We start from the raw sequence: 144179 nt of genomic DNA on the forward strand, positions 1-144179 counted from the left end.
CCCCAAGAATCCATTTGGCCCACTATGTCCATGACCTCCGGTGTGAACATGGGACCCAACGGGTCCCACTTAGTCTAGTACCTTATGTTTGTAAGATTCTGCTATGCAAATTCTTAGAACAATACAGAACAAAACTCTCAGTCTGAAGAAGGGTCTCGACCCGAAACATCACCCATTCCTTCCACCCAGAGATGCTGCCTGTCCCGCTGCATTACTCCATCATTTTGTGTCTATCTCCGGTTTAAACTAGCATCTGCAGTTCCTTCCAACACATTTGGTCTAACAGGTCCATGTTGGCCTCCAGGGGGAGTAATGTCCCGGTGTCGTCTAATCACCCTGCTCTTATCACCAAAGATCATAGAAGGTAGACAAAAGTGCTAGAGAAACTCAGCAGGTGAGGCAGCATCTACGGAGTGAAGGAATAGGTGACATTTCGGGTCGAAACCCATCTTCATACTAATGTGGGGGTGGGGGGAAGAAGAAAGGAAGAGGCGGAGACAGCAGGCTGTGGGAAAGCTGGGAAGGGGAAGGGAAAGAGGGAGAAAGCAAGGACTACCTGAAATTGGAGAAGTAAATGTTCATGCCGCTGGGGTGTAAACTACCCAAGCGAAATATGAGGTGCTGCTCGTCCAATTTGCGGTGGGACTCACTCTGGCCATGGAGGAGGCCCAGGATAGAAAGGTCAGATTCGGAATGGGAGGGGGTGTTGAAGTGCTGAGCCACCGGGAGATGAGGTTGTTTATTGCGAACTGAGCGGAGGTGTTGGACGAAGCGATTGCCAAGCCTATGCTTGGTCTCACCGATGTAGAGCAGCTGACACCTAGAGCTGCGGATGCATAGATGAGGTTGGAGGATGTGCAGGTAAACCTCTGCCGCACCTGGAAAGACTGCTTTGGTCCTTGGATGGAGTCAAGGGGGGAGGTAATGCAACAAGTGTAGCATTTCCTGCGGTTGCAAGGGAAAGTACCAGGGGAGGGGGTGGTTTAGGTGGGATGGGACGAATTGACCAGGGAGTTACGGAGGGAGCAGACTCTGTGGAAAGCCGAAAGTGGAGGAGATGGGAAGATGTGGCCAGTGGTGGGTACCCATTGGTGGCGAAAATGTTGGAGGATTATCTGTTGTATGTGACGGCTGGTAGGGTGGAAGGTGAGGACAAGGGGGACTCTGCCCTTGTTAAGAGTGGGGGGATGGGGCGTGAGAGCAGAGCTACGGGATATAGAAGAGACCCTAGTGAGATGCTCATCTATAGTCGAAGAGGGGAACCCCCATTCCCTAAAGAATGAGGACATCTCCAATGCCCAGGTTTGGAACACCTCTTGTCCCCACCTTCCATCCTACCAGCCAGAGTGAGTCCCACTGCAAATTGGAGGAGCAGCACCTCATATTTCGCTTGGGTAGTTTACACCCCAGCGGTATTAACATTGAAATCTCCAATTTCAGGTAGTCCTTGCTTTTTCCCTCTCCCCCCCCCCCCCTTCCCAGCTCTCCCACAGCCCACTGTCTCTGCCTCTTCATTTCTTCCCCCCCCCCCCCCCCCCCACATCAGTCTGAAGAAGGGTCTCGACCCGTCAAATTCCTGCTCATTCCTTCGCTCCATAGATGCCGCCTCGCCCGCTGAGTTTCTCCAGCATTTTTGTCTACCTTCGACTTTTCCAGCATCTGCAGTTCTTTCTTAACCAAAGATCATAGAAGTTCTTTGCTTATCACCCTGTGCTCCTGAATTATTTATATCCTCACACACATGCCAATCAACCCCGTTTGATACTTGTTTGCACTAATCTACACTGATTGGTAATTTACAGTAGACAGTTAATTACTAGTGAAAGACACAAAATACGAGAGCAACTCAGCCGGTCATGCAACATCTTTGGAGAACTTGGAGAGGTGACATTTCAGGTTGAGACCCTTTTCCAGCCTGACTGGGGAGAAAGCTGAAAGAGAGGTGGGGTAGGACAAAGCCTGGCAAGGTATAGACAAAGCCTGGCAAGGTATAAATGGATATGGGTAAGGAGGGTTTGTTTGGCAGATGGGTGGACAAAGGCTAGAGAGGAAAAGAAGACAAAAGAATGTGAGATATGGAGATGAGGTGTAAAATGATTGCCAAAGAACTAACAGGATTTGGATGTAAATAAAGTTGTTGCAGCCATTTTCTAGCTGTGTTAATCTATTGCGATGATGCCTTTCAGGCCAAAATACGGATGGAAGAAGGAAAAAAAGAAGCAATTTTCTTTAAAAACATACAAAATTCTGCATGGTGGCAATGTTAACAGCAGTGGGAGCATCTGTGGAGGGAAAACAAGAGTTGGCACATCATTGGAACTGGAAGTAATCTGAGATAAATAAACTGAGATGCAGGGAAAGGTCAGTGCGGAAAGTGGGAGGGGGTAGGGCAAAGGGTAGAACCAAAGGGAAGGTCCGTAATAGGATACAGTGGAGGAGAGATCAAGTGACAAATGTGAATCAACGTAAAGGTGGGTGGTAATGGGATATGGAGAGAAGGAAAAAAATGGCCAACAGCAGATGTGAACTGAGAATGAGTTTTAAATATGAAATCACTGAAAGAAAATATTTTGTATGCTAGATATTTGAGCCTTTTCCATTTATGGTTTACACTATATAAATAAAATAAAATTAGTTAATCTGTTTTGGTTATACTTTTCTGTGAAATTCTATAAAGTGTGATTTATTTGCCACTTATGAGCATATTCAGTCAGTATGATGGTTTAATTATTATTTTTTGCATCTACTCTTGTGTATGCCCTCCCTATCCAATGACAATTTGTAGCCTGCACTTCACAAAGCGTACATTCATACTATCAATCTTAGACTGCAAAATGTTAAATCCAGAATTTATCACGATTTTTCAGATCTGATTTGCAGCCCCGCTTTCTACCACCAGAGTGTGCTGTGTCACGGTTAAAGCACGAGTGACAGGGTAGTCCTTGCTGAAAGGAACATGATTCCATTACGCTGTGTAACTTCTGAGCATGTGCAAATCTCTCATTTTCTCAGTGTCAGTTTTTTTGTTACCTTCTCATGTCAGTGGCAGCTCTTACACTTGATACAGAATTTAATAACTTTCAAAATAACAAGGATTTTTCCCGGGCTTCTTGCTTATTCGGCCCTATGAACAACATATTCAGGGCATATTTTCTCTTGAGGAAATATAAAATATAAATGGAAGTAGATCAGATCATTGAAAACTAAAAAAGATGTATAATGGTCAAGAAGACTTTTGGCACATTGATCTTGATCGGTCAAAGTATTGAGTATAGAAGTTGGGAGGTCATGTTACTGTTGTACAAAACATTGGTGAGGCTGCATTTAGAGTACTGTATTCAGTTTTGGTCACCGTGTTTTCAAAAATATGTTATTAGACTGGAAAGGGTGAAGACAAGATTTACTAGGATGTTGCCAGCACTCGAGGGCCAGAGATATAGGGAGACGTTTAGCCGGCTAGGATTTTATTTCTTGGAGCGCAGGAGGATGAGGGGTGACCTTATAAAGGTGTACATGATCATGAGAGGAATGGAAAGGGTAAATGCACAGGGTGTTCTATTCAGAGTAGGGGAATCAAGAACCGGAGGACATAGTTTTAAGTTGAGGGGGGAAAGATTTAATAGGAACCTGAGGGGCAACTTTTGTTTTTACACAAAGGGCGGTGGGTATATGGAACAAGCTGCTGGACGAGGTAGCTTTGGCAGGTATAATCACAATGTTTAAAAAACATTTGGACAGGTACATGGATAGGACAAGATTAGAGGGATAGGGGCCAAATACAGGCAGGTGGGGTTAGTGCAGATGGGACATGTTGGTTGGCGTTGGCAAGTTGGGCCGAAGGGCCTTTTTCCACACTGACTATGTGCCATCCATGAGTCTGTGACTGTGACTCTCTTATCATCTTGTTTAAAAGATGATTACATGTTTAAATAAGTAATGTTCCTGTTTAGATAATTACGTCCTAACAGGAAATAACTCCTCAGGGTTATTTAGGTATAAAGTATTTTCAAGTTTTCCCAAAAGGAATTAACATGGTTACAAGGAATTACTTGACTTGAATTATAATTCTGAAATGAATATTTTCATCTTGGCTTTGCACCACTTTATTAAAGTCAAATCCAGGCACAACTGTAAATCAATTCTGAGCAGACCTATTGCAAAACTGAGAGGATTATCCACAAACTACTTTGCCGGCTAGCATGATTCCATGTAATACACCAATTAAAATAAAAAATGTTAATTTTCTAACACTTGAACAAGTTCTATTCTAAGGCTTGAGATAAAACATCTAGTCTTACCAATGCAGTACTCTACAATCCATAGAGCCACCATTCAGATGATGTATAACAATTGAGCCTTTGTCCACCTATCTGCAAATCAAACCCCTCCTTCGCGATGCGATATGATAAAACTTTATTCATCCCCGGGGGGAAATTGGTCTGCCGACAGTCACAAAACATAAGGTACACAAAAATTTGAAATTAAAAGTGAAACAAAAAGAAAAAGCCAAGCGACTGCTGGCTAGCTACCGTGTGCACAGCGCCTTCACCGGAACAAATGAACAAACAAACACAGGCTTATCCCCTGGATAGAGGACTCTAGGGTGACCCCCCCCCTCCTCCACACCGGGCCCCCCTTTATTCTCCCAGCGTCCATCATGGCGGCCCCCCCAAGCCGGGTCCCCATTGTCTTCCCCTCCCCCATCACGCTCATCAACCGCAAGGCCCCACCACCGAGGCTCCCGTTGCTGCTGAGGCCCACGCTGCCACTGCCGAGGCCCTGTATCCAACATCACTTGCCAGGCTTTGTGCCACACCATCTCTTTTCCAGCTTTCTCTCCCCCGACTACAATTAGTCTGAAGAAGTCTCGACATGAAGCATCTCCTATACGTGTCTTCCAGAGATGCTACTTGACCCACTGAGTTACTCCAGCACATTGTGTTTTTTATCTAGTAATCGCCCAATTTGTTTAACTTTCTCATTTGACAATCCGGCTACCCTAGGAATTTGGTAAATGTTCACTGCACTCCCTTAATTGCAGACATATTCTTCCCCGGGCAGGGAGACCAGTCCTGTACACAGTACTCCAAATGTACTCTCACCAGAGCTTCATGTAATTAGTGTAAGATGTCTCTACTGGGTGACGCAATGGAGCAGCGGTAGAATTGCTGCCTTACAGCGTTTGCACGCAGCAGACCCGGGTTCGATCCCGACTCTGGGTTCTGTATGTACGGAGTTTGTACGTTCTCCCCAAGACTGCGTAGGTTTTCTCCGAGTTCCCCGCACTCGAAAGACGTACAGGTTTGTAGGTTAATTGGCTCGGTATACGTGTAAATTGTTCCTTGTGTGTAGGATAGTGTTAATATATGAGGATTGCTGGTTTGGTGCGGACTCGGTGAACCGAAGGGCCTGTTTCAGTGTTGTATCTCTAAACCAAATAAACTAAACTCTGGTGTTCAATCCTCTAGCAATAACAGTCTATATGCCATCTGCTTCTTAATTGCTTGCTGAACCAGAATGTTAACTTTGAGGGATTTGTGTAAAAGGCATCTGGTTCTCTCGGAACATCAAATGATTAAGGAATTGCAAATCATTTGACAAATTGTAGTTAGCCAGTGCCATTATGTCACAGTCAAAGTGGTATTCGGATCAGTGTAATGATCAACAAATCATTTGATTTCAGCCTCCCAGTTACTGTAAATTGGACACAGAGGGTCTTTGGGAAGTTTTTTTTAACAAATTCCTGATCAGAAAATGCAGGCAATTAAGATTCAATTTTAATTCTGATTTTATATACCCCTGTACTGTTTTATAGACAGGACAAATTGGACAAGGCTCAGCGTTTATCCGTGGTTTTTGCAGAAAGAGATATCAGTTACTTCTTGGCAAGATGCACCAATGCGAGATGTTTTTAGCAATAAAGTACTTTTTTCTGGGAGGAGGATTTAGATGGCTTTAATTTTTAAAGAATGGATCCACTGGGCTTATATTCACTGGAATTTAGAAGGATGAGAGGGATCTTATAGAAACATATAAAATTCTTAAGGCATTGGCCAGGCAAGATGCAGGAAAAATGTTTGCAAAGTTGGGGGAGTCCAGAACCAGGGGTTAGTTTAAGAATAAGGGGTAGGCCATTTAGGACTGAGATGAGGAAAAACATTTTCAGCTAGAGAGTTGTGAATCTGTGGAATTCCCTGCCACAGAAGGCAGTGGATGCCAATTCACTGGATGTTTTCAAGAGAGAGTTAGATATAGCTCTTAGGGCTAATGAAATCAGGGGATATGGGGAGAAAGCAGAAACATGGTACTGATTTTAGATGATCAGCCATGATCATATTGAATGGTGGTGCTGGCTTGAGGGCCGAATGACCTACTCATGCACAGGAATGCCATGCACATCAACAATGCTCTGCTCTGAGGACGTCCTATTGTGCCCATGGATTAGATCTTCCAATAGGATCATCTTCACCCACAATTGTTTGCTACGGCAAAGTAAACTTCAGCCACGTGCAGTTTTCTTTAAAACTAAACATTTATATTGATATTCACTTGTTTTGAAATTATGACCACAAGTGATTGCTACTTCTCTGCTAATATTTCTCAGAGAATATTTCTCTTGGCTACTTAAGGAAATGAAACCCAATTTCAAATTGCTGCAATTTCACCACCGTTTTTCAATTTATGGTGAGATTACTTGCCAATTAGTTTATCTAACAATGCTGCAGCTTAACTAATAGATGGCCAAAACTCCTTCATTAACTTAACATTTGTGGGGAGAGAAGAACGCTGGAAAATGGGAGAGGCAGGACAAAGTGTTGCAGGTAATAAATCTACATATGCGGGGATTGCGGTGGTTAATAGGTAGATGGCTGGAACAAAGAACATAAGGTGTGAGACAGGTTTCAAGGGTTGCAGATTGTGAAGCCAGAGGAAGGAAAGTAGCAAGAGGGGAGGGGGGGGGTGGAGCACAGGGTTCAGAGGTGGGAGAGAAGGGGGGGTAGCTTAGTAAGAGATTACCTAGAATTGGAGAATCCAATGTTCATATTGTGTTGGAAGCTGTCCAAGCAGAATACGAGGTACTGTTCCTCCAATTTACACACCATCGGTTTCCAAAACACTAAAGCTTAACCGGTGACTCACTTCATTCTAACATTCCTGAATTTTCAATGACGTTTCTGCAGTCAGTTTGAAGAAGGGACCCAACCCGAAACATTACCCATTCTTTTTCTCTGGAGGTGCTGCCTGACCCGCTGAGCTACTCCAGCACTTTGTGTCTATCTTTCTGCCATCAAAACTGATTTTCAATGGGGATTTGTCTACACTTTAATGTTTTCTTGCTGATGTCATGGCGGTTGACATTTGGAATCAAAGACATCACAGGCAGCCCCAATGACTAATGGGAGGAAGCATGTAATGACTCACCCACCCACATTTTACAGTGTCAATGCCCTATGCTAGCCTTCTCTGATCAGCAATGCCTTTACATGCTAAGCTTCACCAAGTCAGACCTCACTCATATCTCTGACCTCCTGCAATCTCACTACAACATCTCAGTTTTCTGCTCACTGATGCAAGATGCAAGACACAGAAACTCCATACTTATGGAGTAAAAACACCTACTTTTCCTGTGGCCCACAGGAATAGGCAGGTCAAACTTTGCCAGACTGCACCCACGTTGCATTAATCTTTGCAAAGCCCTTTCTGGCATCCTTGATGTAGTTCCCTTCCATGTATAAATGTCCTGGTCCCTCTGAGCCCCTAGTTATACTCTTCCTTCCCTTCTCCTGTCATTGCAGCATGATTTCTTGAAGTAGCATCGTTCTTCAGGAGCTGGAAAAGTGCAGCATGAGATACGTGCAAAGGAGATAAATATGAGTCACTTAAAGTTACTGCTGTAAATTAAGTGGTACTTCTGGAGATAACTTGACATTTTAAAGAAACAGATAGGCAGGTACATGGATAGGACAGGTTTGGAGGGATATGGACCAAACGCAGGCAGGTGGGCCAAAGGGCCTGTTTCCACGCTGTATCACTCGATGACTCTATGGGTTTCTTCTTCTCGCTGCTTTGGCACTTAACTGACAGCTACTTAAGTGACGCACAGCTGTCTCTTGAAGCTGACATAATGTAGTGCCACACAAGGAAGTTCGTGTACGTTGTTCTGGCAATTCCGCATGTGAAGATTACGATCTTTATGGATATTTTAAAACATTGATTGTGACTTACAATCTTGTCTTAAAGCTAGTAAAAGCAATAAAGGAGCTTCTAGGCATAAGAGTTTGATACCTCAAAATGTGGTCAACTGCTCAGTGTAATCTGTTTATCTGTGAAAATATATTTATCTGTAGAATCGTGGCTTCCAATCAAAAAAGTATATATACACTTGAAAGAGGATCCATAGATTACTTGCCTGTGAACTACAGTGGCTTGCAAAAGTATTCATACCCCTTGAACTTTTCCACATTTTGTCACGTTACAACCACAAACGTAAATGTATTTTATTGGGATTTTATGTGATAGACCAACACAAAGTGGCGCATAATTGTGAAGTGGAAGGAAAATGATACATGGTTTTCAAATTTTTTTACAAATAAAAAACTGAAAAGTGTGGCGTGCAAAAGTATTCAGCCCCCTTTACTCTGATACCCCTAAATAAAATCCAGTGCAACCAATTGCCTTCAGAAGTCACCTAATTAGTAAATAGAGTCCACTTGTGTGTAATCTAATCTCAGTATAAATACAGCTGTTCTGTGAAGGCCTCAGAGGTGTGTTAGAGAACATTAGTGAACAAACAGCATCATGAAGCACAAGGAACACACCAGACAGGTCAGGGATAAAGTTGTGGAGAAGTTTAAAGCAGGGTTAGGTTATAAAAAAATATCCGAAGCTTTGAACATCTCACGGAGCACTGTTCAATCCATCATCCGAAAATGGAAAGAGTATGGCACAACTGCAAACCTACCAAGACATGGCCGTCCTCCTAAACTGACAGGCCGGGCAAGGAGAGCATTGATCAGAGAAGCAGCCAAGAGGCCCATGGTAATTCTGGAGGAGGTGCAGAGATCCACAGCTCAGGTGGGAGAATCTGTCCACAGGACAACTATTAGTCGTGCACTCCACAAATCGGGCCTTTATGGAAGAGTGGCAAGAAGAAAGCCATTGTTGAAAAAAAGCCATAAGAAGTCCCGTTTGCAGTTTGCCACAAGCCATGTGGGGGACACAGCAAACATGTGGAGGAAGGTGCTCTGGTCAGATGAGACCAAAATTGACGTTTTTGGCCTAAATGCAAAATGCTATGTGTGGCGGAAAACTAACACTGCACATCACCCTGAACACACCATCCCCACTGTGAAACATGGTGGTGGCAGCATCATGCTGTGGGGATGCTTTTCTTCAGCAGGGACAGGGAAGCTGGTCAGAGTTGATGGGAAGATGGATGGAGCCAAATACAGGGCAATCTTGGAAGAAAACCTGTTAGAATCTGCAAAAGACTTGAGACTGGGGCGGAGGTTCACCTTCCAGCAGGACAACGACCCTAAACATACAGCCAGAGCTACAATGGAATGGTTTAGATCAAAGCATATTCATGTGTTAGAATGGCCCAGTCAAAGTCCAGACCTAAATCCAATTGAGAATCTCTGGCAAGACTTGAAAATTGCTGTTCACAGACGCTCTCCATCCAATCTGACTGAGCTTGAGCTATTTTGCAAAGAAGAATGGGCAAAAATGTCAGTCTCTAGATGTGCAAAGCTGGTAGAGACATACCCCAAAAGACTTGCAGCTGTAATTGCAGCGAAAGGTGGTTCTACAAAGTATTGACTCAGGGGGGCTGGATACTTTTGCACGCCACACTTTTCAGTTTTTTATTTGTAAAAAAATTTGAAAACCATGTATCATTTTCCTTCCACTTCACAATTATGCGCCACTTTGTGTTGGTCTATCACATAAAATCCCAATAAAATACATTTACGTTTGTGGTTGTAACGTGACAAAATGGGGAAAAGTTCAAGGGGTATGAATACTTTTGCAAGCCACACACCTTATCCCTGTTTGAAATCAATCAATTATGGCCCACTTGTGTGTGGTTGTAACAATTTAACAACTGATGCCCATTTGTCAAAACATTTTTGAAGCAGAGTGAACCAGGTTTATTTTGGAGCGATAATTTACAAATGTTCAGCCTTGTTTTATTAAGCTATTTCATATCAACACACTGTGCCATGTTCTGTAACTAAAATATAGCTTTGGTAAATTTAATTATACATTATATTAATTATACACTTTGGAAAGCTATGGTCTGTTTTTTTGTAATATTGCCAAGGCACTGGAGAAGTAAAGAAAGATTGTCAGTAACTTGGTTTGAGGGAAAAGGCAAGGTCAGTTTAAAAATTATTATCTTAGAAAATAAATTCTGAGTTATCTCTGCCACATAGAATATGAAGCCAGCATAGCTATAGTTTAGTACTTAACAATATTGTTTTTGAATTACAATTTTTGTGAATCATTGATTTATTGCAGAAGATCTGGTATCAGAGTTCAGTTATTTGTAATGATTATGACTATCATATTTTGGCTCTAGGAAGAAAATCATTAGGCATTCGTCTGCCATGCATTTTATTGTGTCTGGATTGTCGGAAATAACGGATGGCAATGTGCCTGCACAAAGCTTAGAGCTGATGGTGAATCCTGGAACCATAAAATTATAGACAGCAAGCCACCTGGAGCGAAGCCATCGAGTTAAAAGTGAAACACAGAAGCATGCATTTGTTATACAAAAACATTGGGGTCCGTCATCAATCAATTCAAAAGTTCTTCCAGATTTCTGAAATCCATCCAAAATATAAGTGTCTTAGAGACAAGACTCTGTTGCATGGAGAAATATGGAACTGCAGATGCTGGTTTACAAAAGAAAAGTGTAGATGGGGCTGACTAGTGTAGATGGGACACATTGGTCAGTGTTGGCAAGTTGGGCTGAAGGGCCTGTTTCCACGCTGTATGACTATGGCTATGTGCTGGAGTAACCCATCGGTAGGCAGCATCTCTGGAGAAAGATGCTCCATCAGTTTGAAGAAGATCCCAACCCGAAGCGTCACCTATCCTTGTTCTCCAGAGTTCCTGCCTGACCCTTTGAGTTACTTCAGCACTTTACGTCTTCTGCTGCATGGACATGTGATTAGAGGCTGAGCTCCCAGACATTATTGATTTATTCACTGGAGCATATGGGGATACGGGTTTTACATTCAACATCTACAGGTCCTCCACCAATATGACTCTGCTGCACCACACCGCTCTCCAACAATAAATATTCACGGCAGTATCGCAGGAGTCCTTGATGAAGGAGGTAATTAAAGATGAAATTCACCTTTGTTTTCAGCGTGTCAGTACATCCTTTGGAGGAAAAGGGTAGTTGAAGATCAAGACCTGAGCACCTCATGCTCCCCACACTCCCCACTACCTTCAGGTAGAAGGTACAGGAGCCTGATGACTGCAACGACTAGGTTCAGGAACAGCTCCTTCCCCACAGCCATCAGGCTATTAAACTCGGCTCGGACAAAACTCTGAACATTAATAGCCAAAAATCTGTTTATTTGCACTTCATCAGTTTAATTATTCATGTGTGTATATATTTATGCAATGGTATATGGACACACTGATCTGTTCAGTATTCGTGCCTACTATGTTCTGGTGTGCTAAAGCAAAGCAAGAATTTCATTGTCCTATCAGGGACACATGACAATAAAACTCTCTTGAACTCATGATGTACTGGGTGACAGTAACCCTTATCCTCTTATATGTTCCGAGAGCAAGACTATCGATAGCGGGCATCTCAAAGCACTGCAAAACACCACCAATGCTGACTGTAAATCTTCCAAATTCAAGTCAATGATTTTCCCAGGTGTATGTCCCCAACACCAAGACCCTTGTGTCTTTCTGTTGGCCTTGTTGGGCTGGCCAGAGCGACCATAGGATCCTGAAATAAACACATCACTAGATAGACCAAGGAAAACATTTTTGGTGTTTAATGTTGCCATTGAGCAACGCTACATTTCTACTGGTGTTGGGAACCTCTGGCCCTCATCTACTCAAAGTGAATGAGGAGTATCTAGCATGATATTGGAAACATCTAGGCCATGCATCAGAAGCATACCAAAGCCCTTCATAACCACCTCACAAACTACTCTGCCAACCTTCCTGTCAGCCTCTCCTTCCCCCATCTATGCAGGAATCTGATTTCACCTCCAGCCTCATTATCAACCTCAGGGCCCACAAACCTGTAGTGGAAGCAAGTAAATGTTTATCCCGAGGAACTGTCTAAGAAGAAGAAATGTATTGGAGTAGAAATACTGATGTAATCATTTTTTAGGGTGCATTATTGTAATATAGAAAACAAAATATGTAATATAGAAGACATAAATACATGTACTTTCCTGTATTTATGATGGAACATAAACTATCAGTAAGAATAGCATAAAGAATTAACATTGTCTCCAACTTTCATTACCTTTTGAGCTGTGATATGGTGAGAGTTGTAACTCAGCTGCAGTTAACTGCAGTTTTCCAGGGTGAGGAAAGAAAAAAAACACCCATTGTTCGAAGGGCCGAATGGCCTACTCCTGCACCTATTTTCTATGTTTCTATGTTTCAATGTTCCTATTCTAACTCATTATTTGTGTGTCTGTTAGAAACATTGTTTGTAGAATAGAATCAGGCTCAGTTAATATAACATCACTGCCTGCTCTTGCCCAATGATGGACAAATTCCCCCACAATTATATTTGTGTATTTTTTTTTCTTCTTTCTTTTAGAAATTTTATATGCAATCTATGTACAATTTGAGTATATGTGCCTGTGATGTTGTTGTAAGGTATTCATTGTAAGTGTACCTCATTATACTTATTGACAATAAATTTGACAGACTTGACTTTATTCGACAAAATGGTTTGTTTTTATTTTAAAATGTCATATTTAATATTAAAACATCATAAATGCAATTATGCTTCATTTGTTAAAATTGAGAACATTTATAAAAAATACTCATGGTTTTGGTACTAGGTCCCAGAAATGGAACAAAGATTATTCAATGGACCACAGTTGTCATCCAATATACAACCGTTGGTAATCCCTAAATTACTGACCTCTAATTTATGATTTCATTTACATCGCAGTGTTCGCTTCTTGGCACCCAGCGTTGTTGCGAAATTATCGCTCGGTTTGTGCTGAGGTAACTTCTACCCGGGCACAAAACGTGATGTACTGTATTTCATCCATCTCCTCAGGCAATTCTCATACGTATTCTATTATCTTGGACTGATCTTTATCGTGCTTGGAACCACCACCTTCACCTTTGTTACCTTTGCATTATCCGCTCACAGCTTCCTCATTCTCACCAAGAACCACGTACCGGAGCAGGACACCCGACCCACTCTTGTACCTATCTTTGATTTAAACTTAAGACAGACACAAAACAGCTGGAGTAACTCAGCGGGACAGGCAACATTTCTGGAGAGAAGGAAAAGGTAGGTAGGTGACGATTCGGGTCGAGACCCTTCTTCAGATTTAAACTTGCCTGCTGTTTTAAAACCAGGAAGGCGCAGTGGAATCGGGAGCAAAAGATAATTCTCTTTTTTTTTAAAGGGAGTAAAGTTTCCGGGAGCATGATAGAGATGCGACCGTCCACTGAGGGAGGGCGGGCGAGTGAGTGAGTGGGAAAACCTGTTCGGGGGCTGGAGTGGATGGTGTGAGGCTGGAGTGGATGGTGTGTGAGAGACAGAGGGGGGCTGGAGACTCCCGCTCCGTACTCCGCGCTCCGGGCTGTGGGAGCGGCCGGCGGTGCTGGTGTTTACCTGAGCGGCGAGCGGTGTCTCTGCCTCGGAGGAGGAGGAGGGGGAGCGGCGGCGGTGATAACAACAGCGACAGCGGGCGGGCGGGGGTCAGCGGCGGAGGCCGGAGTCTCTGCTGGCGTCGCCGAGGGTCAAGCGGCGGCGGGCGTTAATGAAAATCAGCTCCGATTTGCGCCTCAGAGCCGGGTGAGTCTCGCCTTTCGGAGACGCGACGGTTGGCTGCTGCTGTTCTCGAACCTTCGCTGGCAGCACAGGGGGGCAGCAAACAAACCCCCCGGGCACCGCCAGGCACCACTCCCCGGCTCGGCCCCGGGCTGCTGCTCACCCCAGCAGCGCCACACGGAGGCAGCCTCTGCCAGCCCGCCATGTGCGGCCCAGCCAAGGGGAGGGGAGGGATGGAGTGGGGGAGGAAGGGGCCGCGGATGACTGGCACGGCGCTCATCTTGTTCACTTTCTTGTGCACCAGAGGCCCACGTTGTCCCCCTGACAACAGCTGGGCTTTTGCTGCAGGTTGTGGCCTTGTGCAGCTCCTGTGGGGGGTAAAGAAAGGTCAATGACCCGAAAGATTAATCATTCATTCCTCCAAATGTGACAGACTTTCTGCAAATTCCCGTTTTTTTCTGTGTTGATTACCACCATCTCCTTTACAACCCATCCCGTGATTTACTGTAGTTGTTTGGTGAAATGATGTTGTCGCCAGGCCTAAGATTTTGTGAAATATTTTGATAAAAGATGAAGTATTCTGGGTTTTTTTAAATGTGGGATGAATACTATTATTTAGGTTAAATCTGGCAAAACACTATTATTTAGGTTAAATCTGACCCTCTCTTTGGTTACTTCAAAATGTACATAAATCGGAAAGGTAACCCAAATACGAGTACAGTTTTGAATTTGTGCAGGAATTGAGGGCATATTTTGAGTATTGTACAATTGGAACGTGGCCATTAAGTGTAGGAAAAGATAAAGTGACGATTGATCAGAAGAGTATCAATGAAAATGGGTTTAAAATGTTTGAACATTTACATACAGTAGAGATTAAGGAGTTTAAAACGTATTCAAGGACTGTAATAAGTGGAACTGTTGAGATGATACTGAAAGATGGCTGCTTCATTGCAATAAATGTACGCCATGACCTTCTGGTGGCTAGGAGAGAGTGGAAAGCATGATCATGAGGGCTATTGGAATATAGCAGCATATGTCTGTTAAGGCAGATGTTAAAAAAAAAAAAATTGGATAATTAGAATGGGAGACTGAATGGATAAGGGACAGAAATCAGAGGACAGTTCTTGCTATTGGGCTCGTACGGTAGTTGTAAAAGTGTTTATGAATGATATCATGTGACTTGTCAGAAGAATAAGCACATAACAAACTCCATCATGAGCAATGATAAAAAAGTGATTTAAAAAAAATTGCTATTGACGAGGCATCATTCATAAAATAGTATTTCTAATGCAACAAAATATCTTGAGGTGTTTTACAGGAATAATATGACAAAATTAACATCAAATTATGAGGAAATAAGACAAAATGACCAGTAGTTTTTACAGACTGTTTTAAGGGAACTAAAAAAAGTGACCAGGTTTGGGTTTATTATTGTCATGGTACCGTAAAAAGCTTTTGTTTTGCATGGTGTCCAATGAAATCGGAAGGGAAGCATAGAAAATAGGTGCAGGAGTAGGCCATTCGGCCCTTCGAGCCTGCACCGCCATTCAATATGATCATGGCTGATCATCCAACTCGGTATCCCATCCCTGCCTTCTCTCCATACCCCCTGATCCCTTTAGCCACAAGGGCCACTTCTAACCCTCTTAAATATAGCCAATGAACTGGCCTCAACTACCTTCTGTGGCAGAGAGTTCCACAGATTCACCACTCTGTGTAAAGAGGAATGGGTGACGTTTTGGGTCTGAAGAAGGGTCTCAACCCGAAACGTCACCTATTCCTTCTCTCCTGAGATGCTGCCTGTCCCTCAGAATTACTTCAGCATGTTGTGTCTAACTTTGGAAAGGTACAGTGTGCAGAATATATACTTCTCAGCATTCATAGCAAAAGGATTTGAGTATAGGAATTCATAGCAATAGGATTTGAGTATAGGAGCAGGGAGGTTCTACTGCAGTTGTACAGGGTCTTGGTGAGACCACACCTGGAGTATTGTGTACAGTTTTGGTCTCCTAATCTGAGGAAAGACATTCTTGCCATGGAGTACAGAGAAGGTTCACCAGACTGATTCCTGGATGTCAGGACTTCCATATGAAGAAAGACTGGATAGACCCGCTAGAATTTAGAAGATTGAGGGGGGATCTTATAGAAACTTACAAAATTCTTAAGGGGTTGGACAGGCTAGATGCAGGAAGATTGTCCCCGATGTTGGGGAAGTCCAGTACAAGGATCACAGTTTAAGGATAAGGGGGAAATCTTTTAGGACCGAGATGAGGAAAACATTTTTCACACAGAGAGTGGTGAATCTCTGGAATTCTCTGCCACAGAAGGTAGTTGAGGCCAGTTCATTGGCTATATTTAAGAGGGAGTTAGATGTGGCCCTTGTGGCTAAAGGGATCAGGGGGTATGGAGAGAAGGCTGGTCCAGGATACTGAGTTGGATGATCAGCCATGATCATGTTGAATGGCGGTGTAGGCTAGAAGGGCCGAATGGCCTACTACTGCACCTATTTTCTATGTTTCTATGTTGTGTGACAGTTCCATAATCCACAATGAACTATTCCAGAGACAATGTTCTGGCCCTATCATTGATTTTAGGTCTAAACCCTATGCTAGGACTTATCATGCAGGATGTTGACATGAAATATGAATCATCACTTAGCCTCCGCAGATCCTGCTTGACCTGTTCAATTCCTCCAGCAGTTTTTTTTTTGTTGCTGCAGGAAGTGCAACTCTCCCTCAATGCTATGCCTACAGTATGTATAAATGGAAAAGCAGCTGCCGGAAACTATCTTAATAGTTTTGAGCCAGTCTTCTGCCAGTCTTGCCCTTCTCTACATTAGTGTAAAAGCAGATAATCAGAAGCTTAACCAGATTTATGTATTTGTTTCTCGGACTCAAGCAAAGCGATATGGTAGTAATGGCAGTAATGATGTGTTGTATCATCACTCCTACACAGATATTAGAGGTTTTGTAAGTTGTTAATGAAATGCTGCAAGGAAATGTTTAAAATACATTAATAGTGGGGTTATCTAAATAACCTGATAACCTAATTGTAGTCGCAAATTATTTGTTATAAGAACTATTTAAACAAGAGTTTAAGTATTTTTTAAAACTGTTTTGCCGTGTTTTCTTGCCAGTTACAACGTATAACAATGATATAAATTAATATGAATGGGCATTGTGGTGGCACAGCTGCTGGAACCACTGCCTCACAGCGCCAGAGACTCGAGTTTGATCCTGACCACGGGTGCTATCTCTGTAGAGCTTGCATGTTCTCCCTGTGACCGCGGGGGCTTTCTCCACGTGCTCCAGTTTCCTCTCACGCTCCAAAGACATGAAGGTTTGTCGGTTAATTGGCCGTTGTAAAATTGCCCCTGGTGGATGAGAATATGGGATAACATCGAAACGGGTGATCAATGGTCGGCATAGATCCGATGATCCAAAGGGCCTGTTGTCCAACTCTAAACTAAACTCTAAACTAAAATATTCAGTTTTTATGACGTCAAAAGAAATAAAATATCTGTTTTCATCATCAGATCCAAGTTATCTTAAAACAGCCAGTCAATTTTCATTACATTAATGTTATCCAGTATGGGTGGTCTCCACGTTACAGCTGTTTGTATAATGTAAATTTGTTCTTGCAGCATTCACAGATCACTACCCAAAAAATCGAGATAAAGAATCATATTTGATCTGGTGCAATTTACGTAACAGAAAAATGTAAATGAATAAACACAACATTTATTTTTTCTTCCCCCTAAAAAATAATTGTCCTTTGTAAGCTTTCAATGTAAGGAAAATGAGAATTAAAACTGAATTGCAAATATTAAAAATTAATAAAATATTTCATATACAAAATGTTCCTCTCGCAAATCTGCATGCAGTGTGATTTGATGAGACACAAAAAGGGGGCACTTTCATGCATTGCGGTTACCAGTGTAAGCTCTTCAACAAAGTATTCTATGTAAAAGCGAAAATGGCTTGCAAATGAATTAGGTATGCCTTTCTTTAATTGATGCTTTTTCCATTAGCCCCTCATTTGCATCAATGGATTCCTGCCCATAGGTTTCCATTTCCCTTTGTCATTTTTAACATGAGTTTAAACCAACAGCTTGTGTACTTGAGTACAGCACAGAAACAGGCCGATGATCCCTACTGGATCATGCTTCTATGGATGTTTTGCTCATATTAATTATCACCCCACCCTTTTTTCCTCTTATTTCTCTGTCAGCTGTCTATCACTACTTAGCTTTGACATTTCGGATTTGTTCATAATGTGGAGAAGATTATATTTTTGATTATTCTGAAACATAGATTCAAAATGTTTCTGAGGGATTGAAGTGCTATTTTTATTAGATACATTTAGCGAATATGCGATTTGATCTGTTTTTGTTACTTTGCTCATTATTTATGACATAGATTTGCATAGTCAGGTTTTATTGGGGGGGGGGGCAGGGGTACAGTGTGATGCACATCAGTGTAGTCTGGCAATACACTGAAAGACTTGCTTATATGATTTCCCATTAACATCCCTGGGACATCTCGAAACCCCCTAATTTTGTTTTGAAGCATAGTACGTATTGATTGGGCAGACTTGGCCATTGAATTGCACTGCAAAGGGTTTTGCGTTTGTAACCTAGTCATAAAGTAATTTAACAAGGAAACAGATCCTTCGGCCCATCAACACTAATCCTACCTGCCTGCATTTGGACCATATCCCTCTAAGCCTTTCATCCCCAGGTACCGGTCCAGATGTCTTTAAAATATTGTTATGGTATCTGCCTCACTACCTATTGTAGCAGTTCATTCCATAAACCCATCACACTCTGTGTGGAAAACGTTACCCCTTAGGTTCCAATTAAATCTTTCCCCTCTCACCTTAAACCGATGTCCTCTGGTTCTTGATTCTCCCGTTCTAGGTAAAAGATTGTGCGGTCACCTTATCTATTCCCCTCATGATCTTGTATTCCTCAATAAGATCACCCCTCATCCTCTTGAGCTCCAAGGAGTAAAGTCCTAGCCTGACCATCCTCTCCCTATCATTTCGTGGAGATGAACCCTCGGGTTCTGGTTACATCCTCGTAAATCTTCTCTGCAACATCATCCTTCCTATAGCCGGGTGACCAAATCTGACAACTGTCCAAATGCAGGCACTCCAACATTTTGCTCCAACAACATGTTACGTTACATCCCAACTCCTATACTCAATATGGTGACCGATGAAGGCAATTGTACCACTAGCCTTGTTGATAACCACGCTGCTCTGTGATGCCACTTTCAAGAAACTATGTATCTGCACTCCAACATCCCTCTGTGAGATATCATGAAAATAGACTACGGAGGTGGATTATTGTGAATATAGGATAGAGAGATTATGTGAAAAGTAAGATTAAGGGAGGGCAGGGAGAATTAAGATGATCTCAGCATAGGAGCACCGCAAGACTGCGTACTCCTCTACTCTCTCTACACCAACGAATGCACCTCCACCATCACCTCTGTCAAGCTTCTCAAGTTTGCGGACGACACAACCCTGATTGGACTCGTCCAGGATGGGGAGGAATCTGCCTCCAAACAGGAAGTGTCACAGCTGGTGTCCTGGTGCCGTCGCAACAACCTAGAGCTCAATGCTCTTATGACAGTGGAATTGATTGTAGACTTTAGGAGAGCTCCCCCTCCCCTCACACCACTCACCATCAACAACACCACAGTCACATCTGTGGAGTCTTTTAAGTTTCTGGGAACCATCATCTCCAAGGACCTTGAGTGGGGGGCTACCGTCGACTCCACAGTCAAAGAGGCACAACAGAGGATGTACTTCCTACAGCAGCTGAGGAAGCACAATCTGCCACGGGCATCGATGGTCCAATTCTACACGACCATTGTAGAGACTGTTCTCACCTTCTCCATCATGGTCTGGTTTGGCTCAGCCATCAAGCACGACACCTGGAGGCTGCAGCAAATCGTCCGATCAGCAGAGAAGGTTATTGGCTGCAACCTTCCCTCCATTGATTAACTGCACACTGCAAGGGCCAGGAAGCGAGAGGGCAAGATTATCTCTGACCCCTCTCACCCTGGCCACAAACTCTTTGAATCACTTCCTTCTGGAAGGCGACTCCGGACTGTCAAAGCTGCCACAGCCAGACATAAAAACTATTTTTATCCACGAATAGTTGCTCTACTCAACAGCCAAAAATCTGTAGCCTCCCTTTGATCTGGTATTTTGTTGGTTCACAATGCTTGATCAATGGTGTTTTATCATTAATGTTTTATTATTATTATTATTATTAATGTTTAGTGTTTCCCGAGTCATTCGTAACTGTCACTATGTCATGTTGTTACTTGTGGGCAGAGCACCAAGGCAAATTCCTTATTTGGCCATGTGAATACTTGGCCAATAAACTTATTTACTAATGTAGATAGCACGCAGCCAAAATTCTAAGTTTAAAACCTTTTTTTAAGCATTATACCTCTTACGCAAATGGAGTACCACTATTCTCTGGGAGAATGCCAAGCTGCATCAAATCTCCAAAGGAATTGATTCGATAAATTATATTTGAAACAACCTTGATCTGGTTTCACAATGCAGAAAATAAATATTAAGCTTTCACTGAAATTAGTTTTTCAACCAGGATAAAGTTTTCAACAAGCAAACTAATTTACCCATGAAGGACACATAATTCATCTACCATCTATCACTTTTTTCCCCTAAAAATGTAGAGACGCCAACTATCAGCCAATTAGTTAAAAGTGATGACCATGATCTATGACTATGATATGGTGTGCCTAGACTCAAAGCAATGTGGATTTTACAGTGATAACAGTTTCAAATCAATCCCACTAGCAACAGCAGTGTATTCACTGTAGGATTGATAAGGAAAGTCACCCAATTGTTTATTTTCTGGCCTTAAATGATGGTGTTACTGAAAGCCTGAAATAGTGGTGCCATTATATAGTTGAGAACTTCTTAACATGGAAGTGTCAGCATAAATACGTCTTGGGTCTTGCACTCTTTAATTGGACGATTGATCATTTCAGTTCAGAGTCTGCTATATTCAGAAATTCCAATCATCAATTAAACATTCCTCTTTTCTATTTTTTATCACTCCAACAAATAAAAGTCCCAACACTTTACCTTTAAACGCGCGCGCGTGTGTGTTCTATGCAGCTACTGTATGCACAGATTGAATTTGAAAACTTTCTCAACCTTTTACATGGATAAAGGAAGCTAACTCCCAAAGTGTGTAGCTTTCAAAAGCATATATATTTGTTCTATTTACAATGTCACTGTGGCAATTATACTCACCTTCAGTGGCTTGCAAATTAATTGACTTACGATTTGGGTCTTGCTTGATTTATAAAAACAACTTTGAATACTGCTTTAGGATAAAGGCTTTGATTTGAAAGACATTTGGATATAGAGATGGTGAGGATTTGGAAGGCTGATGGCCAAATGCAGGCGATGGAACTAGTCCATTGTGCAAACTTGGTTTGTATGGATAAAGTGGGCTGAAGGGCCTATTTCCATGCTGTACAGCTCTCTTTGATGAGTAGAGGAATGGCAAACATGTTACTTAACTTAATTGGTCGGCAAATCCAGAAATGTGTTGATGCAGTAGAGAGGTTAAAAACCCATGACAATTGTCCATCATGTACTGGGCTGCCTCACCCATTGGCTCCTTTTGTGTCAAAATATTAAAATTTAGCCCTCTGTTGGATATCTGTTTTCTGAAGTTCTAATGATTAAACATGTTTAGTTATGGAAATAGTCTTTGTGTTTGTGTGGGCCAATGTAAATGTAAATTAGATATGGTGTTCAAGTCTCTATTATGACAGCTCTTCACGCATAGGTGCACAACTGCTTCCTGTGTGCCAGTCCAGTTATCCTCTCTGACTTAGCCGAGTTTGAGTTTACTTTATTTCAAGGCATTTGCAAAGTATATTGATAACTTAATTTATAAAAGCATTGCTAATTAATGTTGCCAAATCAAGTTGGGTGCAGAAATGATTTCATCCCATTACTTGGCTCTGTGCATGCTAGTCTATCTATTAACCATCACCAATGCAAATCCCCCTATTAAAACCCTCTCCTAGCTCGTTGCATCGGATAAGAAGTGCAAATAACACTACAAATGGATTTTAGGTACACTAATTGGTGTTCTCTTGTATATTGCTGTGACTTGACCTCCAATTTGTCCACCAATCTTCAACATGTATTTGAAATGATCTCCACCACCAAGTCCCATAGATCTATTTAGTAATGAATAAATGTAACTTAAGTTATCAAACATCACATTTTCTCTATTTATAACATTTCACCTTTTTGTAATTTTAAGACATTGTGCATCCAATTTTTAAATGGAAGGAGCAAGCACAATAGCTGAAACTGGTAGTGGAATAACAATGGTGATGCATGCACTTGCTATTAAGAGCAGAAAACCAGAACCTCATCTGAGTATTTCACCACTTTTCAAATGTAGCAGCCTTTATCGGTATAATTAGCCATGAGAAGTCAACTGACGATAACATGAAACTATTTACACTAATCTCAATGTATTTTGAAATGAAACACTGAAAATATTATGACTTGTTGAATGAGCTGTAATTTAGTTTGTCGTGTAATACTAAGCTATAATAAGTTCATAGTAATCTTGGTTTCGCTATAAAGTCTAAATTTACCTGTATTGATTTTACACACAACACCCCGAATAAAAAAGCGAAAACAGGTGGATAGAAATGTTTGCAAAGTAATTAAAAAGAAATAACTGAGATATCACATTTACATAACTATTCAGACCCTTTACTCAGTAGTTTGTTGAGGCACCTTTGGCAGCGATTACAGCCTCAAGTCTTCTTGGGTATGATGCTACAAGCTTGGCACACCTGTATTTGGGTAATTTCTCCCATTCTTCTCTGCAGATCCTCTCAAGCTCTGTCCGGATGGCGAGCTTCAATGCACAGCTATTTTCAGGTCCCTCCAGAGATGTTGAAGTCCAGGCTCTGGCTGGGCAACTCAAGGACATTCACAGATTTGTCATGAAGCCACTCCTGCATTGCCTTGGCTGTGTGCTTAGGGTCGTTGTCCTGTTCGAAGGTGAACCTCCGCCCCAGTCTGAGGTCCGGAACGCTCTGGAGCAGGTTTTCATCAAAGATCTCTCTGTACTTTGCTCCGTTCATCTTTCCCTCGATCCTGACTAGTCTCCCAATTCCTGCTGCTGACAAACATCCCCACAGCATGATGCTGCCACCATCATGCTTCACCGTAGGTATGGTATTGGCCAGGTGATAAGCGGTGCCTGGTTTCCTCCAGACGTGACACTTGGCATTCAGGCCAAATGTTCAATCTTGGTTTCATCAAACCAGAGAATCTTGTTTCTCATGGTCTGAGAGTCCTTTAGGTGCCTTTTCGCAAAATCGAAGCAGGCTGTCATGTGCCTTTTACAGAGGGGTAGCTTCCATCTGACCACTCTACCATAAAGGCCTGATTGGTAGAGTGCTACAGATATAGTTGTCCTTCTGGAAAGTTCTCCCATCTCCACAGAGAAACTCTGGACCTCTGTCAGAGTAACCATCGAGTTCTTGGACACCTCCTTGACCAGGGCCCTTCTCCCCCGATTGCTCAGTTTGGCCGGGCAGCCGGCTCTATAAAGAGTCCTGGTGGTTCCAAAGTTCTTCCATTTAAGAATGACGGAGGCCACTGTGCTCTTCGGGACCTGCATGCTGCAGAAATTGTTTTATACCCTTCCCCAGATCTGTGTCTCGACACAATCCTGTCTACGGACAATTCCTTCCTCTTCCTGGCTTGGTGTTTGCTCTGACATGCACTGTCAACTGTAACACCTTATATGGACAGGTGTGTGCCTTTCCAAATCATGACCAATCAATTTAATTTACCACTGATGAACTACAATCAAGTTGTAGAAACATTTCAAGGATAATCAATGGGAACAGGATGAACCTAAGCTTAATTTGGAGTATCATAGCAAAGAGTCGAATACTTATGTAAATTTGATATTTTATTATTTCTTTTTAATTACTTTGGAAAAATTTCTAAACACCTGTTTTCACTTCTTCATTCTGGGGTATTGTGTGTAGATTGATGATAAATAAAAGATTTAATCAATTTTAAAATAAAATTGGAACGTAACAAAATGTGGAAAAGTGAATGGGTCTGAATTATTTCTGAATGCACTGTACACACACTAAGCAATTTGGTAGGCAAATTTGCATTGGCCTTATTAAAGGAAAATATGAAGATATGAATAAAGGTGTCTTGGTATATGTATATGTTCTTGTTGGGACTGCAAATGGGGTATTGTTAGAGTTTTTGTGCTTGCCTTGCCTAAGAAAGGATGAACTTGCCCTGCAGGAAATGTAATGAAGGTTGACCAGACTGGTCCGTGGGATGAAGGCTTCGCCATATATGGAGAGATTAATTATTCGCAGAGTTCAGGAAAATTAGAGATGAGAGACTATTTTGAAACTTACAGAATGTAACCGGCCGGATGATGGGCAGATCTTTCTGACTGAAATATTAGGTACCAAGGTGTCTAAGACTTGCAGTTAAGCGCAGGTCATGTATGACTTGCATGAATGTGGTGAATCTTTGAAATCCTGGTGGGATCTGTCGCTGTGTTCACGCAAAAATGTAATTGATTAATTTGTAGGTTTTAAGAGTGTCAAGGGATGGATGTGCAGGAAAACAGAACTCTATGTTAGTAGATGAGTCATGATCATGAGGAATGCCAGAGCATGTTTACAGCACCAGATAACATTCCCCTGCGCATAATTCCAATGATAACTAAACTCAATTCATTCAAAATACAGATTAGAAATCAAGTTCTGCCCTACTCCTTGCATCTATTCCTCTGGTATACTTGCTGTCCTTACACAAGATCTAATAAGACACAGATACAGAGGGTAGATTCACCAACACAATTGATGCAGAATTACATGATGCTTGCTCTCTGTTACCCGAGTCCAAGATGAATGGAACATTGGAGGACAGTTGGCATTTAGGACTCGTGTTTGCTAGGAAATCTCAAACTTGTCCCTCGAGCCACATGCTACCATAGATGAAATGAAATCTGCTGAAACAGCAACACTTGAGTGGCGCTGAAATTCCTTTAAATATTGCTTTATTTTCTTTCTCGGAGAGTTGGTGTTATGTTGGATTGACGTGTAGCTACTGTGTAATTGCAATGTTTATCAATTTCATACAATTGCAAACAACTGACAACGTTGCAATTTTGTGCAATGTTGCCAAGGGTAATTGTGTATAAACAGGATTATTTTCTTGAGTTAAATCAATTGGGGAAACAGTGAAATAGTAAAGAGATCTGTACAATGAGTGCTTCTTTTTGCGTATGGCGTGCAACTGGTTCTGTGTTGATCTTCAGTTTGTGCACGGCAGGTTGATTGCATTCGTCGAAACAGGGTGGACCACGTGAAGGTTGCAATCTCCCACCCCAATGAGTGCTTAAGATGCTGGTTAACTGATCCAAAATGGTAAATTTTAAAAATATTTGAACTGGAATCATTTTGTTATGCTATATTTTTCAAATAGCAAATTAGTTCAAATCTAATCTTCATTAAATGTCTCGTGTAAACTTTAGAGTTTTGTTATTTTATATCTGGATCTGAATGTTTTTAGCATTCAGATGGATAAAAGTAGCACTTGGATTTTCATGCCTATCCTTTGTTAAAATGCCAAAATTGACCATTAGCTCTGTCACATTTATCGCTGTTTGGTGCAGAAGCTTTAATAAACATCAACCCTTTGTTTTTTATGCAGGGAGAGCAAATAATAAATGTGGGTTAAAGACGAATTACAAAAGGAAAGGTTGGGTAATGATAATTGAAGAGAAAAGTCAATGCCTCCAAGCACTTATATTTATGTTTTTATTTGTGGCTTTTTGCTAATTATACTTCTGACTGGATTTCTGGTAGCCATGTTTAAAAGGCCATAGGGGAGATATGGGGGAAGGGGTGTATGTAGGGGAGTGTGTGTAGGGCAGGAGGAGGTATGTAGGAGGGTGGTGTGTGGGCTCAGCAGCTCCGGCTCCGAGCGCACTCACCGGCTGCAGGTCCCTGCTCCGAACTCAATCATTGGCTCCAAGACCTGGCGCATGTTGCACTCAGTGGCTCCCAGCCCCAGCTGCACTCATCGGCACCTGGCTCCTTGTGGTGGTCGCCGCCCCCGCCCGCGAACACAGCAGCCCGCAAACACGGGGAGGGGTGTGGGAAGGGGGGGGGAGGGATCGCAGCAGACGTAGCTCACCCTGCACCTTCAGCTTTCGGCCTGATGTACAGCTCCCGGTCCCACTCAGACTTCACTCGGAGGCTTCCGGTTCAACTTGGTCTCTGCTCGCATGCAGCTCATAGACTCAGCCCCGCCTCCGAGACTTTATTCTCCGCGGGTGCTGGAAGAGTCGTTACCTTCATGGTGACTGTCAGGCGAGAAGAACAATCTGCTGATCTCACGATTTTTTTAAACATTCATAACTTTTTTATTATTTCACCGATCGGAAAAAAACTTGGGGGGTGGTGGAGGAGAGGAGGGCAGTGAGTATAAGATGGTGAAAAAATCATAGCGATATAGGGTAGCGTTTTTTCTAAAATGTATTTACAGCATAGACAGGAAGTGGTCAAGATGAGACTTTTAGTAATAGTTTAGATGTTATTGCTGGTGTGATATGTGAAAAACAAAACCTGTTAAGATAATAAGGGTGTAAAAGTAGTTTGGGTTCAGGCTATAATGATTGGCTACAATGACTTATGTGGAATTATTATCCAACTGTGCTGTAGAGCAGAAGGCTCCCTTCCAAGGGGAGAAGGAGGGGTGAAACATTGGACTGTTGCAGGAGGTTCAGAGCGAGGATGGATGGGCTGGATGAAACAGGAAATGGTTGTAGGAGAGACAATAGACAATAGGTGCAGGAGTAGACCATTTGGCCCTTCGAGCCAGCACCGCCATTCAATGTGATCATGGCTGATCATCCCAATCAGTACCCCGTTCTGTTTATATCCCTTTATATAAAGGGATATACTTGCATTGGAGGCAAGAGAAAAATATTCAAGAGGCTAATTCCTGGGATAAGAGAGCTGGACTAATGTCAGTGGCTGAAGAACACATTTCTTACATGCTTTGGCATTGAAAAGAATGAGACATGCAAGATCCTATCACTACAGTCAAGATGTTTCCATAGGTGGGGAGATTGAAATGAGGGGTTGAAGTTGCATGATTTGTGGATGATCGTTTAAAAGCGAGGTGCAGAGCAGCTTGCTGAGAGTTGTGAATCTCTGAATTATCTGTTCTGGAGGTCTATGGAAGCAAAATCATTGTGGGTATTTGAAGAGGAAGTAGACAAGCGAATTGGGGGCAGTAGGAAACTGGCACAGGTGAGAAGATGATACCTGGGCAGAGCAGCCTTGATTATATTGAATGGTGGGGCAGTCTTGAGTGCTGTGGGTTCCACTCTTTCTTAGTTTTTTCTGTACTACACTAGATGTACCAGAAATCAAGATGTCAACCTATTGAAACTGACCCGTACTGGATCAGATGCTGTTGATACTTAAACATACGGCCAATTAGCTGCACCTCTGGCTACGTTTTTAGGCAGCAGCTATATTGCTTGGATCCAAACTGCTCAGATTTGTTATCATCACAAGAAGGTGGACAAATCCAGTGTGTTAACTTCTGTCACATTAGTCTATTTTGTCTTTTCAGAAAAGTGATAAAAGATATTGTCAATTGTGCTATCAAATGACAATTACTGCTCTTATGCTGTTTGGATCTTTTGGCTCCAGATCAATGGTCCGAATAAAGATGGCTGCTTCGCCAACAGTCTGTCTGTCTGTTCCTTCTTTGTGTCTGTTTTGTATTTGTTAACTGTATGTTTTTTAGTGTTCTTTAGCTTGTTTTATGTGGGAGGGGGCGGGGGGGGAAGTTGGGGGAAACTTTTTCTAATCTATCCTCAACGGAGATGTGGCCTAAAGTCGTGGAGATGGCGGCCTTTGCTGGAGATTGACTGGGAGCTCCATCGCGGGAGCCTGCGAGACTTTAACATCGGGAGCCCGCGGTCTCTGGTTAGAGACTGACATCGGGGACTTTAAGCTGCAGGTTTGATTGCCCCGACGCGGGAGTTTCGATTGCCCTGACTGCGGGAAAATAAAGAGGAAGGAGATTGGACCTTATTGCCTTCCATCACAGTGAGGAACGTGGGGAATCCGCTGTGGTGGATGTTTATGTTAACTTTGATGTAGTTGTTTATCTTGTTGCTTTGTTTTTAATTTGACTGTATGGTAATTTGAATTTCACTGTACCTTAATTGGTACATGTGACAATAAACTGACCTTGATGTTCAAACCCTTGAAATGAATTGAGTGCTTGTTCTTTGCACGCTAATAGATACTAAATGATAATGCATTGCGGAGCCCTCAGTGTAATAAGATAATGGGAATTGCAGGTAAAACTATCAGATCTTATTTGAGCAAAAAGGCTCAGAGGTTATTTATCCCTTGACAAGTTTCTCGTATCCTGACTCATCAAAGTCCTTGCACTTTCAAGAAAGCTGAACTGCTTCAATGGGCAAGGAGCATTTAGGACCAAATAAATCTACTTGGTATGTCATGAATCCATCATCTTAAAGCTTCACTACCACCATAGTGGATCATTTCCTGTGTGCACCATCAACAAAATGGCCTGTTTGGAAAAAATGCCCTGGCATCTTCCACGCCAATGGAAGGGCGAGTGTGAACTACCGGTGAACTCGCTGAAGTCTGCACAGCAGCTCACAGATGGTTGTCGTCATTAACAGTACAGGGAGGATTTATTTGGCCCACGGTAAAGTTGGTTCAGGGAGGTGTTTGACATTTCCTTCTCTAGGGCACATCTAGAAGGGCAGTGCATCCTGCTCTTGTCCGGTCGCACACAACCCTGACATTTTTTTTAATGCAAAAAATTGCAATGGACTGATAAGCACAGTGCACATGGGGGGGGGGGGGGCTACCTTTTTAAGAAAGGAGGTGGTTTTTGAAAATACTGAAAGGTGTGTTTAATAGATTCTCCATCAAAATCAAAACCCAATTGATAGTAATTAACTTTTTACATCTGAATATAAAACTATTCTTATTTTGGATTTTGCTAAGTTATTTCTCATTCGATTTTACAGTGGAGTATAAATGAGAAGTATTAGAACCCATTGTTAGTAACTGATAGGAGATTAGGCATTCATAATTTGTGAATGTACATCCGGTTAATAAAACTGCATGTGGTTTTATCTCGAGCTACTGTATTTTGCATACCTTCTTAATTATTTGTCTTCTGAGCTGAAATCGTATTGGCATTGTGATGCTTGTTTTGTTTCCACATGATTGACAATTTTCATTTGATTTTAGGATAAGGTGCAATTTTAGCAAATGAGATCTACTTTCTCTGTGAATTTCTTTGATCATAGGCAGTGCAGTGACAGCAAAACAAGTTCTGGGTAGCTCAGAATTATACACTGGTGGAGATGTGATGTTGAGTGCCGTGTTTTGTAATAGACAATAAACCACAGGTTTCTCGGTAATCGACGAGTCATCAGTTTTGAATACTGTCAAGATTGCCTCTGCTTCACGTGCACATCTATTAATCTCTCAGATCTTCCTGCTTGTTCTTCATTGAATAGTGTGTGTGCTGATAACTGAACAGTGCTTGGGAATATTTTGTAAGTATGTTTTCCTTTTTATCAGGAACAACGTTCATCATGTTAAAGTGAAAGAAAAGAACTCTGTATTGAACATGCTAAAACGATTGGACAAAATAAGATTTAGAGGACAGAAGAGGGATGAAATACTCGATCTTGTAGAATCTCCCAATGCATCAGACAATGAATGTGGTGATGAAATTCCAACAAAGCCTGCTCGGTGTTCTCTAAAAGATTCAGAGGAACTAAAGGATTCTGTAAGTATCCATTTATTTTAAAGTGACCTAACTTATTCCCTTTGGTTATTATTTATTCATATACAGATAAGACAGTAACCCAAGTTAGAATGCATGGGCCTTTGTTGCCCGTTTTCCATTGCTTGTAGTCCTTGTCCAGCCTGATATTCTACAATTAATTCAGAGTCTACTTTACGTGAATGAAGTTGTGCTGATGCTTGAATACATGATCAGAAAAGAAACATAACTCTGAACTTTTAAGACTTGGAGCTTTTAAATAGAAATTCAGGATTGAATTATGGTTTTACTATTCTTATAAAGGTTATAAAGTTTTACAGCATGGAAACAGACCCTTTGGCCTAATTCATTCATGCCGACTGCGGTTCCTACCTGAGCTGATCCCATTTCTCTGCATTTGGCTCGTACTCCTCTATCCGATTCAAATTCAACTTTAATTGTCATTGTGCAGTGTACAGTACAGAGACAACAAAATGCAGTTAGCATCTCCCTGGAAGAGCGACATAGAATATGAGCAATAAATAAATCTATTTACATGCATACAGTCATAGCATTTTTCCTGATGGGAGGAGTGTCCGAGGGGGCGGGGCGGGGGGGGGAGAATTGGCAGTCACCGAGGTACAGTGTCGAGTAGTGTAACATCCGCAGGGAAGAAGCTGTTCCTGGACCTGCTGGTCCGGCAACGGAGAGACCTGTAGCGCCTCCTGGATGGTAGGAGGGTAAACAGTCCATGGTTGGGGTGAGAGCAGTCCTTGGCGATGCTGAGCGCCCTTCGCAGACAACGCTTGCTTTGGACAGACTCAATGGAGGGGAGCGAGGAACCGGTGATGCGTTGGGCAATTTTCACCACCCTCTGCAATGCTTTCCGGTCGGAGACAGAGCAGTTGCTGTACAGTTGGTAAGGATGCTCTCGATGGTGCAGCGGTAGAAGTTCACCAGAATCTGAGGAGACAGATGGACGTTTGTCAGTCTCCTTGGGAAGAAGAGACGCTGGTGAGCCTTCTTGACCAGAGTTGAGATATTGTGGGTCCAAGAGAGGTCATCGGAGATGTTGACCCCCAGGAACCTAATGCTGGAAACACGTTCCACCTCCGTCCCGTTAATGTGGATGGGGGTGTGCGTGCCGCCCCTAGACTTCCTGAAGTCTACAATGAGCTCCTTGTCCTTCTTGGAGTTAAGGGCCAGGCTGTTGTCAGCATACCATGCTGCTAGGAGCTGGACCGCCTCCCTGTAGGCCGACTCATCGTTGTTGCTGATGAGGCCAATTACCGTTGTAGCATCTGCATACTTGATGATGGTGTTAGTACCATGTACAGGTGTGCAGTCATAGGTGAAGAGGGAGTAGAGGAGGGGGCTCAGCACACAGCCCTGTGGAACGCCGGTGTTCAGGGTGAGGGTTGAAGAGGTGTGCTTGTCTAACCTAACAGACTGGGGTCTGTTGGTTAGAAAGTCCAGTATCCAGTTGCAGAGGGAGGGGTCGATGCCCAGGTCACCGAGCTTGGTGATCAGTTTAGAGGGTATAATGGTGTTGAATGCTGAGCTGTAATCGATGAACAGCATTCTTACGTAAGAGTCTCTGTTGTCGAGGTGGGAGAGGGCGGAGTGAAGTGCCGTTGAGATGGCACCCTCCGTACTCCTGTTCTTGCGGTAGGCAAACTGATAGGGATCCAATGTCGGGGGTAGGCAGCCTTTGAGGTGTGCCAGGACCAGCCTCTCGAAGCACTTGGTGATGATGGGAGTAAGTGCAACTGGGTGGAAGTCGTTGAGGTTTGCCGCAGTGGAGTGTTTTGGTACCGGCACGATGGAGGTGGTTTTAAGGCACGGGGGGACAACTGCTTGGGCAAGTGACAGGTTGAAGATGTCAGTCCAGACGTCTGTCAGCTGCGCAGCACAGGCCCTGAGGACGCGCCTGGGGATGCCGTCAGGACCAGCATCCTTGCGTGCATTAGTCTTACTCAGTGCCACGTACACGTCGTAGGGGGTGAGTGTGAGGGGCTGGTGATCAGCAGGGAGCACAGCCTCTAGATTGTCCCTGTCGAAGCGGCAATAAAAGTGGTTAAGCTCCTCAAGGAAGGAGGCGTTGCTGGATGTGGGGGTGGTGTTGGTGGGTCTATAGTCCGTGATAGCCTGGATGCCTTGCCACATGCATCGGGGGTCAGTGTTGTTGTTGAAGTGCTCCTCAATCCTGAGCTTATGGCAGTGCTTGGCCTTCTTGATACCCCTCTTCAGGTTAGCCCTGGATGAACTGTAGGCTCGGGCATCGCCTGACCTGAAAGCGGTGTCCCGTGCTTTCAGCAGTAGCCTGACCTCGCTGTTCATCCATGGCTTCTGAATCGGGAATATGGTCACCCGTTTGAGGGAGGTGACACTGTTGATGGCAGAGTTTATAAAGTCCAGAACATATAGGAATCAATGTCCGTGTGGGAGACGAGGTTGGCCTGGGCTGCAAATGCCTTCCAGTCAGTGTTTCCAAAACACTGCTGAAATGTGGAGTCCACCTCCTCTGACCAGACTTTAACTGTCCTCACAGTTGGTTCAACCCGTCTGATGAGTGGGGGGTACTTTGGGAGCAGGAACAGTGAGAGGTGATCAGACTGACCAAGGTGGGGGAGGGGGACGGCTTTGTAAGCTTCAGCCATGTTAGTGTAGACTTTGTCCAGTGTCTTGTCTTCTCTAGTGGCGAAGGAGACATGTTGGTGGAATTTGGGGAGTACAGTCTTCAGGTTGGAGTGATTGAAGTCGCCCGCAACAATGAAGGCTGTCGGGGTTGTGAGTCTTGTTTGCTAATGGCAGTATGCAGCTCTTTCATTGCAAGCTTGGCATTAGCATCAGGAGGAATATAGGCTGCAGTCACAACAGTAGAGGTAAACTCTCTGGGCAGATAGAACGGTCTGCATCTAACCAAGAGGAACTCTAGGTTAGCTGAGCAGTGACTCTTGATGATGGTGGTGTCCGTGCACCATGCTTTATTTACATAAATGCACAGACCCCCACCTCTGGTCTTACCAGAGTGTTGTTCTGTTCGCTCGGAGTAAATGACACCCCGTTAGCTGGATGGCGCTATCAGGAACGTCGATGTTGAGCCAAGTTTCTGTGAAGATCAGGATGTTGCAGTCTTTGATCCAGTTGTGGGAGGTGATCCTTAGCTAGAGTTCGTCCATTTTGTTTGCCAGTGAGCGCACGTTAGCGAGGAAAAGGCTAGGAATCGCTAGCCTGTGTGGGGCTAGCTCTAACCTGGCCTTTAACCCACCTCTGCGTCCCTGGCGGTGATTTCGTAAGCGTCGCCGTCTGTTGGTGCTTCCGGTCGGCCGAGCTGGCTTGGTGTGCGCTGGTGTTCTGTTGCTCCGCGCCTCCGTGGCTCCGCTGGCAGTCTCCAGCCCCATGGCTCTGCTGGCATTCTCCAGCCCCGCAGCTCCGGTGCTCCCCTGCCCTGACGAGCTCGGGAGCGAGACGGAGATAGCCCAGAAAGTTGTTGCAGCCGCAGGAACCGAAGTCCAGAAGTTCCTGTCGGCTGTACGAAAGGGATACAAGACTGCTCCGTGTGAGCAGCCTTGAGATAGGTAGGGGAATTGTCGCTATTTCTCGAATTCTTGGGAGACACGGGGCGTCGCGATGTGCCCGCGCTGCCGCCATTTTCAACCTTATCTCTAAACCAACTCTAAACCTTACCTGTCCATGTACCTGTCTAAAAGTCTTCTAAATGTTCTAATTGTATGCCCCTCTCCAACTTCCTCTGCAGATCTTTCCATATACCCAGCACCTTCTCTGTTCAAAAATTACACCTCGGGTCCCCTTTAAATCTCATCTTATATCTATACGTGAATATCTAAGTGCTGGAGAAACTCAATGGGTCAGGTAGGGAAATGGAGGGAAATGGGCGGATGGCGTTTCGGGTCAGGCCCCTTCTTCAGACTGGTGGAGTAGAGGGGAGGAAGCTGGTAAAAAGAGGTTGGCCAAAACTATTAAGTAATATGTGGATACAGATGAGGATGGTTGATTGGTAGGTGGGTGGAAATAAAGACTAGAGGTGAAATTGAGACAAAAGGGTGCAAAATAAATCAACCTGATCTTGCTGAAACAATTGGATAGAAGAGAGATGAGATATTCAATCTAATAGACATGGCCAATGCATATAATGTGGTGACGAAAGCATAATGTTGCCCTAGAAAGGGTATGCTCCGAGGATGAAGGTATCCAGGTTTGGAGTAAGGACAAAATGTTAAAGTTGGATACTGGAAATCTGGAAATGCTTAGCAGGTCAGGCTGCATCTGTTCAATAGGTTTACATGTCTGATATGCAGATATTTAAAAACGTATCCAGGTTTTATAATTAAAAGAGACATTAATATTTAAAACCATTAATTTCAGTAATACAAGTGTACAAGTTAAAAAGTACTGAACTTGACTTTTTCCATCTAATTTACTGGATGTGTAATTCCATTCCATTGCTACTGCTGTTACCAGTTCTGTGTAGTGTAATATTGGAGAGGCGAATTCCCCATTGTAATACAGTGCTATTTCAAATTGATTAGGCTGCCCTGCACTCTACAGGACTCCATTTCCAATCTAGCAATGGAATGGAGTGACAGATGTATTTTTCATTAGGCAAGTCTTGGACATGCAGCAAGACTGCGTAATTCCGTGACTTGCTGACCTCGGAATGGCTGAATGCCAGCGGTTCTCTTTGAAGCGACAGTTTAATTTGCCACATTTCTAATCTATCCAGTTTGTAACCCCAGGGAGAGCAAGAATTTCAATATCTCTAATTGTCATTTATATATTGGGAGGCTTCAGGATAGATGAAAGATAATACAAATGCAATATACTCTGGAAGCTGTAAATCTGAAATTGCCACAGAAAATACTGAAGAAACAAAAAACTGCAGATGGTGGTTAATACAAAAAAGAACACAAACTGCTGGAGTAACTCAGCGGGTCAGGCAGCATCTCTAAAGAACATGGTGACGTTTCGGATAGAGACCCTTCTTCAGATACTGGAGTCTCATGAGGCAGCACTTTTATAAAGGGCAAATCATTTCCAGTTTGGATTTTTTTTTAAACCTGCGTTAGTTCAAGAAAAATATCAACATTTAGTGCCCTTCAAAGGCACTTGGGCCTGGGGTGTGTTAATTTTTGTGTCAAATCTTGTCAAACCGTGTATTTCTGAAATACAAATTAAAATTGATTCTCCCATACAAAAATCTCCCGACTGTTCAATATAAAAATCACACAAGAAACCTACGCAAAAGCATTATTGCCTGAATGAGTGTGATCAAGGTGAACTGGTCAGTTAGAATAAAGCTAGGCTTCGTTTTTGATAGTGTAAAAGATGATTTGGTTTGTTTCCTGTTTTTAAGAGTATGTTGATCTTTACCAATTGGTTAGCTTTAATTTGAAGAATTTTTTCCTTCTGGTAAAATAGTGTGGGTGAAAGTGCTACTGGCTGCTGGATAAGATCCATAATGATCCTTGAACGGAAGATTTTGGTGTTGATTTTATCAAGATGAAATGTATAAATACCTTCTGTGCTCTGTGGTTGCTTATGATGAATACTAATGACTATCGTTTTGAAAATAGTACAATGACAGAAATATTTGAAAAGGAATCTTTGGCCTGTGTGCCAAATTTGGCACCTTAATAGATTTCCTAGGAACTGCAGCATTCCTTAACTGTAAAGGAACCCAGTGAAGTAACTCTTGTAACATATGCTGCCTCATTCAAACATAATGTTGCATTAAAGAAGAGATTGAGGAATGACAGGAGGCTGATATTTTAAATTGAATAATCAGTCCTGATGCAGGGTCTCGACCAGAAACTTCGACTATTCCTTTCTTCTTTCTGCCTCCACAAAGATGATGCTAAGCCTGCAGAGTTTAGCCGGCTTAGCCTCCTAGCAGTTTCATTTTCTATTCAATGGAATTGATATATCTACAACTATTTACTAAGGGCCTTGAAATGTTCAACTCAATCAACATTTTTTCTTAAATGTACATTTAACTCAGCGGGTCAGGCAGCATCTCTGGAGAAAAGGAATAGGTGATGTTTTTGGTCAGAACCCAGCAGTTTTATTTTCGATTAAATGGAATTGATATATCTACAACTATTCACACATTAAGGGCCTTGAAATGTTCAACCCAATCAACATTTTTTTCCTAAATGTACATTAGTAAGTTGACCAACATTTTGTTTGTATTACTTGATTTAAAATTCAGTTCTGAAATACGTCATCAGACCATCGGGCAGCATTTATTTTCCCATGTAAGAGTGAAAAAATGTGATTTTATCGATAAGAAACATGTATTACATTATTGATACATTATAATGAGACTATATATCGTGATACATTAGTATCAGTATATATAAATATATATATGAAATACTGATACATTATAAAGAGACTTAATACAAAAATAGAATGTAAATCGACAAAAATGAAATCTCAAACACATCAGCGGAGCTGTAGGAGTGAGAGACAAAGTGTGAGAGAATGCAGATGAGCCACCATCTTGCTGGCAGGATGTATCGGGTGTCAATTTCTCTTTGAGGAGATCCAAGGCCTGCCTGCCTGCCTCTTTCCATTGAGTAATTATCTGCAGCAGAAGATCGTTTTGAGTGCATTCTCTTCATTGAGGAGCTGTACTCTGTACCGTGCATGGGTCATTCATAATAAACGGCTCTATTCCCTTCTCAATCTCTGATGTCATTCATCAAAATAGGTGCACACGGGTTTCCTTCATCTGGAAGTTCTACTATTTTGGTACTGTAAACATTGTCATGACCATCTGAAGATGGGTCTTGACCTGAAATGTCACCCATTTCTTCTCTTCAGAGATGCTGCCTGTCCTGCTGAGTTACTCCAGCTTTTTGTGTCTACCTCATGAGCATAATGTTATTCCAGCTCTTGTAATTTCTTATTCATTAGATTGCATCTATGAGAAAGCATTAACTCTGACCCAATGGCAGTATCAATGTGATCCGTCTTGCTTCTATGGTAAGGTGGATGATATCACTGCTGATCACTTTGTAGGCAGGTGCTATAGACCTGCACGAGTAGGTAGACGCTCCAGCCCCCACGAGTCAGGCCGAGACCCTTCTTCAGACTGGTTAGGGATAAAGGAAACAAGAGATATAGGCAGTGATATGGAGAGATAAAGTACAATGAATGAAAGATATGCAAAAAAGTTACGATGATAAAGGAAAGAGGCCATTGTCAGCTGTTTGTAGGGTGAAAATGAGAAGGTAATGTGACTTGGGTGGGGGAGGGATAGCGAGAGAGAGAGAGAGAGGGAGGGAATGCCGGGGCTACCTGAAGTGAGATAAATCAATATTCATACCACTGGGCTGTAAGCTGCCCAAGCGAAATATGAAATGCTGTTCCTACAATTTGTGTTTAGCCTCACTCTGACAATTAAGGAGACCGAGGACAGAAAGGTCTGTGTATGAATGGGAGGGAGATTTAAAGTGTCCAGCAACCGGGATATCAGGTAGGTTCAGGCGGGCTGAATCCAATTCTCCTTCCCATGTCTTTGAATGTGTTGGGATATTCCTGAGCACTCTGCTTATCTGCACTTCACCACTGATACAAATGTGGTGCATGTTACTGCAGTATTTAAATCTGAAGAACAATCCCTGAATTATTGTGAAGAAAATTGTCATTGATCCCTAGTCCTCCATTTGCTGCAGGAAGATAACGCTGGTCTTGGCTTTGTCTGTGATTGTAAACTAGCTTAAAGACATGTGGAGGTGTGTTAGATCTGTATAATTGTTTTTACCAAACTCTTTGAAGGAGCTAACTTGTTTGTCAACTTGCATTAATTGCCATCTAACCTCCACCTGGTGCTTACCCCGTTGATTAAGTTATTTTTTGGTTTTGTTTCTCCCATGGGTGGCAGTCTGCATTATTTTTCTGTTTCATAGAACATAGCTGTGTGACCGGCTTAGGATTTGCTCAGTGACATTTACAGGTCAAGGGTCAGCTGTGAACCACTTGTAAATACGACTATACGCCAAGCAGCAATGGTGTAATATACTTTCATTGGCTGAGCAAATCTATCCCTGTGAAAGGTTTGGTAAGCTGGTGAACTGTCAAGCTAGTACATTTTAATTTTTGTTTGTTCTTTGTAATAAAATCTGCATAAGAACATACCCCAGTCAAATTCATAAATCTACTTTCAGGAACAGAACAATACAAAGTTCTAGGTTTCTCACTGAGATTGGAAAGACACGAAACAACCCGTCTCTATTTTCCGTGGAATAACTAGTAATTGAAAATGGCCATTGTTTCACTTGATCAAAATATATATTCAAGAGTTTAAGAAGGAACATCAAAGGTAGACAAAAATGCTGGAGAAATTCAGTGGGTGAGGCAGCATCTATGAAGCGAAGGAAATAGGCGACGTTTCGGGTCGAGACCCTTCTGAAGGGTCTCGATCCGAAACGTCGCCTATTTCCTTCGCTTCAAAATTATATTCAGTTCTCTTTCAGTCTCATTGGAAATTACTGTCAAATCTACACCAGTTAGCCTGAGGATTTGTGCATTTGTGTTCTAACATAGTTTGATAGCTGTACTTGGGTCCCAGTGCTTTCATGAAGTTTAGTTTAGTTTACAGATACAGGCTCTTCGACCCACCGAGTCCGCACCAACCAGCGATCCCTGCACACTAACGCTATCCTTCACACACTAGGGACAATTTACATTTATACCAAGCCAATTAACGTACAAACCTGTACGTTTGTGGAGTGTGGGAAGAAACCGAAGATCTCGGACAAAAGCCACGGGGAGAACGAACAAACTCCGTTCAGACAGCACCCGAAGTCAGGATCGAACACGGGTCTCTCATGCTGTAAGGCAGCAACTCTACCGTTACGCCACCATGCTGCCAAGTTTCTGTGAGAGAAAAACCGTGAGTTGCACAGAATTTGCTTCAAGGGGAAATATCTTTTCATATATACTTGTGGGATTCTTCACACAACTATGTATTTTCAATGACATGCATTTCTCATCCATCAATGCATGTGTGGTGGCACGCCCTCCTGACATATGGCATCTGTAGTACATTTTCTCGTCGTGAGATACGTGGCACAGCACAGAAGCTGGTCCTTTGGCCCACAATGTCCATGCCAAACATGATGCCGTTAAACTAAACTCCTCTGCCCGCATGTGATCCATATCCTTCCATTCCCATCATATTCAATTCCACTGTCATCCTTGTCTGCTACCATTCCTAGCAGCACGTTCCAGGCATCCACTACTCTTTGTGTTTAAAACAAAACATGCCCCATACATGTCCTTTAAACATTGCCCTTCTCACCAAATAGCCGTGCCCTCTAGTCTTTGACATTTTATCGTGGGGGAAAAGGGTTCTGACTGTCTACCCAACCTGTGTCTCATAATGTTATACTTCTATCAGGTCTCCTTTATGCTTCCAAGCACCAAAGAAAATAAGATCTTCCTCTTTTTACAAAGTTACCATAACTTATTGACTATTGGCACAACCTGTGGGTTCAGGTCATGGGGTTGCTTGGTAATATTGAAGAATATTTAAGTAAGTTCAGCGCCACTATAATCCTTTGAGCCATCTGCACGTTCACTATCATTGCTTACATAAAATCATCATTCAGTAAGAGAGTCTGACGGTAGGAGGCTGCCTCTGGCAGCATTGATTGCTGGTTGATGTCAGACTCCATAAAGTAGCTTGAGTAACTTTATTTGACCTCATGATGTGACATCTGGATTGCCCTGAACATCTGGGCTCACTGACCCATCCTGTGAACATTCAAGTGAATGTTATTTGAATAATGGACAAATATCATGCAAGGAAAGAAATTCATATTCTTGAAACACATCATAAAGTGAAAATGGCCTATGTCCTTTTTTCCTTTAAAGTGACATCTTCACTTAACACCTCCGATTCATATTGGTTAAGCTAGGTTAGGGACAGATGAAGGAAATGTATGAGTGGACTAGACCAAGTCAAAGTCAATGGGTTTCACTTAGTATGAATTTCCCTGTGGCAGCTAAACAGCTGACTCTGTTCTTGTCTCTGTGGTACAGATGTTGTTTAGGATGCCTGTGATGAGCTTGTATCCTTGATTAGCATTTTTAAATAACAAGGTTCCAACTTGTGTTCATGTAGTCTGGAGGTGCAGACTTGGGTGTAATACTGTGGAAAGTAGTTGGATGGCTAAAGGCCACAAGATGGGTCCAGACCTCTTGCAAGTGGACAGTAGTTCAATTACCCCAATGTCAACTGTATACTCTACTAATAGGGCAAATTATGGTGTGTGCATTGGTTGCACAATTGGCGTCTGGTCTTCAAGCAGTTAGTCCAGACAGACAAATTAATCTTAACCTTATCGTTGGCTCTCTAATGGCAGCTGTTGTCAGACTGCCTGCTGCTGGTTCAGAATTAGCAGAACTTGGGTTTCAGATGGGATGTAGTGACCGGATGTGGCCAAGGACTAAGTGCTGGGAAATGGAATTAGTACCTGATGGTTGGCATGGACTTGATTGGTCATGGGGCTGTTCCTGTGCTGCATGATGCATTGAATTGATTCTGTGCGAAACATGCTTCTTCAGCTTTGTGTTACTTCGACATTGCTGATGCCTAGCAAGAACAAACTATGTCCAAGGTGGGAGTGAAGTTATCGTGCATCTGCACCCATTCTGGAAAGAATGTGGATGTGCATTTCTCCATGCTTCTGGTCATCTCAATGAGCTGGTCTGAACCCTCCTCAGAGTTCCTATCCAAGAGCCATACTTTCTCTCGCTCCCACTGGGGGTTTATCTGACTTCTGAGTCGGCCGTACTAACTGGACTTAACCTCTTTAGATCCATGACCGAAGTCGTCTTCCTATGTTACCTGATCATGACCCCACTGAGTCCCAGTAATTTAATCCATTCCCTTCTGGTGCCAGTATCTGATATGGTGCCTCTGAGGGATGGATACACTGGTGTAATGGTGTGCTTCTTGTTTGCAGATGCTACTACCATCTCTTCTCATGGTTAAGCTGACTGTAGGCACAAGCTATAGCTCGGGGCTTTTCCCTACACTTTATTAAAACCTCAAAGGAATATATGTTTGGTAGTGCTTGCACCAATGTTGACATGCAAATATTATATCTCATCACAAGCTTACTCAATAAGTGCAATGAGAACAGTTGCAGTGTACTTGCAATTACTGCATATTTGTACATTATTGACCTGGTTATGTTTGAAACCATTTGTTCATTGCCACCATCCTGTTTTTCCAACAAAGTCATTGGTCACCTCTGATTATCCAAGGTTCTGAAAGTGTGGCTGATTGCTAACATTAACCACATATTGTGAAGAAACCATGGTGAACTGACGCTCCCTTTTTCAAAGACATTAACTCAGTGTGCCGAGATGGACTCACCTCCAGGTAAGATCCCATATACCCTTTCCTGACAGTTTGTGCCTGCAATTGATAACAGTTATTAGGTGATACTGTGACCTTGTTGGTTAACGGGCCTGTCCCACTTAGGTGACTTTTTAGGCGAGTGCAGGAGACTCTACGCTGGTGGTCTCTGGTGAGTCTCCTTCATGGTCACGAGGAGTTCCCGCATTCTGGGAATTAGTCGCGGCCTCAGTATGGTGGCCGCACATTTTTCAACATGTTGAAAATTTTTCTGTGACCAAAAATTGGTCCCCATGGAGAAAATCAATAATCCTGTTCTCGTAGGTATAGCTGTAGTGGGGTCGCCATGTCGTTGTAGGTAGTCGAGGTACTTGTAGGTAGTTTTAGTTAATCGCCTTTGCTGACCAGGCATTTTCATTGGCTCATTGGGGAAAAAAAACGTAAGCACAAGTTTTCAGAACCAAGGAAAACCGACCGGTAATGTTAAATGCCCGCCAAACTTCATAGCTGTGTATCTCTAGCTTATTAAAAGATGTCTGGCTTCTTAAAAGTATCTCCACTCTTTCTCTCTCCCCCCACCCTCCTTTAAAGGACTTACCGTACTGTGCTAGCTGTCTTAACCTTCCTGTTCATGTGTGTTACAAATTTTTGCAAAGTAATTAAAAATAAATAACATAAATATCACATAAGTATTCAGACCCTTTACTCAGTACTTTGTTGAGGCACCTTTGGCTGCGATTACAGCTCGTCTTCTCGGGCAGACCTGTATTTGGGTAATTTCTCCCATTCTTCTCTGCAGAGCCTCAAGCTCTGTCAGGTTGGATGGGGAGCGCCGATGCACAGTTATTTTCAGGTCCATCCAGAGATATTTGATCGGGTTCAAGTCCAGGCTCTGGCTGGGCCACTCAAGGACATTCACAGACTTGTCACGAAGCTACTCCTGCATTGTCTTGGCTGTGTGCTTTGGCTCGTTGTCCTGTTGGAAAGTGAACCTCCGTCCCAGTCTGAGGTCCGGAATGCTCTGGAGCAGGTTTTAATCAAGGATCTCTCTGTAGTTTGCTCCGTTCATCTTTCCCTCGATCCTGACTAGTCTCCCAGTTCCTGCCGCTGAAAAAACACCCCCACAGCATAATGCAGGCACCATTGTTAAACTGAGTTCTTTTGTCAATCTAAAGTCAACTTGACTCAAACGCTTGTAGCTGTTGAAAACGGTTCTTTATTCAGCTGAGACTAGTCTCTGAACCTTCCAACACATCTGGGGCAGGTCCAGACAATTAGTGACTTTGATACAAACTCATGGCATTTATGTAGGCATTAGACTTTTCTGATACAGAGAGTATGACAAACTAGTAACCAATCATCTGAGTCCTTCTGGTGATTTACAACAGCAGTCACATGATCCCCCCCCCCCTTCTCTGGCCTCATTTTACAACCTTCGTTTGCCTGTGGTTTAACTTTGTTTAGAATTATTTTATTTCAAAAAAGCAAAACCCCAGTAGGCTCAATTATCAAAGACCACCCCTCAAAATATAAGATACACACATATAATACAATGATCACACAAGTCATACAAACAAACACATTTTCCATACCAAGAAAGATATTTCTATAAATCTAAACAAAGTCTATTGTTTACAATCCTACTTAGACACAATACATTTCATAAATGGTTTCACAACAATTTTACACAATTTTAAATACTATTACCTATGTATTAAAAACATTAATTATATGAGTTTGCCGAATTAAAGGGGGTCACAGTTTAAGGATAAGGGGGGAAATCTTTTAGGACCGAGATGAGGAAAACATTTTTCACACAGAGAGTGGTGAATCTGTGGAATTCTCTGCCACAGAAGGTAGTTGAGGCCAGTTCATTGGCTATATTTAAGGGAGTTAGATGTGGCCCTTGTGGCTAAAGGGATCAGGGGGTATGGAGAGAAGGCAGGTACAGGATACTGAGTTGGATGATCAGCCATGATCACATTGAATGGCGGTGCAGGCTCGAAGGGCTCAATAGCCTACTCCTGCCTATTTTCTATGTTTCTATGTTACACAGTTTCTAAGTTAATTTCAAAACTCACACACACTTCCCAACTCCAAGCATACATGGGTTGTAAATCTGTCAACTTAATTGATAAGTGTTTGGTGCCAGGATACAGCTTCATTCTTAACTTACAGCCTCCCCTTTTCCTGCTATCTCTGGGAGATGGATTTTCAATCTCTCTGCAAGGCCTTTAGCAATATTACAGAACACAGGATAAATTTACAACTTCAGACCATTACCTCAAAAGTACAGCTTCTCGATCCCTTATCTCAACCTCATTATAATTTAACATAGCCAAACCTAACCGTATAATCTATTATCTCTCAGCCTTGAATTCTATCTCGAACTCAGCATAAACGGCCATAATTTTATCTTTATGTCACAATCAGAGCTCAGTAATGTGCCATAGAGAAAAGAGCAGAGAACCTCTGGCCTAAGAAGAGGCCTTATTCAGTAATCCATTCTTCAACACAAAATTATATAAAATATAATTTCCTCCAGCGTCATAATTGCCTCAAATCAATAAACTAAGCTATGCAGATTCAGATTAGCGTTTCTATGTTTTGATTCATCTGTTGCTTGTGTGTGTTTATTTCTTTAGGAGACATGTGTTTCTGAAAAGCTTAAGCTTTTCTCTTGCAAATTACCTAGCTTATATAAAAGTCACCATCCGAACGGTTTTATTATATACTATTTCCTCACCACCATGCTTCAGTCTGGTATTGTCAGGCAATGAGCGGTGCCTGGTTTCCTCCAGACATGATGCTTGACATTCAGGCATCAGACCAGAGAATCTTGTTTCTCATGGTCTGAGAGTCATTTAGGTGCCTTTTGGCAAACTCCAAGCGGGCTGTCATGTGCCTTTTACTGAGGAGCGCCTTCTGTCTGACCATTCTACCATAAAGGCCAGATTGGTGGAGTGCTGCAGATACAGTTCTTCTGGAAGGTTCTCCCATCTCTACAGAGGAACTCTGGAGCTCTGTCATAGAGCCCTGACCGAGGCCCTTCTCCCCCAATTGCTCAGTTTGGCCAGGCGGCCATTTCTATGAAGAGTCTTGGTGGTCGATGAATGTCGGAGGCCACTGTGCTCTTCGGGACTTGCGTGCTGCAGAGATTGTTTTGTACCCTACCCCAGAGCTGTGTCTCGACACAATCCTGTCTCTGAGGTCTACGGACAATTCCTTCGTCTTCATGGCTTGGTTTTTGCACTGTCATGCACTGTCAACTGTGGGACCTTATATAGACAGGTGTGTGCCTTTCCAAATCATGTCCATTCAATTGTATTTACTACTGGTGGACTCCAATCAAGTTGTAGAAACATCTCAAGGATAATCAATGAAAACAGGATGAACCTAAGCTCAATTTTGAGTGTCAAAGCAAAGGGTCTGACTACTTGTGTAAATGTGATGTTTCAGTTATTTCTTTAATTACTTTGCAAAAAATTCTAAACACCTGTTTTCTCTTCTTCATTCTGGGTATTGTGTGTAGATTTATTATATAAAGCAATAATTTAATCAATTTTAAAATAATGTTGTAACGTAATAACGTGTGGAAAAAGTGAAGGGGTCTGAATACTTTCTGAATGCAATGTAAGCCTTTGGCCCACCGAGTCCATGCCAACCATATTTCGCTATGTTTACAAGCAGTGTTGTTTACACTATTCACACCATTTTATACCCTTCTAACTCTTATTATTCATCAACACATTAGAACAAATTACAAAGATCAATTAACAATGATTATACTTATTTTTGGGTGTGGCAGCAAACAGTAACACTTGGAGGAAACCCACATAGTTATAGCTGAGGCTCAAACTCCACACAGATAACATGTGAGGTCAGGCTTAAAGCAGGGTGCTGGACCAATGAGGCAGTGGCTTTACTAACTATGACATTGTCCCACCCTAATAAGTATGTGGATATACGGCTAAAGTGTAAGATTGAATGAATAAGCTGGTGCAGTAATGGCCATGGCCCATGTGTGTTTTGAGACATAGGTGGGAGGTAAATATAGAAAGAATAATGAAAAAGTGTTAAATAAAGTTGATACATGAAAAAGCATTGTAGAATCTTAACTTTTGCAAGTTGAACCGTGCCACAAGAAAGTCTCTTCTTCCTTGCTCTTAATAAACGTGTCTAATGGACCTGAGGTCCAACTAATGTTACACCAGTCACTGTGGCTCACTTGAACAGAGCATGTCTCTCATGCTGCTGTCAAGATCCATACATCTCTCTGCGTTCCTTTCAGGAAGTGTAAGCAAGCGCATGCTGCCTTCTCTTTTGGAATCACAGGCACTGTCCTCCAAGTAAAAAGCACTGTAGTAGATGATTCCTCAGATGTGTGGCTAAATGTTGCCAATTGTGAGATATTCAACTCGTGTTCTCCAGCAATCCCTGTTGTTTCACAAAAGAAACTGACAAGTGCTACTTTTTTTTGTTACACTGTTATTAATGGTACTCTGAAGAAGGGTATCGACTCAAACCATCACCCATTCCTTCTCTCCAGAGATGCTGCATGTTCTGCTGAGTTACTCCAGCATTTTGTGTCTACTACTACTTGTGGAGCTGAGGGCTGTTGGTTTATTTGTACAAAAATAACTTTAAAACCAGCATTAATGCCTTTTTGATTCCACGAAAGTGGTTAGTGGACACTTATTATCTCAAATCTACTTTGGAAAAGTAGATACATGCAATGTTTCAGAAATACGTAGGAACTTGGTAAAAGACAATTAAACAACCAATTTGTACGGTTAAGGAGATAAAAGCTTGCATAGGGACGATAGCCATTTGGTATTTCTAATTCAAGTAGCATTGTCAAACAATTTAAAAAATATATATTTAAAGACGTGATTACTGAGGAGAAGCTGAAAGACCTGAAGGTGGATAAATCACCTGGACCAGATGGACTACACCCCAGGGTTCAGAACAAAATAGCTGTTGAGATTGTGGAGGCATTAGTAGTGATCTTTGAAGAATCACTAGAGCCAGGAATGGTCCCAGAGGACCTGAAAATCATAAATGTATCTTCATTGTTTAAAGGGGGTGTCCCACTTGGGCGACCTAATTGGTGAGTTTAGAAGAGTTTGAAAAAAATGACATGTAGAAGACCTCCTTCGACTATGTTGAAGACCTCCTTCGACTATGTTGAAGACCAGCTTTGACGAGTGACGACTAGCTATGACTAACTTCGGGAAAATAGGACACCGAATAGTGGAGAGTGAAGACGACCTCCTTCGACCTCCCTTTGACTATGATGAAGACTATCTTCGATCTTTGACTGCCCTCAATTACCTACGACTAACACGCCGACCTACTACAACCTACGACGGCTAAACCTACGAGTAAAAAAAGTATTGATTTTTTTCCATGGCGACCTTTTTTTACTCGCGTGCATTTTTTAACATATTGAAAAAACACCACGACCTAGCTGAGGCTTCGAGTACGCGGAGACCACTCTCGCGCATGAAGGAGAGTTACGAAGACCACCTCCAACCTCGTGTTGACCATACTGCGAGCATGAGTCAAGGGCAAACTCGCCAGAACTCGTGCATTAGGTCGCCCAAGTGGGACAGACCCTTAAGAAGGGAGCAAGGAAAATAAATGATAGGCCCACTGGTTCTTACTTCTATGGTTGGTAACATTTTAGTGTCCATTATTCAGGACGAGGCTTTGGAGTACTTGGAAGCACGTGATAGTATAGGCTGAAATCAGCATGGTTTTGTGAAAGGGTAATCTTGCCCGACAAATCTGTTGGAATTCTTTGTGAAAGTAAATAGCAGGATAGACAAAGGACAGTTAGTGGATGTTGTTTACTTGGATTTTCAGAAGGCCTTTGATAAGGTGCCACATGTGTGGCTTCTAAACGAGATAGGAGCCCATGGTATTAGAGGCAAGGTATTAGCATGGATAGAAGATTGGTGGACTGGCAGAAGGCGAACAGTTGGAATAAAGGGTGCCATTTCTGATTGCCTGCTGGTGACATCTCGTGTTCACGGGGTTGGTGTTAGCCTCGCTACTTTTCACGTCGTATGTTAATGGTCTGGATGATGGAATTCATGGCTTTGTGGCCATGTTTGCAGGTGACACGAAGATAGGTGCAGGGGAAGGTAGTGTTGAGGAAGCAGGGAGTCTACAGAAGGACCTGGACAGGTTGGGAGAGTGGGCAAAGATGTGGAAAAAGGTATACAGCGTAGCACAGTACGGTCATGCACTTTGGTAGAAGGAATAAAGGCATAGATTACTTTCTAAATGGGGAGAGGATTCTGAAATCGGAGGTGCAAAGGGACTTAGGAGTGCTGATGCAGGATTCCCAAAAGGTTAATTTGCAGGTTGAAGAAGGCAAGGGGACTAGAATATAAAAGCAAGGATGTTATACTAAGGCTTTATTGTGAGTAGATTTGGACCCCATATTTGTGGAAGCATGTGGTGGCATTGGAGATGGTCCAGAGAAGGTTTAGGAGAATGATCCTGGTGATGTTTGGGTTAACGTACGAAGAGCATTTGATGGCTCTGGGCCTATACTCGCTGGAGTTCAGAAAGATGATGGGGGATTCCCACTGAAACCTACCGGATAATGAAAAGCTTAAACAGAATGGATGTTTCCAGTAATGGGAGAGTCTATGATCAGAGGGCACAACCTCCATAAAACGACATACTTTTAGAATGGAGATGAGGAGGAATTTCTTTAGCCAAAAGCTGATGTATCTGTGGAATTCATTACCACAGACAGTTGTGGTGGCAAAGGTATTGGGTATTTTTAGAGCAGGGTTTGATAGGTTTTTGATTAGTAAGTGCGTCAAAGATGATGGGGAGAAGGGATATGGACTAAACGCAAGCTGGTGGGACTAGTGTAGCTGGGACATGTTGGCCAGTGTGGGAAAGTTGAGCCAAATGGCCCGTTTCCACGCTGTATCACTCTATTACTCTAGGACTGCAGGAGAATGGGATTGGGTGGGTAAAATATGTCATGATTGAATAGATGCCATGACAGACTCAATGGGTTGAATGGTTTAATTCTGCTCTTTTGACTTATGGTAACCAATTCAGTAGAAAAGTATTTGATTTTATAAAAGTTCTCATTCTTGTGTTTTGAACCCTTCCATACTTCATCCTCTCGGGATTTCTATGGGCTGCTGCTTACTTGTGATTCACGAGCAAATAGCTTGGTTTCACTTTCTTTTCAGCGCAACTCAAACTTTTTAAGTTAAATGCTGCAAGGTGATTAAAATCTCTGGAATTGTATCCAGGCAGAAAATTATGAGGCAAAGCTACTGAAAAGTATAGGTCTACAGGTAACGCCAGGGTTCCGTTCTGGATAATTATTTGTAACCCAAACATGTCAGAAATGCGGCCATGAACAGAGTTTCCACACAGCAGGAGGTGCCAGCAGAGGTGGGTTGTCCCATAGCAAAGGGTAGTCTCAAGGAGCATTTTAAGTCTTGTTTTCTCATTCTGCCGATATTAACAAATTTAGCGTGAGCTTATCTTGGGCTAATAATGAGACCACACCTGGAGTATTGTGTACAGTTTTGGTCTCCAAATCTGAGGAAAGACATTCTTACCATAGAAGGGAGTACAGAGAAGGTTCACCAGACTGATTCCTGGGATGTCAGGCCTTTCATATGAAGAAAGACTGGATAGACTTGGCTTGTACTCGCTAGAATTTAGAAGATTGAGGGGGGATCTTATAGAAACTTACAAAATTCTTAAGGGGTTGGACAGGCTAGATGCAGGAAGATAGTTCCCGATGTTGGGGAAGTCCAGGACAAGGGGTCACAGTTTAAGGATAAAGGGGAAATCCTTTAGGACCGAGATGAGAAAAACATTTTTCACACAGAGCGGTAAATCGCTGGAACTCTCTGCCACAGAAGGTAGTTGAGGCTAGTTCATTGGCTATATTTAAGAGGGAGTTAGATGTGGCCCTTGTGGCTAAAGGGATCAGGGGGTATGGAGAGAAGGTAGGTACAGGATACTGTTGGATGATCAGCCATGATCATATTGAATTGTTCGAAGGGCCGAATGGCCTACTCCTGCACCTATTTTCTATGTTTCTATGACTCTTTTAAAACATTTTACTGCAGCCAAAATTTTAGATCCTGTAGATGATTTTAAGAAGGACATTGCTAATGGTCTGGATGGATTGTCTGTGGATAGGATTCGTAAAATGGACAGCCATGTGTTAACTAGGGTTTGAAGTGGCAAAGTTCCAGTTAGTGTCAAGAACAATTGTTTGAAGCTGCTTGCTAATCCATCTCGCTTGTCTTGCAAATGCTCCTTTGTATGTATGGGTTGCATTTAAATCAGGAGTTTAGTTAGCTGGGGAGGATCTGTACAAATGATCTAGACAGGGCCACCTGCCTGAAACTTGATTGCAATTATGTGGCTTTAATGTTGAATGGTAAACTGTAGGGCAGCTTCCAGTGTGTACAGCAAGGGAAATCCTATGACTTACAGCAAGTATGACTTGTTATTGATGATGCCAAGAATTCTTTTGTATAAACCCAGCTCTGACAAATATTTATTTATTGAATAAACATTTTTGTGGAGAATAAAACTACAAAGTATTTTGATATTCTTCAATGTTAACAAACCTTTGTGGCAAAATTCTGTACAATACATTGTAACCTTTCATTTCATTGGCCCGAAACATTGCCTATTTCCTTCGCTCCATAAATGCTGCCGCACCCGCTGAGTTTCTCCAGCAATTTTGTCTACCTTTGATTTTCCAGCATTTGCAGTTCCTTCTTGAACACTGCATAGTTTGTCTTTTGTACTCGCCCATACATTTTTTGGAATCATAATTGTTTTTCCCTGTCCAGAACATTTGGAATTGGGTTAGTTTTGAGCAAACATGTTATTTTATGTGCAAATTTTTCATCATTTCATACAGACTTTTAATGATGCCAGTCTCTTTTGCCTACTATTTAACGAATGTATAAATATTATTTTTCAAAAAAGGGGATTTTTGGATTTTGTATTGTGTCAGGGAAATTGAGTGGAAATCTATGATAGTTTCAAATTTTTCTGGTGAGATATTTCTGTTATCTTTTACATTTTATATAAAACAGAATTTTAAAATTTTAGAGTGGTAAAAATAAAATAGTATTTTATAAAATAGTAATAAAAATGGAGCTGCGTCATTCCTAATGTGTTTGGAGCAATGGACCAAAGAACTGTCAGCCAAGCAGTGATGGTGGTGCATTCACACAAATGGTGGTGGTTAACTGCCATGATTGCGTAATAATAATTGCTCCCAATCGTGAATATTATTTTTCCAGGCGAGTGTTTAATTACTGATCTTGGCCTAAAAGCAGACTTGATTAGGTTACTGCCATTATAACATCAGTTTTCTATTTTACTGTTCACAGTTTCTCAATTTTGCTTCTTGAACTCTATTATTTTTACATAAAATGAGAAAACACATTTAGTAGCAATGTTACAAAATTTTGAGATTTAAAAAATCAAGTCTGCAATTTATCCCATCAGATAAAGCATAAAAATAAGTTTAATTTGACACCTAATTCACTTTCATATCTCAAGTATTTAAAAAGTTATGGCTATTTTCATACTCGGAAATTAGCATCTTGTTCCCTATTGATTTTCTTTGGACATAACAAAAAAGCTGTGATCGTGGGCAGTCAAAAGCCCATAACTTTCTTAAAAATTAAGAGAACTGAATGAAATTTTCAGTTATCATAGATTGAAACATTCTGAAACAAATATAAATCAATATTACTTGGATGACCTGAAATTAAAGCATATAATTAGTTAGTTACCCAATTGGAGCTAATTTCAAACTTCAATTACTAGATCTAAACATCTATCTATTTCTTAATAAATGATTAACATTTTTAAATAGCCTAAGTGTCCAAATAATATTCACAAATAATTCACAATAAAACATGATTTTTAAATCTCATTTACTTCAATTTATAGGCCAAATGGAAGGAATTTAGTGTTCAATTGCTGTAAATTAAAGTCAATTTAAATCGGCTTTCTAGTGGGTTCCTGTGAACGCGCTGGTTTAGAACGTTCACATTGCACTAGATTTGTGCCCTCAAATGCCCAGAAAAATACTGCGGGATATAATGGGCCCAAAATGAGCTACTCGCAACTTTAAACTTTGTATAAAGGGATCTTAAGAAGCCCTTTTTAATGTAAAAATAAACAGCCTACCTTCTGTTTGGTGTCTGTTGCATGGGACCCTGCCAGTTGCCGGTGGTCGCGGGTTTAGAGGTTAATTTTTAAACTACTACAACAATTATATAAAGCCTTTAAAACTAATAATAGCTAAAGCGACGGAATATTCCAGCGATTTCCTTTAATAATTAACTAGGCTGAACATCCTCGATTGGAGCAGCCTAGGGAAAATCGCGTTTTAAACCCGCCCCCTCTAAACGGCGCCAAAATCGTGCACACCCGCAGCGACAGATTTTCAGCGACGCTTCAGGTAGGCTTTGCAACATACCTATATTTAGGTTAGTTTAGTTTAGAACTTTTACTCTATTACTCCATAGAACCTTCATAGAACCGTTTTATTTTATATTAATAAATTCAAAGATATTCCTAAACCTGTAGATTACCACATTTAATATTTTATATTCATATTTCATTAGGGCAAAGAAGGGAGACCACTTGGCCCTTTCAATTTTATGTTATCCCTCCGAACTATCCCACTAGTCCCAATCCCTACTTTCCTGTGGTCTGATCCCCCTCACACGCAAACTAATTTCTACTCCTCCTACCATGGACCTCTAACCATGTAATTTGCAGTCTATACATACCCACCATTACAACTTTGGGATATGATAAGAAACCAAAGCACATGGGGAAATTCATTTGGTTAAAGGAAAAATATTTTAAAAACTCACAGACAACACTAAGGATTAGGATGGAGAATAAGTGGCTAGAGCACTACCTGTTGTGCCATTGTACTGTTTGTCAAGCATATTTTATGCAAACCCATTTTTTGAGAGTAAATAATCCATATGTAATACAATGGTTGAGTCAGCAGCTTTCTGTTTTCTGATGCCATCATCCTTGTTTTTGAGTCCATCCAATGGTTCACTTCTCCGTATTTCAGTATCCCAATTCTAGACATTTCAGACCAATCCATGTCTTCTAGTTCTGACCTTCTGAATTCCATATTTATTTACTCCACTCCTATAGCTGTGCTTTCAGTTGCCAAGGCCCAATGCAACGGGCAACCTTGGTTTTAGATCCTTTTCCCACTCTCTTCATGTCTCTGTTGGCTGCAAACTTTGAAATGGTACCTTTCGACACTTCTTCCAAACTATTACGATACATTGTGAATAGCCCTGGCCTAAGCACCTCTTCACCTGTTATGTGGAACATAATTAATAGCATCTGAAAATCTAATCACCGTATTGACTGGTTTTCCTTGTCCATACCACTAGTTAAATCTTCAGAGGAGTCCAGTTTGTTTGTTAAATATTTCCTTTTCATAAATCTATGTTGACTTTGATTTATATTTTTTGTGTCTTGTATTAACAGCCTGCAGCATTTTTGTACAACTGATATTAGGCTAACTATTCTTCAGTTCCCCGTTTTCTCTTTCCCATTTCTTTAAATCGAAGGATTACATTTTTCATCTTAAAATCTTCAGGAATCTATAATGCAATCATGAGTATGACACCCTATTGAGAGTCTGGATTAAGTCACTTCCTGTCTTTTTTTGAAGGAGTCTACAGTTTATTCAATAATTCCTTGCATTTTATTGATTCACAGCGGAAATGAGTAGGTTGAAGGAGTCTCTGCATTGAACCGTATCAGCAACATTCTGTTGGTTGCAGCATTCAGCTGGTTGAATCACACTCGAGGATATCTTATGTGCATTTTACCAACCTTGCAGTTTGCTGTGGATTATTTATTTTCAGTAAGTCTTTCCATTTTCATTTCAGACAGCCACGGGGTCATCGATTATGGCTTTGGGAATTCAAGATTTCAACAGAACAGAATCTGAACGACTGAATGAGATCAAAGGACATCTTGAAATTGCTTTGTTGGAAAAGCATTTTCTGCGTAAGTGATTTGTAAGGGATGACTCTACTGCTGATGTGCTTATTTTGTTTTGCATATTTTCAGTAAATCAAATTAATTATATGTCTGGTAAAATATATTGTAATATCTGAAAATCTTTTATATTATTGGCTCTTTCAACTTCATCATGAGTGTCGGTGTGTTATTGGCTGCTGCATCAGATCATTACTTTTGTATATTTACCAATGCTCCTGTGCGGATTTGGGATCTACATGTTGCTGGCAAAGGCCAGAATTTGTTGCCCACCCCATTATGTTCTTGAAATGATTGTGGTGAGACACCTTGTACTGATCTAGTCTTCCTGGTAAAAGTACTTCCACTGTATTGTCGGGTAGGGAGTTCTAGGATGTAGACCCAATGACAAAGAAGAAATGTTGGTTTATTAACAAGTCTGGATGATGCACAGTTTGGAGGGGAACCTGCAGATGTTGGGGTTACATTCCATTGAGGCCCTAGTCCTGCTTGTTGGTGGAGGTTGTGAGATTAGGAGATTTGTCAAAGTAATGGATGTGAGTAACTGATTTTTTTAGGTGATACATACTGCAGCGATGGTGCACCAGTGGTTCAGGGTATAAAAGTAGTTATTACAGTAAAGCAATACAGTACTCGAACAGACGCTTCAGCCTACCATGTCTGTGCTGACCATGCTGACAATCTAAACTAAACCCATCTGCCTGCACATGCTCTGTATCCCTCTTCCCTGCCTGTTCATTTGTCTATCTAAATGCCTCTTTTAAAAAAAAAACATTATTGTATCTACATCCACCACCTCACGTGGCAGCATGTTCAATGCATTCTCTATGTAATAATAAAAACATCTTGCCATGCACATCCCCAGGATTTAGACCAGTAACAATGAAGGATGGTAACTTCCTTGCTTGAAGGATTTAACGTCCTTGTCTACATTTAATTTTGATATCCTCCTTGACCTTTCCTGCCCAAGGACCCATCCAAATGTATTTTAAACATGCCACTAGATCTGTCTTTACAGCTTCATCTGGCAGCTCATTTCATATACCCACCACCATCGGTGTGAGAAAGTTGACCCTCGGGTACCGCTTAAATTTTTTCCCTCTCACCTTAAAACTCTGCCCCCTCGTGCTCGGCCCCTTCAAGCCAGCAGCACCATTCAATGTGATCATGGCTGATCATCCACAATCAGTATCCCATTCCTGCCTTCTCCCCATATCCCCTGATTCCGCTATCTTTAAGAGCTCTATCTAACTCTCCCTTGAAAGCATCCAGAGAACCGGCCTCCACTGCCTTCTGAGGCAGAGAATTCCACAAACTCACAACACTCTGTGTGAAAAAGTTTTTCCTCATCTCCGTTCTAAATGGCCTACCGCTTATTTTTAAACTGTGGCCCCTGGTTCTGGACTCACCCAACATCGGGAAAGTGCTTCCTGCCACTAGCATGTCCAAACCCTTAATAATCTTATATGTTTCAATAAGATCCCCTCTCATCCTTCTAAATTGCAGAGTATAGAAGCCCAGCCGCTCCATTCTATCAACATATGACAGTCCTGCCATCCTGGGAATTAATCTGGTAAACCTACACTGCACTCCCTCAATAGCAAGAATGTCCTTCCTTAAATTTGGAGACCAAAACGGCACACTCTACTCCAGGTGTGGTCTCACTAGGGCCCTGTTCAACTGCAGAAGGACCTCTTTGCTCCAATACTCAACTCTTCTTGCTATGAAGGCTAACATGCCATTCGCTTTCATCACTGCCTGGTGTACCTGCATGCTTACTTTCAGTGACTGATGAACAAGGACCCCCAGATCCCAGTTGTACTTCCCCTTTCCCCAACTTGACACCATTTAGATAATCCTGGAGTAGAAAGTGATTAAGCGTATCAATCATTCCAACAATTTGGCTGTGCCAAGTTTGCTTTCTCCTGTTCTCCTGGATTCTTTAGAGTAACTAATCATTATAGAATACTGGACAAAAACAAAGTAGTGAAGAGGATTTGGAAACATCAATGTCCAATCCTGTACTTGGGTAGCTCCACGGAGAACAGCTAAAAGATGGCAGTGAGTACAGTACAGAATCGCAGTTGGGGCATTTCAGTTGTATAGAACGAGTGTCACAGCTGTTTGTTGCATAGCAGCACCTCATATTCCGCTTGGGCAGTCTGCATCCTCGGTGGCCTGAACATTGACTTCTCCAATTTCCGGTAGCCCTTGCTGTTTCCTCCCCTTCTCAGCTCTCCCTCAACCTTCTGGCTCCTTCTCTTCCTTTCTTCTTCCCGCCCAAGTTACAGTTACATCTGCTTATATTTTGGAATCACCTTAAAGTTTGCATAAATGTTTTTCAGTCTTTGCTGCAATGCAGTATTTTATTTGTAATGACTTAAACAAAAAAAATCTGTTTCCCAAAAGAGACTTCCACATACATTTCCAAACTGTAGCTTTAAAACAATTTTCAAACATTCACAGAGAAGGATACGACTTCATGAGGCAAGGGAGATATATGAGGCTAGATGCATTCTGAAACATAAATGATACTTGCAAATAGCTACATTCATTTTTTTTTAGTGTGGCGGCATGGGTTCAAAGCAGTAGTTACATATAATAGCCAGAGATGCTTTCGCTTGGGCAGCTGACAGCCCAGTGGTATATAAATCTTGATCTCTAACTTCGAATAACCCCGGCATTCCCTCTCTCCCCATGCCTCCCCCACCAAAGTCGCACCAGCTTCTCGTTTTCACACAACAATCAGTGAAACAATGGCCTGTTTCCTTTATCATTGTTACTTTTTGCATCTTTCATTCATTGTTCTACATCATCGTCGATATCTCTCGTTTCCCTTTCCCATGACTTTAAGTCTGAAGAAGGGTCTCGACCCGAAACGTCACCCATTCCTTCTCTCCGGAGATGCTGCCTGTGCCGCTGAATTACTTCAGCTTTTGTGTCTATCTTTGGTTAGATTGATCAGCTTTAAAATATAATGAGCTAATTTCACAGTATCTCTTCGAGAGTGTTTAATTGTCATAAGCACTAGGAACGGAACAATTACATTTTTGCGTGCTGCGGCTTTATAGGCACACTAATGCAGCAACATAACAAATAAATCAATAATATAATTATCAGTAATGCCAGCTAACCAGGCCGTAATAGTACAAACCAAGGTATTTAATGTAATATAAACAGAGTCCACAGTAGATCGTTGCTGAGGTAGGATTGTGATCAGGGTTGTGATCAGAATGTATGTCAAGAGCGTGATAGTTTATGGGGGAAAACGCTGTTCTTGAACCTAATCGGGGACCCGGTGTGGTTCTTTGATGATATTAGCTGCTTTTTTTGAGGCAGCGCTTGTAGAGTTTTGAGGACTGGCCAATGTCTACCACTTCCTGCACCCTTCTTTGTTCTTGGGAATTTGAACTACTGAACCAGGTCATGATAGAACAAGTCAGTATGCTCTCTACCATTCACCTATAGAGGTTTGATAGCCTATTCGGCCACATGCTTAGTTTTGTTTTAATTTTGTGACATATCCTTTGTTACTAATTTCTCCATTCCATTACTACACTGTTGTAGCATCCTCTTTTGAGCCAGAAAATGTTGAACTATCTTCCTGCACTATTCAAAGATGTGCCAGTGAAGCCGTGGTTAATACTTGCACATAAATCAAAACATTGTATCTGTGAATTTCTCTGTTGGTCCTTGTTTGTAACATGGTTTTGTTACAGGAAAGTCTGTTCCTGAAATGATCCAAATCCCCAAACCATCAGAAAGGAATTGTGCTTTGAGCTGTGAAATCAGAAAGGATAAAAGAAAAGCTCAGATGCCTGGAAGCCAAGTGATTCAAGATTGATGAATTATGTTTTGTACTTTGGCATGGAATCGAAACACACTTAGCCTCAAAAAATTGAGGTGATGAGGCATTGGACAAGCAACATTCGGCTCCTGCTTTGTACAGAATAGTTTTTTGAAATTATTGAGTGCTTTTTCTTGAAACACCTTTTGGTTTGATATACATTAATAATGAATACATTAATAATTGACATTAATAATTGACATTGACTGATAGCAGAGATATCATATCAATCTCGTTGAACTGATTCCAAGAGCACTATTTTGGAGGCAGCATTCAGCAAAATGGAAGACAGTTTTCCGCCTGTCTTTCTTGGATTCAAAATGTGCAGTCGGGGAGGGAAGTCAGAAGGAGAAAAAATAGACATCACTAAGCATATTAATGATAATGACTTATCACTGCTCAGTTGGTAGCTTTCTTATTGATGAGTCAGAAAGTTATGGGTTCATGCTACAGAGATTTGAGTGCAAAATTCTTCACTGAAATGACAGTGGCGAATGAAGAGAGTTGGTTGCTGTCAGTTGTCTTTGGAGTGTAATGTTAAACTTCCATCGTTAAATGAAGTCAGTTATTGTTGTAGTTCTGATTTAAAAAAATTTCAATCAATGACTAAAATATTTATGCAGCCTTGTATGGGAGGTGTGCATTGCTGATGAGTAGAGCCAGGATATTGCCATAAATGCCATGAGTGCCTTTTCATTCCTTTTTTATGATGATTTCACTAGGATAATGCCTTTTTCATGATCGAGTGCCTATATCAGCCTTTTTTTGCCGTTTTGCTAATAGGTTGTGCTATTTTCTCTAATTGTACCGTGATTACAACGACGTTTTCTATGTTAACATGTTAATATTAATGTTATTATTAACGTGTTAACATAGTATAAATTACAAGAACATTTCCACCACCGGGGCAAAAACCGGGGCGCCACCGTTGGTCATTCGTGCCGCTGCCTGTTGGTTTAGCCTTCTCCAAGATCTATTTAAGAAAGAACTGCACATACTGGAAAAATCAAAGGTAGACAAAAAATGCTGGAGAAACTTCGCGGGTGAGGCAGCATCTATGGAGAGAAGGAATAGGCGACGTTTCGGGTCGAGACCCTTCTTCAGACTGATGTGGGGGGGGGTGGGAAAAAGAAAGGAAGAGGTGGAGACAGTAGGACTAGAAGTAGAGCTGGGAAGGGGGAGGAGAGAGAAGACACGGACTATCTAAAATTAGAGAAGTTGATACCGCTGGGGTGTAGACTACCCAAGCAAAATGCCCAAGCTTGTCTCCTCAATACATTTTCTGCCGGCTCCAGTCGCTGGGTTTTTGAGTGTTCTATGCAAGGTATTCATTGATGCTGGAATTCCACTGTGGAAATTGGAAAACAAACCTCTCAGAGGTTTTTTTAGAGAAATACACAGAGGAACATATACCTAGCGAGTCATCATTAAGGACAAATTATGTTGACAGCAACTTCAACATTGTTGTGCAGAAAACTATAGATGAAGTTGCATGCAACAAAATATGGATCTCAATGGAGGAGCCAACCAATGCTGTGGGGAGATATGTTGTCAATGTGGTCATCAGTACACTGGATGCAGGTCACCCATCAAAGGAGTATTTGTTGACATCGGAAGTACTGGAGAAGTCAAACAGCTCAACTATTACTCAGTTGCTTACAACGTCACTTGCTGTACTTTGGCCAGAAGATATAAAACACAAGAATGTTCTTCTGTCTGTGACTGATGCAGCTCCGTACATGAAAAAAGCTGCTTGTGCTCTTAAAGTTTTATTTCCCAAAATGTTGCATTTGACATGCTTAGCTCAAGCACTTCCTAGAATTGTCAAGCACATATGTAGCTTGTTTCCAATTGTTGATTGCCTAGTTTCCAATGTCAAGAAAATCTTCCTCAAAGTTGTTCAAGGAAATGGCACCCGAGATTCCGCTAGCTCCTCAGCCCGTTTTGACTAGGTGGGGTACATGTGTCTACGCTGTGCTCTACTATGCTGTAAATTTTGAAAAGATAAAATAAATCGTCAACTGTTTTGAAGAAGAAGAATCTGCTGCAGTCAGGATCGTCAGTGAAATCATGTAGAAAAAGTCCCTCCACCGCGCGATCTTGTGTTTATTGCTTCCAATTTTGCAAACTTCCCACTAGCTATCACTTTCCTTGAGAAACGAGGCAAAACATTAGTGAATAACTTGCAGGTTTTGAACAAAGTAACTGACGATATCCATAAAATTCCTGGCGATGTAGGTAAAGATATACAAGGAAAATGTGAGAGTGATTTTAGTTAACAAAGATCTTGAAGAAATACAAAACATAGCTAATGTTCTCAAAGGTAGTTGTAATGCACAAGATATCGACATGAATATAGAGTTGGTAGCTTGTTTGCATGCACCAGTGACCTCAGCTGAGGTAGAAAGAAGTTTTTCACAATTGAAGCATACATATTTGTACTAATTTTGATGTGCCAGGTACTTTTGTAAATATTTTGTAAGTTTGTAAATATTTGTATTTGCCACAAAGTTTAATCTACCACAATTTACTATTAATGTAGTATTTTCTGAGATTCACTACAAGAAGTGTTATGTTCATTTCCAAGTGAAGTTGTGCAAACACTCGTCACAGATCTGTACAAACATGATGTTTTGTATAATTTTTGTTAATACAATATTTATTTATTCCGCCAACACTGTTGTTATTTGCAATGGCTAGCAGTCTAGTTTTTAACTGTTCAAAATTCTATGACAGTGTATTCACTTTTCCTAAGAGGATCTCTTCTTATGGGATTATTTTAATGATTAATTAGCAAATTTCATAATCTTCCATGTTCATTGCACTGGGAAATTCCCCTATTATAAGGGATTCTCTTCGAAACTACTTATTTACCTGTTAGATTTTGTTAGGAACACTGACAGAAGGCATCTTTGAAAAACGTTTTTTGAAAAGGCTCTGAAAATGGGAGAGATGCAGCAAAGCAGAATTGATTATTAGAGGAAGTAACCAAATGTGTAGGCTAAATAGTTTGAAAATTGTCACATAAGCGAAGGGGTAAAAACTGTCCTGGTCAAAGTGTGAGGCCATAATATTAAAAAAGCCAATTGAAGGATTTCTAAATGAAGTTAAAAAGGTTGAATTCAATTTCAAGAGGAGACATCAACATCAGACAGGACTGAATGATAGATAAATGACGATAGACACAAAGCTGAAGTAACTCAGCAGGACAAGTAGCATTTCTGGAAAGAAGGAATGGGTGACGTTTCGGGTCGTGACTCTTCAGACTTGACGATAAATGATAATTAATGGCAGAATACAGTTAGGATCCAAAATCATGAGGTTTGGATTATGTAAAGTGAAATGTTTCAGGGAATGAAAACATGGTGCTCAGAGCTTGAAATGTTAAAGAAGTAGAATGATTTTAGCTAAGGTGAGCATATCTTAAGCACGAAAAATGAAAATGCATTTCATTGGTGTATTTTCAATATGTTTTTAGAAGTTGAGCAAAACGTGCCATTATATTCTTCTTGACTAAGCAGGTTAAACCTGAATTTAGTACCTGGGTTTATTGTAGATTTCCTGAATTTGTAATTCTTCTGGTTCTTTGCCAAACAGGTGAATAGTATTCCATCATGTTTTATACATGCCTTTAATTTGGTACGGCAGGAGATAAACATTCATAGCCATTCCCTGATCCTCCTTACAGCTACAGCATATATTTGGTTGCACCATTTGTTACTGGTCTTTGGTGATTCCCTGGATATTGATATTGATAAACAGTCTAGTAGTAAAAAATTCACGGACTATTAAGAGGAGTTATTAAACACAATCATCGTCTGGCATTTGTGTGATGGGATGTTTTATGTAACTCGGCAGTACCTGCTTGGATGTTATGCATGTTTTGCTGCAGGCCATCATGGGTTGCTTCAATGACGGGGGGTGGGGGGGGAAGGGGGGGGGGTGAACATTGATTGTTGATCAATCATCAGTGAAGATTGCCACTTCTACGCTTGTGATGGAAGGAGGTCATTGAAACAATGCACTAGAAACCTGTGCCTGTGTGATAGATACATGAGGAAATAGGAGGGGAAGGCTAACAAGCCCATCAAGTCTGCCCCGCCGTTTAATATGATCATGGCTGGTCTACATTAGACTTGTCTCCTCTTTTGTGCTGATTTCCCCATGGTGCTCAATTCACGATCTTTCAAAAACTTAGAATTCTTAGAAATGATGTGTTGAAACACATGTTTCATTTGTTTCTCTACCTTTTGTCTGCTGATGACATACGTAACAACTGCATCATTACATTTCCTTGGTAACAGAAATATGCCACGATGGAGGATTCGGGTAACATGGGTAAATTTTGTCTTTTGCTGTGTGTTGCGTGCGTGTGTGTGTGTGTGGTATTGCCAAGGCTCACAAATGTGTGTGCTGGGATCCCGCGACATATTATTTATGTGGTCTCAAAAGTGCCGCTCATGCACAGATTAGTGGGTTAGCATATTATATGGCTCAAATTGGCTCTTGAAAAGATGGTAGATACCTCTCCGTCTTTAAAAAATAAATGTGCTCTAAGATATAACTAGACAGAAATGCTGGGGAAACTCAGCGGGTGAGGCAGCATCTATGGAGTGAAGGAAATAGGCTACGTTTCGGGTCGAAACACTTTTTAAACATTTTTGGTCAAGATGAGGGAATGGGGGCCTAGAAAACTGAAGTCCTGGAGTAAATGAAGAGCGTGTGAGGCGTCTTGAACATAGGTAGGGAGGAATTTACCAGGGGGGGATAGGATGGAGTCGAGGTATGTGGAAATAAGTTTGGTAGGACACGAACAGGCAGAAACAATGGGTCTGCCAGGACAGTCAGGTTTGTGGATTTTGGGGAGAAGGCAAAATCGGACCCGAAACATTGCCTATTTCCTTCGCTCCATAGATGCTGCGTCACCCGCTGAGTTTCTCCAGCATTTTTGTCTACCTTCCATTTTGCAGTATCTGCAGTTCCTTCTTAAACATGCTGTAAGATATAGTTGGGTAATAAGCTGTAGGGCTATGATCAATTGCTGGTTGATATGATTAAGTCGGGAAGCATTCAGTGCAAGAATATAGACATTCTAACCTAATAAAATTCTTGATGATGAATGGTCATTGACCTTTTTAATGTTTCTCCATATATGCTGCTCAACCTGCTGATTTTGTTTTTCAGGTTTTTGTTGGCTTTTATGTTGATGTTGGCAATAATTTGCTGTTTTATTAATGGTCTTGAACTTTGCTGTTTTATTAATGGTCTTGAACATAAGTTTTCAGGATCACGGAAATAAATAAATAAGAGAACATTGTTAACGTTTATTATTCACTATGAGATATGAATGACTGATGTCACCTTATATTAGCACTATGGCTGCAGTTATAAGTAGAAAGACACAAAAAGCTAAGTAGAAAGACACAAAAAGCTGGAGAAGAACGGTCTCGGCCTGAAAGGTCACCCATTCCTCCTCTCCGGAGATGCTGCCTGTCCAGCTGAGTTACTCCAGCTTTTTGTGTCTTTCTTTGGTTGAAACCAACATCTGCAGTTCCTTCCTACACATGCAGTATAAGAAGTCAAGAGAGTTTGTCGCATTTTCACCAAAACTAGGTTATTCTATAGTGGCACAGTTTTATCGTTTTCTGGTATTATGGAACGGTCCGAGTCAGAACTACAAACATTGGTGTGGGCAATCAGACAGGATATCAGGCTTTGTAATGCTGCTCAATTTCTCATTACAATGCAATGGTATATGGACACACTGATCTGTTCTGTATTCGTGCCTACTATGTTCTGGTGTGCCAAAGCAAAGCAAGAATTTCATTGTCCTATTAGGGACACATGACAATAAACTCATGAAATTGAACTTGAGTAATCTTCCTCCAACGTGCCATTAATTTTACTGACTTTTCTTAGTTTTTTTGTATTAACATGCTGTGTTGCAGTTACATCTCAGGAACACACTATCCAATGCTTCACTAAACTTGCCATTATTCATGTTTAATCAAATGACCAATGCTATTCCAGTTTGATCCTGTCCACATATGTGAAATTTTAGCAGAATCTGTGCACAGTCATCAAATGCTGGAAGGGGTCTAAATTGTGACCGCCATTTTACTTATTTACAATGTTTTTGACATTTTATTTGCAGTGACCATTCTAAAATTAAAGGTCGATGAAGTATTCCTGTGCCACAGATAACTGATTTCCCGCAGAAGTTTCTTAGTGAATGAATTAGAATGAGGTAACTCTTCTAACGACATTCTTAGTGAATGAATTAGAATGAGGTAACTCTTCTAACAACATTCTTCTCGTGGGCTGAATCCAGCTCTTGCACCGACCTGGTCAGATGCAGAGAGCTGACGGCTACTTCCTCTTGCATAGGCATAGTGAGGCATCAATGATGAGTTGGCTGTGGGCAGCTCATCTCCGAGGCACTATCTCAAATGCACTGGCAGCTCTTGACAGGGGTTAAAGCAGGACACATTTACATTGCCTTGTGTTAAAGCTGTCATGGACTGCTGAATTCAGTTCATATATATTTGTATTGCAGTTACTTTGAATTGAGTTGACTTGATTTTTTTTTTAATTGGTTGGTTTCATGGTGAGGGGCGGGGAGAGAGTCTGATCAAATGCTATTCTGTTGTTTCTCCCGAGCGGCTGACAAAGCGTCTAGATTCCTCACCGGCACTCATGTTGGATGCCTGATATGTTTGTTTATCCAGCTTGTTGACTAGCGATTAAACCATAGCAAAGCTGCATGTCAGGATTTTAATGCATGGAAGTAGAAATTCAGTACTCTCTGTCTTTGCATCAAGGAGGGATTATCTAAGGAACAAGCTATTTTACGTTAGAAAGTGATGTAGCTCCATTTGAAACTGGAGAAAATTATGAAGGTACTAGACCAAGTGGGGGGAGGCCATGTCCCCCAATGCAATATTCCACCACTCACCCATAGCCCCCACGGAAGTCCTGGACCCCAACGCAACCTTTCCCCCAACGCAATATTCCACCACTCACCTGTTTCTCCAATGCAATATTCCACCACTCACCCATAGCCCCTAACTGCGCAGGCGCAACTCATTTTCCCTCATCCCCAGCACTCCCTGTCCCTTCTCTTCACCCTTTTCTGCTCCTGGACGCTCAGGTTGCCGTACCAAGCCACGATGCAACCGGTCAGCATGCTCTCTACTGTGCACCTGTAGAAGTTCGAGAGAGTCCTCCTTGACATACCGACTCAGTAATCTTCTCAGGAAGTAGAGGCGCTGATGTGCTTTCTTTATGATTGCATCAGTGTTCTGGGACCAGAAGAGATCTTCGGAAATATGCACGCCCAGGAATTTGACGTTTGTGACCTTTTCCACCATCATTGATATAAATAAGATTGTGGGTCCCCATCCTACCCCTTCTGAAGTCCACAATTAGTTCCTTGGTTTTGCTGGTGTTGAGAGCCAGGTTATTGTGCTGGCACCGTTTGATCAATCGGTCAATCTCACTTCTATACTCTGTCTTTTTGTGGTTATGTAATGCTGAGTTCAAACAGCAGCCTGCTTGAGAGAAATGTCACTCTTGGTGGAGTGTGTTGTGGCCAAGAAAGAAAAAGATTTTCATACGAGTCTCTCTTCCACTGATATATAGTGACGTTTACCGACTAGTTTCTTAAATACAACATAAATTGCAATAAATAGAAAATCAAGCAGCATCAGTTGAGATGTAAACAGAGTTTACATTTCAGGGAGTTGAAAATGCCCAGTATTTTCTGTTTTATTTCAAATTATCATTGTACTCTGAATTTTTTTTTTCCTCTGCTCTTTCTTTGCCTAGGAAATAGTGTCTGACCTGCAAAGATCAGAAGTGGAAAGAAGCATCTCTCAATTTCTGAAACAATTTCAATATTTAGGAATTATGATTTTGTTGTACAAATTTCAATAAAATCTAATTGTGGCTCACACTAAGCAGGCTGTAATCTAATTTTCACTCGAATGTGAGTGACGTTAAGCAGGAAGCTAATGTGCAAACATATCTGATTCAAATAATAAATGTGTGAAGGAGACGAGGCATTTCATAATGAAAGAAAAAATATATATTTGCAAATCTTTGTTACTGGTATGCACTTTCCTAATGACCCTATGATTGATTGATTAATGCTAATTTGAAATTCCACTGCTACGGAATTGGGATGTGTTTATCATATTACAAAAACAAATTCTTCCCAGTTCTGTGGGAATTTTTGAAATTTAGTGGTAGCAGAGTACTGATGTTGAAGGAACTATTTGCAATTTTTAAATTCTCCATATTGTACTTGATGGAATATAAAGCTGCATGGTCCTGTTGATATAATCCTATTCGACAGTGTCACTAAGATTTAATGATTATGCAGGTCAGTTCAATATCAATTAGGCAACTGCAGATGCTGTTTGCAGTACAATGCTGTGATGGGGTCATCAGAGGATTTGCAATGTTTAAATCTAGACTCGCCATTTTGTTTATTGAACCATACAACAGCATTATTGCCATGAAATTCCTCTATCCTTTTAAATTATTTTTTTGTTGGAAAATGTAAGCGTTTACTATTTGTAGGGTTCTCAATTTCTGTAGCCCTGTATTCTGTTGGCATTGCTACCATCTCAAGTATTTTAAGTGCATATTGCTTATTTTTTTTGTTTGGAGTACATTAACACTCAAACTTGAATTTTGACTTGAAACGCTGCAAAGAGAAAATGTTTTTTGAAAGGAAATGGATCTCCTTTGCACGATCCTGTATACAAATAGAGCAATCTCCCAGGAACAATAATTAACACAATCTCAATTAAAACTGGGGGAGGCAATTTGATCTGTTTATCTGTGTACTAATCAAAGTGGAGTGCTACCACTCTTTGCTGCCACACCCCCTACCCTATCAATCTTCATTCCCAAGCGTGCTAGTCACCACCCAAGTTCGCATTCAGTCACATAAAAGTACTTAAGATTTCTGCACGAACGATCCTTGCAGGCAATGAGCTCCAGATATCATCTTCCCATCTCCCCACTGATCTTTCGACTCAATTACTTTACATGTCCTATGCCTGTTCCTAGTAGCTATTGAAACTCCCAGTAATTAGCTTTGATGAGACTGTTACAATGTTGAAATTGTCTTAAACAATTTTCTAAACAAAAACAAACAGTTGTTCTCAGTGAATTGGATGTTCTAGAGGGGATAGTGCCTTGTCTTCAAGTTTCACTTTCTGCTTTTTATTGAATCACCTGAGGAGGTTTAATCTGAAGTTAGTTTGTGTTTTGTGCAGGCACTCTGGGCTGAATTTCCTCCCATGCTGTACATTTCTACAACTTGATGCTTCACCATCTTTTTTGGACAGCAGCTCTGTGAACCTTATTGGCACTCAGCTCCCAAAGAATATCAAATCCAAGGTAGACACAAAATGCTGCAGTAACTCAGCAGGACAGGCAGCATCACTGGAGAGAAGAAATGGGTGATGTTTTGGGTCGAGACCCTTCTTCAGACTATCAAATCCAGGTGGCTTGTAAAGATAGTTGCTTTAGTTTACATGGATCGCTGTTTCCCTCAGAGAACAGTGCACTTCTGTTGGTGATCTTTCTAGTGTCTTAAAATTAAATTTGGTTGAGTCTTACTATAATTAATGTTAAACCGAAGAAATTAACAAAGTTGGTCCACTGGAGATTTTCCACTGGTTTTATTTTTGGTAGAATTTATAAATGTAATACACATACGTTTTGATCTGGTGGCTAACCTTGCTGATGGACCAATGCTTGTGAATGCTGGAAATTTGAAATAAAAACAGAAGATGCTGAAAATGTTCAACAGATTTGGAAATATAGACCCCTTTGGCTGATGCATCCCCAGGTACTCTAGTTTCAGTTGCTTCAAAAGCAAAGCACAGAACACTTCATTTGTCATTATTACAATAAAAAAAAATAAAGACTACAGATTGAAAATAGGATTTTACTTCGGAGTAACGTGTGTGACTACGTGAAGAAGGGCCGTCCGTCTGCGTGCGCGTCATTACGTCTGAACGCAAACGCGCGACGGACTGGCAGAGGCACTGCGTCCTCCCAGGCCGTTAGGATGGGCAGGTAAGGAAAGTTGAATCACTTACCTGCATTCTTTCGGGCTTGAAACTTTTTGTAGTTTCAGGGCCCAGATGTCGAGGAGACGGTCCGCGGGGAAGTCGGCTGCCGAAGACCGCAGCATTTCCCAGTAGCGGGCAACGGTGTTTCCCGACATTTAGCGCCGGCAGCTGAACCGGCAGGAGACTTGTTGCAGGAGGAGAGCTCCGTTGGTGGTCCTGCAGTACGGGAAAATCCACCCGCAAGTCAAACAACCCGTTGACTCAGAAGAGTCCGGGGAGGGAAAGGGATACCCTCCCTCAACGGAGAGCGTCTGAGGACGACTCTCCCACATAGGAGCAACTTTTTGGAGAAGTTGCTCCAACAATGACCTGCTCTAAGGAGAGAGCTGTGTCAGCCCGGGCCTACAGCAGCAGGCAGTACCGGGAGCCTCGCATAATGGGGCAACCCAATGTCTTCCCCATTGGAGGGGGAAGTACATATGGAAGAAACCACTCTGAGTCAGAGTACAAAAGCAGGGGGGGAGGGGGAACCTTCCCAGGGACAAGCAGAAGAAAGGAAGTAAGTAACTTTTACTTGTATAGCACTGTTTAAGTTAACTTGCACCAAAGAGCTTTCCATAAAATAAATAATAAGCACAAAATAAAAGAAATACTTCTGCAATCATCCAGGTTCCACTGGGTGCTTCCCTGGATAGAGATCTAGAAAATGTCTCCTGCTCTGAGGAGAGGAGCATTCACGGTCAGTTTCAGTCTGACCCAAAGCAAGAATCTCATTTAGGCCCGCTGGAGGGGCCATGTCAGCACAGGTATCCTCAGGATCCTGCGGCAGCACCTGTTTTCAGGGCTACCTACAAATCTCACTCTCAATGGAGGGGAGTGTGAGTGATCAGTAGGTAACTGATCTCGAATTAAAGTATGAACATACTGAAGCACATGCATATGGCCTCAAGAGACAGCAGTTGGCAGAATATCCACACAAATGCCGGCAAGGGAACAGCGCTATCAGGGTGACTTTGGAGAAACCAGTCGCCGAATCCTCTCTTCAGGTAAGACCAGAAGAAGGAAGCAAAAGCTGTCGGACCAATCAAGGTACCAACGACAAGCAAACTTCACCAGTAGGCGACAACACACTCCACACCTCCGTAGCAGTTCACTGAAGCCGGTGGTAGCTTGAAAGCTGGGCACGGAAATATGATCAGAGTCGTCTTTCAAGGCAGACTCAGAATTATGGCCAGAATTGTCCGACAAGGCAGGCTCAGTATGATAAGGTTTTCAGACCAAGACCGAAGCAGAGGTCAGGAGAAACATGGAATCCGCACTTCCTACCAGTTCAACTACCAATCAAGGAGAGAAAAGGAACCCGCATCAGGGGCCTTTGGGCTTACCACAAGACCACCGACCGGTATGGAGGTCGGTGGGTCTGGGTTTACTGAAACAAGGGATTATGGACCCAGTTACATGTTGGTAATTTTACTCTTGTGTTTTTGTTCAAAATGACAATAACATGAATTTCAGATCTGGTTTTAAAAAACAGATAACAACATGTGATTATTTTTTACTGCACAACATACATAGGTTCCAAGCAGACTTGGAACTCGGACCGGAATTGTCTTCAAGGCAGGCCCAGTATTTTGGGCAGGATTGCCTTCCAGGACAGGTGACAGAATGTCACTTCATCCAGGTTTAACTCATTTGTGCAGTACAGACTTTTAGAAGCAGCAATTTTTTGTTACGGTCTAACTACTGTTTTATAGGAGCTTCCTATAAAATGGTCACATGGCATGCATCGACCTCAAAGATGCATACTATTCGGTGTCTATTCATTAAGAACAGGAGATATTTGAAGTTTAACTGGATGGCATGGCTCTGCCAAATGGGTTGACATCAGCTCCTAGACTATTAACTAAACTACGGAAACCAATTCTGGGACTACAAAGGTCTCAAAACCACATAGTAATGGCATATTTGGAGGACATTTTCATTTTGGATTCACCAAGAATTGGCAGAAGCATCAGTCAAGCAAACCAAAACTCTGTTTGAAAGAATTGGTTACCTCATCCATCCAGTTAAATCAAAATTGACACCTACAAGGGTAATTGATTACCTAGAATTTACTATCAAAAACAGTAAATATATTGGTGACTTTGCCTAGGGGCAAATGACAATATTAATTAAGCCTGCAATGACCTGATAGTCAAATTCTAGCCATCTATCAGGCAAACAGCGAGTGTAATTGGCAAATAGTAGCTGCATTCCCAGCAGTACGGGCCTTTGCATTACCAGAACTTACAGCAAGCAAAGGAACGAACACTCAGATTACATGCAGGCCGAATTGGCAAACTATGGATTGCCAGCAGAGGCCATTGTTGAATAACTATGGTGGATAACGAATGGGAGACAGCTCAGGGAAATTTTGCTCGAAAGCCATCGAGGGTTCTTCAGACCTATGCAAGCGGCTAAGGATGGGGAGACACCAACACAGTCTAAAGCTGTTGGGGCAGATGGAATGAGCAGGAGTCTGTAATTCCCCAACACATGGAATCAATTACCCAGAATTGTTGGGGGCACAATATGGACTCAAGGTTCTCTGTAGCGATATGCAACCGGTGCTTGTTCAAATTCAGATTGATAACACCACTGCGGTGGCATATATCCATTAACAAGGGTGGTGTAAAATCTGTATCTTACGACAGATTGTCGAACCTCATTTGGCACTGGTGTATCGAGAGGAATATTTGGGAAATCTACGAGGTAGATATAACACAGTGACAGATGCTGGATCACGAATGTTTAATAACAACACAGAATGGATGTTGAATCGGACAGTATTTAACAAAATAACTACACGATTTGGCATACCAGATGTTGATCCGTTTGCATCTAGACTAACCATTAGTTACCCAGATATGTGTCCTGTGAGCTGGATCCAGGAGCAAGGCAGTGGATGCTTTCTCCCTCAATTGGGGAGGAATGTTTATGTATGCTTTCCGCCAATTTGTCTCACAAACCGATGCTTGACAAAAATCAAGCAAGACTAAGCCACAGGCATATTGGTAGTGCCAGATTGGCCTACTCAAGCCTGGTCCCCAAAAATGTTTGGAATTATAGTCCAGCCAGTAATGGCTGTACCCAAGAACAGGGACCTCCTAGTGAACACAGTTACAGGGAGCAATCATCCACTACATGAACGTATAACTTGTTGGTCTGCAGATTCTGAGGAGGCCATTTCAAGGCATGGGACAGTCCGAACAAATACAACACAGTTCGGATAACGGATGTCTTGGAGTTCCTATCAACTGTACTATAACTATAAACTAAGTCATAGTGCATCTATAGTGTCAGAGGCGCACGCTCCTCCAATCTGATGCTGGAAACAGGGCACAGTTTGATAGGAACGCACCCCTTTACAACAAAATTCATGAAGGGAATTTACAATTTAAGACCTCCAAGGCCAAGGTACACTGACACATGGGATGTGAGCGTGGTACAAACCCTACTTTGACAGTGGGGACCGCCTATAACTAACCCTGAAGGTGGTATGCTGACAAAGAGTCCAGACACTGCAAAAGCTACGGTTGGACCACATGACCACCAATATGAACAACATAACATTCCTAATCAGGAACCTGATAAAACAGAGCAGGCCAGGAATGCCAGGGATGGAGATCCAGTTCTTGGCATATCCAGAGGACCAATGGTTGGGTGGGTGGTAACATACTAACACTACTATCTGAGAGTTACGGAGAACCTCAGAGGCTCAGAACAATCGGTCCTCATCAGCCGTAAAAAAAAAAAAACACACCAAAAGGTGTCAACTCAAACCATCTCCAGATGGTCAAAAGAGGTAATGGCGGTAGCAGGGGTAAACATTTAAATCTCACTCCACCAGGGCTGCATCTACGTCGGCAGCAAGAGCTATGGACGTGCTACTTGACGACATCCTAGTGGCTGCAGGATGGACGAATGAAATAACGGTCCACCGGTTTTATAACAAACCCATAACCGGACTGGGGGTGTTTGCACGTACCATTTTAAGTTCTGTCCCTTAGTTTCCCCCCCCCCCCAAGGTTGGATGGGGTAACTTTTTTAAAAACTTTTCTTTCATTTAAAGCATCAGTTTCTTTACTTAACTATGTAATGTCTGAATGCTTTAATGATTACACGCATCCATGGTCAATCCATTCAGTGTGTGACGCCTGGATTCGTAACCGGCGTAAAATCACAGAGCTTTGAAATCTTCACATAGTCACTCACGTGACTCCGAAGTAAAATAGTAAGATTAAACGAGAACTTACCAGTTTGAAGTTTGATCTTGATTTTATGAGGAGTTACGATGAGCGATTATGTGCCCAACGCTCCCACCCTCATACTATCAAGGTCATATGGAAGTTCTAGTTTCTTCACAATCTTACTATTCTCAGGTCTTCTGTTTATCTGTGATTTAACACCGCTGCTTTGAAGATTGACGCGCACGCAGACGGACGGCCCTTCTTCACGTAATCGCTCATCGTAACTCCCCATAAAATCAAGATCAAACTTCAAACTCGTAAGTTCTCGTTTAATCTTACTATTAATTTAGATAGGTACTCGGTCATTGTCATGGACATGGTGGGCCGAATGGCCTCTCTTTATTGTATGTGAATCAATGTAATGTTTGTAACTCTCCAAAGATATCATTTGCAGTGATATTATTCATGTGAAAGTGACAGTATTAATCACTCAATCAAAGGAAGAAATAACATTTTAAAATAGCTGCATTTATTTGAATGCAGGATTGCTCAAAATGCAATACAGTCAACGAAGCTCTTTTGATACACACAAACTATGACAGCACAGGAAAGTGTTCTACCAGTTTGTGCACATTAGGTTATCTCAAACAGCAGGTTAATGGGGAAATGAATGTCTTTGGCGTTTGAAAGAAAAATAAAAGTGCCTTTTGATGGTTGGTGACATTTCCTTCTGTTCTTTAATACAGACCTATGGGTGCCAGAAAGAACAGAACTGGCATCAATTTATTGTCTCAACAACCCTGCAATACCACTGAAAATGTTGTGCCATCACTTAAGTTTGTACATTGAGTTTTTGATTCAGAGCCTTTTGATTTGGAATTGGCTGAGGGTAGCATCAATCAGAACAGAATTCTATTATTTTCCCAAACTAATTTAATCATGTAGTTATTTTTATTGTTTGTATTTGATTTTATTTAATTTCAATATATTGGGGCCACCAGTGTTAACTCCTTATTTGCAGTTTTAAAACTAAATTGCCTAGAGGTTCATCCTGATAATATTGGAATAGAATGTCAGAAGAGGAATACTGTGTGCATGTGCAGCAACCTGACATGCTTTTGCTATCCATCGTGGACAGCTTTCACTACCCTGTGCTGTGTTTATTTGCTCGAGCATTGGCACATTGCCAGGCTGCTGATTCCCTTTCATTGGCCAAACTTGTCAGATAGCTTGCAATATGTTACTGATGTCGTGTAATGTCCTTACCAGAATTACAAAACGTGAACATGATCTGTTGAGAGTAATACATTTGCACTGCAACACTGCGTACCGCTCAAAACCATGACTTAACATTTCAGGTTGATTACAGTTAATTGGAAATGTTAACTATTTATTTCTCCATAGGTTCTGCATGACCTTGTGTGCAGTATCTTGAGAACAACAACAAAAAATGGATGTCTATGAGCTGCTGTACAGTTTTCCCTTTTAATTGGAATGGGGACATTTCTATTACGTAATGCAGTAATGACATGATGAGAGAGGAAAAAGAGAGATATTGATAATGTGCTTTGTAATTATACTGATGCAGATCCAATAGAAGGTCATGTGGGAAACAGCAGCTCGGAGAATACTGAAAATGTATGGTGGGTGAGGAAGTGAGTTCAGCAGCATGAATCTTGTGCACCATCTTGTGGTCAATCTTTCTCACTGATTACCCAGTGATTTGTCTGCCCACATGATTAGAACATAATATTGAAATAAAGGTTGTTTTCTTTGTTTAATCCAAATAGTAGTCATTTTATTTAAAATACTAAAAGGAGCAGCTGAAAAAAGGAATTGAATGCTTACATTTAATTTTTTTGATGTAGGTTAATATTTTATTCTGTCAGCTAATATAAAGTTCCCCCAGTTCAAGCATGTAATGGGAATTGGCCCATTAAGGCCACGTGAGGTTTGTAAACTATCATAGATATTTATTATACAATGACTATGATTTGCTACTTCCTAGAGCTGAATTTATTGTAAAACCAGTCATTCCTCATAAAGTCTAATTCTATTTATTTTCCTCCACAGAGGAGGAACTACGGAAACTTAGAGAAGAGACAAATGCTGAAACTCTAAAGCAAGAACTTGAAAAAGAAAAATTAAAACGAATAGATTTGGAACAGAAAATTTCTGATGTGCTTAAAGTCAGGTACAACTGATATAAAATGATAATCCAGATTGTGTTTCTGTACTGATAAAATTGTTAACACTTCAAGTGCTAAGAATTGCCATGTGGAAAGGATGAACTTTCACCTTTACTTTTGCGTTCGTTTTAGAATGTTTTTTGTTTAACTAAATTGGGAATGCAGATTAGTAAAAAAAACGTAAGACGCGCATCAGGTTTCATAGAATTTACATTGATTACTAATTCTTACAAACCTGGTTCCATAACAGTGGTCTCTTCAAGTGGTCATCAGTCACAGCAGTCAGGATTAATTCTATATTAATCCTCCAATTCACACATAGTGACATTCATATATTTTTAAAAAAAGCTAATTTAATCTGAAAGTTGTTAACATTTTCAGTGGTCTCAGTAGAAGTTTTAAATTTGCCGACAACACCATCGTCGTTGGGTGAATAATGACGGAGGAAAGCAGAGTGGTGGTAAAGAATATTGGTCTGATGAGAGGAAAGAAGTGCTCCACAGTGATAGGAATACAAATGATAACTTGGTTTAATAATCTGCACTATACACCACACAGAAACAGCAGATGAAACCAGAATGGGGATCGCAGGTGGGTAAAGACATTGTTGATGGTAGTCTGTACTGTTTAGCTAATACTGAGGAGGAATACAATGTAGCATGAGATAATATGAAGTCATCTCTACTCTCGTAATTCCCATGAATATGTGGCCGGACTCTGCTCCAATGACATCTTTAAATTCACCGACAATACTTCACAGGAATAGATCGAGTAGATGAATAGAGTCTCTTGCCCAGAGTAGGGGAATCGAGGGCCAGAAGACAGTTTAAGGTGAAGGGGAAAAGATTTAATAGGAATCTGGAAGGTAACTTTTTCACACAAAGGGTGGTGGATGTATGGAACGAACTGCCAGAGGAGGTGATTGAGGCACGGACTATCGCAATGTTTAAGAAACAGACAGGTACATGAATTGGACAGGTTTGGAGGGATATGGACCAAATGCAGGCAGGTGGTACTAGTGTAGCTGGTGCGTGCAGGTTGGGCTGAAGAGTCTATTTCCACGCTGTATGACAATGACTCTATACCATGACATCTTGATCTTGAAGTGTCCTTGAGTATAGAGTCCATCTTTTTAAGATTTTAGCTTTCAGCTCCTTATTTAGTTTACTTAATATTAGATACACAATTAGAATTGACTAGACTTCATGGAAGGTTCTCATAGTGTTACTGAAGTTTGGTTCTCAGTGCTGTCTCAGCTAAGAGTGCATCTCTGTGAAGCACTGGACAAAGAAGAGAATAGTAATTATTGTGTCCATTTTTTATCCGTCCTGCAACTCCCATCAATAGAAATGTTTTTTGTTTTTTAACAATAAAATTCTTCTGGAGAAATAAAGAATCACTATATGGGCTGTGTTGGCAGTGTAAATTTTTCATTCCTCCTGGAAGTCCCATCAATAAAATTGGTTTCATTTTACCATAAAATCCTTCTGGAGAAATAAAGAATCATTGTATGGTGTTTATGTGGCAGTGAGTTCTATGGCAAGTACTGGGTAATGGGAAGTTCAGCATTTCAAAAAACAATTTTGTTGAAAGTTTGCAAGAGCTTGAGGTTATATGTGAAAGTTATTTATATTAATTTTATTATATTACATTATTATTTTACTATATTATAGTTAATAACTGGTCATCTAATTGATTGAGACATTGTTGCAAATTCTTTAGTACATGTTTCCTCTTTCAGAGGTGAGGATACATCAAGTCAGCAGTCTGTAAAAGTGCAAACTTCAGTGAATGGAACAGGTAATTTATATTTGATTTTGGCAAGATCAATGCAGTGCTAGTAAAAGTATATTAGTTATAGATGACAATATTAAAGAATTTACTTTGACAATTTAAAAACTTACAAATGTAAATCTATAATTCATGATGGATCTTTCCAGAGTATTAATGGTGTGGGTTGAAAGGAGAGTGAGCAGTCTCTTATAATCCTGAATGTAATTTGCAGCTCTATTGTGCCTTGATGCTGAGAGATTGGCTTTATATGGTAACGGAAAAATAGATCAGGTGGGAATTATTTTCTGAGGTCCTGTCTGGTCTTTGAGTGCATTTTAGAGGCAGGGGGTACTATTTTGCATCAATCTTAGCATTATCTAGGGATGCTTGATTATTGGAAGTGCCTCCAAAATGATAAATTAAAAATCAACTTGAGGCTGCAACCATGTTGAAAAATATTTGATAAATTCAATGTAAAAGAAAAATTGTTTAAGACTTGTGTAGAAAATACCTACTCGTTTGCATAAATTCTTAAATTCAACTTATTTGTCATTCATTCATTCAATCAATCAATCATGTCAAATTAAAATTGTTTTGATGAAGATTAATTCATGTCCCATCAAATGTAAATATGGAATTCTATCATGTAATTAATAATCCAAACTTAGCTTAAAATCTACATAAAATTGCAACTGTCTGTCACTTTCTCACCAAACTCTGGCTTCAGCAACTTTTAAAGTAAATCAAACTATGATTGGAAAGATGTGGAATAAACAAATCAGAAGCTGAAAAGTTACGATAGTGAAAACTATCATGGATTTATAAAGCTGATCGATCTTGAATGGATTTGGCTATAATTTGCCATTTCCTTTTTTAAAGAATTCAGTGAAATTGGCAAATTTATTGTTGAATTTGTTTTGAGAAATAAAACTGTGCCTAGATAAGCTAATTGACAGCATTCAAGTTAGAGATAGAAGTTTAATAACCGATCGCTCAAAATTATTTTTTAATCTGTCATTTTTCTTGTTCAGCCTGCTGATTTAAGTGTTTAAAGTAAGGTTTGTATCTTATCTAAAAAAATGCATACTTCAAAAAAAACATAACACAAATTTAATCTAAAGCTGTCATGTCTTATCGTCAATATATTGCAAATTTGAAGGCCCAACAGAAATTCTCTGAAAAGCTTGGATTTTCCATTGATGCTTTTCCAAGACCTTTCACTCTGCATGTAATTCACTTGATGCCCAAATCTAAGCATGTGAAACATTTCTCAGCATGCAACTGCATTACTCACTGTGACTCACTAATTATGAAAATGTGTGAATTTATCCTTCAGGATATCTAAAATTATTTGCAAGCTCTTTGCTGATTTAATTTTAGTTACCTTATTTGATCAATGTTTCATGTTTAAATCAATGTAAGATATTTATTTTTACTTTTGAGAGAGTAAGATAAATGTGTTCTTAACTTTTGCTGATTGCTTTGGATTCTAAATATAGAACATTGCATACTGAAAATATCTCTCACTCTAAGATCAGCACCTATTATGTTCCTGGCGGGATTTAACATTATTGTTGTTGCTTATAAGCACAGATGTTTATATTTTATTCCTGGTTAAAAACCTGGAAAACCAAATGCAGTGCTGAAGTTTCTGCCTCTTTGATAATTTGAAACCTTAATTTCTTGTAAAAATCTTTACTAATACTTATTGATAACCACTGACTATTTACTTTCTAATTCTGTGTATTAAAGCACACAGTTCCTGCATCTTTCAAATAGTGGTTCACAATGAGTGCGTTCATCAAAAATATTAGCAAATCTATGAAATATTTTGAGGTGAATTTAATTTCCATTTTTGAGAAACTATTTTATGAGTACTTGTTCATGATGGAGACATTTACCTACTGGCTATGAATATATGCAGCCACAAGGTATGGTATGAAATGAAGAACGGATAATTTTAGCAGCAAAATTTCATCAACCTACCATCATTGTACCATGCTGTCTTCATTTTACATTGATTAATGCTCAGGTACAGTGGCGTAGTGGTAGATACAGCGCCGGAGATCCTGACTTTGGGCGCTGTCTGTACGATGTTTGTACCTTTTTGTGACTGCGTGAATTTTCTCCGGGTGCTCCGGTTTCCTCCCACACTTCAAAGACATACAGGGTAAAGGTTTGTCAGTTACCGACAGCTGGAATCAAGCAAGTGCCTTGAAGAGTATAAAGGATGTAAAAGTACATTTAAGAGGAAATTAGGAGGAGGAAAAGACGCCATCCCTGGCAGTTAATATTGATGAAAACCCTAAATGATTTTATAAAGATATTAAGAGTAAATGGGTAACTTGGGAGGGAGTAGGTCCTGTTAAAGATCAGTGTGGTTATCTATCTGAGGAGACACTGAAAATGGGTCATCTATTTACAATGGAGGACATGGAAACCAGTGAGTTCAAGTGAAGGAATATCCTAGAACATATCAACCTCTCGAAGGGGGAGGCGTTGGAAGACATGGAGTGCATTAGGACCTGACCACATGTATCCTAGGATGTTTATGGGAAACAAGGTAGGAGAATGCTGTGATTGTGGCAGAGATTTCTATATCTTTGCTGACCATGGGTGAGGTATCAGAAGACTGTAGGATAGCTAATGCAGTTCCTTTATTTAGGAAGAGCAGCAGAGATAAGCCAGGAAATAACAGGCTGATGAGCTTCGTAGCAGTGGTGGGAAAGTTATAGGAAGGGATTCTATGAAACAGGATATATTTGCATTTGAGAAGGCAAGGATTGATTCAGGATAGTTAGCATGGCTTTGTGCACGGGAAATCAAGTTTCAAGAATTTGACTGTTTTTTAAGGTATTTTTGCACATTCAAATAATGCAAACTAAAGAATCTAATTTTGCTGCTAAATGTTTAGGCTGGTAGCAAATTGTGTTTCCACATTGATAAAGCAATTTCTTCAGAATTGAAATGTGAAGGCTATTCTCATTAGATCATTAGAATTTCCGGTTGTGGTTTCATATATAAGCTTGTCAGAAGGGTTAGACTTAGAAAACAAGTTATGGTTTTGCATATAACGCTGTAGCTGAAATATGATACATTTTTTGTGATGTTATCATTTGGTTATCTAATATAATACATTTTTTCGGTGCTGATCTACAAACCATTTTTTACCCCATTATCATGACACTAACTTCATACTGCAATCTTTGTAAACCTACAGATTAACTTTGTGTCCTGATAATAAGGGGAACGTTTTTTTAACCTTTGCATGACAGCAAAGTTGGCATCCATTGTCGCAGGGCCGGATGTCTTAAGTTCAACTCTTCTCTCAAACAACTTGTACATATATTAAGATTCAAGAGATTCATGTGTCCCTGATAGGACAATGAAATTCTTGCTTTGCTTCAGCACAACAGAACATAGTAGGGCATGACGACAGAACAGGTCAGTGTGTCCATCTACCATTATATAAATATATACACACATGAATAAATAAACTGATAAAGTGCAAATAAACAGATAATGGGCTATTAATGTTCAGAGTTTTGTCCGAGCCAAGTTTAATAGCCTGATGGCTGTGGGGGAAGTAGGTATTCCTGAACCTGGACGTTGCAGTCTTCAGGCTCCTGTACCTTCTACCTGAAGGTAGCGGGAAGATGAGTGTGTGGCCAGGATCGTGTGGGTCTTTGATGATGCTGCCAGCCTTTTTGAGGCAGCGACTGTGAAAGATCCCCTCGATGGAAGGGAGGTCAGAGCCGATGATGGACTGGGCAGTGTTTCCTACTTTTGTAGTCTTTTCCGCTCCAGGGCGCTCAAGTTGCCGAACCAAGCCACGATGCAACCGGTCGCATGCTCTCTACTGTGCACCTGTAGAAGTTAGAGAGAGTCCTTGACAAACCGACTCTCCGTAATCTTCTCAGGAAGTAGAGGCGCTGATGTGCTTTCTTAATAATTGCATCAGTGTTCTCGGACCAGGAAAGATCTTCAGAGATGCGCACGCCCAGGAATTTGAAGCCCTTGACCCTTTCAACCATTGACCCATTGATATAAACGGGACTGTGGGTCCCCATCCTACTCCTTCCAAAGTCCACAATCAGTTCCTTGGTTTTGCTGTTGTTGAGGGCCAGGTTATTGTGCTGACACCATATGGACAGTTAGAGAGAAAATATATAGGTGATTTTTGTTTTGGATGAAACATTAATCAAGCGACTACCTGCTTTTCCATGTGAATTTAAACAACCTTATGGCACTATTTAAAGAAGAAAATGTTATGATAGCATTTATTTATTTTTATCTCTCAAAACCACTAAAACAAATTAACATTTATCCTGGATATACATTTACTGCTGTTTTAATCATCGCATTGATTTAAATCAAAAGTATTTCGTTGGCTTTGCAGCATCGAGTGTTTGAAAAATATTATATAAATACATTTTAAAAATACAACTTTAAAATGATTAGATCGCTATTGATGAGACCTCCGAAGTGTTGGCACACCATGACCACGGTTGGGTGTTGGTGAGACACTCAGTGACAGGAAATTCAGGAATCGGAAGAGCCATGAACAAAAGGGATTAAGGTGTCCATGTGCATGGAGGTGGCAGTGGAAAAATGACACACAGTGCTGGTGTAATTCAGCGTGTCAGGCAGCATCTCGGGGAATTCGGCGAATAAACATTGATTGAAGTCATTGGACTGGATTACGCAGTGGGCAAGAGTATTGGTGCCTCAGCCCACCCGAATGTGGGTGTGTACATACCTACAGGTGCCCATACGGTGGAACGTACTGTCACTGACCAATACCTGCTCCCTTTACTTCACTGATGGTCACATGTTTAAAAACGCACAGACTGGCACCTTTATGTCCTCGATGTAAAGGACAGCACATAAAATATGGGGAACCACATCGATACCCCAAGTATGACAGAGCTGAATATTGCTTCACTGTCATTATTGGATACATTGCCATTGATGTTGTTGCTCTTTGTAAGGCATGGTGGGCAGAAAATGGGCAGCTCGGAAAACATGGTGGGTATAAATCCTGCTGGAATGAGAAACCAGTCGAGGAATGCTGTCTCTGTGGGGTTTATTAAGAATGAGCTTCAGTGGAGTCTTACCAACTCCCTGATGAGATGCATGAACATCTCATGAACCCATCTGCTCGTTGTAATGTAAGCCTCCACTCTGACCTTGAAGAAACCCTGTCCTACATCACAGAGGCAACTGCAGATGATGGTCTCTCGGTTGTCACCTCCAGGAATGTCATTGCTAGGTCATTGCTCAGTCATCTTCTCAAATCGCAGCATTCATCATCCAACTAGAGGCTGATTGGACCTTCGCCGGTTTCCACTCCAAGAGAAATATGACGGGCATCATTGGCCACCATGTTGTGTTTTATGTTACAAAATTCTTTGACCCCATTCGGTTAAGTTGTTCGACAGAACATACTTCTCTAATTTGACTGCTTTTAGAAATGTGTCTCCATCTTGTGAATACTACGTGGCGGTATAAGCTTTGATCTTAACCTGCAAATCTGTAACAGCCTGGCACCAAGCAAGGCTACATCATTACTTTGACACTTTTATCATTATTTCTTGTTGCAATGCTGCACCACTATTCTTACTAGCTTTTGGTGAAATGGAGAATGGAGCTGATCTACTGGATAAATGCAAAGTCCTTTAATCCACATTGCCTCTGTTCCAAGCCAAGGTTATTTCAATCTCTGTCATTGAGTTGCAGTTGGCAAATGGTTGGAGACCGAACACTGTGTCATCAACTCGTTCCATCAAGTGTACAAAAGGATGCTTCTTGCCTTTAACATGTGCAAAGAAAAAGGTCCTCAATCAGTCTGCCCCAGCTGCATTTCACTGGCCTCTGACAACAAACCCCCCTTGGCAGGATAAGCATATCAATGTCAGCGTGTCCCTTAGGACAACATCCCCAGTGTTAAGGAACTAATAACAAGCGGGCTCCCATGGGCAGGTGATGTCACTTGCATGTCTGACATCAGTCTCCTGAAATAGGTACTCTAGCCCCAGCCTTTAATGGCAAGAGATTTTGAGATGAAACAATTCATGTATATAAAAATCCATATTTGAATATTTGTCACGTCCAAAATTACTCGTGTGAATCCCTGCCCCGAGATCACTCATAATAAGGGGTTGATATTGAAAACCTACAGTTACTTCATCGGGAGCATTAAAAACCCAGAGTAAATGGTATAAGAGGTGCACCAAACTCTCCACCTGTCCCTTGATCTACCTGAAGTAGGGCCATGTTGGCTTTTTCTGTCTTCATTGACTCATAGAAGTGGAGTGGAAGGAAGTCATCCCCAAGCTCGATGGGCTTCCAAAGAAAGAGGTAAATGTAGTCATCAATAAACTATATTAATTCTAATAGAAGCTCCCTCTTCTTTGAAGTATTACAGTTATAGCCTTGCTAGTTAAATTATAATATCTCCAATTAAATTAGGTCATTCATCTATCAGCAGGGGAAAAAATTGGCTCTGCGCACAATGGAACATGACATAAAAGCAATAATCTCTTTATTTTCCTTCTATAAAAATCTTTTATAGAAGATATAATATAAAATTGGATGTTGCAAAAGTAATCGGAGAAGCTAGATTTGCCATGCATGATGCAACATTCGAATTTCAGTACAAAGTATTTATGTGACAAACTGAAATACACTGAGGATGAGAAATGCTCCAATAGAAAGTAGAAAACTATAATTAATCTGTTTCAAGAATTGACCTACAAAAGAAGTTAATACTGCAGCAAGACTTTTGTTGCATTTGAAAGAAATGTTTGTCCTTTCTAATTATCTCTTGTTTTGAAATTTTCCAGAAAAACGTGGTAGGACATTCTACTCCAAGATTCAAAAATGGTTCTTTGAAAAGTTTTCAGAGTATATTGAAGATTTTCAATTCCAACAAGAAGAGATCCCTGTAGAAATGGAAGAGCCACTTAGCGCTAAACGGTAGGAGGAACCATTTGGTAGTTGTGGTCTAACTGCTTTCCACTGGGTTGTGTGGGGTCCACAACACTTCTCTCCAACTGAAATTAAACTGCAGTTTTAGCAGCCTGAACCTGGCCCCAACTTTTCTCACAATAGTCGCCAAGATTGATTGTCATTTCTATTGTCCTACTGGATGGAAACCTGTTAGTGTCATTTAGTGGTCCAGGTACATTGAAAAATCTCATGTTGGTAGAGGTCTCATGTATTTAGTCAGCATGTTCCATTATAGGCATTTGAAGTGATAAAGGCTACTTCCTAGTTTTCTAAGTAAAGAATGGATCATCAATTTGTTTTGGTACTAAATTCTGAGGTTTCTTACTTCTTCACAGCATTTACCTTCTGTAAATGTCATTACAAATCCAGACACCCCAATCAATAATATTCTTAAATTATGATGCTCATCTACCTTTTTTTTAAACTGATTGTTATAGGAACAGATAATACAATGAGAACTCCCGGAAGAAGATGGCTCTGACCAAAAATCATACATGGTTTTGATCATGAATCCTATAGATTACTCTGAAAACATGTGAAGCTGTGACTGAGGTGGCTGTCAACACTGTTCAGAGGCTTGAATTAAAAAAACCTTAAAATTAAGTTTTCTACTGGATTAAAAAAAAACATATATATATTTGTTTAAGTTTTCAATCTCCAGAATTCAATCTCCTGAAAGATAAATGTTGAAATACCATTGCACCCAAATATTGTACAGTTATCCAAATATTAATATTGGTTAAATATGACATGTACACTTGTATAGAATGCAGTTGCAATTTAATATGGCGAGTTTTGCTTAAGATAATTATTGCACAGATGAGCACGAGAGTGATCTATTCAGCCATCATTTGTGGTTTAAGATTTTTATTTGTCCTATTGAGTTTAAAGCAACAAATCTTTGGACATTTAGCATATGTTTTTCTATGCTTCCCGCGAGATCTTGGTGTTTGTTACCTGTTAAGTACTTGTTGATTTTGAATATTAAAAATAATGGAACTATGATTTTCTAATTAGATTTAAAAAAAAATTTAGAAGATTCATAAAATTCTAAAATAGACGACGCCCACAGGAACATATAAATTAAGTAATTTGTAATCAATTTAAGTTATTGCAGAATAGTTTTTTTTGGTTACTGCTTCTTACACTGTATTGTAACTTGGTATTGTAAGAGATCTGCAATTACCCACAGCTGGTGTCCATGCCATGCTACTGGCAGTACTTGTTTGTTTTGTGGAACAGTTGGACCATTAATTAAATAGTGAAATTGCCGTTTTAATAATTCATGTTTGTTACTTTGTTCAGTCCCCATGGATGGAATTAAATTGTGTAGAAAGATTCAGAAAGTAAAGGTTGTGACTAACTTAGAAAAACAGACCTGTGTTTGTTAGTCATGGAGCATTCTTTCACGTATCCCAAAGCATTACATGGAATTAGTTCAATAGTGAAGATATCAATGCATAGATTAGAATGAACAGTTGATTCACATGAGGTGAAAATATCAGCACTATCAAAGCCATAACTTTTAAGTTTGTATCTGAAGCTGTGTTTATAAAATATTTTTTAAATGACCAAATGTAATAATTATGATTTTTATCATCAATTTGTATTTCCTGAGATTATGTATTGTGTCTCACCAATTTGTATTTCCCTAGATTAACTGAAAATATGAGAAGATTAAGTAAGTAAATTTGTTTTCTTTGGGGATTTGATATAAGCTTTTTGTATGCTGAAATTATTGGAAATATGAAACCTTGTGGTTTCAACTTGTATTGTAAATTTACCTTGTACAGTTTTGCAGGGTCTCCTCTCATGAAATGACTTTCATTATAAGTAATATCCTTCTACCATATTAACTTTGTTAGAATCAAAATTAAACATAGAGGAGCAGATTTATTTTTCGAAAGAATGATATAATATTGCATGTATCAGATGTGTTCTTAGTTAAACTATTGATGAACAGAGAGTTGACATTTTCTGCACAAATCTCATTAATCAGGTGGGACAAGAAGATTATTAATAGTTTTGTTGTACTTCAATAAAGCCCTAATTTGTAAAGCAATTTTGATGTTATGATGTGATGGGGTGCCATACAATGCACTATGTTGCATTCTAAGAACAGAACAGCAATTAAATGCAATTTCAGAAGTATATTCGCAATTGGTAAACCGGAACACAGAACACACGTCGCAAATTTTTAGAGTTTAGAAATACGGTGCTGAGACGGGCCCTTTGGCCCACTGAGTCCGCGCTGACCAAACGATCACCCATACACCAGTTCTATCTTATCCACTCGGGACAATTTTACTGAAGCCAATTAACCTACAGACCTGGATGTCTTTGGAATGTGGAAGGAAAGCAGAGCACCAGAGAAAACCCTTGCACTCACGGGGTGAATGTACAAACTCCATACAGATAGCATCCAGATAGCACCGTACAGATGGCACCAACTCTATCACTGTGCAATGTGCAGCTCACAAAGTATTGTGCTGTGGGTTAGTTACAACTCAGCTATTCATTCCTTTGTATGTTGCAGGATGTCACTGTATTCAATTATACATGTGGTTATCATTAACTTTATTAAAATTAATATTCTAATTTAAACCAGATTATTCTAGATTCTGAGCAATGAGTCATTTTTTATTTCAATAAATGTTCACAAAGGAAATGGAAAAATGTATTGATCTAATTATTTTAAAGAAAAAGTTACTGGATCACTTTTTTATTTACTTTCAGAACGAGGTGCCAAACCAGTTACCAGTTTCTTAAAGAACCTTTCAGCCTTATCAAATTGGCACTCTGTATACACGTCAGTAATTGCCTTTATTGTAAGTAGTTAATGGTGCGGATTTGTTTAGTAATAATGCATTTGCTTTGAGATACAATAATGCAGAGATTCCAGGGGGAATTCCTGACCTGGCATAACTTCTGTGGAACCTCTGAAGATTCCGGGGGTGTCTATTGTAGTTACAACAGGCAATTTGAGACCTGTGGAAATTGCATACAACTGTTTCTGTCAGTGTCAATTATATAATTTAGGTTGATGAATACTTTTACCTTGAAACTGTCTTATTTTCACTGCTGAGATTTGTTTTCGCTGACTAACATAGTTGTTCGCTGTTGAGGAACATCAGAATAAATATAGCCTATTCAATTCCTTGAGCTTGTTCTCCCATTAATTTAGATTGTGATCTAACACTGTACACAGACTTTGCTCTATATTCCTAAACTTTTCTTGGATTGCAAAATTAATAAGTGATTTAGAATTATCAGTTTTCATCAATCAGTTTTTTTTGTCAGAGAGAGTTATGTACAGTTTTTGAATTTTTTTTAGTAAATTGAAGTATCTTTTCCTGAATTCCCTCCTAAATGTTCTGGGTCCTGGGTGTAATCTTTTGTTTTGGACATCCCACCTGAGATTGCTGTTATATTTTAAATCCGCTCTAAACATTGCATTTTTAATTCTAAAAAGGTCAATTAACATGTTCTCGGGTATTCAAGGCTAATTCATAAAGTACCTTCTCATATTTTGACCCTTGGTACCCCAGTTACATGGTGTGATCATGTGTTGGTTTCCATGTACAGCAGTTCTTTTTATGGAACTCTGCTTTTCACAATATTGTCAGACCAGTGCATCGGGGGTTATTGTAGCACCCCCTTCCTTTCTAAAGACTAACGTACCATTAGTGATTATTTTCCATGCATCTGTCCTATGCATGTTGAAGTTTCACTAATCCTACTTTTTTTACTATTTAAAGTTTTGATATTTTTTGTTGTCTAAAATGGGTGACCATCACTTAACTCTCTAATGAACTTCATTCATTCTTGTATGGTTAATCTGCAAAGGTTTTATAAATTTATGTGTAAGAAGAACTGCAGATGCTGGTTTAAACCAAAGATAGGCACAAAATGCTGGAGTAACTCAGCGGGCCAGGCAGCATCTCTGGAGAGAAGGAATGGGTGATGTCAATAGACAATAGGTGCAGGAGCAGGCCATTTGGCCCTTCGAGCCAGCACCGCCATTCAATGTTATCATGTCTGATCATCCCCAATCAGTACCCCGTTCCTGCCTTCTCCCCATATCCCCTGACGCCCTATCTAGCTCTATCTTGAAAGCATCCAGAGAACCTGCCTCCACCGCCCTCTGGGGCAGAGAATTCCACTGACTCACCACTCTCTGTGAGAAAAAGTGTTTCCTCGTCTCTGTTCTAAATGGCTTACTCCTTATTCTTAAACTGTGGCCCCTGGTTCTAGACTCCCCCAACATTGGGAACATGTTTTCTGCGTGTCCAAGCCCTTATATTGTTTTATCTCAAGGTTGAGACTCTGAAAAAGGGCCTCGACCCGAAACGTCATCCATTCCTTCTCTCCAGAGATGCTGCTTGTCCTGCTGAGTTACGACAACATTTTGTGTCAAGGTTCTTATAATTTTATGTTCAAGAAGGAACTGCAGATGCTGGAAGATCGAAGGTACACAAAATTGCTGGAGAATCTCAGCGGGTGCAGCAGCATCTATGGAGCGAAGAAAATAGGCGACGTTTCGGGCCGAAACCCTTATTTAGTCTGAAGAAGGGTCAGTCTATTTCCTTCGCTCCATAGATGCTGCTGCACCCGCTGAGTTTCTCCAGCAATTTTGTGTACCTTCTTATAATTTTATGCTTGCTTCTACATCACACATAGTGCTTGTGTTGTTAGCAAATGATATACAGCTTTTTATCCATGATCTAACATTAATAACCACTGAATAATTGAGGCTCAAGCAGTGGTCCTCATGGGGCACCACTCCCTTCCTTCCAATTTAGATTATCCTCTAATTCAGTAAATGTTAATTTCAGTTTACAGTTCTTTCCAAGGAATTGTATTGAATGTCTTCTGAAAATCCATTTGAATTACATCAGTTAACATTCTCCTAACTACAACTGGAGTGGTATTTGCCAAAAATGTCTATTAATTTTGTTTGATGTCTGAGCTTTTAATCAGCTCAAGTTTCTAATTCATGCTCACTTCACTGCACCAGATGTTAGGGGAGCTGGCCTATACTTTCCTAGTTTCAAATGCACACATTTCTTGAATATTGAGAGTATAGTTGCTGTTTTCCATTTAGAAGGGGCAACTTATCAATATGTTAATTTCCGAAAGTGTTTGTCTAAAGCAGTTGCATTGTCTTCATCTATTTTTTGAATTGGAATTTGAGATGGGGTTTTTGTGAGTCATTATAGTGTTGTTATTTTTAATGTTATGAACTATAACAGTAGCACTTGGTTGAATTTAACTTTGAATTGATCAGCCTTTCGGGATGATAACTGGTGTTAAGCTATTAAGTCTCTTAGTTGGCAGCATTTGCACTTCAATGTCTGAAGGTTTTGGTTTTAAGCCCCATTTCGAAGCCTTTGCAGAAAACTTTCACAAACTGAAATATTGTTTTTTTGAGGAAGACATTGCAGTCCCTTGGATGGATGATCCTATTTTGAAGAGGAAGAGTTTCTAGTGGTGAATAGCGCAGTCTCTTGGCCAACGTGACAAGATAGTACATGTTACATCATGTTACTGTTTGTGGAAGATTTCTATTTCCTATTTGAAAATTAGCTGCCATGTTTCCTGCATTACAAAAGTCAAGGATTTAATTGAATACAAGGCACTTTGAGATTTGATGGAAAGAATATGAAATGCTTCAAGTCAAGTCAAGTTTATTTGTCACATACACATACAAGATGTGCAGTGAAATGAAAGTGGCAATGCCTGCGGATTGTGCAAAAAATTACAGAACCGAATAGAACAGTGTCAGTATTTACATATTAGAAAAAACTCCAGCAATTTAAAAAGACACAACACAACAGTAAATTGGTACAGTATATTATTCCCTGGTGAGATAAGAGTTTACAGTCCTAATGGCCTGTGGGAAGAAACTCTGTCTCAGCCTCTGTTTTCACAGCATGACAGCGGAGGCGTTTGCATTTCTGTAGCAGCTGGAACAGTCCGTTGCTGGGGTGGTAGGGGTCCCCATAATATTGCTGGTTCTGGATCGGCACCTTCTGATGTATAGTTCCTGCAGGGGGGCGAGTGTAGTTCCCATAGTGCGTTCGGCCGAACGCACTACTCTTGTAGTGGCAGAGCCTTCTTGTCCTGGGCAGAGCAGTTCCGAAACCAGATTGTGATGTTGCCGGACAAGATGCTTTCTCCAGCCCCTGAGTAGAAGCACTGAAGGATCCTGAGGTGGTAAAGGCACTGCCTTGCCTTGCCTTACTCACCAGTGCGGCAGCGTGTGATGTTCATGTCAGATCCTCTGTGATATGGACTCCCAGGTATTTAAAGCAGCTCACCCTGTCCACAGTAGCCCCATTTATCTCCAGTGGCGTATATGGCCTCGGATGTTGTGCCTTTCTAAAGTCCACAATCAGCTCCTTCGTTTTTATGACATTCAAGAGGAGGCTGTTGTCCTCAAACCAGAGTGCCAGTTCAGTCACTTCTCATTCTTACTTGAAGGCTTCCCATTCAAGTAAGTGGTTTGAGGTTATTGCCGCAAATCCTTGTGAGAAAGCTGTATTATCTGCACCCCAAGCAGTCTGTGGAAACAAATGGAAAGCATTAATTTCTTTTGAAGTTCACTGGGAATGCAATCCATCTCAGTGTGATGACTTTGGGGATGTGGTTACGTTTTTGAACTCTATTGTCCCAATTCCTGCATTTAAATGATTATAGGTAGACAAAATTGCTGGAGAAACTCAGTGGGTACGGCAGCATCTATGGAGCGAAGGAAATAGGCAAAGTTTCCGGACAAAACCCTTCTTCAGCTTATATTTATGATTATCATCACTTACATAAATATGGTTTAGGATGCGCAGAATGAGTGAGGGAATGGGATAGTGTGGAGAGAGGGGGAAGTGGTGGTGTTGGTAAAATATATTGTACTATAATATGTATGCCTGCTTGATTACTGCTGTGAAAAGGAGATATGGATTTCCAAATAGGGAATTTCCTTTATTATGTAATGAATAACAGAGGGGTTATGTTCAAGGGATTAATTCGAAGATAGTTCATGTGAGGTCTTAGAATAAAGTATATTTGTTAATGCAGGCAATCCCTCGATAGAATTCTTAAAGCAAAACTTTAATGTGTGGCATTTTTATCCTCCAAATTTGACAAAGTTATACAGCACGAAAGCTGCCCGTTGACTATTGACTATTGAATACCCATCTAAACGAATCCCATTTTCCAGCACTTGGATGAATAGCATTTCAAGTACCTTTCTTGATACTAAAATGTTATGAGGGTCTGTAGTTCCGTAACCCACTTGTATAATGTGTTGCAGATTCCATGTACTCTAAGTAAAAAAACTTTTCAGATTCCCTCTAAGCCACTCCTCTCCTCTTAAACTAAGGCGCTTAGACACTTCTGCTATGAGAAGTTGTTTTACTAATACTCTATCTATGCCCCACATAGATATGTGGCCCACTGAGCATCTTAATCAGTACTCCCTTAAGTCTCTTCTTGATCTTCTTACTTTGTACTGATGTGAATTCCAATGTTGCTTCTGAAACCAGAGGAACAAAAATGACCCATCAGTTTTCCTGAAGCAAGGTTCTCACAGGCTTTCAGTTGGTGACTGGCTCCAAAACAATGTTGGCCAATTTTCCCACTGGTTAAGCTGCCTCTGACCACTGGTATGGTGGCCATGACTCACTCGAGTGAAAGTCAAGCTATGACATTGATGATAATGCAATTGATCTTGTAGAAATGTTAAGGTATAAAAATACCAAGAGAACGACTCCTTAAGAAGAACCCTTTACACTGATATGTTGAGAATTTAATCACTGAAAATAGTTTATTAAAGTATTCATTTTGAATGTAATATTTTTGGGTGAGCTCAGTAAATTGATATTTGTGAGCTTTATTGCAGATATTAACTTAGTTTATGAATGCTTAACATTCTGCTACTTCTTCTTGCGTATGGCGTGCACAGCCTAAAGTTGTAGGACAACTTGTTCTATTTGATCTTATTTGATTGTGCAAGCCAGGTTGATTGCATTCGTCGAAACAGTGAAGGTTGCAATCTCCCACCCAAACATTCTGCTAATATGGGAGGGAGAGGGATCTAACTGTTTGGTACAAAACTCTTGTTTTTCAGATCTACATGAATGCTGTGTGGCATGGCTGGGCCATTCCAATGTTCTTGTTTCTAGCCATTTTGAGGTTGTCTCTTAATTATCTCATTGCAAGGTATTAACTTTTCCATTCCTTTCTTTCCACTGTTGTCTAAAATTAATGAAATGTAATGGTACAGGTGCACAACCTTTTATCCGAAAGCCTTGGGACCAGACACTTGTCGGATTTCGGACATTTTCGGATTTCCGAATGGAAGATTTTTAGCGTAGATTAGGTAGGTGGCGCGGGCGGCTCGAAAAGTCTGGAGCGGCTGCCTCCTCCCCGGAGACCGGGGAATCATTGTAAATCATTGCATAAATGTTAGTCAGTTAGCTTGGAGGGATTTTATGTGGTGGTGGTGGTGGAGTCGGGGTGAAGGGGGAAACTTTAATTCTTAGTCCCCTACCTGGTCGGCGAATCCCAACATCGCGGAGCTGGGGGCTCCGCCCGGCCGCGGGCGGCGCCGGTTGGAGCTCCGACCCCGGCAACTCTACCCCTGGCTGCGAGGCGCTCCAAATCCAGCGCCGCCCGCGGCCGGACGCCCGCAGCCCCAGCTCCGCGAATGTTGGGAGTCCGCGGCGTTGCAGCGTGGGATACCAGCAGGCAATGCCTTACCGGGTCGCCGTGCGGGTAAGCTCCAGAGCGCTGTGGCCGCCGACTCCCAACATTCTGCGGAGCTTACTGCATGGCGACCCGGTAAGGCATTCACCGCTCCCCGACTCCCCGACCAGGTAGGGAACTAAGAATTAAAGTTTGCCCCTTCACCCCCCCCCCCCCCCCCCCCCACATAAAAAAGCCCTCCAAACTAACTGACTAACATTTAAGCAATGATTTACAGATGTTTAAGTGTCTCCCCGGTCTCCGGGGAGGAGGCAGCCGCTACAGTAGTACAGACCTGGGTTGACCGTGGGTCGTTTCGGGTCAAGTTTGGCGCCAAACGCGAGCTTTGGTGTGCAGACGACATCCTGGGAAAAATGGCCGGTTTTCGGAGTTTTTCGGTTTCCGGAACTCCGGATAAAAGGTTGTGCACCTGTACTTCAGTATTTTCTTCCATTGGAAAATGTTGTTAAAATTCATGACCAGCCCCACAGCAATCTAAACGCAACAACTGGCTAGAAAAAGCCAAGTGCATCTGAGGAAGCTGGGGAAAGATAAACAGTTTTGATAATACTGTTCTCAATACTGGTGAGAAAAGCCAGAGTTGATAAACATTTCATCTCACTGAACAATTAAACTGTCAACATTTTGCAAAGATATCCTTTTAAACCAATGCCCCCCCCCCTCCCCCTCCACTTAATTATGTTCCATAAGATTTAATAACTTTTACAAGAGCAATTTTTGATAACGCAGGCAACCAAATGAAGTGCAAACAGTCTATAACATGAGTAAAGATAATAAAACTTCTGTCATCATCCTTGGCTTATCCTGATATTCCATATTTCAATATGTCAGTCCTGTAGATTTTGGTTCCATATCCTTGGTAACTGTGTACTTTTTTGGAACTTTTGCAGGGGTTGGAGGATTCAATGGAGCATCGTGCCCGAAGTGTCAGATCCTGTGGTAGTATTCTTATTTATTACAATTATAAACTAATATATGACTGTTGTAGCCTCTAGTATATATGTGGATCAATTAAGGTCTAATTTGATTTTTTTTTTTTTTTACTGTTTTTAAACAATTTCTTTGCAATTTGTTATATATGGGGCAATCTAAATCCTTAGTGTCTAAAGTGATTTGTTTCTTGGAAGGAATGTTGAAAATCCATGAAATAAATTATTTTGATTCACTTTTACAAATGTAGTTTTGGCTTCGGCAAAATCTGGCAAGATTATTCATAATCACAAGATTGTACATTCACAGTTCACAGAATGAGTGAATTAAAATAAATTAAATGAACTTTCATGAACACAACATTTCACATGAACATCCCTAACACCACGTTTGTAATAGGTGAAACTTTTAATCTTGTCCATTACCCTTCATTGTTCATTCAAAATGTTTTTTTTAAATACATTCTAATTTTTGAATATAATCAGCATTCTTATGAATGTCCTTTTAAAGAATAAGAGAGTGTGGGGGGAGAGGACTTTAGATTGTTTTTGTCTTAATTTTTGAGCAAATACAGTGCATTCAGAAAGTAGACAAAAATGCTGGAGAAACTCAGCGAGTGAGGCAGCACCTATGGAGCGAAGGAAATGGGCTATAGATGCTGCCTCACCCGCTGAGTTTCTCCAGCATTTTTGTCTACCTTCGATTTTCCAGCATCTGCAGTTCCTTCTTAAACATTCAGAAAGTATTCAGACACCTTCACTTTTTCCACATTTTGTTACGTTACAGCCTTATTCTAAAATGGATTGAATTCATTTTTGTTATCATCAATCTAGACACAATACTCCATAATAAAAAAGTGAAAACAGGTGTTTAGAAACTTTTGCAAAGTAATTAAACATAAATAACTGAAATATCACATTTACCTAAGTATTCAGACCCTTTACTCAGTACTTTGTTGAGGCAGGTAGACAAAAGTGCTAGAGAAACTAAGCGGGTGCAGCAGCATCTATGGAGCGAAGGAAATAGGCCACGTTTCGGGCCAAAACCCTTCTTTAGACCACTGAGTTTCACCAGCACTTTTGTCTACCTTTGATTTTCCAGCATCTGCAGTTCCTTCTTAAACACTTTGTTGAGGCACCTTTGGCAGCGATTACAGCCTCAAGCTTTCTTGGGTATGACGCTACAAACTTGGCACACCTGTATTTGGGTAATTTCTCCCATTCTTCTCTGCAGATCCTCTCATGCTCTGTCAGGTTGGATGTGGAGTGTTGATGCACAACTATTTTCAGGTCCCTCCAGAGATGTTCGATCGGGTTCAAGGATCTGGCTGGGTCACTCAAGGACATTCACAGACTTGTCACGAAGCCACTCCTGCGTTGTCTTGGCTATGTGCTTAGGGTCGTTGTCCTGTTGGAAGGTGAACCGCCGCCCCAGTCTGAGGTCCAGAATGCTCTGGAGCAGGTTTTCATCAAGGATCAATGCTGACTAGTCTCCCAGTTCCTGCTGATTAAAAACAACCCCACAGCATAATGCTGCCACCACATAATGCTGCTTCACTGTAGGTATGGTATTGGTCATGTGATGAACGGTAGCTGGTATCCTCCAGACGTGACATTTGGCATTCAGGCCAAAGAGTTCAATCTTGGTTTCATCAGACCAGAGAATTTTGTTTCTCATGGTCTGGGAGTCCTTTAGGTGCCTTTTGGCAAACTCCAAGCGGCTGCCACTCTACCATAAAGGCCTGATTTGTGGAGTGCTGCAGATATAATTGTCCTTCTGGAAGGTTCTCACATCTCCACCAATGAAGAAACTCTGGAGCTCTGTCAGAGTGACCATCGGGTTCTTGATCATCTCCTTGACCAAGGCCCTTCTCCCCCGATTGCTCAGTTTGGCCAGGCAGCCAGCTCTATGAAGAATCTTGGTGGTTCCAAAGTTCTTCCATTTAAGAATGACGAAGGCCACTGTGCTCTTCTGGACCTGCAATGCTGCAGAAATTGTTTTATACCCTACCCCAGATCTGTGTCTCGTCACAATCCTGTCTCGGAGGTCTGGGGACAATTTTGCTGTCATAGCAAAGGGTCTGAATACTTATGTAATTGTGATACTTCTGTTATTTATTTTTAATAACTTTGCAAACATTTCTAATCACCTGTTTTAACTTCATTCTGGGGTATTGTGTGTAGATTGATGATAAAATAAGGCTGTAAAGTAACAAAATGTGGAAAAATTGAAGGGGTCTGAATAATTTCTGAATGCACTGTAAGCACTGAATTACTCTGTCATACTCGGCAGTGTTCATTACTCAGTGTATGCTGTGGTAATTATTTGAGAATTCTAGTAAATGAATAAAGTATTTGTTCTTTGCAGGAGCCTACCAAAGAAGATCTCACTGTATCTGAAAAATTCCAGCTGGTGCTCGATGTAGCACAAAAAGCACAGGTAGCTTAAAGGCATTTGTACATAATATCCAACAAAAAAAAACTGTAATGTGGCAGATGAGCTATTAAAATAAATGTTATTTTCTGATTTTAATTTATCATTTTAATTGTTTTGAGAATTTATAGTGTCTGCTTGATTATCTGTACTTTTGCTCTGGTCCAAAGGCCATCAGTTCATGCGATATGGAAGGAATCATGTGGCAATTGCAGAATTTGTTGATTTTAACACGCTTTAACCTAGTTGATGCAAGAGATCTATTTCAAGAAGAACCAAGCATTGATATATTTGCCAGTGTAGTAGCCATTTAGCTTAACCCAGTATATTATACTTTTATCCAGTTACCTTTGATTTTATCTGCTTGTAATTACGTGGGTGGGATTTATACGTAGTCTGGGGCGTGTTCGTGGCTAGGATTCTGGCGCAGACTCCTAGATAGTTTTTAGTTTAGTTCGGTGAAAACTAGGGGGGAAGATATAGTTTTCGAGCATGATCACGAGTATGATTGAAACGTATATAAGCTGGGAGACGATGTACTTATACAGAAAGAGGTTTTCACTTTACTGTTTTGTATACTACAATAAAGAAACTATTAATCAAGAGTGTTTTTGGAATATTCATCTTCCAACGGCTTTGAATGTCTCGTGGCGAGCTCGTGGACTGCGTAAGATTACTGTCTGAACCCTAGTCAGCATATTAGTGACTATCGAGGACTAAAACCTTAAGACGTCGCAAAGATTGTTACTACAGCCAGTATTTACTATTTTATTTAGCATCCCATAAACAAGTAACTGGTAATTCACCTCAATGCTTTTTTTTTAATGGGATCCTGCTGTAGGCAAATTGGATTGTTTTTTTGGCTACATAACAGCAGTAGCTATATCTGAAAGTAGAATTGGAATTTTGAAGCTTTCCCTCTCCTGAAGTCAACAATCAGATCTTGATCTTGCTAATGTAACCATCTCCCAGGTTATCGGTCTCCCAGATTATCAATTGAATTTGTTTTGACGAATCAATCACATTACTCTAGGCCTTGTCGCATTTTACCATTCATTCGGATTGTGAGCGTCACAGGCTGAGCTAGTATTTAATTGTCCTTGTGGAGGTGGCAGTGAGCTGCTGTCTTGAACCATTTGAGGTGTGGCTATATCCACAAGGAAGGAAGTTTCAGGATTTTGACTTGGCAAGGTTGAAGGAGCGGGGATGCATTTTCAAGTCAGGATGGTTTAAGTCTTGGAGGATAATCTTCAGGTTACCCTTGTAGGTTCATCCAATAAAGGAAGGCAGATTTCCTCTCCTGAAGCACATTAGTTTGTTTTAAAATCCCATACCTAAAACACCTGTCTCTAGGTTGCTAGTTCAGTAACTTAATCAGCGCACAGCCACCATGTGGTTGTGTATCATCCAGATCTGCGTAATTGTGCAATTTATGTATATGTTATATCTTTGTGTATTTTTCTGAGTTAATGTGCCTGTGATGATGTTGCAAGCAAGATTTTCATTGTACCTGTAATCCACTGTACTTGTGCATACGACAAAAGACTCGACTTGGCATAATTCACTCCCTCTTATGTTCTACAGAATTATCGGATTAACAATCACTCTTCCCATTCTGGTACCTATGCTTTCTTCTGGGTCTCTTTACACAGAATCATCAGAAATCAATCATTTCTGTTCCTTATTATGCCAATGTTTCGAGCTCAGATTTCAGATCAATGAAGCCGTCATTGTGCCCTAAGAAAATGTTGCCAATGTAGGCAGTCAGGACATTATCATTTCCCACAAATTTTAAGATACAATGGAGATGAACTTTGATTGAGATCACTGTTATTCAACTGAGCTAAAAATTCTCAAAGCTAGTTTATGTCATTTTACTTAAATGAGATTAGCTTTGTTGGCAATACCAAAGATTGTTCCATGAATTTTGAGGGGAGTATCCCAAGATAGAACAATAGGTTTAATGTTAAATTTAAGCGAGCTGACATTATGGCTTATGGCTTGGGGGGGGGGGGGGGGGATTGTTGAACTGTATTGAGTAATTCCAAAGCATGTTAGAAGCAAGATATAGTTCCTTGCAAATATAAAATAAGTTATAAGTAAATTAAGAAATAAATGACACGATTAAGTCTGGCTTGCTCTGACACAAATCTGCTGATCTTTTGACAATTGGGAAGAAAACAAGTCTTTTTTTAATGTTATTGCAGTTATGAGGTGGTATTGAAATTATTTGTTTTGCTTTTATAAGTTAAAGAAAAAATAAGTTTTGTTGTGATTGTATGGAAGACCAAAATAAGTTTCGTAATTCTAAAGTTGAACCTAAGGTGATTTTCTGGTAATTATTTTAGAATTCCAAATGTATGTCCTACTTTGAAGTGAATATAATAAAATTACATGTTATTTAATAAGGTAATATTCTGTTAACTATACAAAAGAAAATAATGTTGAACTCTTCAATCCTAAGTAAATATGTACATTTATAAAGATCATGTTCCAATGTATAGTCGCCAGATTTGTATCTTTAAACCAAGTGGATTCAGCTTTTGAAATTTAAATTACAGAATCTTTTTGGCAAGATGGCAGATGTACTAGAAAAAATTAAGAAGTAAGTTTTTCAATTGCTCTCTGTACTAACCAGAACAATTTGATAAGAGTTTGTGCTGCCTATTGTAATCTCTTTTCTTATTCTTACAGCTTATTTATGTGGGTACATCCAGAAATTACACAGAAGTTGTACATGGGCTTGTGGCTTCTCTTTGTTGCATCTTGCTTCTTTCCATACAGAATTCTCGGTCTCATTATAGGTAAATAAATGTCATATGATTTTCATTTGCTACAGCTTTTATTTAATTTCAGTTGTGTTGTTTAAGAGCTGGGCACCTTGATTATGATTGATGTCTTTGTGTCCCCTGTGAGAAAAGTTACAAAAAAGGGTTTTCAGGTTTTCAGAAACTAGCTTCAGGTTTCTGGGCACACACATTTCGGAGGATCTCACGTGGTCCAGTAACACCACTGCACTGGTCAAGAAAGCACAGTTCTGCAACGCACGCTGTCTCAGAAAAGTCATCAGCATCTGTAAGGACTCCACACACTACTGCCATCGTCTGTTTGAAATTCTTGCATCTGGCAGACGTTATAAGGCCTTTTACGCCCGCGCCTCCAGACTGAGAAATAGCCTTTTCCCTAGATCTACAACTGCACTGAATCATTCTGCTAAGCATCCCCCATAATCTGTCTTTGTCCCCATAATCAACTTATCTCAACACAGTGACAGCTGCTGTAATTTTCAATCTCCGTGTACATGGACCTATTTGTACTTTTACCTTATTTATTTATGTTATAGCATCGATACGGAGGTTGCAATCTTAATCTCGTTGTTCTTCTTCAATGACAATAAAGATATATTATTATATTATTAAGCTGGTTCCCAACTTCTTCTGGCACTATGATGGAGGATATTTTTTGAGTTCCATATTCATAAGTGAACTGGCATTAGCATCCTCTCTCTGACCAGCTTTGTGTGCACTGAACCCTGTTTACTCTCAGTTAGCTGGTCATGTTATTCACACGTCCGACACCAGACTCCTGATACAGTCATTGTTCTGAATTCTGTCGTAGAAGAAAATTTCCAAGTGGACGAAGGATTCGAGGAGATGTTGAATTGTCATATCCCCACAGACTCCTGGCAACCTCAGGCCCATGACCATTCAAAGTGGCAAAGAAGCCCTTGTGCTGGGTTTAGGACAATTGAGGCCATGCTTTGGGAGGTTGCAGTGACCCTGTGTAGGTGTCATAAAGATGACCACCACCTCAAACTTCCTACCCTTTGTCCGCCCCCTGCCCCAAGAGTCTTTGTTCTCGTGTTAGCCTCGTTAATTACCTCAATCCCCCAAAATGGAGCAAAAGCGAGTTATCTTTGATCCCAAGGCACAGAGTTCTTGATAAGAAGAAATGTTCTCCAAATAAAAATTTTAGACTAAAACCAGTATTTTCTGTCTTTGGCATAAATTGCAGTATTGGTGTTGATTGTAAGGACTTCCCACTTCCATCTCCATAACTGGGTCTGTATCTGACCTTCTCTTGGGCTCATCTGTTACTTTTATAACTTAAACATGTGAATTAATTGAACCCTGGACTAACCTGAACTCTCCAGCAAGAGCAGAATTTGGCCGCACAGTCATGAGTGTATAGGGAGTAAAGGACTGAGAACACGTCCATGCAGGCATGTATGATAACAATCATGGGGGATGTTTTGTCACCTATCCTCAACTCAGTGCAGAAATGCAGTAGTATTGTTAGTATTCAGAGTATGCCAGGGAATATGTATAAATATATATTTGCTGTGCCAAGTAATAGACACTGAGGTGCATTAGGTTGTTATTTCTTCAGTTAAGTGAACTATAAGTTAGTCTAACCACCACTTATTTAAATTTGAGAGATTTGGTTGATCACATATTTGCTTTTGTTAATTCACAATTATGTGTTTACTGTTGTTACTATTTTCAATTTGGAAAATCATAAACCCAAACTTCAAACGCTGAGGCCTGGTATAGTTCCCTCAGATTGAGGATGGCATGCATGAGTCTGCTCATTAAGAAAGGAGAGTGAGAGAAAACAAGAAACTACTGACCAGTTAACCTAGTGTTGGGACATGTTGAGAGTCTATAATAAAATATGTGATGTCAAAACACTTAGATAATATGATCGAGCAAAATCTTGATTGATTAATTTTTTGGTGATTTTTTTTGGGAGAGGAGGGTGAAATCCATATGAATAGTAAGAACGCTTTCAACAATGTCCCACAGAGAGCAAGGTTTGAACACATGGAAATGGCGGTAATAATAGTTGCATGGATTGAATATGATTGTGTTGAATAATTGGAATTCTGTATCCTGGAGAGATATGGAAACACAATCATTGAGATTCAGATCGATAGATTTCTAGAAATTAAAGAAATCGCAGGATATGGGCAAAAAAATGTCTTGAGGTAGAAGATCAGCCATGTACCTGTTGAATGGCTAAGCAGGCTCAACGGGCTTAATAGCCTGCACCTGCTCCTGATTATTTTGAAATTGCTGTTAAATGTCATTTTAATCATTAATCTGTTTCCTTGGAAGGAATTGACAGCAAATATTTTTTTTTCACACATTCAGCATTTGAGATACTGGGGCTATGGTTTAATCTGTTTAGTGGATCAATTTCAAGTCCACAACTAATTGAACCAGTGTTTTCTTTCAAGAACGACTTCTACCTGGCAAGGGAGCCTGAGCAACTGAGATCTGAGATGATATCAATAAAATAGAGTGGGTCAAAACCATGTATAGATTGTTAGATTATTTTTTCCATTTAAGTATATTTGTTATATTCATCTGAAGGAAGCTGGGTGGCAGCTTGGTGGGAGACTGCTGAATTCAGATTGTCTTTGGTATACCGATTCTTAAATTGTAATTCATACAGTTCAATTTTATTGTAAAAATCTACACTAATAGAACTTCACTCTAGATGTTCATTTGTATGGTATAACTAAATACAGCAAATAAGCAAGTGAACCATGATAAGCATTGGAAATTATTGCAATTTGACATTAGTGAACCCAAGCTGAGTGCAGTGATTTTGATTGAATAAATATTGAAGGTAACCATCTGTGTAGAAGCTATGAATATGAATTATTGTGAAAGGGATGGGATAGATTTCTGTACACGTTGGCTTTACAAAAATACATAGTTGGGTGTCCGATTTACAAGATTATTACTCTCAAAAATTGATTGCTTCATTCTGCTCCAGGACTTTATGGAGGAGTCAAGTTTTTTCTCATTGACTTTATCTTCAAACGATGTCCAAGGCTTCGAGAAAAATATGACACTCCCTATATTGTGTGGAAGAATTTACCTACGGATCCTCAGCTAAAAGAAAGGTCAAACGCTATTCTCACAAGAAGGGTAGGTGCTTTTGATTAAATTATCTAATGTTTAAAAAAAAAACTAACCCAAAGTCCTGGTTAATGGCTAAATACAGTTGATAATATATTTGAATTTTTTTTAATGTTACTGGAGTGATCATATTTGGGATTTGAACTGATAATATAGTTGTTAACACTGCAGAAGTAGAATTTGATTATTAATTTTCTTTCAACTCTCATTGCAATCTCTGCAGAACTGATGACACCAAAGCAATTTCTAATCTGTACTTGCTATCTGTTGATAAAATCAATAAAGTACGATGCAATAAAAATCGAATTATATTTTCCTTAATTGAATGATATAATCTGTTGTTCCAGCCATTGATCAGTGTACTTAACATGTTTGCAATTTAGTATGTGTGTGTGTGTTATGTGTGAGAGAGAGAGATTGAGTCAGTGCTGGGTTAGATATAATTTAAAAAATCTAATTATTTAAGTTTAGCTCCAATTAGATTATGTGTAATATAATTTGTTGTCTGTTACATGTTTTGTTGTTTCTTTTTTCTGCTAGCTGTCAGGGTTTGAAAAGGTAGGGTTTAAGTCTATTTTTTTAAATATGTGTATTTTTGCAATTGTTTGTAATCATAAAATAGATATTACTTTTTGAGTGAAGTGTGATCTAGTTGTCATGTTACTGTCTTGTTTTCTGTAGTGCTATTAAATTGTTTAATAATTTTCTGTTCACAGTGATCGAACCATAAACATTTTCCTAAAAATGTGATTATGAAAATTATTAAGCAAAATTCTTAGTATAATGTAGCAAGTAAATTCTGTTATTTTGAAGAGATTTTAGTTTTTAAGTTTATTTCTTTAAAGAATTTACCATTCGGTCGGTGAAGGCATTTAAATTAATTAAATGATATAACGCATTGCTTAAAATAAATAATGTTCCTTTAATTTTGTTACAATATCAATATTTTGTGGTGGCAAATAAAAAATGCTAAATTGTTGCCACTGCTGATGTGTACACTGGAGATATCGCTTCTTTGTTCGACATTCAGATACAACATCTTCTTCCAGAGCTTTATATATTAAAAAAATAGGTATACAATTGCTGAAAAAGTCCTTTAAACATAATGATTTATTTGGATCAAAAACCAAATAAGAAACATAATTAAAAAAATAGAAATGTCGATGTGCCTAGAGGATTAATAAGAATCTTTGGAAATAACCTGCTTTATTAATAGGTAATTTGAAAAACTACATTTATATGAACTTGAATCTGAAGCAAGCAACTAATTTTCTATAATTTCCTAATCCAATATATATTGTTATAGTCCCTTGCTAGTTTTTGCAGTGATATACTTAGCAATATTGATCTTCTGCACCTCCCTTTCCTGCCAGACAGAAGAACTGGCAATGACAGTACACGTTGGGAACCTCCAGATGCAAATTGAGAACATCAAACATAGACAGCCCCTTCATGCCTGTGCTGAACATGTTGCCAAATTAAACAATCCCTTCTGCCCTCCATTTCCGAAATATATACCCGGCCTATCGAAAAACTTCTTTAATGCCACTATCGTGTCTGTTTCCCCACCACCCCTGGCACTGTATTCCAGGCATCTGCTAATCTCCTTTAGAAAACAAATGGCCATGCACATCTCTTTTAAGCTTATCCCTTCTGACCTTAATGCTAAGCTGATTAGTCTTTCACATTTCCACCTGGGAAATATATTCTGACTATCTATTTTGTCTATGCCTCTCATACTTTCATGAACTTCTCTCGTCTCCCCTCAACCTCTGACGGACATGGAAAATGTTTGTCCAACCTCTCCTTATAGATAATATGCTCTAATGCAGGCAACATCCTGGTAAACCTCTTCTGCACCCTCTCCAAGGCCTGCACATACGTCCTGTAATTGGGTGACCAGAACTGTATACAATACTTAAAAAGCGGTCTAACCATGGTTTTGTTAAGCTGCAACATGATTTCATGGCTCTTTGCAGAAATAAGGACATTTGCAAATTAACTAAATATGATATATATATATATTTTTTTACCTTGATCCATCTGTAAAACAGTTGGCAAGAAAGAGACACAATCCTCGACAGTTCAGGATAATTGGAGGGAGAGGGTGATGGACTTTTGGCGAGTTAATAAGCAGAGAGCTCGAGGAATGTAGAGTTCTGAGGTTTTCAGAACTGGGGAAGTTTGCAGGAAAAGCGAAGGGGCCATCAGGGCACTTGAACATCAGGTTAAGAAATAGCAGGTGTTGGGGAACTAGGGACAAATGTAGGTCAATGGAGTTTGAACAACAGAGTTTTAGATGAGCTGCAGGTTACGAAGAGTGATGGATGAGTAGCTTTTCTGGTGAGTAATCAATTATTTGTGTCTAGAGCAGATAGGCATGGATGTGGGCTTTGGAAAGTAGAACCACAGGGAGAGATTAACAATGCTCCAGTGATTGTAATGTTGATTGTAGAGAGTTGAAACTCAAAATGGGAGTGGGGATACTTTGTTTTCTCATGTGACTAGGCACAGTGAGATTCTTTGCTTGCAGGCACAATGTATACAAATAGCAGCCACTGACAGCGCTGGCAAAGTTACAAAGCACTCCAGCTCTCCCTTTTGTTCTCCCCCCCCCCCCCCCCCCCCCCAGTAGTTCCCAGCGCTGGGTCCCCATTGACCTTTGTTCTCCTCCCCCCCCCCCCCCCCCCATTGTCCATTGTTCTCCGCCCCACCCCACCTCCCTCACGGCAGTCCAAATTGGGAGTGAAGGTGACGCCCATGTTATGGAAAGTATGGTTCATCCTGAGGTGATGGTCAGAGAGATCGATGGAATCTGAGACAAGAATAGTGTTTATTATGTGTGAAAACTTTTAAGTGGACAAATCGGTGATTAATTCACAATTGAATAATAAGCCACAAATCAGAACATTGGCTCTTATTGGTCTATTCAGCTAAGAGCTTCATTTCTTAGTCATTAGAAGAATATCATAACACAGTTAAAGTGACTAATGGACACTGAAAATGGTATTCAAATTGTCTTATTCTGCAGTGAGGTCATTCTGTAAATGCAGATGAGAAATAGAAGGTTTAAAAAGGTTTACCTTTAGAGAGGGAATCTAACTCTTCATTTAATGCATATAATTTTGTTTTTCTGGGCTCGGAGGCCAAAACAAAACATGCATTTCTGCTTTTCAAGTACAGTGATACCAGCAAATATTTTGATTTTTCTGGTGCTGAAAAAGTGTGAAATGCGCCCTCCTGTGGCACATCTCCTTAGATGCTTTTGGTGTTGCATTGATGTGACTGTTCTGTCCCACTGATCGCCACTCCTCTCCCAAACAAACCATTTATTTTATATCTTCAATAAATACACCTTTCAGTTATTGTATGCTGGTAGGTGGAATTCCATATTTTTGTTTTAATGTTCTGGTTGAAATTTAGACTTGGAATTAATCAATCAAGCAGAGCTAATTAAGTCAAGTCAAGAGAGTTTATTGTACAAATTCTCATTGTGCAAATTGTTTAAGCTGTTTTTTCCAGTGTGTAAAATGTTATATAATAGCAGAATCTAACAAATACTGAAATTATCCCGAGCAATTAATGTTGTTTGAGGGAAATTTATTGAATCTGTTAGTAATTTACTCCCAGTGAATTTTCCTGGATTAATGAATCCTAAGAAGTAATTCAGTTCCTTGTCCATATCTTGTAAATGCAATGTTAGAATATAATCTTAACAGTTTTGGAAAAGCAGTGAAAACAGAATTAGTTATACGATGCTAACAATTATTTTCTGGCCTTTAGAGTAAACATGATAATATCCTGAAACTTTAATGTCCTGCTAGCATGATGACGCAGATGGTAAAAGGTTCAAGGGATTTTGAGAGGCACGGAGTAAAATAATAGAAATAATCTAATTTAAAGTGACTGTGAATCTTGTTATTTTGCAATGTCTTCTTTCCACCAATTAAGTGCAGTAAAGTAAATGTAAGGAGCCAGATGTTGCCGGATCCACTCTGAAGCATGAAGTCATTATGTCAGTCCCAGTCTGGAAGAGGCTCAGTCACTTGTTCTCTGCATCTTGGAGTTCAAATGAACTTTATTTTTCCATTAGGAATTTTGGTTTCTGCAGCCATACAACAAAAAGAAACAATTTTACAACTCAATTCACACAGACATCCATCACAGTGAATCTCCTCCTCACTGTGATGGAAGGCAAAGTCTTGTCTCTCCCCTGCTCTCCATCCTCTCCCGATGTTAAAGCCCCCGGCGGGCGATGGCAAGTCCGTGGCCGTTAAGTCCACGCCGGGCGATGTCAGGCCCTGCCCCCCGGGTCACCTTCACTCGGGCAGGAGAAGCTGGCGCCACGGGAGCTCCGAAAAGCAGTCTCCCAACAGGGACCCGCGAGCTCCCAATGTCACCGTCCACAGGCCTGCAACTGGAGCCTCCGAAGCACCGAAGTCCGGTTGCAGCCGCTCGCCACCACAGCTCCCCACGCTCCGAGGGCAGCCAGCCCCGCGACGGTAAGTCCGCAGGCTCCGCGACTGGAGCCCCCAGGTCGTTCCGGCTGGAGGCCGCTCCATGGTGCTAGGCCCCAACGACAACGGAGACCCGACAGGGAAAAGGTTGGGTCTCCCGTGCAGGGAAGAGATTTAAAAGTTTCCCCCACCCCACCGCCCCCCACATATACAGTCAAAAATAATATAAAATATTAAAACAATATAAAAACACATTAAACGAGACAAAAAAATTAGTATAGACGGACTGCAGGGGCTGCTGCCGCAAAGCGCCGCCATTTTACAGTTGGGCAGTGACCAGGCCTCAGGCAGCACTGTGCACAGCCCTAACTCCAGAATAAAGTGTATTTGAATATCCCTGGCAGTTGAAGGGATGTAAAACGTATTATTATTAAAGACATTTTGAATTGAGAATGATGAAAAGCTGCCAATGGAAAGCCTAATTTGTTAAAATCATTTTAAAAAGAAAAACTGTCTAACTTTCTACTTTGTCTACTAATGTCCAGGCCAAGAATCCCATTGAAATTATTGGAATTTGACTTGCCTCTTTCTATCAGCTATCTCCTTTCCCATCAGTCCGAAGAAGGGTCCTGACCTGAAACAACATCTGTCCATTTTCCTGCACAGATGTTGCCTGGCCTGCTCTTCAGCAGTCTGATTTTTACTCTGGATTTGACTAGCCATTGGATCATAGAGACAGTTTGCCAGTACCATAGTGAGGAATCTCTGTGTTGGTGTGTAGTGTCAGAAACAGCAAGCATCTGCCCAAGAATGGTGACCTCCATGCAGTGGCTGCATCGAAGTCCAAGACACTCTGATGTTTCAACTGCTGAAAGCCAGTGTTCTCAATGGTAACCACTAATGCCAACCCTGCAAGATTTCTCCCAACAGTTTCTTTACTTCTCTGAAAGTTTGTAGGTATCTTTGCAATGGAAGGATGTCCATTACTCATTTACTTGCCAATTAGAGGCATGCGATTTTATGTACGTTTTGTACGCATACCTACCAGCTAATTGTGATGTTTTCACAGATTCCTACGGTTGTGTCAAGGTCCAATGTAACTGCCAATGCCATGTCTGTTTATAGTCGGGAGGATGATGGTGCACGGTCACACAGCAAAAAAAAAAACAGCTTCAGTGAGATTTTCAGCTTGGCAGAGAATGAGCGTCCTTTACCCGGTAGGTACAACGACGTTCGCCATCTATTGAAGGCAGTGATTCATTTTAAAATACATTTCTGGGTATGTCAAAAGTAAAGCATTGTGATTTATATATGTTTGGTTGGAATGCAGATTTTATTTTGAATTCCTAATTGTGTGAAACAATAACTACAATAGCATATCTTGAGGGGTAGAACAAAAGTTGTGGGCGTTTAAATCCAGGTCAGTTGGTCAATTTATTGCTTGGCTATAAATTGCTGGGATTCAATTGTAACAATACAGACCAACCACGACCTGTTTGAAGGGCAGAACAAGATTCATGCGGTAGAAAGGCATGAACATTGTTATGTTTCCATGCATCTAATTTGAAAAGTCATTCGTTTTTAAGAAAAGCGCAAGAAACTGCAGATGCTGAAATCTTATGAAGAGCACAAAGTGCTGGAGTCAACAGGTCAGGCAGTATCTCTGGGGGACATGGAAAGGTTAAGTTGGGATCCTACTTCAGTGATTGTAGTAGTGGAGGGAAGCTGGAAAAGCTTTTGAGAATACTTGTTTTTATTAGAGGTAAACATTTGCTCACCGTGTATGACATGAGTTTTGTCCATGAATTTCTTCGTTCAAATACAAAGAAAGACTTTGGAATTTTGGAAAATGTTATTGTTGGCAGACTGTATGTAACATGTCACCAAATTGGAAATTCATAATTAAAAATATGCTCTTTTACAGTATGTGAAAATGGGTGGCGCTGCTGTCTAATTAACAGGGACAAGAAGATACCCACTGACTATATTCGGCATGGTTTTCTCTATGTAACGGAAAAGTAGGTGATATTAAAAATATTCTGTCTAGACTATTTTTTGTGCAAAAGGTAATATGACAAAAGAGGAACTGTTCACTATTAATGCAATTTAATATTTGACCACAATTACAAAACATTTAATATTTTATTACAATAAGACAAGTAGGTTTGCAAAGACCACGACGCCACGATAAAAGCCTCCGCACACGCTTCCAGTCCACAGCCGCGGCCCGTCGGAAAGACTTCTGGCCGCGCGGCCCGTCTGGAATCCTTCGGGAAGTTGATGCTATTTACATTTTAGAAGCTTTGGTGAGGCTATGAAAACCCAAAACCAATAAAAAAGAAAAAAAATTTTGGAACCATTTTCTGTTGCCTATCAACAATCTGCTTGTCAATGCGAATGAAGGATATACAAAAGAAATCAAAGCATTATTCCATTGTTCAGCACGGAATCTAAAAATAGCATCTTCTATCCTTATTTAATTATAAAGCTCTGATCTTGGATGTGTATTTATTTGTGATGTTCGTGTGCGTTTCACATCTCCTCGAAAATACGACACGCTAATGGTGAAATTTTTACATATTCCGATAGAGATTTATGTCGTGAAGTCAAAAATCGCATTATCTCAAAATTTCATGCATTATTTCTTGAGTTATTTATGAAAACTTTCAAAGATCTCTAAAAGTTGGGGGTGGGGGGGGGAAACAACTGTCTTTCGCTTATTCCCTGAGTTCTGCTAGCTAGTAAGTGCAAATGCGTTTTTTTTAAGTTTAAAAATGAGGGAGGCTGAATAAGGCGAAATGAGCAGCCCCTGCGCAGTTGTTGGCTATGGGTGATTGCTGGAATACTGCGTTGGGGGAACGAGTTGTGTTGGATAAAGGGGAACGGTTTGCATTGGGCGACCAGGCTTCCCGCTGGTCCATGGGCATGAAGGGGAAAACACATCCATAGTTGGAATCTTTCTTCATATGAAGGTTTATTAGAATTCAATTATTTTATCTCTCAAATTTGCATGTAGGAGAGCATTGTCTAAGAACCAACTGTTTTTATCAATCATGACATTTCATCCCTATTTTTGACATTATGAATGTTGGCCCCAAATTTTTTTGATCCGTCCAAGTGGCACAAGTCAGAAACTGGATAGAATTGTCTCGACTTGTCTTCTGGATAGGTTCAACATTCATCTACCTGACATCATCCAGTAATAAACGTCCTGCATTATTAACGTTACTCTGCACTATTGCTCATTCCTTCACGCCCAGTACAGTATGTACCATCTCCAAAGTACACGCCAATTTTGCTTCAATTACTCAAAAAAAAAAAACACCTCTTGACCTGAATCACCAGAAATGTAAGAACACCATCCACTTCAGATTCGCCTCCAAGCCTCAGGCCATCATGACGTGGACATTTCTGAATCTTTTGGCCTTAAATTTGAAATTTGCTCCGCAACAATGTGGGAATACTAGCAAATGTTTCGGAATAGCCAAGTAACACAGGTACAAACGTCCGGTTTTTGTGCAGTCCGTATATACCAATGGGTTTGGGAAACTGGTAGGATGGGTGTGGATGGATTTGGTATGGAAAATCAATGTTGTTCTTAGCGGTTAATTTTATGCGTGAGTGTTTGTGCGTGTGTGTGCATGCATGTGAAATGCTGTCTTTAGTTCCCGGTGAAGACAGCACAATCGAGGTACAGTTACAGGTCATCTATACATTTTCTTACCTTGCAAATTCATGGAATTAGTTCTGGCTGCTTCATCAGTATCACTGTTAGGGAATAGCTCAATGGCATTTTTCTATCTGTTTATTTTGGCCTCTCAACATAAAAGACTTCCCTCTTCCATTTCTCTGCTCAGGTCAGCAGGTCATAATCTGGGAAACATGTCATGGTCTCACTCTTCCATTGCCTCTTTGTCTCCAATTTTAATGTTGGAATAGCTGAGATAGCAGCTTCAGCAGTGTTATGGCATACTGAAGATTACCTATAGGAAATGGAGCTTTGATATACATTCAGTTAATTTTATTATGCATATGAGATCATTAGCCAGAAGAAAACTTTTAAGTCCACATTACAACCTGAAACCAAAACTTGTTGCACTGACCCGAGTTAATGTTTGTGATCTATAACTGGTTGGTTTAGCATTCTAAATCAGGAGTGAAAAATGCCGAGGCATATACTAATGTTACTGAAGCAAGCTTGAAATTTCCTGGCCATACAAATTCTAGGCGAATAAGTGCTTGAACATGCAAGAAAAAAATAAACAATTTATGGTGTGGCATATTATGGGAAAATTACCAATAATTTTATGAAGATATCGTTATCGTTAAGTCAAAATTTGCAACGCCTTACTTTGTAGTATAACATGATCAATGTCTTAATGTAATCAACACCAATAATATTTGGATTTGACTGACATGAAAGGAACTTTAGATTAGTGAGTGAATTTATCAGATAAAAAATTGAATATTTAGCAGTTAGTAAAATTGCAACAAATGGCTCTCACACATTCAGCTACATCTTGTGCCCATTTCCAGGTACCGCATGTAGGAATGCTGTAAAGACATTTGTGAAGGCACAGAAGAGAATTAACAAAATAATTTTCAGAAGGGACTTTAGTTACGTTGAAGGACCGGAGAAATTGTGTGGTTCTCCTCAGAATAGAGGAGGTTAGAGGGAAATTTGATAGTGGTCATTAAACTAATTAAAAATATACAAACAGAATAAATAGCGATTGATATCAGTTGCAAAAAGGGTTGGACTGGAATGCACTGTGCTTGGGTAGTAGTGGAAGCAGGTTCAATTGTAGTGTTCAGAAAGGAACTAGAAAGATATCTAAAGGGCTTTGGGCAGACGAATGAGACGGGATTGATCTTACATGGAATTGTATGATTTGATAGTCTGACTCGCCTACTGTCTTGTTACCTTCTGTGATTCTGAATCATTTATTTTAATTTAAAAATAAACTCTAGATGAATGTAAAATCACATCTTAAAGTTTCACTTTTGTGATTGACAGATTCTTCCTGTTTTATTTGTCATCAAGTACATATTTGATGTGTTGGTTGTTGAATGCAGAATAAACCAGGTGTGAAAGCCATGGTTATGCAAAATCACCAATGAAGTTTGTCATTTTCTTCATCATATTAGTTTCCTTATTAAAACTGTATGGGTTGTTTCTTTTTCTCCAGTTATTTATGCTTTGAAAGCTCCAGGTCTGGGTCATCCAAGAAAAATAAGATAATAAAACTAAAAGAAATTACAGAAATTCAAAAGGTATGTCTGACCAGATTTTTGAATATGGAATTTTGTTTTAGCTTTTTGTTAAATATGAGTATACTTCTACTTGAATGTTTATGTATAACTCACCGTTGCATGTAATGTTTCCAGATATTTTATATTGCAGCTTTTATATTAATGTTTAAAATCCCGTAATTTTTTCTTGAGTACAAATATGAATGATAATTTTAGCAACTTTTTTATTTACAAGTTTTCTGTTATTGGAGAACAATGGTGATAGAAAAATTGCTTAAAGATTTGAATAATAATATTTTGGATATTATTTGGATATTTGGATCCTTATTGGAATATGCCAATCTTTGTACTTTGGTCAACTGGCCTTTAAACAACTGGCAAATGAGGACTTACCCAATAACAACTGTTCCCAATTCACTCTTCTTAGCTCCTGTATAATTTACCTGCCTTGCTCCAATTTACAGTGCCCTCCATAATGTTTGGGACAAAGACCCATCATTTATTTATTTGCCTCTGTACTCCACAATTTGAGATTTGTAATAGAAAAAAAATCACATGTGATAAAGTGCACATTGTCAGATTTTATTAAAAGGGCATTTTAGAAGTCCTCATTTGCCAGTTGTTTAAAGGCCAGTTGACCAAAGTACAGAGATTGGCATATTCCAATAAGGAAAAGGGATAAGGATGGCAAGGCAAGGGAATGTTGGATGACCAGAGGTGATAAATTTGGCCAAAAAGAAAAAGGAAATAAATAAATGGTGGGTCTTTGTCCCAAACATTATGGAGGGCACTGTTGTACCTTCCCTAAGGTCCAGAATTAACCACATTCAAAACAATCTTAAAACTTGTGACCACTGTTCTCAACATGGTCTTTCACTGAAACAGTCACCCGGACAGGCTTGTGGTCTAATACCAAGTCCTGTATGGTATCTCCTTGAGTTGCATCATCCACCTACTGCATCAGGAAACCCTCTTGGATGCACCTTACAAAATCTGCCGCACTACATTAGTCTGAATCAATATTGAGGAAATTAATGTCCCCCACTGTAACAACCCGGTTGTTTTTGCATCTTTCCACAATCTGTCTACATTTCTGTTCCTCTATTTCCTCTGGCTATGGTGGGGCCGATAGTATAATTCCATTAGAGTGGTTGCATATCTCTTCCCATATCGCCTCAGTGGATGAACCCTCCAGCATGTCGTCTCTGAGTGATTCTTCTTAATTATTAGAGCAACAACTTTTTTCTCCTCCCTCTCTATTGCCTTGAAACCCTGGAATGTTGAGATACCAGTTCTGTCCTTCTCGCAACCATCTCTGTACACATCTGGCCACAACATCACATTCCCAAGCACAGATTCAGGTTCTTTAAGTTCAACTGCTTTACCCATGATGCTCCTCGCATTGAAATAAATACACTTCAGCCCATCAGTTTCACCGTATTCCTTAACCTCTTCCTGTCTGTTTATCATGACAACAAAAAATCCTCTCCTTCAGGAGCAACTTACGAATTACAGTGTGCCTGGGCATTCCTGTCCCCATTCAGAACTGGAGTCTAGATTCCTTGGCAATCAAAATCACCTCCTCACATTATTTGGGTGTGGAGCATCTGGGGGTGTCAGGCCCACACTTGGAAGTTCTGGCCCAAAGAGCAAAAGCAATATATTACAATACAATACAATACAATTTATTTGTTATCATTTGAACTTCTTGAGGTTCAAATTCTGTTTGAATTATGTTTTAAAAAATTGGCTAAAAATCCTTAATCAAAGATGTTAAACAATACCCTGGTAATAGACATAGAAACATAGAAATTAGGTGCAGGAGTAGGCCATTCGGCCCTTCGAGCCTGCACCGCCATTTAATATGATCATGGCTGATCATCCAACTCAGTATCCCGTACCTGCCTTTTCTCCATACCCTCTGATCCCCTTGGCCACAAGGGCCACATCTAACTCCCTCTTAAATATAGCCAATGAACTGGCCTCAACTACCCTCTGTGGCAGAGAGTTCCAGAGATTCACCACTCTCTGTGTGAAAAAAGTTCTCCTCATCTCGGTTTTAAAGGATTTCCCCCTTATCCTTAAGCTGTGACCCCTTGTCCTGGACTTCCCCAACATCGGAAACAATCTTCCTGCATCTAGCCTGTCCAACCCCTTAAGAATTTTGTAAGTTTCTATAAGATCCCCTCTCAATCTCCTAAACTCTAGAGAGTATAAACCAAGTCTATCCAGTCTTTCTTCATAAGACAGTCCTGACATCCCAGGAATCAGTCTGGTGAACCTTCTCTGCACTCCCTCTATGGCAATAATGTCCTTCCTCAGATTTGGAGACCAAAACTGCACGCAATACTCCATGTGTGGTCTCACCAAGACCCTTTCATTAGCATCTATTTTCCATCAGTAGCATCTCCTTTTTATTTTTTTTTACCCGCCTCAGTTTTACCTTCCACGTAGAAATCAATAGTTCACAAATCCAGCGGTGAAACTGAGACCAGAATCCACTGCAGCGGAATCTAAATAAAATCCTGTTCCACTCGGGGGAGGAAATCCAGGGGGGCCAGGTGGGACACGTCCCCCCCCTATTTTGAGAGGTGGGGGACAGTCCATCCCCCCCCCCCCATTTTTTGTAATCCGTATTTTAAAAATCGATGAAATCTCAGCTTTCCGCGAGACAGTAGGGGTGGGACTGCTGATCGAGGGTGCTGATTGGACGAGAGAGACATCAGACAGCAGGCAATGGGGGCGGGACATGATAATTCAGCGCGATGATTGTATGAGGGAGACGTGCCAAAACGTTCTCGGCACAGGTGCGCCTCATCCGCAGCCAGGATCGATCCCGGCTCTCCGGCGCTGTCCCGTCCCCACCCGAGTGCCCCCCACGCCCGAGGGTGGCCAGAGACATCGGGAGTCAGACGGGCGCGATGCCCCCAGGCCCACAGCCAGCGCAGTCAAGCAGCGCTAAACCCAGCTCAACTCTGCCTGTTCCGCCAGGTTAGCCTACAGCCCTGCATGGACTTGCGGGAAATATGGCCCAGGCTTGCAGTCAGCGTGGAGAAGCAGTGCTGCTGTCCCGTCAGTCCAGGCAGGGCTGTAGGTTAACCCAGCGAGACAGGCAGAGTTGAGCTGCATTTAGCGCTGGATTGAGCCTCCGAAGCCTTGCGCCTGTGTGTGTGAGTGCCCATAGGCAGAGTTGAGCTGCATTTAGCGCTGGATTGAGCCTCCGAAGCCTTGCGCCTGTGTGTGTGAGTGCCCATGTGCGCGCGGCCGCCAAGAAATTGTGTCCCTCCATATTTTGATAGCGATTTCCGTGCCTGGTTCCACTGCAGGTGGGATGTGGGACTCTGAATTTTTTTTTTTTTAGTATCCAGGCCACTTTTATTGATCTGGGAATAACTTAAAATGCAATCTCATTGCTGAAAACGTATTTGCTTTTATTTTAAACCTCTCCCATTGTTCTGTTTTTCCCACAGTATAAAGTCCTGTCCGTTTTACCCGGATCAGGAATGGGAATTTCAATAACTACTCCATTTACACAAAAAGTAAGTAATTTCCCTACTTTGATATTGTAATTTGATATTTCACAATTTTGCTTATCAATGATAAATAAACAGTCATTCCATCTGAGAATTCTTCAGTCCCTAACAATAAAGTTTAAATTCTTTAGAGATGCTGTCAACCAGTAATTTGTTGAAAGCACAATCCTTCTGCATAGTGTCATTAGTCTTGCAAGGAAAAAGCAAATCTTAACAACGTAGCTGAATAATGTTGTGCATTGCAGTACTCGGGGTAATCTTGCACAGATTAATATATTTACGTATTTTTCATTTATATGTTTGGGGATCATTTTTAGCAGTTTAATTGCAGTATGACATTTGTTTGGCAGAGTGCACTTGCTTCTCAGCAGTTATATAATTCATATACTCCCAAAAAGTTGGCCATGAGGTTAAGTATGTGGAGGAAAGCTTTAGATTGAAGAGTGATGTAGATGATCTGGTCATTAGTTCAGCAAATGTGAGGTATTTCATTTGAGGGGGATGTGTCCAGCCAAGGAAATGTGCAGTAAATGGGAGGGTACTGACTGCTGTGGGAAAATGGAGGGAGTTTAGAATGCATGTTCACCGATCCTTCAAAGGATAGGCTGATAAGATGGTCAAGATGGCATTATTAGCAAAGGTTATGTTTCGTCAACACTCATCAGATAGCAGTACATTGCATATTCCTGGTCACTGCACTGCAGGAAGTGTGTGATTACATTAGAGAGAGTGCAGCAAGGATTTATGAGGATTTGCCAGTACTGAGAGGTGTTAGTAATTGGTTAGACTTTACTTTAGGCTTTCGAGATGCAGCTTAGAAACAGGCCCTTTGTCCCACCGGGCATGCCAACCCTATGCACTAGCATTAGTCCTACACACTAGGGACAATTTACAATTAACAGAGGCCAATTATCCTACAAACCTATACATCTTTGGAGTGTGGGAGGAAACCTGGGCTGCCAGAGAAAACCCACAGGGAGAACGTATAAACTCTGTACAGCCAGAACCTGTAATCATGATCGAATCTGGATCAATGGCACTGTAAGGCAACAACTCTACCACTGTGCCACTCTAAATGGGCTGATAAGCTAAATAGGTTAGATAGACCTAAATGGATAGGCTCCATTTGTTAAGAGACTTGACTGAGATATCTAAAATTATGTGCGGTGCCTTGACTGGGTAACTAGTAAGGACCTATTTCCCACTGCTGCAAGGATAAATACCATTGATCATAGGTTTAAAGTAGTTGCTCACATAATGAGAACAAACTTTTCACACAAATGGGGATCTGGTTCTGCAATTCACTGCCAGAAAGGGTGGTGAGGGCAGAAACACTCATCACATTTAAACAGCACTTGCTTGTGCTCTTGAAGAGCAGAGATATCCCTCGGCGTTTACGGAAGCAGTGATAGAAAATGGGATTAGATTGCGTAATTCCTTCATTTTCATGGACAAAATGGATCAAACGACCCCCCTGTGTCATAAATTTTCTGTGATTCTATGTGATGGTGTTACAGAGAGCTTTTTGGTTAGCGTGCTTGTTACATTTGTAATGGATTTTTCTTTGATATGTTTTTATTTGTTTGCTTTTCTTCAGCCGCTGGTATTTGGTGCTATGTTACACAGAGATGAAGCCTTTGAAGCAATAAACTGTCAATATACCAAAATAGCATCCAGCATATCCAGTAATGAAACCTAACCACATGGTGTCAATAAGGAATTCTTCACGTGTACAATAATGTTGAAATGAGCAATTAGACCTCTTATTATCTGTTTGATGATATTTGCGATGGATTTTGTACCCAATTGGAATAGATGGTTTACTATCTAAACATTTTTTAACTTGCTGTTTAGTTATTTTACATTTTGGTGAGAGTTTTGCACAGAAGTGCTGTTACTATCATAGTAATCGCGGCACAGTAAGCACTTTTGGCATTTGTTTACAGACATTCTAAATGTTAGATTACATCGAAGTAGTGTATAATTAAAGTGTTTTTTTAACGAAAAGAAAAAACAATGTAAGATAAAATTTGAAGTAAAACGTGCAAAATCTGAATGCCAAGATTGTATACTTTTCAGTGTCCATTTCAGATGACTAGTATTGTTTGAAGTAATATTTTCAAAAGGAATTAGGAAGTTAAGGTTGAGCAGAAATGCAGCAAATGTTGGACAGAAATTCTGAGGAGGGAAACAAAGTTATCTGTTCAATGTCTTTTTATTAGAATAAAAAAAAATACCTAAGTGATTAAATTACACCCTGAACCTCAAGTATGGACCTAAAATAATAATTATTAAGTAATTGTTCAGAGGCTTCTGTAGGCCAGTTAAATATTTGCATGCTATGTCACAAACCACTGCAGATGAAATCTCAGCCAGTGTTTCCACTGGTGCAAAAATGTAATTACTGATATCAATTCTATTTTTTTTTTTTTTTTTTAATAATTCTTTTGTTATAACAACCTATTCAGATCATTTTATGTGCTTTGATTTTTTTTCACACCCGCTCCTTCAGGCTTTATTGTGATGTGGCCATACAGCTACATGAACTATGTGTGTTGAACAAATCTTCCAACTGGTAGATATTGAAAGCTACATCTACGTACTTATCCGGACACTTACTGCCGGCTGGCTCCTTCCAGAAAGTTCGCCCTTGATAGTTTTTCCAGACTTGGCAAAGGGTCTCAACCCAAAATGTGACCTATCCTTGTTCTCCGGAGATGCTGCATGACCTGCTAAGTTACTCCAACATTTTGTGTCCTTTTTTGACCATTTTCTGTGTGTGAACGAGCATCCTTTTAAATAGCAATTATATTTATTGATATTTTGGCTTGACCTCTTTCTTAAAAATGGCTGAATCAATCTTCAATGCACACTCTTTGGGACTTGCGTGGAAGGTGTGTCCATTAATATCATCTGATATTCCCTCTCTCCACGTGCAAATTTGTTCAATGTCCAGATGGAGAATAGTTTGGAAAATTGTTGATAGTTGTCGCAGATATGGACCCACATTCCAGCTCCAATTATGAATTCAAAGATAATGTACATCTGCTTTGAGGATTTATTTTCTCATTCATTTCTTGCTTCAGTTCAGGATAGGGGTTACCTGCATCAAAGTTTGATTTTTTTTTTCACACACCTTCTACATAAAATGCAATGAATTTGATGACAGATGCCCATATGCACCATCGTGCAGGGGAAAAAAATCCCATTCCTTTCTGACGTGGCGCACGTTCTTCCTGTCACTTGAGTGATCGGATGCAGCAGCTGCCCCTGCCCATTGCTCACATGCTCCAAATTCACCATCAAAATCATTGGAATGTAACTTAAATATGATGGGCAACAAACCCCTAATGGATATAACCTTCAATAAACTGCAGAGCTACCAGTTATCAATACTTAAGATTTTACGGCCCATTTTATTTTTACATGTGCGCATATAATTTATATTGACTTCATAAAAATACCTGACCATGTGTAATATTTTTCACTTTACCTTGGGTTTGCTCAAGGTTTAATTCATTGGAACTTTTAATTGAACATTATTATTGCTGCAAACACTGGTATATAAATAGTAGCTCGTTTATGATATAGAGTTTCCTGGTACGAACATTTGCCAAGCTTCCTTTGTGTACTCTTATTGTGGGAATGTTTATTGAGGGCTAATTTTTCAGCTTCTGTGTAAGAAGTGAATTTGCTAGTTTGCATTCCTTGAAGGATACTCACTAGCAACTAACTTAAGTTTAAAATATTATAAACAACTTTGTAAAAAATGAAACATCAACTAGTAGTTTTCAACTAATGCGATTTATTTTCTTAATACTCCCAATCACAAAAAACAGCAGTTGCCATTCTTGTTGATGTACATTAGATATGTTGACTGTTTACATATTGAAAGTTGTGCATAATTGTTTTTGGTATCATGTAAAACTTTTGTGTAAATGCAGAAAATATAAATGGATCCAAATGTAACTTAAGCCTATAAGATCTGCAAGCTTTGGATCATGTTTATTCTAAAATGAGAAATAGTCTTGTAAAAAGTCATGCAGATTTTTATTTGAAATAAATGGTTCTGTAAGAATTCCTTGTTTATGGTTTTATAATATATGCTTTTCAGCTGCCATCTGTTGGAAAGTTTACTAAAGTTGTTTTTGCTGCCAAACCTTCCTGTACAAATTGAAGTTGCAGTTATGCTCTAGGCACTAGGTGAGTAGTAATGAGATCACCTTGTAATTGTGCCATCGATGAAACATTCCTTCATTTGCTTCATTGCAAATAACAGATGTTGTCAAAACAAGCCGCTGAAGAGTTTTCCTCCCCATTGTATTAAACAGCTGTGATGCATTTGTTTTATTGAAATTGCACACTTTGAGACAGTTTCACTTTGGAATTGACGCTTACTCCATAAAAGGCAATGAAATCATCAAGAATGGATTTGGAAAAAAAACTCAGATTCATTAGGCTATATGCTGAAAATGTGTCCAATCTATAGAGTACAGGGCGGGTGGCATAGTGGCACAGCAGTTGCTGCTTTATAGTGCCAGAGACCCGGGTCCTGACTACAGCTGCTATCCGTACAGAGTTTGTATCTTCTCCCTGTGACCGTATGGATTTTTTCCGGGAGCTCTAGTTTTCTCCCACATTCCAAAGTTTTGTAGGTTAATTGACTTCTGTAAATTGTCCCTAGTGTGTAGGATAGAACTAGTATGTACAAGTGATCGGTAATCGCGTAGCGGACTCGGTATGCCAAATTACCCGTTTCCATGCAGCATCCCTAAAACAGCAATTAACAAAAGCAGGGGGGCATAATCTACATAGATAGAGCAGTTTAATTTTGGGCGCAGGAAGACAGGTTTAAAATGTACCGTGTTCTGGTTGGAACATCTCTGAAGTATCATGTCCACTTTATATTATTGAAATAGACCTATGCAAAGTAATAAAAGGGGTGAGAAGGTCATCCCAGAATATTTAAAAGATCCGGGGCATGCTGGTCCAAGTACAGGAAGATGTTATTCATTTAGACTATAAGCAACACAAGAAAATGTCAGGTCTGAATAATGTGGACAAAAGACCTGGGTAAATATAATGCACATTTAGGTGCTGCAGCAAGGTGACTCTTCCCAGTTGTCTGAACAAATGTATGCTGACTCAATTATCTAATTACAGGTGAATGAGTGTGCTTGGCTTCTAATCATTGTGATATAAATGGATTTGTGAAGGTGTTTTATATAAATTGCTAGAAAGGCAAACCATATAATATAAATGCAAGGAAAATGTCCTTAAATGTAGGAACCTTGGGCAGTCTTCCTCATCCCACCCATGTCTGTCAGTCGCTGCCTTCGTATCAGCTCACATTTATCCACCGTGCATGAATAGAAACCAGTTCCTTAAGAATGCAGCTAATGGCCACAGGGTCCTATTAATCTAAGCAATTACTCAGTGCAGCTAAAATGCATTGAACTAGTTCACCTCTTAAATTACATTTTCCACAGTGACCAAGTCTGGCACTCAATTATCGGATTCCTCAGCATGAATCTTATAAAGCTGTGTCCTTACTTCTGCGTTTTCTAAGCGAGGACCTTAATGAAATATGCATATCGTGACCTTCACACTGCTTTGCTATTTGCTGCTAGGTTTTTCATATAGATTTTCCTTCCTACCTTCACTCTTGCTGTATCTCACTGGTTAATGATGACAGCCAGACTTGCTCAAGGCTCCCCTGTGAAAATTAGAAGAAACATTCTACCCAACATGACCCACAAATAATCCTCTAAAATAAATATAAATTAACCGCCAGGGCCTCTATGTGCTTCATGTATAAGCTTCCCTAGTGACCTTGTTTATTTTTCATTTTCTCCCAAACTCGATGCATTCCTGCACTGTCTTCATTTACCCTTCAAGGTGGCTTTCCAGCTACTGCATCTCATCTATTTCTCACACCTCAGCTTTCACGCTGCTGTCAGGTGCGGCGGCAGGCAGTCGATAGGACTATTAGGTACTTTTGCAACTTTGTCAGCTCTAACACCGGTGACACTTGTGTACTGCCTCGGTTGGATGCAAAACAAAGCATTGCACTGTACCTAGATACACGTGACAATAAATAATCATTCATTCATTACCACTTCCCATAGCTGGAGCAAGAATAGACTTCCCTTGGTCTTCACTTTCTATCCAACCCATTATCCTGTGCAATTTCTGTGAGTTCAATGTGATTCAACCTGCTGACTTGCAGTCGACTCCCCTCCAAGGTCCTCAGCGATTCCCAGATCTCTTCCATATCCACCAATCACACCCATTTCCATGTAAATGCAGGAGCTTCCCATTGTGCCTGGATACTAATAGCCGGTGAAGCAGCAACGCTATTGTGCCCCCCCCACCCCCAATCTAATGTTTTGCATTCAATGCTCATAATGTGGTTTCCTCTGCATTGGAGAAACTAAACACAGATTGGAGACAGTTTTGCACAGAGTTGTCTCTGTGCTTCCGGTTGTTTGTCATTTTAAGTCTCCATATCATTCTCACACCTACCTAAAACAAAAAATGTTGTTCTAGTAAATGAGTGCCTCAAGTAAGCTTGGGGCATAAGGCCTGTTTTTGTGCTGCATCATTGAATGACTCAACAACACATTCAAATCCACCCAAAAAGAAGCACTGGTTCTTTATTCACAAGCCGCCTTTATACTTTATACTTAAAATACTACCAAAGCAATCATGTAATATCTTCATAAATGCAAGGAAAATTTCCTTAAATGTAGGAACCTTGGACATTCTCCTCCTCATGTTGCCCGTCTGTCAGTCGCTGCCTCAGTATCGTCACTTATCCACCCTATGTGGATAGAAACCAGTTTTTTAAGAATGCATTTAATGGCCACAGGGTTGCTAGATAATTGCAGAGTTGAGGTAGTCACTGATCAAACATTATTTATGGAGTCCAGGAGACCATACTGTGGGAACAGCAGTAAGTACCAGATGTGTAGGAAAGAACTGCAGATGCTGGTTTAAATCGAAGATAGACGCAAAATGCTGGAATAACTCAGCGGGACAGGCATCATCTCTGGAGAGAAGGAATGGGTAACGTTTTGGGTCGAGACTTTACTTTAAATCTATGACTCACAGACCATCAGGGGCGCCGGGGAGATTGCTGCCCTGCCGGAAGTCTGTTCGTCTTTTCACTCTTTTTGGTATTTTTTAGTTTGTTAAAAGTTTTTGTTTTAATGTTCTTCGGTTTGTTTTATGTGGGGGGGGAGGGGATCGGGGGAAACATTTTTTCAGGTTCTTACTTTCCCGGAGATGTGATCAATTTTCGGATCACCTTCTCCAGGCTCTGCGGCCTTCCATCGATGGAGCTGGAAGCTTCCTCGGACTGTCGTGAGCCACACCGCGGGGCGCGGACTTAACATCGGAGCTGAACTCTTGTCTGGGATCGCGACCACCGCAGAAATCACCATCAAGGGCTCGCAGTCTCGGGCGAGTCCGAGTCGGGAGCTCCAACGACCCAGAAGGTACGGCCAGCCCCGACACGAGGTTCAATCGCCCGGCGCGGGGGAGCTGACATTCCCCCCCCCCGGATGCAGGAGCGGATCGCCTCGACATGGAGGGCCTGAACGCCGCCAGCTACGGGAGTAAAGATCATCCCGTCAACGGGGGCTCGAGGCCCACGACCGGGGAAGGACTTGAACTTTATTTTGCCTTCCATCACAGTGAGGAATGTAGGAATCACTGTGGTGGATGTTCATGTTAAAATGTGTTTTTTAGTGATCTGTTACTTATAATTGTATGACTGACCTGGCAAATGAAATTCCTCATATGTTGCAAAACATACGTGGCAAATAAAGTGTGATCCAAAGCACCTGTTTAACTCATCTGCCATTTCCTTGTTCCCCATAATAAATTCATCTTTTTTGGTCTTCAAGGGTCCAACTTTGGTCTTAACTAATTTTTTTTACTCTTCACATACCTAAAGAAGCTTTTACTATCCTGCTTTATATTGTTGACTAGCTTACCTTCGTACCTCATCTTTTCTCCCCGTATTGTCTTTTTGGTTATCTTCTGTTGTTCTTTAAACATTACCCAATCCTCTTGCTTCCCTCTCATCTTTGCTATGTTGTACTTCTTCGCTTTAATTTTTATACTGTCCCTGATGTCCCTTGTCAGCCATGGTCATCCCTTTCTCCCCATGGAATCTTTCTTTCTCTTAGGAATGAACTGATCCTGAACCTTCTGTATTATTCCTAGAAACACCTGCCATTTTTGTTCCACTGTCATCTCCGCTAGTGTATCCTTCCAGTCAACTTTGGCCAGCTTCTCCCTCATGGCCCCATAGTCCCCTTTATTCAACTGCAAAACTGACGCCTCCGATCTACTCTTCTCCCTCTCCAATTGTAAATTAAACCTGACCATGTTATGGTCACTGCCTCCTAATGGCTCAGTAACCTCGAGGTCCTTTATCAAATCCGGTTCATTACATAACACTAAATCCAGTATTGCCTTCTCCCTGGTAGGCTCCAATACAAGCTGTTCAAATAATCCATCACAAAGGCACTCTACAAAGTCCCTTTCTAGGGGTCCAGTACCAACCTGATTTTCCCAGTCTACCTGCATGTTGAAATCTCCCATAACATCCACAGCATTACTTTTACTACATGCCAATTTTAACTACTGATTCAACTTGCGCCCTATGTTCAGACTACTGTTTGGGGGCCTGTAGATTAGTCCCATTACGGTATTTTTACCCTTACAATTCCTTAGTTCTTTAGGTCGAAATCGGCGGACTCATCTGGCCTAGGTTCCACATTTTTGAGGGGGATTTCAAATACAGGTGGACCTGTATATAAGAAACAATCCCTACACTTTGAAAAGAGCTCAAATGTCATTTGCCTTGCTTGGTTAATGTATTATTTATATACGGTACCCAAGTGAATTAGAGGATATCGAATATTAGAAATTGGGCTTGTCATGACAATGGAAGAATTTAAATTTCCACTTTTATATTTTTTAAAAATGCCCTGAAACCAACCTCATCTGGATAACCCTGTAAATTACGGCTCACTTAAGGGATGCTTGATGTGTCATTGAAATCCTCATACGAACTGTCAGTCGGACGAAGATAGAAGTTACTTGGGGAAAAAAATAGCTTAAAAGCCTTACTACAGGTCGCAGTCAGTAAGTTGAAATAGTTCCCCATGCAATTCCCACACTGCCAAACTCCAATATCTCTAGTTTCTTTAATACATAAAAAGCCTTGTCTTTATTCCATGTTATCTGAGTAGTCACCCTGCTCCACTCCTGCACTGAATCACCGTTGTTCTTGTACTCACTTACCCATCATTGGCAGTCACTCCCTCCTTCAAAATGTCCCTTGACTTTGGAACTCAAACAGAAACTACTTCAGCCCGATACCGTTTCCCCTTCTTTTAGTTTAGAGATACAGCGCGGAAACAGGCCCTTTGGCCCACTGAGTCCGCACCGACCAGTGATCCCCGCACATTAACACTATCCTACACTCATTAGGGACAATTTACATATACACCAAGCCCATTTACCTACACACCTTTACGTGTTTGGAGTGTGGGAGGAAACCGAAGAACTCGGAGAAAACCCACGCAGCCACGGGGAGAATGTACAAACTCCATCCAGACAGCACCCGTAGTCGGGATCGAACCCGGGTCTCTTGCTGCAAGCCACCGTGGCCCCATTTATTCCCATTCTTACCCAGCTTTGACATATGTGTTTTGGCTGTGAAATCTATAATATGCTGCCTTTTTTTCCCTAAGTTCTCTAAACTTAGCAACATTACCTTTGTGTCTTTGGTACCTGGAGACTTAGATAGTATTTTTATGGTAATATAGAGTAATAAAGTAGTTTAATGTTGCAAAACAGCTGGCAGCCTAATATTCCTTTATATTCCTTTGTTAAAATTCAATACTTATTTATGCACCGTACATCAATCTATTTGCATGAAATTGCTAATTCAAGCTATATCTGTACCTAGAAAAATAATGAAAGAAGTAAGTTTGCATGTATTGTAATTTTGATGACAATCTAATGATGTGCAACTGTATGGCAATCCACCAAAACAGTCAGTCATTGCAGGAATTTTGCAATTCTCTTGCTGTTGAAAACAAAAATCAAGGCAATGAATTGGGGGCTGAATGCTTTTAAATGAAGCAATTTTGTAGCTTCTGAGAACGTAAAGGTTTTATATGCAACTAAAAGCCAGAATCTCAGTTACAACTAAACCTAGTAATCGACTCAGTAAAATGCAATACTAAATGAGCTCCTTACAGAAACTGGCATTTTTTTTTGGATTTAAAAATAAATAAATTGATAATTAGGACACACAGATAGTGTATTTTCAAGAGATGGTGGAATCTGAGGGCATGGACCTACATCACAGGAAACATCATTTGCCGAGTTTGTCGCAGAGATGTCTACCTTGGCACCATTGTTCAGGCAACCACAAGGTCCCCCTTTAATATTCCCTCTGATCCCTCACCATAATGCCACTAACTCTGTCTTCAATTATATTCTCTCCACTCCATAGGATGGCAATCGTGTTCTCATTGTTACAACTTCCATTTCTCCAAGTTCAAAGAGTATGGATTTTTAAAATGTCTTTTGCAGAAGAACCTCTCAGAGAAATTTACAAAAGGACTGGAAGGATAACAAGCAAGCGAGAAGAATGGGAATAAGTGAGGCCTTTAAAAGGAAGGGTCAAGTTATCAGGCTGTAGTACCGATAGTTTCTGTTTGAGTTCCAAAGTCAGGGGACAGTTTGAAGGAGGGAGTGACTGCCAATGATGGGTAAGGGAGTCGAAGAACAACTTTAACTCAGTGCAGGAGTGGAGCGGGATGACTGCTCGGATAACGTGGAATAAAGGTGATGCTTTTAATGTAAGGACTAGGATTAGAAAACTAGAGATATTGGAGTGTGGGAATTGCATGGGAATCTATTTTCCCAGATTGTGAATTGCTGACCCAGTTGTTATCATTGTCTCTGTCTTGCTACAATTTCAGAGCTGAGGAAGAATATTGGAAGGCAGGTAGGTTGTTCAAGGCAGGTGGGTGAATGGGAGTAGAACAAAATATTTTTGGAGTAGAGTTCAAGAAGGAGAGTAGAGATAAGAAGAACGTGTTGGATCAATTGAAGAGCATTATGGTGGGTGGGATCTGTCCCAGCTTACTGGGAAAGGCAAGAGTGGAGATTGCAGGGGCCTTGATGAAGATCTTTGTATCTTCTCTAGCCATAGAGGAGGTCTCGGAGCAGTGGATACCCAAAGTTTTGTCTTTGTTTATGAAGGGAAATAGAGATAATCCACACAATGATAAATTACTGGTCACATTGGTGATGGAGAAGCTATTGGAGAGATCCTTGGCTACAGGATTTACTCACAACTGGAAGAGAACGGGAAATCAGGCACAGTCAGCGTGGCTTTGCCTGCAGCAAATTATATCTTACTAACTTGATTGAGTTTTTGCTTGAGGGGGTGACCATCACACTGATAATCCCTTGCTTTGGGAGGGAATTATCTGGTGCTCCAGAGTCCAGTTGCCCTGGCATGGATCAGAAACGGTGCTCAGAAACTGACTCTAAGTCCTCACGCAGTCAACATTGTTACAGTTGGTCACATGAAACCGTCTTTAATGTGGGACAACCTTATAACAGCAATTATTGTTCTCAATCAATATTACAAAGAAAAGTATCAGAATAACATTTGAAAGTTTGAGGAATGGGAAATTCCTGGACCTGGATTTCCTCAGCAATCGATTAAACCAACCGATCGGACCACATTTACCACAGGTCAAAACTCTGGGTGGCTGAAGATCACAAGGTGAGTGCTAACAGAAGAGAGAGAAGCATCTCGTAAGGCAATCCCAATGGTAAGGTACATGAGAAAGAATAAGAAGGAAAGACTGACTAATGTGATACGATAGTCTGAAGACTGATGCCGACAACAATCTCCTGTAACGGTGAAACAGACAAGGCAGGAAACAAAGAGAATGAATTTAACTTCAAAAGGAAATAGATATGAGGGCAATCTGAGCAAGGCTGTCGTCTGAATCAAATGTGTTCTGTGGAAGTGTATGAAATGAAGATCAAGCATCAGAATGTATATTCCAACTTGCTTCACCATCTTGTGAAGTTGTGCTCTGATACTTCAGTGTTAAAACTAACAAAAATGGAAAGCTGGAAAGAGTGCAGAGGAAATTTGCGAGGATATTGCCAGGCGAGAGATTGGCCAAGCTAGGATTTATTGCTTGGAGCACATGATTTTATAGAGGTGTGTAAAATCATAAGGGGAATTGACAAGGTGAATGTATGGATACTTTTACCCGTGGTAGCGGGAATCGAGAACCAGAGTACATTGGTCTAAAGCAAGAGGGGAATGATTTAATAGGAACCTGAAAGGCAGAGGGTTGTGTATATATGGAACGAGCTGGCAGAGGAGGTAGTTGTTGCAGGGACAATAACAACATTTAAAAGACACTTGGACAGATATATGGATAGGAAAGGTTTAGACGGATATGGACCAAATGCAGGCAAATGGGACAAGCTTAGATGGGGCTTCTTGGTTTGCATGGAAGAGTTGGGTCAAAGGGCCCGTTTCCATGTTGTTGACTCTGAATCTAAAAATATGAAGAAGAATATATTTTGTCTTTGGTCATGGCGCAAGTTAAAAAATAGTTTTTAAAACTATTTGTGAATGTCAACGTGAGTAATATTTAATTTTAATCTAAGTATATAAACTGAAAGATGCAGCTGCCCCAAATGCCAGCTTTCCATTTGCCCCTGCCTAGCCTAGTGCACTGATGAGGTCGAACCCAATGCTTGCACTGAGGAGAGATGGTGACCATCAGTGGAGCGAGCCTGGGAGACAGTCGTCAGCCCGTTGATAATAATTGGCTTGAAATGAATCAATCATTAGATATACCAGTGTGCAAATTGGAAGTGCAGAGAAAGGGCTGAAGCAGACCAGTGCAACAAAATTAGAATAAGGTTATGGATTTTGAGCAGGTGAAAAAAAATCGACTTGGCGGTAATGACCGAGTTGGTGAAGTGGTTGAACTGTGAGGCAAAGAAGGTGGCACAGAAATGAATTACAGATGCTGAAAAGTGGAGGGAAGGAAGCCAGCCAGCTAAATATCACTGAAATGCAGCTGATTTGTGATCAAGGAATATATTTGGTTTGCAATGGAGAAGGTTAGAGTGGGGGCAAGGAACATAATGAATAAAATCATACAGCAGAAATTAAGAATCACTACACTGACATTTCCTCACAGGGGGTGGTTAACTGAATCGGGGGCAGAGCAAGGATGAGGCACATTTGACATAAACTGAGGTAAAGGAATTGATGTCAATGCATTTTGATTTAACATTTAATATCAGGAATTTGGATATCACCAAGATACATTAGAAAAAGATAATGAAAATAAATTTATTGCAGAACATCTAAATACTTTCATCAACTCAGTTAAAGCATTGTCTTGAACAGCAGCTACATAAACAAAATTGTTCACATCATATATTTCAACCCAGTTGGAAGCTGTTTTACGTTGGATCAATATTTGAAGGAAGCTTTTAAAATCTGCCAAACGAAACATTGTTTAAATCTCGGAATAAATATTGTATTTCAGCCAATGCTTTAATTGAAATTCAGTAAAAATTGTTTAAAAAAGGTGACTGGAAAAAAAACTGGACCTTGATTATGAGGTTGATGGAGAGAAGGCAGGGATGGGATACTGAGTTGGATGATCAGCCATGATCATATCGAATGGCTGAAGGGCCGAATGGCCTACTCTTGCACCTATTTTCTATGTTGATCTATGAATTCTGATGAGAAAGATGAGATAATAAACAATTTGTTTCCAGAGATTCTTTGTTTTATAGTTGTGTCTGAAAATAAGAGATAATTATTGGGATCTAGGTTTTGAAGGCCTTAAGATTGCTCCCAACAACTAGCAGCAAGCAGCAATTTTATCTGTTGGTTTCGGAAGCAATTGACTCCCATAGTAAGTGACAGCATGCAACCTATTAGTTTGCCTAAAATTGTAATAATGGATGCACTTAGAGTCATAGAGTGATACAGCATGGAAAAAGGCTCTTCGGCCCAACTTGCCCACATTAGCCAACATGTCCTAGCTACACCAGCCCCATCTGCCCGTGTTTGGCCAATATCGCTCCAAACCTGTCTATTGCTTAAATGTTGTAAGAGAATTAGAATCAGATCCTTAAGATATTAATATTCTGAGAACATCCTAAGTTATTTCTCATATTTCTTACATATAGAGGGTCTGTCTATGCCAACTCTCAGAAAAATCCCATCAGTTCCACTAATGGTAACATATTCATTCGCACATACCCTTCACTTAAACACAATTGCAACAGGGATAGTTTAGTAGAGTAGTTAATTAACCTACAATCCAACACAGCATTGGGACCTTGTGAGGAAAACAGAACATCCAGGGCAAACCCATATGGCCATAGGGGGAGAGTGTGTAATTTCCACACAGACAGCACCAAAGGTCAGCCTTGAGCTCAGATGACTGGAATGTGGAGGATGCCACTGTGCCAACCCATTCTGCAACACTCTTCCCTGTAAGGCTGTCATTAAAACAAGAAATTATACTGATTTTGAGAAATAAAACTGAAAATGAAGAGAAAAAAATTAAAAAATATATTTTTTACCATATAATCTCAATTTAAAATTTGCATTTGGGCTTTTGAAGAAGCATCATCATGATTTTTTGCAATCCACACATAAATTAACTGTAATTCTAACAGTGCCCTCTTGATGGCAGTAATCACCCACAATGTACCTGATTCCCTTCCTCCCTAGACTTTGAGAAACCTGCTGTAATCCGATAATTGAGGGTACATGACTTATGCATTTTCAAATAAAGCAACTATATCTAGTTTGTTTTGTGATGTGATATTTGTTCATTTCTGTTCACTGATGGTGGTGATGAAATAAACATGAAGGGTTAACCAGACTGAAGGAATTACTGTAACAAGTTTAAAAGCTGCTGAACTGATTTTGCATTTCATCGTTTCAGAATTCATTACCATTGTGCTGTTTGTGTTTTACAGTTTCACATTTAGTCTGAGCATCAGCTGTTTACAGCATCTGTTTTAACACATCTGCCACTTATTGATCATGAACAAATTATTTTGTTCAGCAAGCATGTCTAATTTGTTGCAGCACACTTTGTAAATCACATCCGGCGACAATAGCCAACGCAACATGTTAACATTCAGCGGCAAAATGAATTACCTTTCAAATCCAATGAATTATGCAAGGTGTTGGTTTTTGTGGTGTTTGTACTCAGAAATCTGTTGAGAATATTTTAATGTGATTTTGTTCATGTGCAATATATGAATTGTAAAATTCAGATATAATGACACAGCATGTCGAGGAATAATCTAATCTGCTCTGCAGAGGAGAGAAACACTGAGTACGACTAGGAGCAGGATTGGGCTGATGGGGTTAGGATGTTGTAAAATAATTAATAGATGTATTGAGGTGGAGTCACCAAATGTAGTTGCATAACTGATAACATTCAGTTTTGTGTTAAGCTTTTATGAAACTATTGAGGAAATGGCAATGGGCAGGTTGTGCAAGATATGTACGTCAAGGGTAAAATGCTGTGAAAGAGATTTGACTTGACTGAGAGCAAGGAGTTGGGGAATTTGAACTATAGACTGTTACCAAGGACAGAACAGTTTCTCCAGGGAGAATAGGTCAAAGCAATGAAATAATTTATCTTATCTAACAAAGTAGACTGTTTACTTCTGGCCTGTCTAAGTGTGTTTGAGGTTTGGATATATGGCTGGGAGTTCATGCTTAATATGGAAGTGTGTGTATTTTCCTTAGAGCAAATACTCAACGTATTTACACTCTTCAGGGAATCATCTTAAAGATGATGGAGAAATTCTAGAATCAATCGATCTAATAGTTTATCATCGATACCATGAAGTCAAAGTCTGTATAAATGAAATGTTTTGCTACATTTGTAGGACAAAAGGCAGTAAGACAAGGCACTCTTTGGAGGGGAAGGAGGAGGTACAGGGTGATGATAGAATCCTAGCAATGTACTGCACAGAAAGCTGCTCATCAGTCCATCAAGTCTATGCTGCCGACACTAAACTCATCCCATTTCCCTCTCAGTCTTTAGACTTTAGAGAGAGACGTCAGAGATGCAGCATGGAAACAGGCCCTTCTGCCCACCAAGTCCGTGCCAACCAGCAATCAACCCGTACATTAGTACTATCTTACACACTAGGAACATTTACAATTCCCAGAAGCCAATTAACCTACAAACTTGTACATCTTTGGAGTGTGGGAGGAAACTGGAGCACCTGGAGAAAACCCACGCGGTCAGGGGGAGAATGTACAAACGCAGTACAGAAAGCACCCGTAGTCAGGATCGAACCCGGGTGATTTCTTTGATGAAATTCCATCACACGTTGCTCCAATTTCTAGCCATGGTTCTCGTGTCTCTAGCATCTAATCTGGACGACACTGTCTCTGACAGAGGTATAGTCCTTCAGCAGCACACTCAAATGTCAGCTTTGTTCTTTGTGCTCATATCTAGAACGGAATGTGAACATATAACCTTGAGACTCCGATGTAAAAGTGCGAGCTGCTGAGGTACTGCTGACACCAATGAGCATGTAATTGTGCAGTGGTTGTACTAAGTCCTCTTGATAACATTACATTATTCGGTCTAATAGGATGCACATTGACCTTTTCATCTATTTAATGAAATTGGGATTCTATTACAGATATGCGCCTTGCTCTACTCTATCCATATTGATGCTTTCCCTGTCAATCAACAGGGGTTTAAAATCATAATGGATAACTTTTTTTCTTTGTAGTTAGAACGGTGTTAAAATAGGTTCCAACATATTTTTCAATGTTTCTGACTTGAATCACTGAAGAGAAAAATATTATTTAATAGCTTTCCAGTTTTCTAGCTGTCAAACAATGTAATTTTCTGGCAAATCTTCCAGGACAGATGAGCTTTCCTTTACATCTCCAAAAATTCGTAAAGAATAAATGTTCTGACGGGGGAAAAAAAGCAATGAAAAAAAAACATTTTAGCTACAACACAAAATAATTAGAGTAAATTACTTTTAATGCTCTCACGGGCAACGATTCATGACTTACAGCAGCAGTTATCACTAAACTACACGCTGCAGGCAGCTTGCCAGTGAGATCTGAGTTGTCCTCCTGCCAAACAGCTTTGTACAATCTCAGTGTGCGTTCACACGATAACTGCGGTGTTGTTACAAAGCAGTTTTGTTTCATACCAACACTGTGGCTCCAGTGTAAATGCAGCACAAATTCAGTGAGAGAAGAAGAACAAAGGAGGCACTCCCTGGAGGAAGTACATTCATTCTGTTCTCTTTCTGTTCGAGGGTCTACTCATTTAATTTGTTTGAACCTTGAAGCTTTATTCACGTTCAAGTTTAATGGGAGCTTGCGATGGTCTCAACTTTTCAATTTGATTAACTGTGATGTGCATTTGCACCACGGAATATGCAGACGTAGAACTGTCCCATTGCTTTTGGTAGTGTTCCACAACATATAGAGAATGGCCAACAAATTTAAGTTAGGGAAAAGCGACATTTACTATTTTGTAATCTGTCATTTGGACCTGAAATCTGGAAGTGGTAAATGGAATAGCCACGTACTTACAAATTATTATGCTATTGAATGTGAAAGGTTTGCTGAAGCTGTTCAGAGTGTCAAAATCGTCTGCTTTTGGACATCCTGTTTACTGAGGAGGCCTCTGCTTGGGCTCATAGTTGCCACCTTTTCCGAGTGAAAAGCCAATATTGACAAGCTCAGCACTTGTGAAGCTCCCCAGTCTTCAGCCCCAGTTAAATTACCCACAATTTTAGTTTTCCCTTTTCTCTCATCTTGCACGGCAGAGATAAGCTGCAAGGGAGGGAAGGCTGAATTGTGGGATGGTTTTGCACATGAGTGGAGAAGGAAATGTAAATCTTCAAATCCTAGCCTTGTGGAATGGAGCTAAGTGGCAATGTCCAGCAATTCCCAGGGAACATAAAATAGGTCTCATTCCCTTCTTTAATGTAAGTTTAATGGACTCGCCCAACAATACTGGTCCTAATACACAACTGTCTGCGCAGTTATGACCGAGTTCCTGTTAAAAGGCAGATGCCAAATACAACTACAGTAAAACACATTCTGCAACTAGAAAGTTATCAAACCTACCATATAGTCTTTGATGCAAAACTGCATGTATTGACTGATGACTGGACTTAGCTACAGTGTAAGCATAAGGGTCTCATTAGTACCTGTTGTCTGTGGCTTGCACAATAACGTCACCCTGTAGTAAGCAGAGTGCGGTATTGTTGCAAATAGTGGCCTTGCGCTCCCAGGTATCATCCATTCACTCTTCTTTACCTTTGAAATAGCTTTTGTCACAGATGATAGCCTTAAATTGTTGGTAGTGTGAAACAGCCAGACAAAAGTGGATGCTCATCACACAACATTGGGCTGTAGAACACCAGCTCATGGGATAATAAAAGGTTCAAACTTCTCTGAATGCACAAAATGTTCACTTACTGACCAAAATTGTAATCCTTTATCTCTTTTAAAAGGGCTATTGCTAAATAGTTGAAATTCCACAAATAGTAATGAAGAGGGTAGGGATCAGTGTTTGGGACACAGATTTGGATGAGAAGACCAAGTGTGACACAGTGCCCTCCATAATGTTTGGGACAAAGACCCATCATTTAAATATTTGCCTCTGTACTCCACAATTTGAGATTTGTAATAGAGAAAACCACTTGTGGTTAAAGTGCACATTGTCAGATTTTATTAATGGCCATTTTTCTACATTGTGGTAGAAATTACAGCTGTGTTTATACCCCCCCCCCCCCCCCCCCCCCCCCCCCCCCCCCCCCCCCCCCCCCCCCCCCCCCCCCCCCCATTCAAGACACCATAATGTTTGGGACCCAGCATACCCCCTGATCCCTTTAGCCACTCTATGAATGTTTGAATAAAAAGGTGCAGGGCAGGGACTATTCCTTAAAGAATTAATTATTATCCAAATAAATGCCTAGCCCCTCAGCATACCTTTTGTATTACATTTGTTTTATCAGTTTGCTTGCGAACTTCTGACAACACAGCTGCTAGATTTTCTACACAGCAGTTTCTATGACAACACACCTAGATTTACTTCATGATTTTTAAATTATTTTCAATTATGTCCAGCAGAAGGATAAACGTGCTGCCTTTCCCCATTTTTGCTTCCCTAACAATAGGCTCCATATAAAGTACAACCTGGATGATATTTGTCATGTGTCTGAGAAGGGTTTCAGCCTGAAACGTTGCCTATTTCCATAGATGCTGCTGCACCCGCTGAGTTTCTCCAGCTTTTTTGTGTACCTTTGATATTTGTCATGGCTGTTTATACAAATATTTCTAAATTAATTTTGTTTTAATTGAAGGATGGTGATAGCAGGAATTGAAACAATTTTCAAATATACACCCAGCATGAATTTACATGTTCAGGAACTGATTACATGGCATGTTGTTACATTCAACGTGAATATCCCTCCATTCATAAATGACTATTACATGAGTTTATTATTTGTATTTCCTATGACAGCTTTGCATCTTCATATTCTGGGTATACCTTCTCCTATAAACACCTTTCAGTTTCCTTTCCTTTGCAGGGCAGGTATGCTCAGGATATAGGTACATCGTGACATAGCTTCACAGTTTATCTGACAACATATCCTTCGATCACTCCAATGCAGGAGCCAACTGCGGGAGATTCGATCGCCCCGACTGAGGAAGTTTCGATTGCCCCGACCACGGGAGAAAAGGAGGAAAAAAGGTATCAGTTATTTTCCTTCCATCACAGTGGGGAATGTGAGATCGCCGAAAAAACACGATGGACGTCACGTGTTGCCTGCACTGGTGGGGACTCGGAGGGAGGGCCGTGAGTGGAGTGATCTCGGTGTTTGGCGGGGACATGGCTCCATGAGAACATCCCGGAGTCTTGTGCGAGTGTGGACGGCTTTCTGCCTGTTCGAGCGGACAGGGACTGCAGAGAGAGTGACAGCAGTCAGTGCAACTCTGGTCACATCACAGTGAAGGAGCGTGTGTATGACCCGGACATTGAATTGATGGCTGTGGGTCTCCACTTATGCTGTGAGCCCTGGGGATTCTCACACGCCACAGTGGTAGCTGTTTAAGTCTATGCTTAATTTTTATATGGTTATGTATGTTGTTGCTTTTTTGTATGGCTGTTGGCAAATCAAATTCCTTCTATGTTTACATACTTGGCTAATAAATTAATTACGATTACAATTAATTAAGCGATCCTTTGAAATGGCTGAGCTGTTGGCAATGTCATTGTAACAGATTCCTCAGGCTCCACATGGCTTTGTGTGAACGTAGCCTCTTTAAACCATATATTTTTTAGATACAGCATGGAAACAGTCTATTCGGCCCATCGAGTACTCACTAACCATTGATCACGCTACTAGTTCTATGTTACCCCACTGTTGCATTCACTCCCTACACATTACAAGCAATTTACAGAGGTCAATTAATTTACCAATCCTCACGTCTTTTATCTGTAACTACCCTTCCTCTGGTTTTATCATTGAAGGTCATCCCCTATAGAAATTAAAAGCACACACATTTGAAAAACAATGGATAAATACACAAAATGCTGGAGTAACTCAGCGGGACAGGCAGCATCTCTGAATAGAAGGAATGGGTGACGCCCTTCTTCAGTCTGAGAGTCAGGGGAGAGGGAGACAGAGATTTGGAAGGGTAAGATGTGAAAAGGAGAAGGTAATAGATTGAGCCAATTTAATCACCAGGCTCCAGGTGGTAATAAGTAAAGAAAGAACCATGGGAAAAACATCTTCATGTCCCGTGGGGTTCCAATGAACACCAGCCTATGGTGCACTTGTTTATTGAAACCCACTCCTTTTTTCCAATGTTTAGAAGCTGCCTAACTACAGGGGACAGAATGTGAAAAAAAACAATAAAAGTAAAGAGAAAACATTAACAAGACAAATATTTTATGGTGAATATTGACAGAAGAATAGAAGTCAGGGCAGGGCAGTAAAAAGAAGACATTTCCTCTGAATAATAGTGGGATCTTTTATGACAATCCGGGGCAGCAGAAAGGACTGCAATTTAGGTGAGAGCCAAGTGTGGGGTCTCCTGTACTCCACGATTGTGTCAATACTTCCATGATTTACTGAATCTGATCTCGTGTTGAGTCTGGATTTGAGTGCAAGCTCACATCGTTTGGATAGAAGCCACGTGAAGATGCTTTGAATCGATTTCCAATTTTCTGGGAAGAATTATACCTGAGGACGGATAAAAAATGGCAAATGTACAATTTGATGAGATTAGATAGTGGATTAGAAGTATAATCAGAGTCTTTAATCTTTATGTCGAAGATTGTTGATGAATTACATAGCAAATAATATCTGAAAGAGGATGATCCCATATTTGCCGTTGGTTTGTGTTCACTGAACAATGATATCCCACAATACACAATCCAATTGGATAGAACTTTGACCTTGTTATTAATGATTAATTTGGAACTTTCAGGCTGGAAAGTTTTAATTCAACAATCTCACCTGTTTTCTACGCTAAAAATAGGCCTCTTTTTCCCCAGCGTGATGTCCTCTGGGAATGCTGGCAGCTGTTTTTGGTGACTCCACCCCTCCCTCCAGTTGCACCCTGGGAGTCATCTCTTGCACGTTAGTGTATGCAGCATTGAAATTAAAACAGGGTTTTCTGGAACACTCAGCAGGTCAGCTAGCATCTGGGGAAACGGAAACTGGTTTGAGGTCGTAGATATTCCATTCGTTAAAACAAGTTAGTTTGTACTTGCGGAGAGGATTGCAAGGACAAAGAGGTTGGACAAGGCCAAACTTACAAGGCGGTTCCACTCTTTGAAGTGCCATGTGGTTAATAACTTCAAGTGGGCAATTATAGAGAGAATCCAAATAAAGTGCTCTACTCAATAACCAAAAGTCTGTAGCCTCCTTTTGCTCTGGTATTTTATTTCATTGACATGTTAAAACTATGATATTTTATGTGTCATTCTTAATTGTTACTGTATGTCGTGTTGTTACTTGCGAGCAGAGCACCAAGGCAAATTCCTTGTATGTGTACATACTTGGTCAATAAACTTATTCATTCATTCATTCAAGTGTAAAGCTGTAAAATGTAGGTCAGAGTAGGTTGGGCGGCATGGTGGCATAGGGGTAGAGTTGCTGCTTTACAGCGCCAGAGACCAGAGTTCGATCCTGACTATGGGTGCTTGCGTGTATGGAGTTTGTATGTTCTCCCTGTGACTGCGTGGGTTTTCTTTGGGTGCTCCGGTTTCCTCTCGTACCAAAGACGTACAGGTTTGTAGGTTAATTTGGTTGTTATATTTATAAATTGTCCCTACTGTGGATAGGATAGTGTTGATGTGCGGAGATCGCTGGTCAGTGTGGACTTAGTGGGCCGAAGGGTCTGTTTCCGCGTGGTATCTCTAAACTAAACTAAACTAAAGCTTTGCTGAGACTTGAACCCAAGAGGTAATTTATGATAATGGGCAGCAGGCTGTGGAGAAAATACAACAACAATCTGCTGGAGGTAGTCGGCAGCTCGAGCAGCATCTGGACAGTGGACGTTTCTGGGCCTACCATTCATCTGCACAAGATGAAGATCCCCACATGGAAACATTAGCTGTCCATTTCCCTCCACAGTTGCTGCCTGACCTGTTGAGTTCCTCTTATGCGGAACCCGTTGTCACTAATCCACGTTCTCCAGTGATGCTGCCCGACCCGCTGAGTTACTCCAGCACCTTGAGTATTAACCCTCATCTGCAGTGCTTTATTTCAACTACATACAATGATAATACCTTAATCGGTTGCAGTGGACAATCGGCAACAACGGGCACCACTCCCCTCCCTATGGTCCATTATAATGAGGGTTTACTGTATATCTTATCCCTCAGAATCTTTTCTAGTAACTTGCTTGCCACAGAATTTAGGCTCACTCGTCTCCAGTTCTCAGGCTTTTCCTCGCATCCCTTTTTAAATGGAGGCACTACATTAGCCAACGTCCAGTCATTTTGGATATATTCTGATCATGTCCAGGAAATGTGTCTATCTTTATATGTCCCAGGGAGTCCAGCACCTCCTCGACCAGAATACCGACTATCCTCAAGACATCTCCATTACCTGTCCCAAGTTCCCCAATCTTTATGTCTTTATCCACAGTTAAAACAGTGGAGAAACACTCATTGAAGACCTTGCTCATGTCCTGTGGCTCCACACATAGATGACCAGTTTGTTTCTGTGGGGGTGTTTTCTCTCTCCAGTATTGCTCTTTCCCTTAATGTGCTTATAAAATACCTTTGGATTATCATTTATCTTATCTGCCAGAGCTGTCTCTTGCCCCATTTTTTGCCCTCGTCATTTATTTCTTAAGTATGTAGGTGATTGCGGGAACACACCCAGCCTGGTCCTGCCTTAGTGGTTTACTGTGCATGCAAAGAGAAAAGCAGCTGGGACGAACTTCATAAGTTCATAAGTTGCAGTAGCAGAATTAGGACATTCAGCCCATCAAGTCTACCCCACCCTTCAATCATGGCTGATCTATCTTTCCCTCTCAACCACATAGTCCTGCCTTCTCCCCATAACCCCTGACACCCACACTAATCAAGAATCTATCAATCTTCACCTTAAAAATATCCATCGACTTGGCCTCCACAACCGTTTGTGGTAATGTGGGAACATTGGAGATGATTTGTACATTTTATGTACAAAAGACTTGACTGAAAGTAATGGAATGTCTTTATTAAAGGAAGTGTTAAAGGAACGACGGAAGTATTATGCCTAAACTACTCACCCACCTGCCAACCTGCCCACCTCCTGCCTGCTCCCCCCAAGCCCCCACCCTGGGGCAGAGTCTGCAGCTCCGACATTAGCCTCATCACCCACCTCCACCCATAGAGCTGCAGTGAAGTCCATCAACCTCAGCTTCAAGGGACCACTTGGAAGAAGAGTTACAGCTCTTTCTCTTGAGGCCAATGTGCAACATATTAAGTATTATAGAACGCCTTATTCACAGGTGAATAAAATCAAAGGTAAATTTAATTTAACGTTTTACATCACACTGCTGCCAGGTAAACACAATTTTTCCCCCTTGTTATTAAATTCTAATGATTGCAGTCATTCAGTTTTATTATTTAGGGATACATTTTAATATCCATTTCTCCAGTCATATTTATGCCTCTCTCTACTTTGGCCGTAAGCATCGAATGGTTGCCCTACTAGGAGGTGCTTTCCAGTCACCATCATTTTATTTCAATGCAAATCTTGTAGTAATTTATTTTAATCATAGTTCTGAAGTGGGATATTTCCTGGAATGTCTCGTGAGATCAGAATGTGGTCCACAATTCCTCTGGGGGAAGATTCTTACATCTGAACCAAATCTGCCTTGATGTATGAGCTTTTCACTTCCTCCTCTCTAGATTGTTTCTCGCGGCTACTGCCATTCCCTGCATTTAACATGTACAAGAATGGTAATGACATTCAATTACTGCCTGTCAGTGTCACTTACGTTGCTTTGAAACCAAGTGAACAGAATCAGTTCATTTGATTTTATTAATGCAGCTTTAATTTCCTGATAGTACTATTTACACATAAAACTTTTAAATCCATTTTATAACAGTCATCTGTTCGCAGAAGAATGGATGGCACAATGGCGCAGTGGTAGAGTTGCTGCCTTACTGCACCAGAGACCTGGGTTTGATCCTGACTACGGGTGCTGTTTGTGCGGAGTTTGTACGTTCTCCCTGTGACTGTAGGCTTTTCTCTGGCTGCTCTGGTTTCCTCCCACATTTCCAAAAATGTGCAGGAGTGTCGGTCTTCTGTAAATTGCCCCTGGTGTATAGGATAGAACTAATGTATTGTAGGTTGGCACATACTTGATGGGCCGATGGGACTGTTTCCACACCTAAACTAAACTAAACAAGAGAGGAATAGATCGGGTGGACGCACAGATTCTCTTCCCTGGAGTGAATGAATTGAGAACCAGAGGGCAAAGGTTTAAGGTGAAGGGAGAACGACTTTATAGGAATCCAAGGGGTAACTTTCTCACGCAAAGGATGGTGGGTGTATGGAACGAGCTGCCGGAGGAGGTAGTTGAAGTGGACACTATTGTAACTTTTAAGAAGTAATTAGCCAGGTACAAGGATAGGACAGGTTTAGAGGGATATGGGCCAAACACAAGCAAGTGGGACTAGTGGAGATGAGATATGTTGGTTGATGTGGACAAGTTGTGTCGAAGGGCCTGGTTCCAGCTAGGTGTCCAGCAATCTCTAGGCTGGGACCATTACATGATGCATGAACCAGAACTGTATGACACTCCGACTATGACTCTAAATAAACTAAACTAAACAGCACTGTAGATTTACATATTGTTGCTAAAAGCTTCGCTGCGGGATGATGAGATGGCAACATCGGTGGAATGTAGCGACACGCGTCTCCCCACACAATGAGACTCTCACAGAGAGTGTGGAGTAAGAGAAGGCCAGGTCACCTCTACCGTAGATTAGGATCCCCGCGCCAGCTCCCACCTACCTCCAGGCACTCCGTTTGAATGCAGCGTTGGCAACGAGCAGTGAGGAAACCATCTGGCCTGTCTCCTGAGATGGAATTAGATCAGGAATTGAGGAGACAAGGAAAGGGAACTCCCCATACAATAGTAAGAACAAAACTCCAAAGACACCATCTCAAAGATGTCAGTTTTGCCTAATTTGTCATTGTTCGTTGATGCCTGACCTAAAATTTCAATTAAACTGTTAATGTAAAGAGTTTGAAAAGATTTTCAATTGTAAGATGATGCTTTCATCCATCCGTGCCTGCTAATTAATACAGAAATTTCTGATGCTGCACGTGGTTAGGAGGAAGAAAGTGTCATTTGGTCTCTTGCTTTCAGCTGCAATAAGGATGGCTATCAGGAGCATGGCAGGTATTTAAATCTGACTGCTTTAAAATGCGCATTAAGTTCATTTATATTATATACGAACAGCTTCATATTTCCTCAGTGTATTTAATGATATTTGTGGTGGGCGGGCAGAGCCTACATGTCTGATTCACAGACAAACCATGGAACGATTGCAAGGGTGGAGTGCAGTGGACATGACGATACCGTGTGATTCCGTCTTACTGACCAGTGACAACTTCTTGGCAAAGATTCAGTGATAAGCGAGGTCTAGGTTGGTTGAGATTACCCTGTGATGCACAAACATATTCACACTAGTGGATTAAACAATAGATCTAAAGGGGACCAGAAGGGCAACTTTTTTTCATACAGAGGGTGGTATGTATATGGAACAAGTATGTGGTGGAGCAGGTATAGTTATGACATTTAAAAGACACTTGGACAGGTACATGGCAAGGAAAGGTTTGGAGAGGCATGGACCAATAAGGGGCAAGTGTCACTAGTTTGGTTAGTCAAGTTGGTCGGCATGGAGGAGTTGGGCCGAAGGGGCTGTTTCCTTGTTGTCTTGGTCTAAGATTTAATGACACTATGACTCTTTGGCTATGACTCGATGTCTATGACACTATGAGTATGACTCTATGACTCTACAACTCTATGACATGATGGCATGATGACACTATGACTCTATGAGTCTACAACTTTATGACACACAATGACACTATGACTCCATGACTCTATGGCTGATACCAATCTGCTGAAACCTCAGAGATAATAAAGATGACATGTTGCAGTAATACAAGAATAGATTTTAACATCACAGGTGACTGGTTTTCCATCTTGAAGCAATTCTGTTAGTTAATGTGAGGATGGCAATTATTATACTCAGAATGAGGTATTCAGGGTTATTGGGGCAGAAGGTGCCTTTTCAATTGGACAAAAATAGACCTCATTGCTGCTGGCCACACATTAATATGAATTATACATTGATTTTATTGCAAACTCTCTCAACCATAAATTAGTGCAAATATGTTGGTGCTGGCTGAATTTACTATTAAAACTGATGATTTGTTCAGCATTATCAGCCACTTGTAACAAAATTAACTATCCTTCTATATTTGTTCCGCAAGATCTGTTGAACAGAATATTGCTAGGCATACTTTGGAAAAAAAAGCTAATAAATTTCAGCACTTTAGTCTACAGATCTCCAGTTAGTTGTGGAATCTATATAAAGACAAAATTGCTCAGACTATTTGAAGCCCAGTCTGAACCTTATCTCAGATCATGCGCACACACACATTTGCATTCAAATAGTTTCTTAAATTGTGGAAATGATTTGCAGCATTTGTGAACTGGTCTCTAGAGCTGAATATCCCTGTCATTCTCACTCACTTGGATATAAAGTGAACACAACTGTTTATTGTAGCAGACAGTCTTCAACTGAACTGCAAGCATGGTGCAAACAATGAACACACCCCAATCCCATCGGGGATTAACAACACGTCAACTTCAAGGTAAAACTTTCCCCTTACAGCTAACTGGTGTAAACTATAGAAGCAAGGAACTGCAGATGCTGAGACAGGGCCTGAAGAGTCTTGACCCATAACGTCACCCTTTCCTTCTCTCCAGGGATGCTGCCTGTCCTGCTGAGTTACTCCAGCATTTTGTGTCTATAGAAACATAGAAAATAGGTGCAGGAGTATGCCATTCGGCCCTTCGAGCCTGCACCGCCATTCAATATGATCATGGTTGATCATCCAACTCAGTATCCTGTACCTGCCTTCTCTCCATACCCCCTGAGCCCTTTAGCCACAAGGGCCACATCTAACTCCCTCTTAAATATAGTCAATGGACTGGCCTCAACTACCTTCTGTGGCAGAGAATTCCAGAGATTCACCACTCTCTGTGTGAAAAATGTTTTTCTCATCTTGGTCCTAAAAGATTTCCCCCTTATCCTTAAACTGTGACCCCTTGTTCTGGACTTCTCCAACATCGGGAACAATCTTCCTGCATCTAGCCTGCCCAACCCCTTAAGAATTTTGTAAGTTTCTATAAGATCCCCCCTCAATCTTCTAAATTCTAGCGAGTACAAGCCGAGTCTATCCAGTCTTTCTTCATATGAAAAAGTCTTGACATCCCAGGAATCAGTCTGGTAAACTTCTCTGTACTCCCTCTATGGCAAGAATGTATTTCCTCAGATTAGGAGGCCAAAACTTTAAGCAATACTCCGGGTGTGGTCTCACCAAGACCCTGTACAACTGCTGTAGAACCTCCCTGCTCCCTGATATCTTCAGTTTAAACCAGCGTCTGCCATTCCTTCCAACAACTGCATCTTTGTAGCCAGGTTTCCTTGAGTCAGTGACATGTGCATCACTTTGATATGAACCACAAATCTGGTGCTATTTTTTAACCATCCAAGTGTCTTAAAAAAAAATTGAGATATTATTATCCATTTGAATGATAAATTCTGCATTATATCTCAACCACACCTTTATAAATCTTGTATGAATTAAAAGTGTCCTTGTGAATTTATTTTCAAATTAAACCCCCAAAACATTAATTATCTTGAATAACCAGACGGAATATTCCTTGCTACAACTCTCAGTAACGTGCTGTGAACTTGAACCATAGATAGTCACTCTGTTTATGGTCACGGACAGCAGCCAGTTAGTTTAATCAAATGACTTGCTCCCAGGAAAATCTGATAGAGAAATGAAAAAAGAGTCAATTAAAACTGGCTGCAATATCATAGTGACTTTTAATCGAACAGCGATGACATTAAATCATTAAATCTGACACTTAAAAAATAGAATCTACATTTTTAGACTATTTTACATTATCACAATGTCTCAAAATAATTTGTAGCCTCATGAATGCTTTTCATGTATAACCATTTGTTGTTTTGGAGGCAAATTCAGCAGCTCATTTGCTTACGACACAGGTTTTGAATGAGATGTGGTCATATAACCATATAAACCATATAACAATTACAGCACGGAAACAGACCAACTTGGCTCTTCTAGTCCGCGCCGAACACTTATTCTCCCCTAGTCCCATCTACCTGCACTCAGACCATAACCCTCCATTCCTTTCCCGTCCATATACCTATCCAATTTATTTTGGGGAAAAAAAACAGTTTTTAATGCCCTTTACTAATTTCTGAAACCAGATGGCATTCTCAGATGCCGGCTGCTCTTTGTCACCTGGAAGATGTTTGGAGATGTTGTCAAACAAGCTGTGGCAATTTATAGATGAGACGCACTGTTCCTGCAGTATTCAAATCGTGGATGGAGTGAATATTTAAGGTGCGGAATGGAAGGCTAGACAAGTCCGAAGAAGGGTCTCGACCCGAAATGTCACCCATTCCTTCTCTCCAGAGTTGCTGCCTCTCCCACTGAGTTACTCCAGCTTTTTGTGTCTACCTTTAGTTTAAACCAGCATCTGCAGTTCCTTCTTACACAAGCAGGCTGCCATGTTTGATTGGTGTTGAGATGCTTGGGTGCTGTTGGAACTGTACTTATTTAAACAAGTGAAGAGTAACACATTACAGACCTATCTTGAGATCCTGAAATGGTGGAAAGTGTTGGGAGGGGGAGGGGGGAGGGTTGGGGGTGGTGTTGTGGGAGGTTAGAATTCAGTCACTTTCCTCAGGCTGCCCACTCTCTAACTCACTCTTATTTGTTTTAACAACAAAATTAAACTATTGATGGCCATTCAGCCCATTTTGGTTCCATGCTAGCCCCCCCCCCCCCCCCCCCCCCCCTAGAGCAAGCCAGATAATTACATTTCCTCCACTGCCAACAGATGACTACGTTTCTTTTCTTTGTCCCAATATAATTTCACTTTAATTTCACTGATTGGCCAGTCCCAGCACCCAGGTATGCTCTGGGTCATAAACAGTTGCTGTGTGTGAAGAACTCATCCCCATATATCTACACAAGACTATAGGAAAGTAAAAACAAGGCGTAGGATGGGCAACCCGGCCTTCAAGCTCCAACATTCATCATCAACATCACTTCTACATCACCACCATTTTCTAGTACGATTCCTTCATACCTTTAGCATTCCCTTAACAATCTCTGCTTGGATTGTCTGAACATGCTCAGCCATCCAGAATGGAGAATTCCAAAGGTTCAGTACACTCAGAGTGAAGAGATTTATCGTCCCCTCAGTTCTAAATCGCACACTGCTTATTCTAAAACAATAACCTGGCCCTTGACTTCTCAGCTTTTCTCTCAGCATCTAGCCTGTCGAGCCTTTAAGAATATTTTATGAATTGATAAGACGTCTGCTCATTTTTTAAAGTTCTTGAGGAAATACCCCAAACTCCTTATTCTCCCAT

At 40.7% G+C, this 144179-nt stretch overlaps 1 protein-coding gene across 5 annotated transcripts; it reads left to right on the forward strand.

Moving 5' to 3' along the window:
- Positions 1 to 13196: 13196 nt before the first annotated feature.
- gramd4a (GRAM domain containing 4a) lies at positions 13197 to 117910 on the forward strand. Of its 5 annotated transcripts, none has more exons than XM_055653032.1 (20): positions 13197 to 13520; positions 29734 to 29944; positions 38625 to 38843; positions 53282 to 53402; positions 73634 to 73754; positions 75491 to 75549; positions 82368 to 82500; positions 84189 to 84214; positions 85270 to 85361; positions 90659 to 90750; positions 92187 to 92235; positions 94594 to 94665; positions 97221 to 97264; positions 97354 to 97463; positions 100444 to 100598; positions 106116 to 106263; positions 106971 to 107064; positions 110236 to 110320; positions 113770 to 113838; positions 115430 to 117910. In XM_055653032.1, the coding sequence occupies exons 2-20, from the start codon at positions 29783 to 29785 to the stop codon at positions 115529 to 115531; spliced, it is 1953 nt and encodes a 650-aa protein (XP_055509007.1). In that variant the 5' UTR covers positions 13197 to 13520; positions 29734 to 29782; the 3' UTR covers positions 115532 to 117910. The 5 variants fall into 5 exon arrangements, with proteins under 5 accessions (XP_055509007.1, XP_055509006.1, XP_055509005.1 ...); XM_055653031.1 differs by having other exon boundaries at positions 13197 to 13516; XM_055653030.1 differs by lacking the exon at positions 13197 to 13520 and adding an exon at positions 13870 to 14026.
- Positions 117911 to 144179: the final 26269 nt, after the last annotated feature.

The sequence above is a fragment of the Leucoraja erinacea genome, chromosome 22 (genome assembly GCF_028641065.1).
Source record: "Leucoraja erinacea ecotype New England chromosome 22, Leri_hhj_1, whole genome shotgun sequence".
Lineage (NCBI taxonomy): Eukaryota > Metazoa > Chordata > Chondrichthyes > Rajiformes > Rajidae > Leucoraja > Leucoraja erinaceus.

Bases quoted from the DNA above. Each gene is read 5' to 3' on its own strand.
- gramd4a (XM_055653030.1), top strand. From the start codon at position 13,992: ATGAAAATCAGCTCCGATTTGCGCCTCAGAGCCGG. The intron at 92,236-94,593 runs GTAGTATTCTTA...TGTTCTTTGCAG, and splicing joins CCGAAGTGTCAGATCCTGTG to GAGCCTACCAAAGAAGATCT. The intron at 97,464-100,443 runs GTAAATAAATGT...ATTCTGCTCCAG, and splicing joins AATTCTCGGTCTCATTATAG to GACTTTATGGAGGAGTCAAG.